Genomic DNA, 133,604 nt, shown 5'->3' with positions numbered 1-133,604 from the left:
TAATTACTTATTTAAAAAATTTATATCAATATGACGAGCTTTCTAGTGTTTTTATAGAATAAATAATAAGAAATTTATGGATATGTTTTCAAAGAAGTAAAAGTAATCATTAATAAGTATTAACTTGGGCTTATATATCTACTCTCAAAAAATATATGTAAGATTTAAGAATGTATATGCAAGATTTTGTTAAATATAGCTTGATAGGTGCACTCATTGTACTTTTTGGTCAATTTGAGTGGTTGAATGATTATATTTGGACATTGGATGAGAAAGTTATGTAATTTTTTAAATTGCTTCTAAGGTGGTTTCGTGAGCGAAACTACTTTGAAAGAGTTACTTCAAAGAGGTTTTGCTGGCGAAACTACCTTGAATGGCTTACTTCAATAAGGTTTTGTTGGAGAAACCCTTTTATGAAGATAGGTTGAGAGAGGGTTTTCAATGTCATCCCTATTAATTAAAAGTTGTAAGGAAATTTCATAGAGAAATCTAATCTATATGTGGATTGTTCAAAAGCCATTTTATTATGTTATTCACCATCTCCAAAGATTCATGTAAAGGTTTGTGTATAAAATAGGCATTCCTATAATACTTTTCATATTTTTAAGTGAAACTATGTTTTCTTTTGATCCATTTTTGTCATATTTTTACACAGTTGGAAACTTTTTTTTTCCTTCGCTCGGACACTCGAAAGATTTCGCTCGAAAAATGGTCGTTCCCTTATGTTAGGACTCATCGCATATATGACAGAAAGTGGAAATTTAACAATCTTTTGGTTGGTTTAATAACTTAAATTGAGATGTCTCATCTTTGACAGTAGATGATACATGCTTTAAAAAACAATGGTGAAATGCTCAGCAAAGTAGCACAAGTAGGCAACATGAGAAAGAATTGAATTAGAAATAGATACTACATTGTAGAGGTGCAAGAAGTGAACATGGAAACATATATTTCAACACTCGTTGCATTGTATGCAAATTTTCCATGATTACGAATCATGACCATTGGCTTTGCTTTATTGCTCGAGAACTATACATTTTTGTGTGTGGCTTATCTTAGTCAATCACTTGATTAGCAAGGATGGTCTCCTTTACTAAGAACAAAAGTTACAATCACAATAGTGTGGCAAAATATGGCTTAGTATTACAAAAACATGAAATGAATAATAAGAAGTATTTGCCAATGAAATAGCATCATAAATTAAAGTGCGACTCATGAGAGTTCACATTTCAAAGCTAGGCTAAGTTTGGTTTGGATTTTAATGAGAAAGCTTTTACATGAATCATTTCTATATGCATACACCTCAATAGTTTTTATTGTGATGAGGGTTTATTATAATTATGATATTGTGTATGTGCGTGTATTTGTGGTTCATGCACGGATGTATGTATGCACATACATACATACATATCTATGTACACTTTTTTTTTGGGGGGGTGAAATACAAACACACACACACACACACACACACACACACACACCACGTGTGTGTGTGTGTGGATGATGGATGGATGGATTGCCTTTTAGGTAGGTTGTGTTGAAGAGTGTGGCCTTTCTATCTATCTATCTATCAAGCCGAAAGCTCTCTCTCTCTCTCTCTCTCTCTATATATATATATATATATATATATATATATATATATATATGGTGGATGGATGGATTGCCTTTCAGGCAAGCTGTATTGAAGAGTGTGGCCTTTTACATCAATCTATCTATCTATCAAGCCAAAAGGTATCTCTCTAGTCAAACGCATTGAGTTCATAATTCCAAAGCACTTTGAGACATCTTTTATGCCTCCATCACACACTCTTGATAACTTTTCTTTGCTTTATCTAGGTTTGGGTGGGATCCTCATCAATGAAGATGCGTGTCCCCTTAAAGATAATCCTCTTGATCAAGATACTTTGTCTCACTTATGCATTCCACTCTTTTAAGACGAAAGTTTCTAGCTACATGGGTTGATTTCTCCTCCTTAATCCCAACCGGTTTGAGAGATCTATTTCCTATTCTTGTTTCGTCAAAAGTCTCTTAGAGGACCCTTTGTTTGTGCACACTTGCTAATTTGTGAGCTTGTCAATTTGACAAGCTTTGAGCTTTTGACATCGAAATGGGACCAGTTTACATCATCAAACCCATTTCACATGCTAGCAAAGTATCATAAAACCATACTTTCTAATTGTCATCTCCATTGGAACAGTTCTTGCTAGGCATATGCTTTCATATGATAATGTAGAAACACTCCGGACCACTTTGATGTCATATGCCATATGAAATTAAATGTTCTCTTCCTTGAAGTGTGAATTTGAAGACTTGTTGTTGGCATAATCTAGCAAAAGTCTATTGGAAATTACAAACATCCACCTGGGTGCTTGGGCTACTTTGATTAAGGTGTTGTAGGATGTGTCTGCGAAAAAAACTTAAGCTCTGATGTTGGAAAAGCAAGAAGCTGCATTGGCTTTGGATTCTATTACAAGCTTAAAAGGCTTTTGTAGGAAACCTTAAGGCTTAAGGATATCAGTATTAGGCAAGAAGCTGATATAGCTACTCAAGAATCCACAGTTCGCTCCTTAATAGTGGTCATGACTATAAACACCTATGAGTAAGATTTTCAGTTGGTATGATGATGTTTGTGCAAGGGTTGGTAACAAAATAATCATAATGAAGGAAAGGCAAAACACATCATATGGGCAATTGAAAATTAATGAGGATATGGATATGGCTGATGCCACTTGATGAACCACTTTATGCAAGGGTTGGTAACCATAATGAAGTGAAGGCAAAACACATTATATGGGCAATTGAAAATTAATGAGGATATGGATATGGTTGATGCCACTTGATCAACCACTTGCTTTCATGCAAATAGAGTAGGATTGCAATGATCCCTCTTCCTCATTCAGTTTTAAGAAAAATAAAATTTGCTATATTCCCTAATTTTTGCGCAATGACTTTTTACCCTAAAACATGGTTATCTCAATTATATTTAATGCTCACACAATATTATTGTGCCTTCATCTAAACAAAGTAATCTCAAACTCAAGCGAAGGTCTAATTGCCAAGTTCACTATAGAATAGTTGCCCTTATAGGCATACGAGAGATTCCATGTCCTTTGTATTGTTCTCTTGGGCAAAAAAAGGAGAACACCATCATACAAAATTCTTACCTTCACAAGTAGACTTAAATACAACATTGATGCAACGGGAACCACCTTCAACAACAAAAATGGGAAAATATTCCTTTCATGATTGTAGATTCAAAATACATTTCACAACATTTTGATCCATTTGAAACCTCAAGTTTTGTGAACAAAAATCAACAAATTAAAAAACACATGCATCCCATTTCATTGCCCACTTTGTAGATTCTTAAGTTGGTTGTGCTAATTTAGTCAGATATCCATGCAAACGCTTACATGCCTTGGATGGTTTTGCAAGCTACGTTTTTATTATGCTATCAAGATTTCTAACATTGATGTAATAAAATTTCATTTGGGATGCCTACAACTTGATCAACCCATTCCTTGCCTTTAAGGTGGATCATGAGCTACAAGCTAGGAAATATACAATATATATGTTTGTAAGGCATATGCATCTACAAGAAAGAAACGTGTACAAATTTATGTATTTGTAACATGGAAGAAAATTGCACATTCCAGACTACCTAAGAAGGAAAAATAATTGAATAGATAAAATACATAAGACATGATAGAAACATAGCTGACAAAAGTTTAAATTTGTATCCCTTACATGTCCACATTTTTGAAACATATGTAGCATTACCAATAAGTTTGAAATATATGGCATCCATGTATTGCACTGTAAACCGATAAGAAGCCTCAAATCCAATCGATCTAGAAAACCTCTCCATGTCACCAATGCAATGAAATGCACAAAGCACAATGTCCATCCATCATTATCCATATAACTATGTGCTATTCTAGTGAGTAATGAATCAAGCCATCATTAATAGGATTCCGTGATGAAATTATGGCACCAATTGGGGATGTACATCCCCTGTGGGAAAATCTATCACAATAGGATCTGCTAACCAAGTGCTAGGTGATCCTCCTGTTTTCTTAAGCTTTGGTGTAGTCTTTCTAAAGAATTTTTGTGCCTTAACGAATGTGAAATATCCTGGTGGTGAAATCAGTTGGAATGCAAAACTTTGGTTATTGAACACATTTGAAAAAGTTCATTGGTATACATTGCAACTATCTAGTATTGCTGTAAGTGAATATGCTAGTGGAAAGGGAGTAAAGGAGATTCTTATGGGACAAGGAGGGGAAAAGAAGGTTACATGATGTTCCATGGAAGGTTCTCGCGGTTTCTAACAAGATAGGTCCATTGGAAATCCTAGGTCCCTTCTAAGTATATGGTCATTGGATTGTTTGAATGACAACCACTTGGGTAGAATCGGTAACATGATTCATGGAGCACGGGGCAAGCAAGCATGTGGGCACCTCGTGGCATCTTAGTTAATTTGATAAGGTGGCATTCTTCTTCCCTTGAAGGTCAAGTGTTTTGTCTAATGGTAGCATGGAAGTCGATTGGCTCGATTCTTGGGGAGATGGGACCTCGTGGGTTATAGCTATAACCATGGCCCATATCTAGCTACTATTAAGATACCAAGGGCTAGGAGTCTCCATAGAAAAGGTATTTTCTTTTGGAAACAAATTTGGGATCCGAACATGGTGGATTGGTTAGAGAAGAGTATGTTGTAGAACATTTGGGATTTGAGAAAGTTATGAGGTTAGTGGGGAAGTTGGCCTATTAATATGACTACCAGCAACTAGCTCGAAGGTGAATGAATGGGCTACAAGGGTTGGGTGCTAATCTTGGGAAGGCAACTATCTTAGCTTGCTATAGACGTCTCATGAGCAAGAAGTCATCACTTTTGGAGAATCTCAACATATTCATTTCGTCCTGGTCTCACACTCATAAGATGGTTGAGTTAGTTTACTCTTAAGGGGAGAATTGCTAGACATAGCTGCGGGGTTCTTGCAACACTGGCAATTATTGTCTTTGCATTAGTTTACTCTTAAGGGAAGAATTGGTAGACGCAGTTGCGAGGTTTCTAGTAACATGTGTTGATGCTGTCTAGCCATATCTTAGGGCTTGTGGCTTGTTTGCTATTTGGTTGGTTTGCAATCGGGGATTGTTTTAAAGAGACCTTAGATGTTGGTTGATACATGATGATGCCATCTCCCTCCTTGAAATATTGTTAGGGGATGCATTACTAAATATTAAGGGGGAAATTTAGCATGTCATTTGCCTCAAGGGTTTTGGTTTTGAGAATTGTGTCATGGGCAATTGACCAATTTTGAAAGGATACTTTTTTGGCCCTGCAAGGCTCCATAGGCATGAATGTTGTTGGTTGCGCCCTTTCGGATTTTTCATTTGGGTGGAGTCAAGTTGATTGGGTTTAATTTGGTGGTTAGGGGTTATTTGGCCTTTATCTAGTGGGATTAGGGTAGATGTTTTGTCCTTTTTTGTAGGTTTTGTATGCTCTGCTAATGCATGGCGGCTATTTTTGCTACACCTCTATGGTGCACGGGCATGGCGATGGGGGAGGACAGCTCGCTGCTATGTGCGGGTGTGGCGATGGGGGAGGACAGCTCGTTGCTGTGCGCGGGCGTGGTGATGGAGGACAGCTCGCTCGAGAGATCGTTTCGTTTGTAGGGATGGAGGGCTGTATAGATTATTGAAGAGGGTAGCCATTCTTGGCTTGCATCTCTTCAAAGAATAAAACAAAGAAGTATGGGGGATGATCGTGTGAGGCAGATTGCCATCTACTCTATGACACGATCTAGGTAAGCATTGTGCATGATTATAAGTAGAGTGGTTCATCGATCGTTCAGCTGCAAGGTTGTCATGGTCGTGTATGCTTTGTGCACTTCTAATTATGAGGATTTTGATACAAAAATGGCCGATTATGAAGGTTGTAGTTACGAAAGCGTTCTATGTTTTTTGATTCGAATGCATGCATTGTTGTAAAGCGGTGTAATGTCAATTTTCTTCGCATGTGTGGGTTCATGGTTTAGCTCGGTGGCTTGTGCAAGATAATCTGCTGACTTGCAGTTCATGACGGCCGGTAGTTGGATTGTGGATGAAGAGGTCTGGTTTTTGGGTTCAATTTTTGGGGTTGCATTCTGCGTTTGAGGTTGGCGATAGCCGTGATGAAGGTACGAGAAGCTTAAAAATGGGGGTTCGGGGGTTGCACAGATTGGCAGGTGATGATTTTGGCTCTTCTGTGGGCATCCGAGTGGAAACCATGTGGGGGATCAGGGGTGTGTTGTGTGCTTCAACGTGCTTGATGGTTGGAAATTGTGGCTCTGTTTTTCGGGGTTGGGCTCTGCGTTTGAGGGTGGCGACAGCATAGGTTTTGCTAGTCTCGAGTTCGGGGGTGTGCTACGTGCTTCGTTGCTATCAATCGTGGGTTCGAGGGTCTGTGTGCATGTGAGGTTGCTTGATGGTAGTGCTTGATGCTGCCCGGTTCATCCTGGTTGATTGTCGATAGTATTGAAGGTTAGAGGGATGGAAGAAATTGGGACGAATTCAAACAACGATTTTTGAAGGTGAGCCGAGTGCATGGCGAAACCTTGTGCTTTTTGTGTGGAAAGAATGCGCGGGTCATGTCTGTAGCGATGTGCATGTTGTCTGTTACTTGCCAGTCCTTAGGGTCCTTAACGCTGAATGTGCTTTGTTGGATGTATACTATTTTTGCTTGATTGCATTGTGTGTGATCGTGTCTGTGAGTTTGTAATGGCTTGAATCGCATATAGGTAAATATCCCCTACATTCTAATTCCCCTAAACAAACTTAAAGATAAAGGAAACATGCTATAAATTCGTGAAATCTTTCAAAAAGAACTCAAAGAAAAAATAACTCCATGGTAGAAAACAATTATAGTGCACGTTGTTATGATTATAGTTAAAGAACACAATGATTTCGGAGTGTAGGGAATTGCACGCAGGTTTGCTCCCCCACATTTTTGGATTAGATGACAATAACAAATGTCACATTTCTCCCTTGGTTTTGAACTGAATAGAGATTCAAAGCAATATGGAAGAACTTTAACACAGAAATGCAAATGTGGATATGTGTGTTGTTGATCTTTTTTTAAAGAGCTGCAAGGATTCGAAGACGATAGGATGACAGCAATTGGCTAAGGATAACAAGAAGGAACCTTGTGCTCGTAGCACATTAACATATGCCATTTTCAATGGTCTCCTTATATTGGGATAAAACTCAAACAGAGTGAATTTTGTTGAAACAGATGTTGTTCATCCTCAACCAAAGAGAGAGAACATCCTTGCAATTGCCATCTCCCATTTGAGCGTGCATGTTGTTAGTCCTCCCCTTGTAGGTGGGGTTAGTTCCCTTCTAAGTTCTTCACCACCCCTTGTTGTGAATGCACCTATGGCCACAAAACCATGTCCCAAACGAAAGTTAGGTGAAACAGATCCTTCTGATGATAAAAAAGCCAAAGTAGTTGAGGTAAAAGAAGAGTATCCACCACGTTTCGGAGATTGATCTTACAATCAAGAATTGTGTCTTCGATGGAAAGGTCTTGAACAAATATGGAACCTACATGCTATCCAATGCAAACTATCAAAGATCCTTGAAAATTGATCTCATTGATAGGGTTGGCATAGGCTTTATAACCTTACACATTAATGAGCTCTTTTATGGAGAGTTTGTGAAGTTCTTGAACATAGGGACTGCATTATAGTAAGTAACTTCTCTATTTGCTCCAGAAACCGGATAAAAAATGGAGGAACAAATGACTATAGCATTGCCTTTGGTCCTTCCACTAGGGTTGAGAGGATAGAACCATTTGGTGTAGTGTTGGAAATTTATCCCCAAGGAACCATCTGCCAATTCAAAGAGAGGTGCAGGAATCTCATAAATAAGGGTGAGGGGAATCATCTTCCTTTAGCAACTTTGGCCATGATCGTCGTGATAAAGTTAAGGGCTTCATATAAGTAGAGTGATGAGTTGATCGTAGGAGATGGGGACCTCCCTGAGGATGTGATATCATTAAGACCTCCATGCTTGATGTGCATTCAATGTTTGCTCCTCCTTTTGTAACTTTCGCTGTCTCTACTTCTATGATGACGAACGCCTTCAACATTTTTTGGCCATTTTGAATGTATGCGGACAGCTCACCTTTTGGAGCAATCTCGACTACGTTAAGTTGCATAGAAATTTAAGGTTTTTGGAGAAGCCAAGTTTATATTGCAAATATTGCAAATATTGTGCTAAATATGGTCGACATCATCGTAATTGTGCCCATCAAAGACTCATCACTTGGAGCCTATCTCTTGCATGTATTTAGTGCCCACATCCAACACGTCGGCTATGGCAACCAGGTTTAATTACCAACATTTTTCGTGTGGGCTTGCAATTTCTACAAATGTTACCAGTAGCGATTTTAACACTATTGGAGTATTGTCTAGGTAATTGGGACTTCAACGATGACGGGTGTCAACTCAGCCTTGTATGAGAACGCATCTGGAATATGCAAGGGAACCACGATATCAAGAGATGTAGATAACGTCTTTTACTTGTCTTACAACAAAACATCCTCCCTCGTGAAGATCCCTAAAGTGAAGGCCCTCATAACACCAGCTGACGGGGTGATAATCAATGTCACTTTGAAGGGTGCAATCGTCGACAAGGTTTTGAGGCTCCCTCGACCATTTTTAGATTTGCTTCATGGAAATACATCCTTGTTGAAGTCTTATCTATTCAGCACCAAGCTGCCAGTGCATGAAAAAATCCCCAATCTATCATTGTGCCTGCTGCCGGCGTCGTAGTTGATGTGATCAAAAGTCAACTTTTCAGAATCTAGTGAGAGACGTGCTCGCAAAAGAAGCACTTTGTACAAACTATTTGCTTGCTAATAAAGACTTTTGTGGAGTGTGTGCTTTTTCAATTTGAATTTTGTAACCAGGACTCCTACTTCTCACAAAATTCTGATTTGCCATTGAGTTTTCTCAAGTACATTTCAATAATATTGGTGGGTTCTTGCTCCAAGAAGAGTAAGGAAAATATGGGAATAGAAAAAAGGAGCTTCGTTGATGCGGATTTCATAGAAAAATACCCAAACAACAGGTGTGTTTTGATGTGCTTATCATATCTCCTTTGCTTTCACATATCGACCCACTCTTTAAAAGCTTGCATATGCCAAAAAGTGAAGGATTTGATAGCATCAAAAAAAGTGAGCTTCATTGAATGGAAGAGTGATTTTGACAATCCATTGTTTGAGAGCATGTACCCAGGAGTCCAAGATATTGAAAGCTATCTTCACTACATAGAAGATGAAGGATTCACACTCAACCCTTTCGACTCATGTGCATTGTCGACATTAGTCACAACATTTAAGGTAGAGCTATTTCTTGAGACCAATAATAGGATGCATAAAGTTTGCGAGTATTGCAATTGTGGTAGTGGGAGCTTGACCATGCAAATCTCTATCTAGCATTCAACTATGACCATTTGTTTGTCCATGTAAGTTTGTTGACCATGTGCCTAAAAGAAGACAGTGGTTTGCAAACAAGGAAGGATGCTTGCAAAAGTTTGTGCTCCAAGGACAAACAAAATATACTACTATTAGAGAGTATATACAGTGAGCTTTTCCCTCTTATAACATATCGATTTCGACCATCAGAAGCAAGGTTTCAAAATTGAAACAAAGCAAGGAGGAGATGATTGGCAGAAGCAATGAAGAGTTGCGGACTTCCAACCCACAAGCTTCTTCGATATCGACTATCCAAATGAAGCAAAAGAAAAGGATTTCCATCGACAATGACATTTCCTCCAACAAGTTCTCGCAAAAGCTTGGACATTGCTCACATCAAGTAGAGAAATATATTAAAAACATCAAAGACACACCATCATATGATTGCTTTTCTTGCAAAAGAATTTTTTTAAAGAAACAAACCATGCACCTTAGCAAGGCAACATTCGAATGCATGCAATGAAAAAAAGAAGATAAAAACGTTGAATTCATAGAGAAACACTATAGAATATGTCATGAATGCAAGAAAGCAAGCAAAGGGAATGTTGTCCCTAAATTTTTCATGCTGGTGAATATATCACCGAATGCACCATTGCCTGCAGTATCCATGTTGAAGGATGTCGAGGAGCATCTGGACACACCCCGGCTTGCTTTTGCCCAAATCAGAGAGAGGACTTTCAACGGGCAAATGGGCATTACTGGAAGTATTGTTAATGTATGGGCAGACACGAACAAGATACAATGACTGTTGCCACGTTTCTTAGATGACGATCACGCTATAATTGTTGGAATGAATGCAATACAAATCAACATTCGCAATGGGCAAAGTTTAGCCATACACTCTTATGAAAGTGTTGAAATACTTGTTGATACACCATCGTATAAAGCTAACAACATCACTATAAATAACAATTGGTACAAAGATGTGCTTGTGACCACAAGCCGACCACGAGCCCATCGCAAATGAATTCCTTTGCAGAAGAATATGAAAACAATGACAACCTCATAGAGGAAGATGAGATAGAAACCGACACATTGATACATAACTTGGTTAGTGCAGAACAAGTTATAGATTTTGAAACACAAGCCATTTATGTGGCACCTTTTGAAAATAAAAAACCGTTAGGTGTTTTCAAAGATGAGCATAGTGAGGAGCTAAATTTCCCATCACTTTATTTTGGCTTCCCACAAGCGGTTCACAATAGTAGGCTAACATATTTGGATATAATAAAGTGGGAAACAACACACGTCATTAAAATTTTGCAAATCTTCTTTTTTAAAGCCATAAAGGTTTTGATCCTTCAAGTGATGCAATCTATATGGGTGCGCTTAAGAAAAGGCATGTTGAAGAATAGGCTACTATGTGCGAGAGATGTTAAGAATAACACCAACATTGAGCAGATACTGAAATCAGGAAAAGGGTATAGGGACTTTGAGAACCTCCGCACTTCACTCGACCACAAGGAGAGACTACATAAAGAGGCGTTCGTAATGATGTATCAATTAGGGCCACCATATTTCTTTGTTACTTTCTCATGTGCTAAGCAGATGTGGGAGCCTTTGATCAATGCTCTCAAAACAACGTACAGTACAAGGGTTGTGCTGCCCACTCAAGTGCAACAGGAAGCGAATGTCATGCAACTGGTTAGGCAAAACCCTATATTGTGTGACGGATACTACACACATAAATTACAAAATATGCCCCAGCTACTACGCAATGACAACTCGATACTCGGCGGTGTTGTTGATTACTTCTTCGTGATAGAATTCCAAAGCAGAGGTAGCTAACATGAGCACGGAATCTTGTGGGCTAAAGAAGCACCAAAATATAATTCAAGCAATGATGATGAAGTGATAGCATTTGTAGATGAGCACATAGTGTGCAACAAGGATTTGTTAAATAAAAATATGAATGAAATACAAACTCACAAGCATACAAGAACATGTACAAAGGGGCAGTGCAAGTTCCAGAGATTTCACTATCCCAAGCCGCCATTTCATGCAACAATGATACTCACTCCACTTGAACATTGCGACAGGGATAAATACAGGGAAGGTTATGTTCGAATTTGCCAAGAAATCCAAAATATCAACACAATGACAAGCAATTCATTCTTCCAGTGGTGGCTGGAGTCTTTGCACCTAGACCCGCAAACATACATCCTTTCATTAAGAGCTTCAATATCAAAACCAACATTATCCTTGAACGTGAACCAAAGTACATCTTCATGAATGCGTTCAATAAGAAAATTAGCTTCCTCTGGCAATCCAATATGGACATACAGTTCATCATGGACCGATATGCTGCTACATCATATTGCATTTCATATATCACAAAAATGGATAGCACAATTACACAATCAATGCGAGATACGTTGACAACATGTGTACAAGAGAACAACCCCACACAGGAGAGATCGAGGAAAATGAGAAATGCTTTTTTGCATGCCCAACAAATGAGCACGCAGCTTGCAGCATTTATCACTTTGTCCCTACCCTTGCACAGATCCAATAGAGATTCCAATTCATTAACACAATGAAAAAGGGAAAAGAGCATTCATTCTCAAACGTAAAGACAAGTTGCTAGTGCTTGACAATGACTCCACTAACATTTCTTGTTGAACCCTTATCGACAAATATATCGAAAGGCAGCAGTTGGACAACATGTGCCTTGCAACGTTCACAACCGAATACAACCACAGCAACAGCTCCTCGAAGAAAAGAAACATGGCAAAACTTTTGAGGTTTGTGAAGTTCAACAAATTTAAAGACCTTGACAATCACTATTGTGAACAAGTCCTCTTGTACTACCCCTTCAAAGGGGATGAGGAAAAATAATTAAGAAGTCAGGGACTTGGAGAGAGCCCTATTATGTAGGAGAAGCTCTTATACACACAAACATGAAAAAATACAACTATGAGGACAATCAAAATAATGACATAGAGAGCCTCTATGAGAGGACACTGAAGCTATCCATAACAACAACAACAATGACAGCCCACCTTTTGACAATGAATGCCAAAATGAAAATTTGTATGACCAATCGTTGTACGAGTACTTCTAGAAGATAAGATCACTAAACAAGGAGCAGTGCAAGCTATTTGACGATGTGATGCTGCAAAAACATTTGCATCCAAATGTGAAAATTCACTTATAGCATACCTTCTGCCTTTAATAGTGCAAGGGTTGCTAAGACATTACAACCGAACTTTGCCAAATGTTGACTACAACTTGCCCACAGTCCTCATGCTGGCCCACACCAAAAAGCGTCGCGTAATATTAACGGCAACACGATTCATTCGGCGTTGCACCTTCTAACACACACAAGTAACTTGACATCTTTGGCAAAGGAGAAGTTGGACACATTGAATACCCTATATTCACAAGTACAACTTATTGTTTTTGATGAAATCTCGTTGGTTGGAAGAAGAACGTTGAACTTTGCTGATTTAAGAATGCATACCTTGAAAAGAGACCGTGTGCAATTCTTTGGCAATGTAGACGTCATTACGTGTGGAGATTTCTACCAAGCCAAGCTAGTAAAAGAATCACGAGTCTTCAAAATAGTGAAAAATTAACTAGAATGCCTTGCCGAAACATATTGGCACACAAAACCTAAATGCTTCGAGCAATGAATGCATCGCAACAGCAACAACAACAACAACAAAACAAAGAAAACTTAGTGACATCACTAAACACAAGATCACTATCAAAATACATCTTGGACATTAAAGGAAGGAAAAAACTTATCGGCAATACATCTTGGACATTAAAGGAAGGAAAAAACTTATCGGCTGAGCATTATTTATCTTCAAGAAACAAAAACAAGACACCAACGCCGAATTGCCCCACCAGGATTTAATGTCATTGAAAATTACTCTCCCACGGCTCAATGCACACTTGTACGAGAGCACTTGCCCATACACAGTGTCGATACGTACACAGAGAAAGGAGTGGGAATAACATCTATCAATACACAATTCCCAACAAAAGCTTTCAAATCTTCAATATATATAGGCCTCCATCTAAAAAATGTAACATGTTCTTAACTTATTTTGCAAACATAATAATGACCAAGAGAAGGACAAATTTCTCTACAATAGTGTTAGGTGACTTCAACATAGACATGGCCAGATCATCACTAGGCTCAACAAATTTGGAAAAAATCATGCAATTCTTGGGCCTGCAACTACGATTAAATAAGCCCACGACAATATATGGTTCCCACTTAGACCACATTTGGACCGACTTAGCTTTGACACAAATCCAAACCGGAATATCACATGCTTATTGGATAGACCATTGTGTTGTTTACGTGTACATCGGTTAGGGCTTCATCCATTGAAAGAATTCTAAGAAAAAAACACAAGTTTCCTTTCTGCCTCAACACTTCATGAGAAAATAGTCCGCTTCTTGGGGGGGGAGGGGACATGCACTCTGTAGGGCCCATGTGGGATCTCCACCTTATTTTTTACTAATCACTTGTTGTCCACCTATGGAATAGAATTTTTGGAGAATGTTGACACTCTTTACTAAGGCTCGGTACACATTGCCCAATCCCCCCCAATGTGTGCCCAATGTCTTCAATGGGCGCATAGTTGACAGTTTTAAACGGAGGATTGAAACTCTACTTAAATTTGATTAGTGGGTGCCCAAGTTCGGATAGCCAATTGTGGCCGCCCAAGAAATTCCTTATCATGGGCACAAGTCAGGTTTGGCGATGCAACGAGGTTTTAAAGACTTTGATTGGGCCACATTCGTCGCCAATATTTTCTTTCTCCCCCCCTCTCCCACGGCAACCCACACACACACACACACACAAAAATAAATAAAATAAATAATAAATTTGATTAGTAAATGTATCTCACACATACAGACACTTATTTCTTTACACACGAACACGCACACACACACACACACACACACACATGCACATGAATACTTTCCTAACTATGAATTATTCTTTTATGTACCCCCTTGAAATCTTCCCTTTACACTTTCTTTTTAACCACCCCACATACCAAGCCCACTATCGTCCCGTACCTCCTCTAATCCCTTCTTAACCCATGGACTCATTCACTTCTTACTCCACTCGTCACACACACCTGGCCCATTGACATCTACCCGGGGTAAGCCAAGCAGGAGAACACATGCCGCAGAAGCAAGACACATTCTGCAAACGAGAGAAGCCAGCTCATGTGGGCGAACGCCGTGGATCATCATCATCATCAGCCTTATAAAAGCTAGCTATCCAGGTGTCCAAATCTTTACATGCTGTGAGTGAATCGATTGCATATCATTCACTATCAATATTATATTTCTGTCTGTCTCTCTCTCTTTCTCTTAACATCTAACTTGAGCGTGCAGCAACTCTTGCACCACCACAGGCAAGCAACACTTTTGTATACCCCATTGTGGTAGAGGTGAATCAATTCCTCCAGCTGCTCAATTTTCCTTTTTCCCTGCTTTTTTCCTCCTCGAATTCAACTCCTCGTCCTCCGATTTGTTGCTTACACTACCGCTTTGTTTTGGCCAGACGATCATGTCGGCGCCCAGGTACAATCTCAGCAATCCTGCCGTGAAGAGGATCTTGCAGGAGGTGAAGGAGATGCAGAACAACCCCAGCGATGACTACATAAGTCTTCCTCTTGAGGTTGGAATGCTCTGCCATTGATTCAAATTATGGACAATTGTAGAAATTTGGAGGACGTTGGTCTTAGGCGCACCTGCTTTCCAGCTCTGCGATTCCTTGATGGTATTTAGAGCAGTTTTAACATGGCATTAGAGTGAGTATACTTAGCTGAAAGGTTTCGTGTCATAATGTTGAATTCGAACGTATCTGGGTCCTACGATGCTTCTGCTAACTTGGTTTATCCTTGAGTGCAAAGATGATTGCTGACGCTCTGCAGGCGTGTTTCCACCATACGGAAGGCTCCAGCTGAGTACATTTATTGAATTGTCAAGCTAATAATGTTGATTAAATTGCTCTACACATATAGCAGAGAGCCTACTATTTTACAATCATTGCCCAAAATATATATTGTTGTATTAACAAAATGCGACTGAGGATCCTGTTGGCTGGTTTCAGGACTAATGCCAATCCTCATAAATAGTCCTTAGTGCTGCCAAAGTGGCTCATCCTTCGGAATACGTCACGAGTTAGACCATGCCTCGAAACCCATGGGAAAGTGTCCTTAGGTCTTTTCTTTTTCAGAAATCCTTTACAGAAATCTCCACTCTTTCGAAACCCAAATGGCAGATTCGTTTCCGTCTTCTAAAATCTCTCTCTCTCTCATATATTTGCTTGTCTATCTCTCATCCCACGGATCTGTAATGGACATTAATAATATCATATCAACTCTCTCTCTCTCTCTCTCTCTCTCTGTGCTTCGAATTGTGCCTAGCTCAGTCTTTCACCTCAATTACTTAGGCTTGGTAATTGATGAGAAATATTAGCGTTGCTTTGCTTATAAAGTACATTTTCTTTTCTAATATTAAGTTATATTGTCCAGTAACATGATTCGACGAATTACAAAAACAATGGGCAGTTTTAAGGTTTAGGAGAACAACAGAATTCTGTACTCCAAATGTAGGACTGCAAAGTGTGGCCCCACCACTCGTGCTTTATCTTGACAACCTCAATCTCAATCTCCATCAGAATCAGAATCACAAATCTCAATCTCAATCACAGTGGAAATAGATGTTGAATTGCAATTAAGACCCTCACAAGAACCTTCTCGCGAGATCTCTTGTAAACCCAATGCTGGCTTCTGTGAGAAGCTCGCCGCCTCAAGATGTGTTTTATGATAAAATTTTTATTGTCTTGAACTTTGTGCTCCTTTCCTCTTCTTTCTCTCTCTTGATGCGACTCAAAATGCGTGCAAATTGAGGGAGCCCAAGAGAATTTGCAAGGTTGCCTTTTTCTGTGAAGTTGTCTTTCCAAAACACCAAGCTGAAATCTATTCAGGGACCCATAGCTTCCAAATGGAGCCAAATTAGGGAGAAAAAAAAGCCTGAAGATATATCTTATTAAGCTTGTAGGAGGCTTTAATTATGAAGGAAAAGGGGAGGCGTGCTTGAGCTCCGACTCCTCTGCACAGGACCATATTCCATGCATTGGTGGAGTATGCCAAGCTTCGAAGGTGGAAGATCTAATTTTGCTTTTTAGATTTCAAGAAGTCTTTGACTCAGTGTGACGGATCTGGCATATGCATTTGGGCAGTCATTAATTTTTATGAGGAGATGGCAAGGCGTTCACGCTGGCAGGCTTCTCAGAAGTAGTCACTAGCATCATGGGTGAAACAACGATTCCCTTTTATCTTTCATGCTGTTGGGCTTTATATGATGCAGAATGGGAAGTGTTATCTTCACCAGCAGCTCCCCTGGTTTCGATATTTACCTACGGAAATGAAGTTTCATACCAGAGGGTATTCAGGATCTGTGCATAATAATGGTAAGCTCTCAGTCACTAGAATTTGGGTTCTGTAGGCTGCAGACAGGCAAATTTCATGTTTTAGTTGAGGTTGTCTTCTACAAGTGGCCAGTACTCTTCACCTCCTCCACAGCAGTTGTAGCAAGGAAGGCTTCACGTGGGGTGGAACAAGAATCTACACCTCCAGTGATGTTTTCTGGGACAAACAAGACATAGATTTGCCAGTGATTTGACAGTAGCCCTTTGCTTCAAGGACCTTCTTCAGAAGGTGAAGAGGGCATCGGTTCGGGATCGTTTTGCATTACACTTGTTGATTCACTGGAATTTGCTTTCTGCTCCAACAGTTTAGTCCCTTGTTTGCAGGAAGTAGTGACTTGTGAGCTTACCTTGTCACCAGCCCTCTTACAATTTTCAGGAAGCAAGTCAGTTTTAGAAGTTTGGCACTCTTTGAGGGCTCAGAGGATGGTGTTGCAGCCAATGCAGAAAGCAGGTATTGCTTGAATTCAAAGGAAAGTGGGTATTGCTTGAATTCAAAGGCAGACAAATATCCCAGATGTCTGTGTGAGCAGTGATTTCATTGAGGTCTGGTGGATTGTCATACCCTATGGCATCTTTCAAAACTTATTTCATCCACGCACGATGAGCAGGTTCAGTACAGCAGAGGATTTGGAGATTGCTACTCAATAGCGTTCCCTTGCTCTGGCATCACTTCAGTTAATGAAGCTGAACAAGTTTGGCCATGACATGATAACTGGCGTACCCTATATCTATCAACAGAAGGAATCTCTATTCCTCAATCTCGCCATGAAGTTGGCATATCGAGTCCAAGGACGACCCCCTCTTTGCTGAACTTCAAGCTCCTAAATGGCTGTAGAAGTGATACTGGGTAGATGGCTCACATAACGGTTGACTGATTCATCGGGCCCTTGCAAAGTCTAAGAACTGAACTTGTCCTAAATCCTAATGTCTTTGCAAGAGATGTCCCAATTCAAGGAGTGATCTACTTATGGTCAGTGTGATCCTCCCGATACTTGTGCACCCTATAATAGCCTCACCACTCAAGTGTATAACTTTAAAGAGGCATTTCTCATTGCATGTCCGTTGTCTTTTAAAATAACTGTTAGACTAGATCCAAAGGACATTCTCAGTAAACTTTGTCTTAAATCAACAGTTATGATGGAAGTGGGAGGAAGCACAATCTGAAGTCTTAGTTTGAACAAGGGAGAACAACAAGGCCACTCCTAAGCTCTCTCCTTTCTGAAGCAACCTCTCTCCAACTCGCATTTCCTATTCAAACAACCATACATTAATTTTTGGCCTTGGAGCTCAGGCTTCTTTTCTTCTCTGACCAATTGGAGCAACACTCCCTTTACTCTCAGAACTGTTTCTTGTGGCTTCCTGATCGTCACAAGTTTCTTGTTGATGAACATGTGCTCTGCATCATCACAATTTGCACCCTCTTGACAGCCATGCTATAATTTTAAGTGATCAAGAATGGGCTGTTGCAGGAGAGTCAGTGTAAGCCTGCAAAGTGTGGAAGCCTACAGGATGTGGAACTTAAAAGTAATGGTTTTTCAAATAGTTGTACCTTCTAGTAGCCTTCCCAAAACAACATGTGTGATTTTGGGCATGGAAGTATGTGAGACTTGGTATCGGTTTATGGCAAATTGGGACCACCAAGCATGGTGCCTAATTGTGCTTTCATAGACACCACATGGCTCAAGGGTGTCTTAACCGATCCACTCATTTGGTTATCTTGTTGAAGCAGAAACTCCAAAGGTAAGCACAATGCTACATTTTCTACCCAAGCAGCTAGATAGTTTCACCATTTCACTGAGAGGACAACAGGATCAAGCTCATTCCAGCGCTTCGTCCCCAAGCAAGAACCCATTTGGTAAGGCCATGGAGATTGAGCTACATAATCAATGGCTTGTTTGGATTGTAATAATCAAGTGCGAGGCCTCCCTGAGTTCTTCTTCACGCAGATCCCAGGGTAATCCTCATGCCACAAGAGCAGAGATAAATGTTAGAAGCTTTGGGAGGAAATTCGCTTTTTAATAAGTAGTCCTAGTCGGGTAGCCATACTAACGTGTGGCGAAGCAGCTTGTGGAGGTGATGGAGCGGCACACGCCAATAAGAGCTCAACTGCTGATTGGTGTCCTTAGAATGTTGGCGGCTGGGGTATTGCGTATGTTTGGGTGAGTTGCGGTATTGGTAGAAGGCTTGGTTTACGTCAGCTTTGTTGTACCTTTGCGACCTGAAAGTTGTCGCTCTCTCTTTCTATCTATAGCTCTCTAAAGGCACTTTTCACAGCTCTATTTATGGTGTTTGTAACAATGCCAGTTCAGGGTTTGAGTATGATCTTATTGAGTTGGATGATGGGATCCCTTCTAAATGAGCCTCCAAGTTGGACCAACTTGATCATGAATGGGTAGTGCAGGATTCTTTCATTTACAGAACTGCCCATCATCACAATGAGGATCAAAAAACAAAATTTTTTGGGTGTCATTGGGGAGTCGAGTACATCAATTTCATCTCGGAGAACCTAGTGAAGAAGTTGAAGATGAAAAACCTTAAGCGATCTTCTTTACAGGTGCAAATGGACGACCGGTGTCCCATTGTCCCTCAAGGGATTTTCTCAGACCTAGTCATCATAGAGGTATAATCCAAGAATAATACTGAAAGAAGTACGCACAATCTTAGATATGAAGTCTTTTATCTATGGTGTATTGGCCTTAGGCATGTTTAGAATGATTGAACATAAGCTGAAAACAAAAAGTAGGGAGATGAATAGCGCGTTTTTCTTTTAGTTTCAAAAGAGAGTTTGATTGAGTATGCATGTGCTTTCTAAGTTAGGAATGTAATTTTGTTTCTTTGTAGGAAGCGGTACATAAGTGTAAGGGGTTCATTTAGTTTTGAATGACTCAAATTTACCTCTGCTGGACAGAATATGAAGGGAATTATTTTCGACAATGGTTTTGACAAGAAACCCTTTGCATTGTCGATTGAGCCCTTGTAAGCATTCTTGAATCCGATTTCTCAAGAAGAATGAAATCTGAAGGTTTTGGATGAAGTGGTGGGATTGGTTTCATAAGCCAATCCTTGCTATTGTGTATATGCTTGATTCCTTGTAGAAGGAGTGTGTAAAATGGAATGATTTGGTGTAGTGGATGGACAATGTACCTGGATAAAGTTTTGCACATCATTGGTTCACAACATGTGAGGTGAAAGATTCTATGATTATATATTATTATTTTAGCTCCAATTGTATTGATGGACATGGTTAATTTCTCTAATGCAATTGCCAAGGAAAGAGACAGTAGGGTGTTTGCTCTTACTTGGTGGGAGAAACTTTAGATCCTCAACTCCTTGTTATAGAAGTTAGCTCTCACTCCCGCTCCCGCATTAAGACCTGCACCGAACATGGGTTTGTCAAACGAAATGGGGAAAGGTGGCAAGGATACGGATAAAGCCACCAAGAAAGATGACAACAAAGCCAAGAAACAAAGACAGTTGAAACTCGAAGATGTGAACACACGCTACAACCGTAGTGGACTCGGAGTGGACAGCAAAGCAAAGGCGGGACCCACTTCTGCCTCAGCTTCAGTCACAACCTCAGCTTCAGTTTCAGCTTCAGTCTCAGCTTCGGTCTCAACTACATCCTCATCCTCAGCCTCAGCGCCAGCGTCAGCTCTAGTTCCAGTTTCAACTTCAGCGTCAGCTCCACTTCCGCCCACAGCCTCTACAGTTACAACTACTGGCTCTTATATACCCATACCCATGACATCGATTGCTCCACCCTCCCCTAGGATAGAGGGGTTGTCACTGACACCATCTCTTCCTTCTTCTCCCGCTACAGTTCTCTCCCCAATTATGACACCTACTTTGGAGGGGTCATACAGTGTTCCGTACTACTCAACCTTTTTCCCCCCTCTGCCTCTCAGTCAGCCCACGCTCCCACACCCTGCTGGGATCGCCTCCTCCAAGCCACTATCATCTCCATACCGCACCCATCTCACCCAGTCATCACCCAGCCTCTAGTCTCATCCTCACACTTTCATGCCGCAGTCCTTTCAGTTTTCGTTAGAGCACGGACGAGCTGACCCATCAGAGGCTTGGGAGTACTTGCTGATGGAGGTTCAGAGTATCCGAGAACGCAAGAGGGAGCTGTCATACTTCGCACAGGAGCAGACACGCTTCACCTAGGAGCAGGCACGTCTCATACAGGAGTAGTCTTAGGAGACCAGGCTGATCTTATTCAGGGGCTCAGACAGGAGATCTCATAGCTCCGACAGGAGGTCACTGCTATACGTACAGTCCCCGGGAGCACCCCAGTTGTGGAGGCACAGATTGCGAGCATGCAATCTACCATCGAGGAGACTTCTAGATGGGTCGACGTAGCCAAATAGGAACCTACAAGGGTAACGGTTTCGGCTACCCTCCTGTAGAGAGCTAGCAAGGCTCCCAATATCAGAGTACGTGGGATTCCCTGCACTGAGGCTACACTGATGGCAGATGCGACGACCTTCGTGGCCACTACTCTAGGGGCGACTGAGCACAGGATTGAGAGAGCATGGCGGGTAGGGAGGGACCCCAACTGAGAGCAGTCCCTTATCATACGCTTCCATGACGCCCAGGCATGACTTTTGGCTTTACGTCGTAGGTCAGCCTCATGAGACCAACGAGCGATCTCCATGAGGACCTTACTCCACTAGAGGTTGAGGAGAGGCGTTTTTTGTTGCAGCAACAGGATCAGGCCCGCAAGGAGGGGAAGTGGGCAGTAGTATGAGATGGATGACTCCTTACAGGCCCTTGTCGGACACCCACCTCTCCTCCCGCATAGGGAGGCGGGGTCTATGAGATTCAAACATCCGAGACCCTCTCCTGTACCATATGGAACTGTAATGGTACCTTATGGTGAGAACCAGGGAACTTCTTGGAATCCTATACAGGTCACGACATAGTCTTTTATACAGAGACACATCAGAGTCCAGAGCTACCACTACCAGTAGTCATCGGGTATACATGGGAGTCTGCCTACAAAAATGAGACGAGGGATATAGGAGGGGTTTGAGGGTCAGGAGGAGTCGCAGTCCTTTACAGATCCACACTTTTGGGGGCGATCTCAGTGGAGCAGAGAGATCCACACTCCAGGCTTCTCTGGATCCGGATTCGGCACATGGATAGCCGGGATCTGTTTATTGCATTTTGCTACTTCCCCCCCGAGACCTCCCGCTTTGCCAGAGATATTCAAGGGGAGGATGAGACATCCCCATTTATCAGTCCATTGTTGACTTCTCTAGCCACGGAGAAGTCCTCCTAGTTGGAGACTTCAACGCGAGGACAGATGCTCGTCAGGCACCACTCCTCGACTTCAAGGATGATTCCACTCTACTGCCAGACATTGACCTTGAGAAGGCAGGTATGCTATGAGTTTCGGCTGATAGATGAGGACCGTTCACATCTTATGGGCAGGCCCATTAGACCTCGGCAGGATGCATGATTTCATTATTTATAATGGTCTTGACAGATGGACCGCATCAGGTGGCTTCACGTGCTTCCCACATGGGGGAGGCTTCAGTGTTGTGGACTACATCATGGGATCCCCTGCCTTCACATCTCGCATCACTGACTTTACCGTAGCACCTCTCCCTCCAGGGGCTGATCATACCTATTTTTTCTGCATCTCTACTCCTCGCTGCACAGTGTAAGGCTTTACGCCGTCAGCTCAGATTCGAAAAAAAAAAAGCCTTCCGAGCGAACTAGATACTCTACGTGAGTACCGTCGATTGGAACACAGGAAGAAACTTGACTTTATGTGCCGGAACGAGGAGGAGCTACTGAACACTCTGTTTAGTAACAACTGTAAGGATTTTTGGTGGAGATTTCTAGAGGGATGGTCCTGCTCACCACTCATTGACACTCAGGTGTGGTCTGATTATGCACGCACGCTCTATGATATCCCAAATCAGCCAGTCCCTAACCTATTACATATGCCACACCCCAATCCTGCACCCTCTTTACTAAGGGGGGTAAAGGATGCTGTAATGAAACTTCATAATGGCCGAGCAAAGGATCATGAGGGACTATGCACTGAGTTCATTGCATATGGGATTAACCTCCTAGCCCCGATCTTAGCCAAGCTATTTAATGAAGCTGTTTGCTTGGGGTTTCCATGTACCTGGATCATTAACACTATCTCACCCATTCACAAGGCAGGGGATCCTATGAGTCCGGAGAACTACAGGACCATTATGATTGGACATGTCATGTCCAAGATTTATGCATCAGTACTTGATTTTGAGGTCAACAGATTTGCGGAGTGTTGAGGACTTAGAGCATCGGGATAGACCGGTTTCAGGTGGGATCATGGGACCATGGACCACATCCTCGCGCTCAGATGTATCATCGAGGAGGCGAGGGCACGGAAGCAGAGGGTTTACTGTTGCTTTGTGGATTTCTGCAAGGCATTTGACACTATTCCGAGAGCCCGCCTCATACGACGCCTACAGGATTTGGGTTACGACTAGGAGATCATTTGGGCTGTCATGGCACTTTATGAGCGAGTTTCAGGCAGAGTTCATACAGGATCTTGATGGACAGACGAGATCATGAGCACTGTCGGGGTCAAACAAGGGTGTCCATTATCACCTACCTTGTTTGGCCTCTACATTGACGAGCTGGAGACAGTGATGTAGACACAGGGGGGGTAGGTTGCTCTCTCCCGGGCACGCTGATGTGGATATTGCTTTACGCAGATGACGTAGCTCTCTTGTCTTCCTCAGCAGAGGGGCTTCAGAGACACCTTGATGCACTACAGTTCTTTTGTGAGTCTCATGATTTGAAGGTCAACTTGGATAAAACCAAGGTTATGATCTTCAATACATCTCAAGCTGTCATGCGCGAGGAGTAGTTTGCATTTGATGGGTCCCCTGTTGGGGTCGTCTTTTTCGGATCCATCTTCACTATGAGACCCGCGATGCATGCACACCTGAGTAGAGGATATGCTTCATTGGCTAGACTAGAGAGGCAATGCTTCCGCTCTCACTTTCAGGATCCACGGACCAAAGGGTTGGGGTCCAGACTTGTCGGATACAGAGTGGGCGAGGGTGGAGCGGCTACAGGTTCTCATGTTATCACAGATGATCCATGGTAAGCCATCCGTCCCTCACCAGATTATTCAGGCGGAGTTTGGGTCACCCCCATTATAGCTAGATACTGCATTTCAGGTCATTATGTATCTGTACCCAGTCAGGGAGTATGGGGATTACACCTCCAGGCATAGCAGGATACCATGGCTAGCACTATCTTCTTCTATGGCACTTGGAGCAGGGGGAGACTAGAGGTGCTGGTATGCATGCACAGAGAGATGGTTTGCAGGACTAGGGCTCCACATGGACAGACTACCTCCATTCCAGTACATCATCGATGCTTCTTTCTCTCCCCTCCTATCACACGAGGTCAACCAGGTTATCCGTGAGGATCTACTACAGCTACACACATTCCGGACTTGGTTGGGTGCAAGTGATCTTCCAGTGAAGCTGGGATTCTATAGAGATCACTTCTTACATATCACAGCGGAGGGTTTCATTGATCCACCAGGATACATGGAGATTCACCTACCCCACTCGCTGAGGATCTCTCTTGGGCAGTTCCGGGTCTCTTCACACAGACTTTGTATCGAGAGTGGCAGAGCAGAGCGGTTACCCAGGGAGAGGTGCATATGCACACTGTGTGACATGCAGGAGGTTGAGACAGAGGAGCATTTCATCTTCAGGTGTCCTGTTTACTATGAGATTCAAGGGCGTTTCTATTGCCTCTTAAGAGATAGTTATGGGGTTTTGGCTCGTTTCCTCTCCTACCCAGACCAGCAGTGTTTGGCTGATTTCATTCATGAGGTGCTTAGACACCGCGAGAGGATACTCCGAGCACGGAGACAGGAGCAGATTTTTTCCTCGACTGATACTTCTCAGAGCTCTATCACAGAGTTCTTTCAGCCAGATCACATAGACTTTCATGAGACGAGACCTCGACATGACCGCGACCCGGAGCTTGTGACCCGACAGCTTAGACAGAGGGTTGACACACAGATCATACTTAGGGACATCCCCTCCTTGTTTAGGGTCGGAGCCCAACCAACGGGGGTCACAGTGGCCCTTGTTAGACGTAGAGCTACGACTAGGAGACGTACCAGGACTGCACCCTTGAGGGGCCGACAACGCTCTATTGTTGAAACAGCTGTCATATGCATCAACTCTATAAAGACCTCTAGTCAATGTGCCAGCCAAGACCATGGTAAAGGCATGTGTAGCATCATACACTGCACACCTAACACATAAAAAAGAACGTGAAAGCCACATGTAGCTATAGATGAAATAGAAATGAGGTTCTTGCAAATGCCTGGAACATAAAGCACATTCTCTAGAGTGACAACACCACCAGAGACAGAACTAAGAGCAACTTGCCGAATACTTTTCACGGTATATGATGCATTATTGGCACGTGTGACACTGCCCCCGTGAGATGTATGCTCTAATGAGCTGAATAACTTCCGACAGGAAGTGATGTGCTTGCTAGCACCACTATCAAAGAACAATGCATCATGAACATATGAAACTGCCATGCAAGCATCATGAACATCAGGATTATACTGACATGTAACCAAGAAAGCCCAATGCTGGTCTTGTGCAAAATTAGCGGACTCATGTCAATTTTCTGCACTAGAAGAACCAGATACTGCAAGACCAAACTCTTTCTTCTTCTTTTCAGATGCAATCCGTTTCCTGCATTCAGAAATATCATGGCCAGGTTTCCTGCAATAGTTACATCTCTTCTTTTTATTATCCACTGAAGAAGAGGCACCATGTGAATGATCAGCATGGGAATGAGGGGGTTTACCAGTTGAAACCTTGCCTTTGTCTTTGTTTTTGTGCTGGGCAGCAATGATCACTAGCCATAGAAGCATTGCGATTCGCACGACTGTGCTCCTCCTGAAGAAGAAGAGCAACCAGCTGGTCAAATGCGAAATGGTTTGCATTGCCTCCTGCAACCAACCTCGATGTAGTAGCAAAGCCTTGATAAGAATCAAGCAACCCATCAAGGGTATTAGAAACAAGCTGAGAATCAGGCATAATCTCATCAATGTTGGCCAATTGCTCTTTCAAATCCTTCATATTAGTGAGATAGGCATCCGTTACCACCCTCTTCAAGCTTCAAATCTTTGAACTGCTTGCGGAGATAGGCAACGCTCGCCTCATTCCGCACCTGATACAAAGATGCAAGCTGATCCCATGCTTACTTAGCTGTCTTGCAAGACCGGATATGAGGGCATGTGCTTTGGCATCATGACCATCCCATTGAATCTGCTCCTGTGTAGTGCAAAGTACCATTAGCTGTAGGTGCTCTAGAAGTAGCATTAGAACCATCACCTAAAGACCCATCACCTGAAGTAGAATCAGAAGTGGTAGGTGTAGCACCGGAAGCTGTAGTACATGTAGGCCTAGCCTCAGAACCTGAAACAATATGCCATAAATTCTTGGCAACAAAAACATGGCCCATCATGTACGACCACATGGGATAATTGGTGCCATCAAGCTTGTCATCAGCTCCAAGCATACCAAAAAGATCATCTTTGTTGCTAGCCATTGATGCAAATAGAGAAGCAATACCACAACGGAGAAAGGCAAAACGAGCATCACCAAACTTCTACAAACTAAAGAAAAATGCAGAAAAGCAGCTTCAAATGACTGACAGGTTTTGTACAGGTCCGTACAGCATTCAATGCACGTGTCCCCAGTCCGTACTGCAATCAATGAGCTTGACAACAGTCCGTACAGTCTGACAGCAGTCCGTACGGTTCACATGAGCCCTGAACTGCAGATGCAGGTCCCCAAACCCTAAGTCGGCTGCAGCAGGTGCTCCAAAGATCAGCGTACTTCACACGTGTGAATAATCAACTGCTGCAGGTCTGAAACAGCTCCGAAATCACCCCGAACAGCTCCGTACAAGCTTAGATATGCACTAAATGCATCATACAGCTGTCCGGCTCACACGTGTGGAAAAGACAGTATTAAATGTGCCGTACAGAGATATTGTAGGCTGGAACAGCTCGAAAATGCTGAGGAATCGCCAAAAACAGCAGCAAATGCTTTGAAGCACAATCTTCCTGCGACAAAAATGCTTGGAGAGACTCTGGATGGTCACACGTGTGGTCGCACCTTGGAATGTGTGCAGACCAGCAGAGAAAACAGCAAGAAAAGGCTGCCAAACAGCCGTCAATGAGCAAGGGAGAGATCGGGGTGGCTGGAAACGGCTGAGGGGAAGATCCCTGACCTGCTTTGATACCACTGTTGGACAATGGGAGCCCAGAAATGAGTGATGGAAGAGCGAAAACGAGATGCTGCAACAACAAGTGGAGGCTCAAGAGTGAGTTAATATGACAAAACCCTAGGGCTAAATGACTAACTGTATTGAAGATGCTGCAACAACAAGTGGAGGATCAAGAGTGAGTCAATATGACAAAACCCTAGGGCTAAATGACTAACTGGACTACGTGTCCTAATTGACCTAGGTGGTTCATGTACTAACTGTACAAATAGTCCTAACTGACTATAACTAGGCCTACAAGGCACATACCAAGGAATAAGTGGCACTTATGGATAGCCCATAGAATGGCCTACAACAGTCAGGAGACCTCAGTGGGCTGTAGATGCTGATAGCTACCAGGGCCCTATCATAGGATTTTTTCCCTTGCAGCACCCTCACACACCGTCGCCCCCCTCTTGAGTTGACACCCAGAGAGTCTTTTTCTTTATTTTACCGATGCCTTTTATGGGCAGGACTATGGAGTTTTCTGATATGCATCTTGGGTGTTGATGCCCGTTTAGCGGCTCCACCCATCAATTCATTGTATCAGCTTCTCTTAGTCTCATAGACACTTTTTGGTTTCTGAAGACTATAATAGACTTTCTTTCTTTCTTTCTTTCTCTTTTCTTTCTTGCTTACATTAGTTCCTCAATAATTTTCAATTTGTAAGATTGGAATGCGTTTGGTTGTCTTAGTTTCATGGCTTGTTTGTATTTTAGGATTGTAGGGGGCCGTAACGTTTGCAATTGTATAGTGATGTCTATGGCTTTGGTTCTATCATTTATAATGTATTTGACTTCAAGGAAAACCGAAAGTTGTATACCTTATTTCTCCTTTTGCCTTATTTAAATGTAAAGTATGTTGCTTATCACAAATTCATTCAACATGTTATCAATAACACTATCCTATTGAAGTATGTTGCTTATCACAAATTCATTCAGCATGTTATCGTATTGAAGAACATTCTCGGATTTTCTGCCCACATTCTATATGCATGTGCAAATTAAGTTGAATGTCTTTGCATTTTATTGAACAGTCTAGTGCTGGCAAGCTAGTTTTTGGAAATCATAATGTTATGAAAGTAAAACATGAGCTATATATTCATGAAAAAAAGAAAAAGTATATAGAGACTCAAGCCAATGTTATCTCTTGGGATGTGTCTTGCAGGACAATATTTTTGAGTGGCAGTTTGCAATCCGTGGGCCTCGAGATTCAGAGTTTGAAGGAGGCATTTATCATGGCCGCATTCAGCTGCCTTCTGAATATCCCTTTAAGCCTCCTGCTTTCATGCTCCTTACGGTATTGATTTCTTGACTTGTATCTTTTGAACATGTAACGAATTAGAAAATTCAAATTGTAAGTCATAGTACCTTGTGAAATTATTTGGTAGCCTTTGATGCTTATTGCACATACCTTTTTGTAAAGCAAAATGAAACCAGCTCTTCCAGCAAAAAGGAAAAAGGGAAAACCCAATTTCAGATGCTATGGTTGTATTTCAAAGTGCATCAACGAAGTTTTGGAATTGCAAATCTTGGTGCGATTATCATGAAGACTTAATGCTTCATTTACTCCTCTTTGCATGCATGTAGTCACAGCTCAAGAATGAAGTGTCATTGAAGGAAGCATGTGATGAAAACTGATGTGCTTAGTCGAATGAAGTGTCATTGAAGGAAGCATATGATGGAAACTGATGTGCTTAGTCGTGCAAGGTGTCAGAGAATCTTGACATGTACCTCTAGCTCCAAATATCGACCCTGATACCATATCAAAAAAGAGCGCTGCTTGTTGTAGCCAAGCGGACGTTAGAGAAAAAGATTGCTTGCTACAGCCAAACCTAACAGCCAAACCTAACACAACAGAAGAGGTCTTGAGATCTTACAACAAATACTTTAACACCAACTCACTCTTTGCGCTTATAAAGAGCCACTTTAGATATGGAGAGAACACACATAGATATTCAGCTGAACAAATCTCATGACTAGAGACAATGTCGAAGTACAAAATATAGCCCAAAGTGTGTCATCACCTTTAGAACATACACGGAGGTAAGCCACCATTTGGACAGGTTTTGTTTGCTGATCCTTCTGCTGTAGACCCCTCCAAGATCACCTCGTGTCCCTGATGGACTCTAGGTTGAGGATTCTTGCAAAAAGTATGCTCTAATATGCGCAAGCAGGCAAAAGTTCCCTTTCATGCAGTCCTCATGCTCTCCTACGGGTGTAGGCCTGCACCTAGGTCCATATGCTCTCCCACAGGCGTAGGTCTCCTATAGGTGTAGGTTTGCACCTAGGTCTGCTGCAGATGGGGAGAGCAGCAAAAGACTGCACTTATCACCCTCAAGGCAAAGTTAACCACCGAGCCAATCCTTATTGTTCCTGACTTGCACAAGCCCTTTGATGTGGACTGCGATGCATGCGGGGAGTGTGTTGGAGATGCTCTTCATCTAGATGGTCACGTAGTTGCCTATGAAAGCTGGAGATTACATGATTCTGTAAAGCATATGCAGGTTTATGAGAAAGAGTTGTTGGGTGCAATTGATGGCTTAACCATTTGGAAGCACTATCTTTTAGGAACTGATTTCACGGTCAAGTCACCAAAGTCTCAAGTATTTCTTGACCTAGACTAAGCTCTCAGAAAAGCATATGAAATGGGCACATTTTCTGTCCATGTTCCATTTTCAGATTGTGCATACTCCAGGAGCACTTAATGGAGTGGTGGATGCCCTATCCAGAAGGCTGCAAAGTGAACAATGTAACAATAACCTATCATAGGACCTTGATGACATGAAAGAGCACTATCTACAGGACCCAGATTTTGGGGAGATCATGAAGAATATTCAGCAAGGACAGTCAACCAGCCAGTACACCCTTAGAGATGGCTATCTCATGGAGGATGATCATCTATGTGTTACTTGAGATATGCGGATGAAAGTTTTAGAAGAGTGACATGCACCTCCTTATGCAGGCCATCGAGGCATTTCTTCATGGATGCAAGCCATAGAAAGGCACTTTATCTGGCGAGGTATGCAAGAGGATATCCACAAGTTTGTTACCGAATGTCTTACCTGCCAAAAAGCGAAGCTCGACCGACAAAAGACTCCAGGGCTTTTGATGCCGCTTTCTGTATCCAGGCCCCATGGGAGAGTAAAGATATGGACTTCGATCTTGCACAGTCAAAAGATGGAAATGTTGGGATTTGGACATAATTGACAGGTTTAGCAAGCTCACTGCATGTGCAAGTCTCTGATCCCAACAAATCTATTTAGGTGTGGAAGGCACTGCGGTAAGCACTGTGGCATAGTTGCCAGCGGAAATGGAAACGGAAACGGAAACGGAAGAAATGGAAGAAACGGAGTTTCCGGCCCTCGCGAAAACGGAAACGGAAGAAACGGCAATATGATACAATTAATTATTTTTTATACATAATATAATTATCAATAGTGTGCAAATCATACATAATACAATTATTTATACTTGAAGCTTCAAGCATCAATGCATCATTCATGCCTCTATGATTCTAAATTCTTGAATGATGCTTCAATAATATGAAATCAACATGTATCATGACTAACAAGTTTGACATTACAAGAATCTGAAATTTAGAAGTTTGAAGTACTTTAAGCTTAGCACACAAGTTGAAACTTGAAACTTGTAACTTGAAAGCATCCAATGTCTAGACTCCATATATGATCATGATTCATGATCCACAAATTCCATGATCATGACTCATGAGTCATGCAAGACTCAAAATAAAAGCACCCATGGATGATATAAAAAAAAGCAGCTGCCACCTGGCACCAAGGTCCAAAGTATACTCAATAGTAAGTACTGTATCTACTATCATAAAAAAAGAAATAACATAATCTAGGAATCAAGATGCATCATGCTGCAGCTTGCAGGCTGCATGCATGATGCATCTGAAGTGTCATGACTAGGAGTAGGCTAGCACTGTAGTCTGTACAGTCGTAGTCAAGTGACAAGGACCAAGGTACATCACTACTGATCATCTGCATCATCCATGGACTCCTCGTCATCGTCATCCTCTGCCTCCTCAGATGAGCCTGAGGCATGTGTGTCACTGTCTGAAGAAAAATCATCAACATCAGGATCAGGACCATCGGGTGCAACTTAAGTACTAGCACCATCTCCAGATGGTTGAGTGCATGATCGTGTGTGGTGTGCTGGTGCTGACAGCTCCTCATACAACATGGTGTATATGTCTAGCTTCTCCCGTGGGATATCTGGTATGGCCTTCATCTTCTCCAGGTCCACCTTGTCTACATTCACTTGGCGAGTGTTATGCTCTAGCCGGGATAGCATGAGCTCGGATAGATCGGTGGGCATTTTCTCTTAGATGACCAACTTTTTTAATAGTTAATGTGCGTAATTGAAATGGTCAAGAGAAGTAACTGCCAAGGTCCTAGGTGAGGGCGAAATGGCATTGACTAGATAGTTCTGAGTGCTAAGGCCTAGGTGCACCTAAATGTGCAATAATGCCAAGGGGCAAGTGGTAAAAGGTGGCACCAAGTGGAGAGGCTATAATGATGGCATTTGGCAAGGAGAACTATCTAGGGAATTGAGGGTCTCATGGATAAGTATGAAGGAAAATAACGAAGGAAAATACAAAATCTGACGATTTACTATCCTTGAGAATAGGCTGGGTGGAATAACAGAGAGCCATCGCCCGTGATTGTTTCAACGACGAGTAGAGGTTTAGGCTACAGATAAAAACGTGGAGAGATGAAGTCGGTTACATTTTGGTATCAGAGCAAGGCTAGAGGATGGAAGGGGGATTCGTGAAGAGATGAAGCGATGGAGCGCAAGGTTCCCGGAAGGTGAGGGGAGGATCGTTGGCTGTCCGTGACGCGGGTCTATACAAGCGAATCTATGGAAGCCCGTGAGGCTACGAGGGAGATCGACGGAAAGCTGACGTCCTGAATGAGAAAATGGCCACCGTGGCCTACAAAGGCTGTGCGTGAGGGGACTACGTGGACGGACAGCAGGCGGCGAAGAAATTGCGACTGGTCGATGGGGATAAGCAGTCCAAGGAGGTGATGTGACTAGCGTGCGACGGGCTATTAGCGTGAAAAGAAAACCAGTCGCAGGTGACGGGTAAACGAGGCTGTCGACGTCCACTCTAATTCGACGGGGTCGTTGGAGCAACTGCTGGCATCCCTGCGTGCGCAAATGAAGGGCGACTTTGGATTGGAGATGCAGGTCTATTGCTGAGCCATCATTTCGGGCTTGGACCTCCACCCGTTGGGCTGCACAGTTTCTCTCGTGAGGCAACGCCAGCCTTGGCTCCGCAACGTCGGATTGTTTCATCAGGGAGCCTTTCTTTCCATGCAGTTTTTTTGTGTTTTTCATATGTCCTGTTAGTTCTGCGCCGTCGAAAAGAAACGAGAAAAAAAACCAGGAAAGCAGAACAGAAGTGAAGGGTGTATATATTGGTTATTTGGGTTTTAGATAAGACTGAAAAAAAAAAAGAAAAAAAAAAATCCCATCTTCCATTGTGAAACTATGGAGGCAGAAGGGCAGAACTCAAGGGTGAATCCTAGTGAGTCTAGAGTGCAGTCTACACAACAGATGTCACATCATGCAGCGCCTACATTGATTGGTAGGATTTCGATATTAGAGGATGCTTTACAGCAGATTATGAACCAGCAGCTTCAAGTGAATGCTGGTCAAAATGAGATCAGGGAGATGGTGCAAGCCTTGTCGGCTAGACCGTCTAGAACTGACAAGGGCAAAGCTCCAGTAGAGCCAGAGCCCAGTATACATTCCTTAGAGCGCGCAAGGGTCAAAGTGCCTAATATCGCTAATTATAGACCGGAGAAGTACGCTGGTCGGATGACCGAGCGCAGCTCTGATGTGATCGAGGTTTGGTTACACAAGTGGGAAGAAGCCTTCGCCATTTGTGAAATTAGATCCGATCTAAAGAAGATCCGCGAGGCCACACACCTGTTTATTGAGGCAGCGGACAGATGGTGGATAAAGCAACAGAAGGATCAAGTTGCTCCAACCACCTGGGAAGGGTTTAAAGCTGAATTCAAGAAACACTTTCTCCCACCTGATGAAGAATCCCGAGCTTGGGATGCTTATAGAAATCTTCGTCAGAGGAGTCTGTCAGTGGCAGAGTACACTGACAAATTCAGGGAATGTGTCATGGAAATAACATACCCTCTCCCTATGTCGGTTCAGTTAAAGGATTATATCTATGGACTGAACGACAAGATCAAAATGGAAGTTCGGGCTAAATATGTGACTACATTAGATGAATCTATTGCAGTAGCCCTGAACTATGAGGATGCCAGAGGCAGATCTGGTGGATTTGTGCAGGCAGGGACTCAGTATGAGCACCCGAGAAAAGGGGGATTTCAGAGGAAATGGATTTCAAAGACAAGTGTCTCGCAGCCAAGTGGCCAAACCAAGCAGGTGAAGCCGGTTGAGGGACCAGTAAATACAAGTACCACTGTTGGGGTGAAAACGAAAATAACTCCAATGGCAGCCCGGGCTTGGTCAAAGTCCTCGTTGACCCCTGAACAAAAAGAGAAAGCTAGAAAAGAAGGATTGTGCTTCGGCTGCCTTCAGCGACATCAGTGGAAGGATTGTCTACTGAATAAAGACCGTCGCACGGCTAATATGATAATATCTGAATGCGACGTGGAAATGCAAGAGAGTCCCAATGCGGAACATATGCAGATGCAATTGGCGGGACCTTCTCAGAGGTTAGTACCTTGTTTGTTATGTGTATCTGTTGCTAAGTTAGTGACGAGTGCACCTGATAACATCCTATCTAAGCCCGCAGCAACGGGGTATACGGCCTTTAATGATACGGAGTTAATTAAAATGAAAGGGCAAGTGGCCAGGAGTCAAACAACACAATGACATCATGACTCGTCAACTCACAATGTGATTAACTCCAAGCTCGTGAAGAGGCTGAAATTAAAAACAAGTCCATCTGACTATGCGTATACAGTCAGGATGGCAGATGGAAGTTCAACTGAAGTATGGGACCAAAGGGTTACCCAGTTGGAGCTTCGGATTCAGGACTATGCTGAGAAGCTTGATTTTGAAATGACCAAGCTTGCTCATGCAGATATAGCCCTGGGAATGGCGTGGCATTCTAGGAAGAATCCAACCATTGATTGGAAAAAGCACGTATATCAATTCAAGATGAATGATGTGCTTTATGTCTTGCGAGGTGAAAAAGATATACCTCAGGGACCGTTGGTTTCCGTGATGGAAATCAGAAAAGCTCAAGTAGAGTTTTTATTCCTTTGCACAGAATCGGTAGAGCCGGTTGGTGATTCTTCGGCTAGCACTGATGTTGCGCAAAGTGGTGAGATGGCCAAGTTGGCTAATCTTATAACAGAGGAGTTCTCTGAATGTTTTAGGGATGAACTACCTTATGGGTTACCTCCAGAGCGGAAAGTTCAACATAAGATTGAACTGATCCCGGGGGCAGAACCTGTAAATAGACCTCCCTATAGAATGAGTTTTGCTGAGGAGGCGGAGGTGCGTAGACAACTGGAAGAATACCTCAAGTTGGGGCAGATTCAACCGAGTTTCTCACCTTTTGCTTCACCAGTGATATTAAAGAAGAAAAAGGATGATACGTTTCGCCTCTGTATAGATTACAGAGCATTGAATAATATCACTGTTAAGCACAGGTATCCGATGGCTCGGATTGATGATTTGCTAGATGCATTATATGGAGCCGTGATTTTCAGCAAGATAGATCTTAAGTGCGGCTACCATCAAATCCGGATTAGAGCCGAGGATGTGCATAAAACCGCTTTCAGAAGCAGGTTTGGTCATTATGAGTTTTTGGTAATGCCCTTCGGACTTACCAATGCTCCAGCGACATTCGTCATGCTTATGAACGATTTACTACGTCCGTATATCGGAAAGTTCGTAGTACATTTTATTGACGATATCTTGATATTCAGTAAAAGTGTTACTGAGCATCGTGAACACTTAAGAATAGTGTTCAGTACTTTGAGGAAAGCTAGTCTTTATGTGAATAAGAAGAAAACTATACTATGTATGGTTAAGCTTGAATATTTAGGGTTCATTATTACTCCACAGGGGGTAGAAATGGATCCAAAGAAAGTGGTTGCGATACTAACTTGGCCAATCCCTCAGAGTCTGACCGCGTTGCGATCATTCTTGGGATTTGTCCAGTTTTATAGAAGGCATATCAAAGGATATTCCGGAATAGTATCGCCATTGACTGATATGACCTCAGATAAAGTACCTTTTATTTGGGGACAGAATCAACAAGAAAGTTTTAACACCATAAAACAAGCTGTGGTCTCAGGACCGGTGTTAAAAATAGTTGATCCCCAGAAACCGTTGTTCCTAGAAACCGATGCAAGTGGCATTGCGGTAGGAGCAGTCCTCCTTCAAGAGGGAAGGCCAGTAGCCTTTGAAAGCAAGAAGCTTTCTCCCTCTCAAAGGAATTGGCCAACTCATGAATTGGAGTTGTATGCTGTTATCCATGCTTTGAAAACATGGAGGCATTATCTGTATGGTTCAGAGTTTTATGTGGATGTAGATCATGATACTCTGAAACATTTTTGTAAACAACCTGACTTGAGGGGCCGCCAAGCTAGGTGGGCAGAGCTCATGCAGGAGTTTAATCTAACGATTCGGTACCGAAGAGGAAAAGATAATAAGGTGGCTGATGCGTTGTCTGGCATTATGCACAACCTGAGTTTCACGGTATTAGAGAGTGCTCTAATGACCGAGATTAGAGAAACTCAAAAGGTGGACGAGTTTGTCCAGAGCTTGTGGCCTAAAGCTCATGTGTTAAAACCCGGGGAAAATGAAAAGGATGACGTGGCATCCAGAAAAGGCCAAACTTATGCAAGATATACCATAAGGGATGGTATGCTAGTTAGAAATGGCAAGGTGGTAGTACCTGGTCAGAATGATCTCAGGCAGAGAGTCATTCGACAGTGCCATGATAGCCCGTGTGCGGGACACCCAGGGGTCGAGAAGACATATGATCTCGTGAAGCGAGATTTCTTTTGGCCAAAGATGAAAAAGCATATTCATGAATATGTGACACAGTGTTTCTCGTGTCAGGTGAGTAAGGCCGAGCGGGTGAAGCCACCCGGACTTTTACAGCCCTTGGAAATACCACTAAGTAAGTGGGAGAGCATTTCCATGGACTTTATTGTAGGGCTACCTGCAACACAAGGAGGATATAATTCTATCCTTGTGGTGGTTGATCGTCTAACCAAGATGGCTCACTTCATTCCGACTAGACACCCCGCAAGCGGCGGATTTGTTCATTAGACATATATTTCGTCTGCATGGATTGCCTAGATCCATAGTGTCAGACAGAGATGTCAGATTTACCGGTCATTTTTGGACAGCAGTATTTGAGACACTAAGGACTGAGTTGGGAATGAGTAGTGGGGATCATCCTGAGACGGATGGTCAGACGGAGAGAGTCAACCAGACTTTAGAGGATATGCTAAGGGCATATGTGTCATTGAGGCAACATACATGGGACAAGTGGTTGCCATTGTTGGAGTTTCCCTACAATGATAGAAAACATTCCTCTACCGGGTTCAGTCCGTTTGAGCTGAACTATGGTTATAGACCAGCCAATCCGACTATAGTTGGAGTACCTCAAAAAGTGCCGAGTGCCGCGAACTTTGTAGTTCAGATGCGGGAGATGCTAGCACTTGCGAGAGCTAATATCCGCCAGGCTATGGATAGAGCCAAGGTGTATGCGGATGAAAATTAACATCTATAAGAGTATTTGAAGAAGGAGAAAAAGTTTTTCTCAGAGTTCCTTCGCACTCGAAGTCGTTGACTTCAGGAGAGTGTGCTAAGTTATCACCTCGATACTGTGGGCCGTGGTTAATTCTAAAGAGGATAGGCAGTGTAGCCTATAAATTGGAATTGCCACAGGGGTGTAAGGTGCACCCGGTTTTTCATGTTTCGCGCTTAAAGAAATTTTTTCATACAGGTGACTCACTAATCGAAGGTGTGGTTTTGTTTCAGGAGATAGAGGATATTGCAAGGCGCAAGCCAACGAGAATCCTGGACCGAGGAACAATGCAAATACGAAATCGGAAGATACCCACGGTGTTGGTTGCATGGCATGGTCAGCCTCTATCGGAAGCTACTTGGGAATCCGTATACCAGTTACGGAGAGCGTTCCCAGATTTCATCATCGAGGACGCTGATGCTTGAAGAGGGAAGGAATGTTATGCTCCAGCCGGGATAGCATGAGCTCGGATAGATCGGTGGGCATTTTCTCTTAGATGACCAACTTTTGTAATAGTTAATGTGCGTAATTGAAATGGTCAAGAGAAGTAACTGCCAAGGTCCTAGGTGAGGGCGAAATGGCATTGACTAGATAGTTCTGAGTGCTAAGGCCTAGGTGCACCTAAATGTGCAATAATGCCAAGGGGCAAGTGGTTTTTAATGTGCCCCAAGAGAGGGGTAAAAGGTGGCACCAAGTGGAGAGGCTATAATGATGACATTTGGCAAGGAGAACTATCTAGGGAATTGAGGGTCTCATGGATAAGTATGAAGGAAAATAACGAAGGAAAATACAAAATCTGACGATTTACTATCCTTGAGAATAGGCTGGGTGGAATAACAGAGAGCCATCGCCCGTGATTGTTTCAACGACGAGTAGAGGTTTAGGCTACAGATAAAAACGTGGAGAGATGAAGTCGGTTACAGCGAGGTTTGAGGCAGCCGGCGGCGAACTCAAGGAGACGGAGGTTGCAATGACAAAACACCAACCGCTCCAATTGAGCCGTGCTCAATCTGTTCCTCTTCTTTGTGTGAAAGAGGGCCCAAGTGCTCCAATTCCTCTCACAAGGACCGGAACTGCAGTCCTGTGAGAGAACATGTATAGTAAGGTGTTTCTGCCATAAGCCAATTAAGCAGAGATAAGTATTAGGAACTTGATAACTTTTAACATATTTGTAGTAGATAAAACTTCAAATTACTTAATGACTAAGCTCTAACTAGTGGCGTTGTAACTTGTCTCTTACCAAAGTAGGAGTACAGTTGCCATATTTCTCCCACCAGGAGACAGGCTACAACTGTGTCTCTCGGAGCCTAGCCATAGGTGGACCAAAGGAGAGGCTATGATTGCGGAACAATAGAAGTTCATTCTCCATTCTTCGTTGCATCTCCAAGTCACCACCTGTCCAATTTTGTAGATACTGTTGCATCCCCTCCTCCAACTCGTCATTCTCATGTTACTCTTGACTGCGCCAGAGGGGATGCAATACATGTGTCACCGCATGGATTGGGCGGTGGAACTAATTCCACCGCTTATTCCATATAGCATGGATGGACTCAACCCTAAATCATGCCACAAGAAATTAGAATGCATTATGCAAGCAAAATTCATAGACTATAGATAATAGTACATACGTAATATATATCTGAAAATTCTAGGCTTCATGATAACAAATTGCAATTTAGTAACTGCAATAATTATACATATTACAAAAGTAAAAAGTCTTACTTATCAGGCGATAAGGAAGTGTTTCTGTTGAGGGCCTCTCCAATCTTGTCCATAAACTCGTACAAGAGCCCTAATGTGCTTCCCTCCATGTCCGTGATGCGAAGCACCGTGTAGATAGGATTAATCGATTTGATTAATGCCTCCGCCTGATTCTACCAAGACTCATCCATGATCATGTGGACAAATTTGATAGACTTTGCTTGGCCTCTATCATCCCAATCTCCCCACTTGCGAGACTCAACCGTGCGCAACAAGCCCTGGCGCACTCGCACAAGCCTCTCCACCACTATGAACATGTAAGCAAACCTTGTGGCTGGAGGTTTCAATAGCTCAAGGTCACTGTAAGCCCGATAGATGCTGAGGACTTTGGGTCTCTTCGTGACAAACTTCACGATACTGCGGGCTGTGGAGAAGATGGCATCAATCCAAGGTATCTTCCCTAGGTCCTCGACAGTGTCACTAGAAACGTTTCTAGATTTTTACAGGCGTTTCGTCTAGAAACGCCTAAAAATACTTATTTTATAGATGTTATATATATAATATACTTCATAAATAATTGTCTTTAGATTCTCTCTCTCTCTCTCAAAAGAGCTCTTAGACTCCTCTCAAAAGAGCTCTCAGATATCCATATTGTGCACACAATGCACATTGCACACACATATTACACAGTTGAAAGAGTAAAAAGATGCGTCACGCAGCCTATAGATTGAGGTTTACAAAGACACAGATCTTCCAGTTTACAAATTACTATTAACTAATTAGTTGCAACTTGCAAGTGCAAATGGCTGCTAGCATATGCCATGGATGATGGCCCATAGTTCAAACAATAAACTTTTAACTTTATAATTCAAATTTCAGAATCAAATTTCAAGATTTAAGATTCAAGATTCAAAATATAACAAAATGTATTATGTATTACTGTTTACATCATACATGTAACATGCCATAATGATATACTGGTAACTGTATGGTGTAAATTGTATACATAATCAAAGCCCGTCGCCTACAAGCCAGCTGCTAACAACTGCAGTGTACACAGTACACTCTAGAGTCTAGTCTCGACTCTCTAGAGCTAGGGACCGCTGCCCTCTCCAAGATCTGCTGCCTCATCACTGTCATCATTAGCACTGGAATCAGCAGATGGATCTACATCCTCTGTGGAGGGAGAGGAAGTGCCACCCTCGAACCAAGTAGGGGCTCGCAACTGATATGAGTCCTCTGAGTCCGCACTGTCTATCAATGCCGCCTTCTCCTCTGGCTCATCTCTGCCAGGACATCCTCGGGATGACGATGCAAGAACAGATCCCTGTGATCTTTCTCGTGAGGCTCGTGCTCGACGCTGATAACCACGAATCTGGGGTGTCCCTGTATCCTCCGAACAGTAGCAGCACGTACTCGTGGTGCACGAGCTTGAGCCATCGAACGTGTCTGACGTCGGAATCGAAGCATATCTTGTCGTAGGAACTCGTAAGCATCGTCATTCTCTCGACTGTGCTGGATGATGGACATGTCGACAGGTTCTAGCTTGATCTTGTCAGGATTGACTTGCTTGGGCTTCCACTCGATGCTACCGGTACCATCTGCAGACCTGTACTTCTCAAGTAGACGTAGGTTGGCATTGACATATACCAACCTATTGAGCTGCTCCACGCTCAACCTGACATAGTTTACAAATTACAAAGCATAAAGAAGTCAATTCTCACGACTTAAGAACTATAAGAAGTTAGAAGTTAGAACGAACTTGTTTCTCTTCCTGGTGTGTATGTCTGCACATATGCTCCATATCCTCTCAGCTGGACCTGATGTGCAATCTTGCGAAAGGATGCGGAGAGCTAACTTCTGCAATGAGGGATTCAAAATCCCAAATTTCTCCCACCAAGTAAGAGCCAACAGCCTGTTGTCTCTTTCCTTGGCAATTGCACGGGAGAAATGACCCATGTCATTGCGGAACTCCACTATGTCCTCTTCAATGCTATTGCATTTTGCAATACAGAAGAAGACAATATAAATAATTAGATAAATCATAAATGATAATAGTAAATACAAAGTTGAAAGCACTTAGAAGTTAGTAGTGAGCAGGTTGCAAACTTGTACGCCATGCTACCTCACCTATTCTGGACCGATGAGTCGCATACTTTCTCCAAGTATTAGGTCCATCCGTTGACAAGCACCCGATCATTCCATTTAGTAGGCTCCTTCCACAAGGGATGGAGCATATGTGCAACAGTGTGGATTGGCCTATGAAACCAATCCCATCTCTTCCTCCAAATTCCTAATATGTCATCCTTTTTGAAAATTTACCAAAAGGAATCAAGTTAGAGGCTAGACTCTAGAGCTAGGAGAACTGAGTATTAAACTTACAAGTTTCAACTTATATGTACCTGCTCTGGTTGAGGATCTCAATAGGACAATCCTCCGTTGCTTTTCGAAGCTTCAGCATGAACTCGTATAGCAAGCCCATAGTACAACCCTCATGGTCAAAGAGTCGAAGCACGAAGTACAAGGGCTCTATGGACATTTGAATGCAAAGGGGTTCCTGCCAAAACTGATTGTCAAAGACAATCCCCTCGACATTCTGTCCAGCAGGCAATCTTGAGTCACTCCAATCCAGCCAATTTGAACTGGTCATCATGCGACGAAGGCTCTCTTTGGTCTTAACCAGCCTACAAATGATAAAGTTTAAACAAAATTTAAACAATGAATAATTTGAGGAATTGATCTTTGAATGATGAAAATTGAATCATGATTCATGAAACATACCTGCTAAGAACCAGGAAGATGTAGCCAAAGCGTGTCTTTGAGGGTCTCAATAGCTCCCACTTACACTCCCTTCTGAATAGGGTCAGTGCATGTGGCTTACGAGTGATATAAGTCACTAGCTGCATTGCTTTTTCGACCACACTAGACACCCAAGGCAGCTTTCCAATATCCTCTATCATCAAATCAAGAGAGTGTGAGGCACAAGGTGTCGATACTATCTTGGGATACTTCTCCTCAAGAAGACTTCCCATTCTCTTGCAGTTGGAGCCATTATCGGTGATGACTTGCACCACATTGTCCTCACCAACCTCCTTGATGGCTGCCTCAATATGACCCCATATCCACTCTCCGGTGATGTGAAGGCCGGCATGTGAGGCATCAACCACCCTCAAGAATATGCTTCCCACACAACTAGTGACCAAGATATTAATCATGTGTCTCCTCTTTGTGTCACTCCATCCATCGGAGACTATGGTGCATCCATATCGACTCCAAGCTTCCTTGAGTCCCTCCATGTCTTTCTTGATTAATTCCACCTGCTTCTTCAAACGTGTGGTGCGGAGAGTCTCAGAACTAGCAGGTGTAAGGGATGATGCTCCTGCTCTACCAGCAGCTACAAGTGCATGATAAAACTTCTTGTAGGCAGGAGTCCTTGCAACATTGAAGGGAATATTGCAAGCGTAGAAAAACTGCTCCTCTGCAATTGCAGCCTCTTGCTTTAGGCGTGGTGCCCAAGCAGCTTGTATAGGAGTAACTCTCGGAGTGATAGCTGCTGGACCACGCGGCCTCTTGGTAGGAGGCCGTGGAGGAGCTGATGGCATAGTGGACAGCCCAACTGATACGGATGCCCATGGAGTGGTGCCATGTAGAGGCTGAGTAGAGGCACTCCCATGAACTTGTGATGTCGATGTAGATGGAGTATACCCATGCCCCTCCTGCTGTGAGTGAGAACACTCCACATTCCCGGTATCTGACTGGGATGATGTGAGAGTGACAGTTGCCTCTATGCCCAACTTCTGCTGCTCAACCAACACATTAGCTTGAAGAACTTGATCTGTGATCACGGGATGGAGGAGGGATCGAATCTCCGCAAATTTGGACGAGGTACCTCCATATGCCAAGAAGATCCCCTCTGGAATGGCATGGCAAGCACTCTTACCCTGGCCTCCGATCCATAAAAAATGTGCTGGAACTCGAGGGGCAGATCTTGTCAAAGTGTCACCACAAAACTTACATAGTGACCTCCTCGTGCCATGTGCCATATCTCTTTATAAAAACGGTATCTTGCCATACATCCCGTTTTGTGCTTCCATTCGGTCCACCGGCACGTCTTGAGGCCATGGTATGGGAGTAGAGAGTAGAGTAGACTAGATTGTAGAGGCTAGAGGAGAGTAGAGGGTAGAGACTAGAGTAGAGGGTAGAGTAGAGTAGAGTAGAGTAAAGGGTAGGGTAGAGTAGAGGGTAGAGGGTAGACCGTAGAGGAAAGTAGAGGGTAGAGGGTAGAGTAGAGTAGAGTAGAGGCCCGAGGGTAGAGTAGAGAGTAGAGAGTAGAGAGTAGAGGAGAGTAGAAGGTGGAGTAGAGGGTAGAGTAGACTGTAGATGGTAGGCTGGAGCAAGGCAAGCAATGGAGTAGCGCAGGAGGAGCGAAAAAATGAAAATGGCGGCCAAAATCTGCAAGAAACTCGTCGCGGCGGTTTTTTGGACAGAAAACGTTTCGTCCTAATTGCGCGTTTCGGGAGTTTCGCAGAAACGTTTTGTCTAGAAACGTTTCTTCGCGTTTCGGTGCCCCGAAACGCGTTTTTTGGTGACATTGGTCCTCGATCAAAAGATCAAGGCAATGTGAGGCACAGGGTGTCCACATAATCTTAGGGAACTCATCTTCTAACATGGCACCCATTGACACACAATTGCTGCCATTATGTGTCACCACTTCCACCACATGCTCAACACACCTATCTCCATAATGGCTGCCCGTAAATGCTCCCAAATATACAACCCTGTAATCACTGTACTTGCAGTGGAAGCGTCTATGGCTCTCAAGAACATGCTTCCCTTGCAAGAAGACACTAAAATATTGTACACACTACTCTTGCGTGCATCTGACCATCCATCGCATAAGAGTGTGCATCCATATTTTTTCCAAGTCTCTTTCAAGGGCTTCATTTGGTCTTCCACACGTTCCCTCTCTCTTCTTAGCTCTCTTGTCCGCAAGGCCTCATATGTAGGCCCTTCCCATTCATACCCAATGCGGCTCACGGCTCTCATGGCCTTCCTCCATTGTGTAGTCTTCGCCACATGAAAGGGTATCGCACACTGTATGAAGAGCTTTGTGAGCTTACTAGTGGCCTCCTTCACTGCTTGCTTTTGCAAGCGTGTTTGAATGCTAGACCTTTGCAGTGATCCTCTTTTTTCCGCACTAGCATCCACACTAATTGATCCATGTGGCAAGGGTGTTCTTGCAGCACTAGGACCCGCGCTCGATGTAGTTGATGCCCCTCTACTTCTCTTTGCAGAACCCAATGTGCTGGCATCATCCAATGGCTCAATGTCAGCAGCCTCTTCTTCATCTTGCAGCGCTTGCCCTCCACTTTTTGTAGCCAAGGCTGCCATGCGCACACGCTTCCATTCTGTTAGGCCACCTTTCACTGGAGTAGGCACAAACTCACAAGGTCCTACATCCTTGCTGGGAACACCTGCTAGATGGTCTTTCACCCGTGTGACAGACCCCGTTTTGCTTATGCCGCAATAGTTGCATCTCCACTTCTTGGAGCCACCGCCTCCTTTATAACTATCCAGGAGGGAGACATGGACCCAATAAGCATCTCTCGGCATTGAGGAGGATGGAGAGGTGAGAAGGAGGATGGAGAGGTCACAAGTGAGAAAGGATGGAGAGGTAGAAGGAGGATGGAGAGCTCAGAGGTAAAAGAGGATGGAGAGGTGGAAGGAGGCTGGAGGATCAGAGGTAGAAGTGAAGGAGGATGGAGAGGTTATAGGTAAGAGAGGATGGAGAGAAGAAGGATGGAGGGATGGAGAGCAGGCTGCCAGCTTGCAGGATGGAGAAGATGGAGAGAAGGATGAAGAGGATGGAGGTCCGAGGAAAATGGGATGGAGAGTCCAAGAGCAAAGGATGGAGGGATGGAGAGAGCTTAGAGAAGGTGGAGAGAGCAGCAAGGATGCACAGAAGGAGTGCAATGGGCGGGAGGCAGCGAAGAAAGGAGCCAGGTGGCGAAATCGCGATTTTGGGGGTCTAGGTCAAAAACAGGTTTTACGGAAACGCCGTTTCCGTTTCCTGCCAAGAAACGGCCGTTTCTGGCAACTATGCACTGCGGGAGCAGTAGTAGATGAATCAGAAGTGCTAATAGTAGTGGTTGTGGGGGCAGGAGATGCCTGTGTTGGAGAGACAGGTCTAGTTTTGGATCTAGATACAATATCCAAGAAATTTCTGGATACCGACAGGTGGCGCACCAAGGATGACGGCATGTTGGTACCATCAAGTCTGTCCTTAGTGGCAAGCATTCCAAATGACTCATGGTTTGCCACTGCAAATGAAAATTCCCCAAAAAAGAAGAGTACCTTTCAAATGTCAAAGCCTCAAGGCTACAGTGCAATAAGCTGGCTGCTCCAAAGTTGACCACAAATCTGCAAATGTGAACCCAAAAAAGATGACAGCAAAAGACCAGCAAATGTGACTGCCCAAATGAGTGCTCAAACACTGAGCAAAAGACAAAGGGTTGCCCTGCAATATATGACTGCAATAAGTTGCAAATGTCAAAGCTCAGCTTCCCTGAAAATGCTCAAATGTGACCTGAAATTGGACCCCAAGGCAAAGGGGATAACTGCAAGTATCAATTCTGTAAAACCCCAAATTTCCTAAAATGAAAGTATGCCAAATAGAGGGCAAAGTGAAATTTCTGCTCAATGTCATCGTACCTGCATGCAGCGTCTGCAATAAACTGTCATTTGCCGCAAAAAGCCCCAAAATCTACCAAATCAGACTGCTAAAAAAGCAAATTTCTGAAATTCTCACTCACATTGAGTGGAATAGTGCCATAAAAGCTGCCAAATGCCTTTTTCACGGTAAAAGCCCGAATTTCTTGAGAGAAGTTGCATAAAAAAGAGGGTAAATTGAGGAAAAGCCCCAAATAATGCAAACATTCAAACTCTATCTGCAATGTCTGTCAATGTATAGGAAATGTCACAGTTTGTGACAGGTCAAGCAGTCGGAAAGTCAAATGAGATGACTAGATCTGCAAATGCAGCCTGTGAAATGAAAAGAGGGGCTGGACATGAAATGTACACTACTGTACGCAAATTGCAGAAACTATATGGCAAGCTTCTGTAAGTCGTATGAACAACTTTGCAATCCTATATGGACAACACATGCAGGATGTACAACAGATTCTTATACTCGATGACAGATGTATGGACAACGTACGGAAAGCATATGGCAACTGTACTACAGATTCTTATACCTGTACGAGAGATGTATGGACAACGTACACAAAGCATACAGCAACTTGTATGGACAAAGCTCCGAAAGCAAAGTTGCCTTGCAAGTGCTCGAAAGTGACCTGAAATTGAACTCCAAGGCAAAAGGGATACCTGCAAGTGTCAATCCTGCAAAAGCCCCAAATTTTCAAACAAAGGAGAGAGTGTCAAAAAGAGGGCAAGTTGAAATTTCTGCTCAATGTCACTGTACTAGCATGCAATGTCATTTGCTGCAAAAAGTCCTGAAATCTGCAAAATCAGACTGCTAAAAATAGCAAATGTTTGAAATTCTCACTCATAGAGTGAGAAAATGCGAGAAAAGCTGCCAAATGGAGAAAAATTGAACCAAGAAGAGGGCAAATTGAGGCAAAGCCCCAAATATATGCAAATTTTCAGCTCTATTTGCAATGTTCTCAATGTTCAGGAAATGCCCTAATTTGTGAGAGGTCAAGCAGTCAGGATGTCGAAGGAGATGACTAGACCTGTAAATGCAACTTGTGAAATGAAAAGAGGGGCTAGACAGGAAATGTACGCTGCTGTATGGTAGGATTGCAAAAAACCATACGATAAACTTCTGCAGGTCGTACGGACAATTCGGCGATGCTGTACGGATAGAGCATATAGGATGTACGGCAAATCATTATACCTGTATGATTGATGTATGGAGGGCGTATGGAATGCATTAGCAACTGTACGACAGATTCTTATACCTTGTACGGATAAATTTAATAGTTAAACAACAATTGAATGGCAACCACACGAACGTTTTTGCAGGTCGTATGAAGTTCAAGCCTCACCCTTCAAGTTGCACTGTTGTTGAACTATAAAATTTATCCGTACAAGGTATAAGAATCTCTCTCTCTCTCCACTTCAAGCCTCACCCTTGAAGTTGCACTGTTGTTTTTGGAGTTTCCAGCATTAAGTTGGTGATGATAATGAAGTGTGAATTGGTTCCCCCCTCCCTCTTTTCCCCCGACCCCTAGAAAAGAACTTCTATTTCTGCTTGAAATAAGCTACCATAAAAATCAGCAGAAACTAGAAACGGTGTTGAAACTTGACCATGGGAAAAAGAGACGAGAGTTGGTTGTCGCCAAAAAAGGGCCAACCTGTTTCCCAAGAACCCAACATACTGTGTATGGAGTCTCTGGAAAGGGGCTAACAAGCAAGGTGGCAAACTATACAACCAACGAATACCTCTCGTGGTGAGGATATAGAAAATGCAGCCAAGCCTTGCAAAAACGCTCCTGCCTGTCAGCAGTTGCTCTAGAACCCGGAGCTCTGCACTTCCAAATGGCACGCAGGGTGTAGAAGTTGTCGTGCCAATGATGGCAAGAGTGGCTGTCGGAGTACTCTGCTGGCCTCCCATCACCAAATTGCAACGGGCGACCTGAATATGCTAGGCAGTGATGATGGCAATTGTCTCCCACATACTATCCTTTGTCGAAGGTGCAGGGCGAACGCCGTTGGGAGGAATTGCCTCATGTGCCTTGATCTTAGCCATAATCTGGTGCTGAATCGGAAAGGCTAGAGTAGTGGGATCTATCAGAATGCACGGCCCCCCTCTGTGAGCCACACGACCATCCCCTAAGTGAAGTTTCTCTCCATCCACTGGGTGCTAGCCACTATCTTAAAGCTGACCATCAACTGTCCACTTGCATTTGCTCCAACCAAGGGCCGATGGGTTGCAGGCTAGTCAAAAGGCATGACCAGTAGAAGGAGAGATAACCTCTCTAGGGACCTCCTATTCTACCCAGTGTCGCTCCCTTGGGGGGGTCCATGCTGTTGCCTCCAACTGTAGGCGTCAGCCAATATGTGTCGTTGAATAGAAATGCGTAGTCAAGGTAGTGCTCAATCCCTCCCACCACGAGTCTAGTATCGCTAGAACTATCTCTACCCGCCTTGTGACCAAGCATGCGTCCCTCTAGGTCTCGTACCTGTAGGTGCCACATAAGTGGCTGCCTATTGAACTCCTCACGACAAGTGGGGTTGGCCCGTATAAGACCTAGAGACAAGCGCTTCCAGACTCTGAAAAGGTTTCTCATCAAGGGAGAGCCCTTCCCCGTGAGAGGAGCTGTTGAGAAAATCCAGGGACGCCCCCCAGGCTAGAACCTCATGGACCTCCTCAGTTGCGTTATTGGCCCAATTAATCCTTGCTCTAGATGCCTCACGTCAGGTGGGTAGAGCCTCCTTGACCGCCTCAAGGCTCGCTGCAGAACCCTCCACATAAAGTGTTGTGTCCTCTGTAAACTTTGAATCTAGCAACTCCTCCTACCGAATTGGAAGCCTCATCCCTATAAGATCCCTAGCTTGTGATCCCAAGAGGTAGCACAAAGCCTCCGTGGCACAAAAAAAGAAAGGGGACAAGAGGGAACTGAACGGGGGAGAGAGAAATCCTCGCCTGTATGACCACCTGTAAGCAGCTGACTGGAGCTACTTGAGTAAAGGGACGAGACCCCTCTGATCCACCTGTTTGTTGAGAAGCCTAACCGCTGCATAGTGCCCTCCAGGGAGGGCCACTCCACCTTGTCATATGCCTTCTCAAAATCCAAGAGAAGGATAGCGAGAGGTTGCCGCTCCTCTTGGGCCCAGTCTAGAGTCTTCAAAAGGTGAAGATTGTCCAAGATATTGTGTTTGTACACAAACCCTGTATGAGTGTCATGGATGATGTCTACAAGGTGAGGCCATTGCATAATCACGACCTTGGCCAAGATCTTGTAGGCTGTCTCCAGTAGGAGAATCGGCCTCCACTGTCGTAAGTCATCTTTGCCTCCTCTTTTGGGATCAAACAAATCCATGCAGACTCAAAGACTGAGGGAGTGAGCCTATATCACAAACCTCTTGAAAAGCCGATGGAAGAGGAGTGCAAATGTGCTCCTAGAAGCATATGAAGAAACCCGGAGTCAAACCGTCCTCTCCGAGGCACTTTTGCGAAGGGTGGCCCTTTGAGAGCGATTGTCTGTGAAAGGCATCTCAAGCTGTCTGCTCACGCTCTGTGACACTAGTATCGAGATGTTACCCCAAACCGTTTCTCTGACAGTGATCACGTGGTGGGACGACTCCTCTGCCTCCCTGTAGAACTTCGTGGTCATCTCGAGAATCTCCTCAGGGTCCATATGCATGTGACCATCTCAGTCATGCAACTATGTTCCCACTGACCTAGGTCCTGTGACTTGAAAGAACTGTCTGGTCATCCTATCACCTTGAGAATGATAAGAGAACCCCACAGTACGGGTCTCTGTGTCCTAGAGATCTAGCGGGGTTTAAAACTTGGATATGAAAACACTTTCTATGAGGTGTTTTGGGAATGCTTCCTACGGTCGAACTCATCCTTAAGGCTCCGTCTAATCCCATGCATTCCCAACTAACAGGCAGTTTCACTCCTTCAAACATATGGTTTTCAAAATGCATCCACTTCCTCCACATTTGGTACGATGCTGAGAAACAACCGTCCGAGTAAGAGAACGATCGTGCACTCATATCTATCTGCTAGCCACTACGATCTTGGGTCTTGCTCTTTGAGATGCTCAATGGAGGCCAAGTCGCGTCTTCGAGCTCCCTCTCGGGTATGGAGGAGATGACGGCACCACAAAGCCTGGGATTGTAGCTTCTCACTGCTCCTCTAGATTGCCTTTGCTGCTCAAGTGGCCCAACCTCCTCGGCTGAGTGACTCCAAATCTTTGCCATCGCCTCCTATACCTCCTGCTCTCGTTGTTAGGAGTCAGGAATGCGGATCCCCTTCCCTCACATAAAACCTATCCAGCCTCTCGAAGAGTCCATCGTGTCGATGCTGGCCAAAGGAGAAACGGAGGTTGCTTGGAAGCTTGGCGAACTTCGCCTCTTGCTAGGGGTCTTTGCTACAAATCGTGAAGATGAATTGCTCCCAAGTACTCCTCTCAGTTGTCGGCATCGTAGAGAAAGAGACTTCGCCTAGCTTGTCCTCCCCAAACTTTAGATTGTTGAAGTTGCGTCGAACAATCCAAGAGTCTACGTCTGGGAGGCTCTTCGTTAGCCGCCTCCAAAAAGCGGGCTGCTGCTGCCTATAAGCTGAAGCGTAGACATTCAGAATGCCTATCCTGGTGTCACCCGCATGAATGCCCATCCAAACTACCCTTCCTATGATCAGCTCTCCCTAATAAAAAACATTTGCTGCTGCCATCCGTGAGACTGAGATGCAACCCCCTCGCTCCTGCCTACTGTGGGGGACCACACCTTTAGCTCTCTCCTAGTAAGAGATGGTGCTAATGACTGATATCTGCTGCTGAAAACATGTGCTGTGAGATCAAAAGAAAGTCCACTGTCCATCCTACCAGTGCCCTCTACAGCGCTTGGTGAAGTATCAGATACTGCGGCTGCTGTTGAGATGTCGGTCGTGGAGCCCGTGCATGTTCCAACTCACTAAAGTCCAGCTCATGGAGAAGAGGCTTGGGAGAACAAGGCGCTCTTGTGAGTAGAGCCTGTACCACCACTTCGGACCTTTGTGACTTCGAAGGGGTAATAATTCACAACTGTGCCTCGGCGTACTAATGGCGTGACATGTTCCACGCCTATCGTTAAGTGTCTACTTATTAGAGTGTGTTGTTTGCCAGACTCGGTCGATATCTTTTCTTTCTAGTAGGCCTTTTGAATACATTCACCTTGTTCAGAAAGAGGGAATTTCTTAAGAAGATGATGACGATTGGGAGAGAAAATAACTTCTCTTCAAGGGCACACAGATGTTTGTCCTGAAGGCTTGCAATATAGTGAGGCAGCATATTCAATATCTCATTTTGTAAAGATGAATCGGTTAGAGATCATGACCATTTCCAATTTGAAAACATGACAAAAAATAGTGACGACAAGATATTGCCTCTCCAGTCTAGTTATGGTGGACTACGACCAAATGTCAAGACCAGTTCTGCAAGGAGAGAAGAGTGCATAAATTTTTGCAAGAGTCGAAATCAAGATGAAAAGTAACTGTATCACCATTGTTGAGCCAAATGTCGACCCCCTAGGGGCCCGTTGACTTCTCCATCATGCGGTACATCTACTCTTTCATAATAAGGTGGTACAAAGAGGGGGTCCACTTCTTCTTTCTTGTGGAGGCAAAGTTAAGCTTCTAGAAAAGGCGAGTGCGAGAGCCTACCAATCCAATTGAGCCCCCTTTACGGGGCTGCAAAATCATAATTGTCATCTGGAGGATGAGGGGATACTCGTTAGGTATCTCCAGGTAGTTCCATGGTCCGATTCTCTAGAACTCTCGGGGCAAGGGTTGCTCGTGGGTGAGGGTTCAGGCCTGGAAGCTGAGAAAAGGGACCGCCTAAGGATGACTTCTAAGAGGAAGTAGCATCTTGAAGATTGGAAGAGGACCGAGGCTAGGACGAGGAGGCCACAACCTATGACGGAGGGGGAGGGCTCAACTATGCCCTTAACGGGGGGCTTCGGGTCTGTGTCCGGGGTAGGGTGAGAGGTATCATCACAGTTCTAGAGAATTATTAGATAGTATGTGCTCAAGTTACTGTTAGAGCTATATATATAGCTTGCCCTAACTTGAACTAGGTCTCACCTATATATGTGTAACTAGTGATCAATATGAATCAGTCTTTGAGAGTCTATTTGGTGTGTCTATCGTCTCTTCTTCTTCTCTCTCAACATGTTAGAGCTATATATATAGCTTGCCCTAACTTGAACTAGGTCTCACCTATATATGTGTAACTAGTGATCAATATGAATCAGTCTTTGGAAGTCTATTTGGTGTGTCTATCGTCTCTTCTTCTTCTCTCTCAACATGGTATTAGAGCTACAAAGGTGTTGCTATTGTATGCTCACTATAATGAAGAAAGACATGAAGTATTAGTTGTTGATTTGATTACATAGCACTTTCAGTATCTCATCGCTTATTTTCTCTTGTCGATTTTGACATGTCTAACTTGATGTGGTTTTTTTCAAGTTGGAGAGCTTCTCTCTCTGCACAAAGTTGTAACACAGTAGAGGGAGGCAAAGGAGGAGGGAGGGTGCGGATGCGGGGGGGAAGAGGAGACCAGGGGGAACAGGGACGACCGGCGGGAGATCAGAGTAGCGGTCGCTGAGATGGAGGAAGTCCTTTGCTCCTACTGTTGGGTCGGCTTCTGGGTACTTTGACCCCTCGTCGCTGTTGGAGATATCATAGTCAAAGAGTGTGTTAGTGTGTAGTACTAGGTGATCTAGTACTAGTCTATGTGAGTGAGTCTTTTGTGTGAGTGCCACGTGTCATCATGGGACTTATCCCATATGCACTAGGTGCTAGAGTGTGAGTGAGTAGCCTACATAAGGCTTGTAATTTACTTGTCTTGTCATACTTGATGAATGAATGAAAGCCTTCATGGATTCTACGTCTGTCTACCATTTCTTTACACCCTAATCTCTCTCTCTCTCTATCTCTCTCTCTCTCTCTCTGACTTAGGATCCAGCACAGGTAAATATGCTCGTTTCAGTAGCTCCACCCTTACTGTGATTTGTATCAGGTTTTCTTTAAGTCTCATGGACCCATCGGTCTTCCGAAGACTAATAAAATTTCTTTCTTTCTCTCTCTCTCTCTCTCACACACACACACACACACACACACCATGTTTCTAACATGGTATCAAAGCAAGTCAGTCCTGCCCTAGCCCGCCCTACCACGTCATCATCTTCTCCAACAAACCCTAAACCCTAACTCTGCTCAGCTTCCTCCTCCTTGCAGCCGGCTCATTTCTGCCTCTATTCTGCCTCCTCTTGCAGCCATTAGCTACTGTTTTCGCCTCCTCCATAGCCACCTCACTTCCTTTTGTTTCTGCCGCCACCATTCGGATCTCTTGGATCTGTCCTTGAGTGCTCTACCTCCCTTGGTGGCCTCCTAGCTCGCTGGTCGGCACACTATTCAAGGCACGCCTGCATGTGTGGACCTTTGAAGACGTTTTGGAGCTTTTTCATTGCCAATTTTAGAGTTTGCACGACACTGCAATAGAAACGGACCACCTGTGCACATTGGTTCAGAATTTTGAGGCTTTTTGGAGGCTTTTCCGACCTACTTGCGGCTGGTGTTTGCATCTCTGAGCTGTTTTGGTGCCCGTGCTGCACAACCGCCTTCAACAGAGTCATTTCCGAGCTGTTTTGAAGCTTCCAGCACCTCTGTATTAGCTGTTTTTTGCTGTGGTGACCTGCTGTAGCATTTCGGTGTGCTTTGGACAGTCGCCTTATAGATTTCGAGGCCTGGCTTTGTATTTGGAGCACCTACAGCCACCTATATCTGCCCACTTGCACACATGGAGTCTACTATTACATTTTGGGAGTCCTAGACCAGCCGCCATACTTGCTGGTTCTTCATCTGGTGTTGCAAATTTCTTACCTCAGTTTGCCCACATGGAGCCTCATCCTCATGGTGAAGACCAATCAGCTTGGGATGACAAGAATGAGAAGGCACTGGCGCTTATTGGTTTGAGGCTGGCTAACAAACTACTTCATCATCATGACCTCACTACTTCAGCCAAGGAGACACTGGACAAGCTTGATAATATATACGCCACATCTACTGGACCTGAGGAGCAAGCTCTATCTGCTATATTACATGATCTATCCCTCTCTGAGGTGATAGATGATGATCAGTAATACTATATGTGTTTGTGTTGAGTCACATAAAGGTTCTCAGCCTTGAGTTGTCCCTCCAAATTGAATGTATTTGGAGTCAATAAGAGGTTCTCTTCCGTGGGTTGTCCCCCAAAGATGATTGTATTGTGTTTACTTTGGTTGATGGTATTGACCACCCAGTTCAGAGTAAGGGGGGATGACGAGTGATGTTTTGCCCTTGCCGGTCGCATTTGGACTGAGAAGTCACTATTACATAAGAGGTGTTGGATAGTTGGACTTGCTTTTTGAAGTATTGCGGTGGAGGGGGGATCGGCGGTCTACTCTTGCGTGTTGGGTCTCACACCTCTTTGCTCTGAAGGGGGGTGTTGGAGATATCACAGTCAAAGAGTGTGTTAGTGTGTAGTACTAGGTGATCTAGTACTAGTCTATGTGAGTGAGTCCTGTGTGAGTGCCACGTGTCATCATGGGACTTATCCTATATGTACTAGGTGCTAGAGTGTGAGTGAGTAGCCTACATAAGGCTTGTACTTCACTTGTCTTGTCATACTTAATGAATTAAAGAAAGCCTTAATGGATTCTACATTTGTCTACCATTTCTTTACACCCTAATCTTCTCTCTCTCTCTCTCTCTCTCTCTCTCTCTCTCTCTCTCTCTCTCTCTTTCACTCACACCATGTTTCTAACAGCCGCTGGAGGATGTGCCTAGATGTGGAAGAGTGTCTCATCCTCCGGGGTAGTAGGCCAGTCCAGTGGGGCATCCTATATCTGCTTCCCTTGAGACTAGGGAGGTGCCTTCTATTCTGCCCTCATGCGCTCCATAAGTCTGGCTCATCGTCTACTTCTTTAGGGCATTCTTGCTAGACTTTATGCACTTCACCCTTGTCCAATCCCCTCCAGAAGGTTCTACCCAGGATGTCTGGTGTTAGAGAGAGAGAGAGAGAGAGAGAGAGAGAGAGAGGGTGTGAGGAAAAGATGCTCAAATGAAGACATGAAGAAGGATTTCATTCATTCATCAATATGACAAGATAAGTGAAGTACAAGTCTTATACAGGCTACTCACTCACATACTAGTATCTAGTGCATATGGGATGAGTCCCATAATGACACGTGTCACTCACACATGACACACACACATGAACTAGTACTAGATGACCTAGTACTACACACCAACACATCACATCACATCATGACACTCTTTGGCTATGATATCTCCAACACCCCCTTTCAGAGCAAAGAGTGTGCTACCCAACACGCAAAGAGTAGAACGATCCCCCCTCCATCGCAATACGGTAAAGAGCAAGTCCAGCTATCCAACACTTGCCATGTGATAGCGACTTCTCAGTTAGCTTGCGACCGGCAGGGGCAAACCATCACTCGTCACCCCCCCTTGCTCTGAATTGGGTGGTCAATACCATCAAACCAAAGTAGAAACCATATAAGCATTTTTGGGGGACAACCCAGGGTAGAATACCTCTTATTGACTCCAAATACATTAATTTTAGAGGGACAACTCAAGGCTGAGAACCTTTATTTGACTCAACACAAACACACATAGCATAGGGGCCTAGAAAGCCCAACCCTGGTCGAAAGGATCCTCGTCCTTGAGAGAGACCGTGAACCTCTACTGTAGCTGAATGTATCTCCTTTGGGGGCTCTTGGGGTTCAGCTTCTTCTTCAGCAAGGAGACTGGCATGGTTCTTCTCTTGTTCTTGTTCCTTCTTCTTGAAGCAATGGGTGTCAATGTGTCCTTTCCTCTTGCAAAACCTGCAAATAATGTTCTTATTGGTCTTCCATTTGCTTGTGGAAGCAAATGCTTGATCACCAGCACTAGGAGAGGCAAGAGAGGCTTCCTTATTGTGACGGTCCTTCTCAATGAGGAGTGCCACCATATTATCAAACGTGGTAGTGGCTAGACGAAGAACTTTAAGAGTTTGCTCAAAGAAAGAAATTCCATGCATACTCTTCATGAGGTATGTTCCTGGATTCATCTAGGTATATACTCTTCATGAGGACAGCCATCTTATCTTCATCATGGGGTAGAGTTGTTGAACAAGAGATTGAAACCGGGCTAGATGATCACTCAACTTATCACTCTCTTTCATTTTCAAATCATAAAACTTGAGCTTCAGAAAAACTTTAGAGTTGGTGATTTATTATCAAACAAGGTCTCAAGGCGATTCCAAATCTGCTTAGTTGTCGACTTGAAATCCACATGATGGATGAGTGAGTCGACTAAGCAAAGACCAATGAGGGCAATGGCCTTAGCATTCAGCTGATTCCAAATCCTTTGGTGTTGTTGATCAAGTAATTCAACCTGGTCATCCTCAACAACATCCCAAACACCTTCACGCATAAGCAGCAATTGCATCTTGGTTTGCCACATGGGAAAGCCTTCCCCCTTCAACTTGTCCAGGAGTAGGGAACTTGAAGACAAGGAAGTCATGATTGAAGAGGGTTTCATTAAGGCGGGCAGCAGCCTGAAATAAAGCACCAGCAAGTGGAACAACAAACTCCACGTATGCAAGACGGCTGAAGAAATGCTTCGGTGGGTGTTTCCAGCAGCTGGTTGATGGGCTGAAAGGCTTCAAAATGCAGAGACAGATCCCGAAATATGGAAGGCGGCTCAGCAGGACAGCTCCGAATTGTTGCAGCAGGTCACCAAAGAAGAAGTCGGCTGTTGTAGATGTGTTGTAGATGTCTGCAGCAGATATTCAGAGGCCTGGTGTGCTTCAAAATGCGCAGCACTTGGAGGCATGGAAACTACTCGGAGGTGGCGACTATGGCATTGGAGCTGCTTGCAGGTGGTCTGGTATGCAGCAGCAGCAAGTTGAGGCTGCCTTAGGTGTTGAAAAGCTCTGAAACAGTCTCGAAATAGCCCTGTAAATCCTCACGTGCAGAAGAAAGTGCTGACCAGCCAGCCTTTAGGGTGCCAAAGCTGCCGACCAGCAAGCAAGGAAAGGAAATTGAACACCTAAAATACTCGCAAGGAGAGGACAAAGGAGTCAGCAGGAGAGGGGGCGGTGGCTGGCTGTGAAGGAGGCAGAAAACGGAGACTAAAGGCTGCAGGGAGAGGGAGGCAGGGCTGAGGCGAGATAGAGGTGGAGGCTAAAATTGGATTATGCTTTTGAATTAGGGTTAGGGCTAGGGTCCGTGGCAGCTATGGCAGGTCTAGAGTGATGTGGCAGATATGAAGGTGGCTCTGATACCATGTTAGAAACATGGTGGTGAGAGAGAGAGAGAGAGAAGGTTAGGGCGTGAGGAAATGATGCTCAAATGGAGACATGAAGAAGGCTTTCATTCATTCATCAAGTATGACAAGATAAGTGAAGTACAAGCCTTATATAGGCTACTCACTCACATACTAATATCTAGTGCATATGGGATAAGTCCCATAATGACACGTGTCACTCACACATGACTCACACACATGAACTAGTATTAGATCACCTAGTATTATACACCAACACATCACATCACCACTCTTTGGCTATGATATCTCCAACATTTGGGACTCCATCCGCTGTCTTGACCCATGCTACGTCCCTCATTGGGCGAGTAGTCCTCTTTGTAGGCCATCTTCTCCCAGTTCTAGTGATGCCCTATGGGCCCTGGTATGTGCCTTGTAGGCATAGTTATAGGCACTTAGTGTTTTAGTGCCTTTTATGCCACGTAGGACATTTAGTCCTATGTGACACCTAGGACTAAGTGTCCTAGGGTCTACCTTCAAGTACTATGTACTTTTCATTTTATCTAATCTAGTTGACGTAACAATCTATCTCCTTCGACTCTTGTACTTGCTCTTTTGCTCATCGTTCCTACAGTTGTAAGAAATCCTAGATTTACTATATTTAGAAATGTGCTAAGGAACAGAAAGGAGACTGAAATAGCAGAGAACAAGGAATGTTTGTATTGCTTGAGTGTTTGTAGTGTCATCCATACAGTTGGGCCTCTCTTATATAGAGAGTGAAGAGTCACACATGAAAAGGTGTGTACTCCAAAGTGTATGTGCATGAAGAGGTGTGTACCCCTTGTGAAGGGTGTGACCCTTGATGAGAGGGTACATTACAATGGTAGTGTCTCTTCAATAGAATGTCTCTTGTGAAGGTTTGTGCCTCATAGGAAGTGTCCTGTTGAAAGGGCATACCCTTCCACAAGTGTCCATTCATCAAACCATCCATAAGTCTAAGGTATAGAGAAAGGAATACGCCACAGATCGTGACATCCCCTCCCACTCAAAATAAGACCCTGGTGGAGATAATGAATTGATGTAGAGTTGTACCCAAAGATTCGAACAGTGAAATCCAAAAGTGACTGGTAAACTTAGGATCTTTGTCGAAGACGATATTCTTGGGCAATCCATGGTGTCGGAAGATGTGTTGTATGAAGAGTTTGGCGATGTCCGGAGCCTGTGCACTTCTTTTGCAAGCAACAAAGTGTGCCATTTTGGACAATCGATCAACAATTACCATAGTGTGAGTGTTACCTCTAGAGGATCGTGGTAGTGTTGTAATAAAATCCATGGAAATACTTTCCCACCTTTCAGTTGGAACTAGAAGAGGCTGAAGAAGTCTTGCCGGAAGTCGTCGGCTTGCTTTCATTTGTTGACGAGATAAGTAAGATGTAACCATTTTGATGACATCGCTTTTCATCTGAGGCCAGTAGTATGTTGCACTGAGTAATCTGTAAGTCTTGTTGATGCCTAGATGGGCAGCATAAGGAACTACATGATGCTCTTTTAACAAAAGACGTCGAACATCCCTGTCATGTGGTACACAGATGCGATCTTGATAATACAGAAGGTCGTCCGTATAAGAATAGGATGAGAAAATCTTCTGTTCGGAAGTCAAAGGTTGATCTTTCGAAAGAACTTGTATTGCTGTGCCGAAGTCTTTATGATTGAGATACTTCCCTTTGAATGAATTCGGAACATCCACATATAAAGTAGAGATTACCATAGCTGATGCTAGAGTTAACCTGCCGAGAGCATCGGCTACTACATTGTGTAGTCCTGGAATGTACTCAATGGTCATGTGAAAGTTGGCCAGAAACTCAACCCAGCGTGCTTGTCGAGCGTTCATGACTGGCTGAGTAAAGATATACTTTAGAGAATGATGGTCTGTCTTGACCACCGAGTCGGCTCCCATGAGATAATGTTTCCAAGAGCGATAAGCATGTACAATGGCAAGAAACTTCTTATCATAAACCAGGTATCGGGTTTGGATATCGGAATGTTTATGGCTGTCAAAAGCAATAACTCTGCCTTCTTGCATCAAGACTGCTCTTGTAGCGATGTCGGAAGCGTCGGTCATGACCTCAAATGGAAGGTTTGGGTCAGCAATAGCCATAACTGGTGTGGTAGTGAGTGCTTGCTTGAGTTGTTGGAAACTATACTCTGTTTTGGGAAGCCACTGAAAAACTGCTGTGCTTTTCAATAATTCGGACATAGGAGCTGCGATCTCAGAAAATTGCTCAATCCGAGAAAAGAGCGGACATCATGAACATTCTTAGGAGTAGGCCAGTTTCGGATTACCTCGTTCTTCTTGGGATCCACAGAGATGCCTTGAGCTGAAATAACATGTCTCAAATATTCGAGTTGGGTCTTGAAGAACTCACTCTTCTCAACGTTGATGTAGAGGGAATTCGCGTGGAGAACTTCAAAAGCTTGGTGAAGATGTTGTTTGTGCTCATGTAGGGATTTGCTGAAAACGAGGATGTCATCGAGGTAAATGATGATGAACTTATCGAGGAAAGGCTTGAAAATGTCGTTCATTAGTGTCATGAATGTGGTCGGGGCATTGTTTAACCCAAAAGGCATGACCAAACATTCATAGTGTCCATACTTTGTTTGAAAAGCTGTCTTGTACTCATTGCCTCCTCGTGTGTGAATTTGATGATAATGTGAATGAAGATCAATATTTGAGAATTGTGTTGTGTGTAGAAGTTGATCGAAGAGGTCATCGATGCGAGGCAATGGATACTTGTTTTTGATAGTGAGCTTATTGAGGGCTCGGTAGTCGATGCAGAGGTGCATTGACTTATTCTGATTTTCCAGAAGTAGTATAGGAGATCCGAAAGGACTGCGACTGGGCCGAATGTGACCTTTGTTGAGTAGTTCGGTCACCTGTCTTTGGATTTCTTCATTTTTAGTGTAAGAAACCCGATAAGGAGGTTTCGATGGTGGATTACTGTCGGGAATAAGCTCGATTGGGTGATCCACTGGTCGTCGAGGTGGTAACTGCTTTGGCAATTCCTGTGGAAAAATATCCAGGTACTGCTGGAAAAAAGGTTGGTTGAGGTACTCAGGAGGATCCTTTGTTGGTGTCTCCTCTATTGCCGTAACCAACAGAAGTGAAGTCTTTACTTGACGTTTACGAATCCACTTCTTGTTGAGATATTGAGCTCTACTCGTGATATGCGAGGGTGACCGTTGTGCATTTATGTCACCGACTTGTTAGTTGTAGATGCGGTTGGTTTACCCATGAATAATAGCTGGATGACGGCTATCTTTATGTACTCTAGTTAGTGGCTCAGTTAGTATACCACCTAGGTTAGCTGAGTTTGGTTTGAGACCCATATATAGGGTTCATCTATTACTTTTGTACTAAGAGAGAGTTCTTTTGACTTTCATAACTAAGAAGAGGAAAACTGTTTTCAGCCTCCACCTTTGTGTATATTCTCCCATTGTGTATGTGAGAAAGCTGCAAGTGAGACTCCTTACCTCTCTCCCACTCTCTTCACATGGTATCAGAGCTCGGTTCGTGGTAAGGAGCTCAAGGAAGCAAACCAAGTTCACGGTGTCTTGGTAAGAGGATCAGTGTTGCTTTTCTTTTTCGAGTTTGGGAGCAAATCTGTGTAGGTAGCACAACTGGAAAGTGCAAGAGTGCACTGTCTCAGATTGGGACGTCCTTCACGGTGCGGCGAGAGGGCAGTATCTTGATTCGAGGTCATTTCGGGGTCCGTTTTGGTGACGGAAGTTTTCCGTAGGTACTAAAAAAAGTGCCCTGTTTTGGCTGTGCGATCATTGTTCTGCAGGTTGGTGAAAAGTTGCCGTAGAAATTGCATCGTATGCCTATGCGTAGAGACATTGGGAGTGACAGAATCATTCTTATTGCCTGTTGATGCAAAATCGTCACTAGGAAGTGACTGTGTGGTCAAATACCACTTTCGTCAGTTTTGCAGATCTACCCTTGTGAGATAGAAGTTGTGTTTTTTGCAGTGACATAATATTTTTGCAGTGTTCTGTAATGGCGTCTAATGCTCTTTCACAGATAGTCATTGAAAAGCTTGACAAGAACAACTTCCAAGCATGGAAGTTTAGAATGACGAATTTCCTTAAGGGAAAAGACTATTGGAAGTTCATTACTGGAGCTAAACAAGAACCAGTTATTCCTAATGTTCCCAATCAACAGGAGTTGCAGGTATTTAAAGAATGGCATGAGAGAGCTAGAAAAGTTATGTACTGGCTGTCTATCGGTATTTCAGATTCTATGATTGTGCATATCCAGGATGCAAGCACGTCGAAGGAGGCGTGGGATACTTTGACAAAAATGTACAACACAAATACGCAAGTCAGGAAAATGCAGCTCAAGCAGGAGTTGCATAATGTGCAGAGAGAAAATATGAGCATCAATGACTACCACATGAAGGTGAAGAAGATTGCAGATGCACTTGCTTCCATTGGGTCGGCAGTGGAAGATGATGATTTAGTTTCTGTGACCTTGAATGGTCTTGGAAAGGATTATGCACAGTTCCGGACATCCATTGCCGTCCGTGAAAATTTTTTTGATTTTGAGGAGTTGATTGCTCTTCTAATGAAGAGCAGAGAAATGGTGGTGCATCTTCATCAGGAGGAACTTCAAAAGAGACTGTTTTCTACTCAAATACTGGAAGAGGTAGAGGCAGAGGTAGAGCAGGCCGATCTGGAGGCCGTGGCAGAAATCAGAATATGCAGCAAATTCAAGAAGTCCTATGGAGGAGGACGTGGTAACCTTAGAGGCAGGGGGAGCCAAAGAGATCGTGGTGGATGGCAGAGAGATCAAAATGCAAATAGCAATGTTGAATGCTACTACTATGGTAAAATGGGTCATATGGCTAAAGATTGCTATAAAAAGCAGAATGACATTATGAATGGAAAATTGCAGCAAGGCAATTATGCATCCTCTAGTAGACAGGGTGATGACAGAAATGAGCATTTATTTATGGTGTAGCACATGATCAATTCTGTGACAAGTATAGAAGAAAGGAATGATGTGTGGTATGTTGACTCAGGTGCGTCAAACCACAGGACAGGTCATGCAGAATGGATGCAGGATGCAAGGAAAATGAAAAAACCAGGATTTGTGGAGACTGGTGATGATACTGCACATTCTATTGTGCAGATTGGTAAAATTCCTTTGTCTATGCAGGATGGGAAAAAGAATACGTCTGATGTATTTCATGTCCCAAACAGCACCAAGAACTTGGTTTCTGTTGGTCAAATGGTTGAGTATGGCTTGCAGGTCAGATTTAATCCTCATGGATGCTTTGTTGAGGATATGAAAAATAAAGGTCGCTTGATAGCAAAAGGGAAGAAGAAGGGCATGATGTTTACGTTGGATGCGGACATGCCGAATTGAGTGCAGCAATGTTTGCACATGGGACCGGTGTAGTTACAGATATTGATATCTGGCATAAGCGCATTGGTCATGCTAATATACAACGACTTAAATTAATGCATGCCCAAAATATTATTGCAGGATTGCCTAAGTTCAAGGTTGCAGAAATACATAAGGTATGTGAAGCCTATCAATTTGGAAAACAGGCAAGGAAACCATTTCCTAGACATGTTCAAGAGTGTAAGAAGCCATTGGAATTAATCCACTCTGATGTGTGGACTACCAAAGCTGCATCTATTGGAGGCTGTCATTATTTTGTCACTTTTATTGATGACTACATGAAAAAGAAAAGTGAAGTGCTTGGGCATTTCAAAGCTTTTAAAGCTATGTTTGAAAAAGAAACAGGCTTGCAAATAAAATGCCTAAGGTCAGATGGAGGGGGAGAGTACCTCTTAAATGAGTTTGCAAGGTTCTAGTATGAGCATGGCATAAAGTAGCAATATTTATGCAGTCATACCTCACAGCAAAATGGACTTGCCGAAAGGAAACATAGGCATATTGGAGAGATATCTCGTGCCATGCTCAACGAAAAAGACCTGCTAGATTTTTATTGGGATGAAGCAGTTGCCACAGCAGTCTACATAATGAACATGATTCCCACTGCAGCAATACATGGCATGACGCAAGAGAAGAGGTATACTGGTAGGAAACTAGATATTTCTCATTTGAAAGTTTTTGGTTGCATTGCCCATGTTCATGTGTCAGATGAGTTGAGATCCAAGTTGGATCCAAAATCTGAGAAGTGCATCTTTATTCGATATTCTCTGCAACAGAAAGGGTATAGATGCTATAATCTTTCTACTCGTAAGTTTACAGTGAGCAGAGATGTTGTTTTTGATGAGATGAGCAGCTGGTATAAATCAGTAAATGTGATTGATGATGTAGATGCACAAAATGGTAATGCTGTAGAGAATTCATTGCATCAATCACAAAATATTAGTGGACATGTAGTGTCCTCTAGCAGTGGTTCACATACTTCGCCATGGACAGGCAGATTGAGATCAGGAGAATCTCCTCAAAGCAATGGAGATAGTGGTATGCAAATATCACGAAAAGGAAAAGAGAAAGTAGATCAGCCCATGGTTGATGTGAATGCAGGTCATTCTTATGTGGATGGTGAATTCAGTGGCTCAGAACAGAGCCTTGATGATGAGTTGGGTATCCCTTCTGTTGTTACACATGGAGTAAGGAAAACAAGGGATGTTTTGAGAGCACATGGTAGTGAGCCTATTTTGCGCTGGTCTACCAGAGTCAAGTATCCTGTGGATAGGCTGAAATATGATGGATTTACAGCCATTCACTATGCCTATATGGTCAAAGTGATACAAGAACCGGAATCCACTTTTTTTAAGCAAGCCATGGGAAAAGAAAAATGAGATAAAGCCATGGATGCCTTGGAAGCAAATGCTACATGGGAATTAGTGCCTTTGTCTAAAGACAAGAATGCAATTGGCTGCAAGTAGGTTTATAAGGTGAAGCACAATGCAGATGGTTTTGTGAGCAGATACAAGGCAAGATTAGTTGTCAAGGGGTATGCACAGACATATGGCATTGATTATGAAGAAACATTTAGTTCGGTTGCAAGGATGGCAACTATAAGAGCAGTCATTGCTATGGCTGCATTGAAGGGATGGTCTTTACATCATAAGGATGTAAAGAATACCTTCTTGCATGGTAATTTGCAAGAAGAGGTCTATATGGAGCAGTCACCAAGTTATGTGCATGTTGTTCATTCTGAGTTTGTTTGTAGGTTGAAGAAAGCCTTGTATGGCTTGAAGCAAGCACCCAGAGCATGGTCTAACAAGATAGGATAGTATCTTGTCACTATTGGTTTTCAGATTTTTATGGCAGATTTCTCACTTTATGTGAGGAAAACAGAGAAATGTATTATGCTGCTTGTCATTTATGTTGATGATTTGATCATCACAGGTAAGTGATGAAGATATCCTTTAGATCCACAAGTGGGATATGACTTTTGCAGAGGCAGTATGGATTGGACATGCTGTCCAAATATGGGATGACAAGCTGTAGGCCTATTTTAGTTCCTTTGGAGCAGAATGTGAAGTTGAGTTCAGATGCATGTGAGCTTCTGAAAGATCCTATTATGTACAAACACATAGTAGGAAGTTTGATTTATATGACTAGTACCAGGTCAGATTTGAGCTATGCTGTTGGGTTGGTAAGTCAGTTTATGCAGACTCCAAGGAAATCGCATTTGGATGCGGCTAGACGCATACTGAGGTATATGAAGTCCACATTGCAGTATGGACTATTTTATGAGACTGGGGTTCAGATACAGTTGCATGGATACACTGATGCTGATTGGGCTGGTAGTATTTCTGATAGACGATCTACCAATGGATATGTGTTTTCTTTTGGGAGTGCTGCAGTCACTTGGAGCAGCAAGAAACAGCCTACAGTTGCTTTATCGAGCACAGAGGCTGAATACAGGGGTGCAACAATGGCTGCATGTGAGGCAGCTTGGTTGCATAAGCTGCTTTATGATATGCATCAGTCTACAGATGAGCCAGTTATTTATTGTGACAACATGAGCAGAATACACTTGGCAAATAACCCAGTCTATCATGCTAGAACAAAGCACATTGAGGTGCATTACCACTATATGTGGGAGAAGGTTCTAGTAGGTTTTATTAATCTAGTTTATGTCAGCATAGAGGATCAGGTAGCTGACATATTCATGAAGGCATTGGGCGCAGAGAAGTTGCGCAAGTTCAGAGACTTGCTTAGTGTGTAAGAATTGGAATTGAGCTCGAGGGGGAGTGTTGAGATATCGAGCTCCACTCGTGATATGCCAAGGTGACCGTTATGCATTTATGTCACCGACTTGTTAGTTGCAGATGCGGTTGGTACACCGTCCATGAATAATAGCTGGATGATAGCTATCTTTATGTACTCTAGTTAGTGGCTCAGTTAGTATGTCACCTAGGTTAGCTGAGTTTGGTTTGAGACCCACATATAGGGTTCATCTATTTCTTTTGTACTAAGAGAGAGAGTTCTTTTGGCTTTCACAACTAAGAAGAGGAAAATTGTTTTCAGTCTCCACCTTTGTGTGTATTCCCCCATTGTGTATGTGAGAAAGCTGTAAGTGAGACTCCTTACCTCTCTCCCACTCTCTTCATAGTTCTTTACTTGTAGGGCAGAGGCAACTGGGGTTGAAGGAGAGTCCCTAGAACTAGTTAGCTCAATAAGTTTTCCCTGGTGGACAAACTGGATAGTATGGCTGTGAAAACTGATTGATGGATCATAGTTGTAGAGCCACTGTTGTCCGAGTATGACATCATACCGAGAAAGAGGCATGATGTCGAAGTTCAACTTGTCCGTATAATGTTGGATGCGAAAAGACAAGTTTTGATCCTCGTGTTGCACAAGAAGGTAGTTCCATTTGCGAGTTCAATCTGATAGTCCATGGGACTAGGACTGGTGGTCAACCGAAGTTTTTCGACCATAGAACTAGCTAGGAAGTTATGAGAGCAGCCACTGTCGATGAGGATAGTGACGATTGTTCCACGAATCGATCCTTGGACGCAAAGTACTTGAGTAGCCAAGGATTCAAGGTTGCTGGCAATGCTTGTAGGATTGATGAATAGAAAGAGAGAGAGAGCAAGGTGCAAAGAGTCGATAGAGTTTGCCGTCACGTCAAAACTAGGATAATGAAAATAGAGACTACAAGGTACTTGTACCTAGACCTAGGACTAAGTGTCCTAGGTGTCACATAGGACTAAGTGTCCTATGTGGTTTAAAAGGAACTAACACTACAAGTGGCTATATTTATGCCTACAAGGCACATACCAAGGCTTATAGGGCATCACTAGAACCACCAGGAGATGGCCTATGAACCCCCCTCCATGGGATGGGCTGAAGTACTCTGGAAACGTCTCAGAATACCTGGTATTTTCTAGTCATGGTGGCACATGTTCATCCAAAAGGATATAGCCACCTATGAATGTACAAGGGATGTTAGATCATGTAACAAAGGGAACCAAGTGTAAAGCCTGTCGGAAGACTTCAAACTTGGGATGAGGAAGTGCCTTTGTAAACATATCTGCTATGTTGTCGTCTGTGGGAAGATAGGACAACTCTATGTCTCCTGTTGACAACCGCTCCGGAACATAATGATAGTGAACTTCAATATGCTTGGTACGCGCATGAAACACTGGGTTACGCGCAATGGCCAAAGCACTCTAGCTGTCAGTGTAGACAATAGTGGAGGATGTCTGGCAAATACCAAAGTGCCTCTGAGATATCTGAAGACTCTCTTCACTGCCTGCTAATGCTGTGAACTAGACATGTGCATGAATCTGCTGAGCTGAGATACTGCATACTGTAAGTCAGGTCTGGTGTGACATAAATATATAAGGCATCCAACAGCCTGCTGATAAAGAGTGATATCACATGGTGGGCTCCCATCATGAGCTGAGAATTTGAAGCCAAGGTCCACTGGAGTAGAGATTGGCTTGCAATCCTTAAACTGAAAACGAATCAAGGAGCTGTCCAATATACTTGGATTGAGACATCATGATACCCCCCTCAACATGAGCAAACTGAATGCCCAAATAATAATGGAGCTGTCCCATGTCTGACATGTCAAAATTCTGCTGCAATTTGCTGAGTATCTGGGCCCGTGATGAGCATATCATCCACATTTAAAATCAGCACTAAAAAATCAGATCCAGTCCCATGGACATAAAGAGTGGAGTCTGTGGGACTATTCTGAAAACCAAGGGATAGTAAAAGTGCATGAATTTTGGCATACCATGCCCTGGGTGCCTGCTTCAAACCATAAAGGGATTTTCTAAGCCAGCATACCTTATTTTCAGAATTAAGGTCCTCAAAACCATGAGGTTGTGTGTCATATACTTCTCCCTGCAGATCCCCATGAAGAAAAGTAGTCTTGATGTCAAGTTGGTGCACTTGCCAATGATGATGGGCTGCAATGGCAATGACACATCTAATGGTAGTAATCTTGGATGTGGGAGCAAATGTCTCCTCAAAGTCAATGCCTTGTTGTTGGGCAGACCCTTTTGCAACAAGACGGGCTTTGTATCGATCTATGCTGCTATCAGATTCCCTTTTTAATTACCAATGCAATGCTTGCCGGGAGGGAGATCTTTTGGCAATGGATTGTAACTCAGCTCTCATTGCATCCATGCACTCTTTGCTGTCAAAAGCATCTTTATGGCACAAGGGCTCTTCATTGCAAGCTGTAGCAAGGAGTGCAAATTCAAGAAAGTGACCATGCATTTGTCTATTCCCTGATCTTGTCCGGGCAGCAAAAGGCTGATCTTGTTTGCTGTCCCTCAATGTATCAAGAAGCCATCTGGGAACTTGCCTTTGCTGTCTATTGACAGCTCTTTCTTCAATGACTGCATCATGAATAGTGGGAGCATTTTGTGCTGGAAGAGAAACCTGCAAATCAGCATGGGGTAGTGGCTGATTATTGCTTGGTGGAGGGCTTGTAGGAGGCTCATGTTGCTGGTCAAAGTCCTCTTTTGAGGATGGCAGAGGTAACCAAGATTCAAAGATATCAAACATGTCAACATCTGGCTTAGCTTTGCAGTCCACAAGAGGAGAAGCTGAATGTTCAGCAAAGATTACATCTCTACTAACAATAATCTTCCCAGTATTTGGTTGATATAACTGATACCCTCTGCTCTCCTGGCTGTAACCAATAAATATGCATGCCTTGTCATCAAGCTTATGTCTCAGCTGAGATGGTACATGAACATATGCAAGAGACCCAAAAACTTTCATGTGTGAAAGTGAAGGCTTCCTGCCTTTCCATGCTTCATAAGGTGTAACAGTCTTCAATGCCTGTGTAGGTGATCTATTCAGCACAGAGTTGGCACACATCACTGCATCAAGCCAAAATTTATTGGGCAAAGATGTGGCCTTAAGCATGCATCTGGCCATCTCCATTGTGGACCTATTTTTCCTTTCAGAAACAGGATTCTGCTGAGGAGTGTAAGTAGTAGTGCATGAGTGAATAATGTCTCGTGAAGACAGAAATGCATCAAAATCCTTATACATATACTCTCCCCCTCTATCTGTGTTGAGGGTGACAAGCTTGCATCCTGATTCATTCTCAACCATATTCAGCCACCTCTGAAAGCATAAGAAAACTTCAGATTTGGCTTTTAAAGAATATACCCAGCAATATCTTGTGAAATCATCAATGAGAGTCATGAAATATTTGTACCCTCCAATGGCATATGTCCTCATTGGGCCTTAGACATCACTGTGCACTAGCTGTAATTTCCTTTGTGAGAGTTTTGGACAATCCTTTTGAAAAGGAAACTGATGCATCTTACCCAAAAGACAACCCTCACACACATGTTTGGAAACTGTGTGAGTTTGAGGTACATCATTTGCCATCTGCTGTGAATGTAGCTTTGCAAGAGCTCTATAATTGAGATGGCCCATTCTCTCATGCCAAAGATGAGTTTCAGCAAGCTGTGAATCTGAAATAGCAAATGCTTCAATAGAAAGTGTAGCTGAGTGATGATCAAGGTGATAAAGCCCCTTTTGCAAAGTCCCAGTGAGAACTATGGCATTGTCATCACGAAGATCATAAACTAGGCATCTGTAGCCATAAAAAATCACTCTGAAACTTGAAGTAGCAATTGCTGAAATTGAGATCAAGTTGACTTCAATTCCAGGCACAAAGAGAACATTTGTCAAAGTGACAGGATGACTTGAAATAGATGTGAGCTGCACATCTCCAATTCCTTTTACAGCATATGAAGCATTATTAGCACATGTGACAGTCCCCCCTCGAGGTGCATCAGCTAAAGAGTGAAAGAACTGTCTACAAGATGTGACATGCTTGGAAGCACCACTATCAAAGTACCAGGACTGAGCATCATTAGCAGTAAAGAGTGCATCAGCTTTGGAGGGATCAAATGAGCAATGGACAGCCCATGCCCAATCATCCTGAAGAGCATGTGCATGTGAAGCATCTGTTGGCTCATGGGATTCAATAGCATGTGAGGCATTAACTGTCAATCTTGCTTTCTTTTTCTCCGAAGCAATGCGCTTCCTGCATTCTGAAATGTCATGTCCAGGTTTGCGATAATAGTTGCATCTTTTCTTCTTGGACTTATCTGCTGTATTTTTAGATGCATGGGAGGAATTGCAGCTGCTATGCGCAGATTTTGGCTTACCCATAGGCTTGGAAGCCTTGCCTCTTCTTGTCTGCTGTGAAGCAAATGCATGATCAGGAATAATGGCTTGTCTATTAGCTCTACTTTGCTCTTCCTGCAAAAGCAAAGTAACTAGCTGATCAAAAGAATAGTGGTCTGGATTATCCATGGCCACTAATTGAAGGGTTGGAGCAAACCCTTGATATGTATATGGCAGTCTGTTCAATGTCATCAATGTTGGCAAGTTGTTCCAGGAGGTCCTTGACCTTTGTCAGGTATGCATCCATAGAGTCACCTTCATTCACACTGACTTCCTGTAATTGCCTTCTCAAATATGCAACACGTGGCTCATTGCGAATCTGATAGAGAGAAGCCAATTTATCCCAAGCATCCTTTGCTGTCCTGCAAGACCGGATGTGTGGAATAATGATTCTCTTGCATGATAAAGCAATACATGAATGTGCATTTGCATCTCTTGCATCCCATCTTGATTGTTCCTAAGTTGGAAGAGCAGCAGCAAGAGTGCCAGAAGATGAGGCATCAGGAGGAGTACCCCCTGCAGAGGGACCAGCAGTAGAGGCAACCACTGTAGCATTGGCTGGCCCAACCCCAGAAACAATATTCCACAAATGCTGTGCAACAAGAATATGTTTCATGAGATAAGACTACATCGGATAGTTGGTGCCATCCAACTTATCATCTTCACGAAGAACGCCAAATAGATCTTGATTGTTCCTAGCCATAGCAAATGTGATACCTTGAAAAAGACCTAAAAACCCAAAAGCCTCAAGGCTATCACTGCAAAAAGCTAGCTGTCCAAAAATGACAGCAAATATCTGCAAATTTTTGACCCAAATCAAAGGGAAAATGCAGATCTAACCCAAATGTGACTGTGGCAGGCAATGTTCACTACAAAAACAGCAAGTCTGGCAAAAGCCCCAAATTTAATGAGGGCAAATAGGCCAAAAAGAGGGCAAATGCAGAAAAGCCCCAAATTTTTCTGAATTTTGTGCAAATGTGACCCAATGTATGATAATCTGATCCAATGTATAGCCTCAAGGCTTGAAACTGCAAAAGTATGAGTTACTGTCTCAAACACCAGTTGAAATTGAGCTTCCAACACAAAAGCCTCAAATTTTGTTGACTTGAGTGATGACGTGGCACAATGTGACAGTCCTGAACCTGAAATTAACTGAAAACTTCAATTTTTGGAAGGATTTCAGTTGTCAACCTTGTCCAAAGTATTGTGTTGATAGGTTGAAGGTCCAGATGTCAAAAGCCCTAAATTTTTTTGTTGGTAATTAGGGTTTGACACAAAAAAACTGTCAAAAAAACAGTAAAAGACTGCAAGAAATTTCACACGTGCCAAATGCTGTACCAAATCCCGGAGCAAATACAACTATATGGATGCCAGTACGGAAACAGGTACGATGCCTGTACAGAGGCTGTACGATGCCTGTACGGAAGTAGGTATTGGACAAGTACGATGTATTGAATGCAGTACGAAGCAGATAATTGAATCCAATGTACGGATGCATTTATGAGGTAAGTACGGTGTACTGAACAAGTACAGTGTATTGAACAGGTACAGTGCTAGTACACTGTACGAAAATTGCACAATGCAATACTATTGTACGGATACAGGTACGGGACATGTACAGAACACATCGTACGTATGTACGAAAAGTGCAGCACAATGGAGCGCAGTACTGTATGCAGGTACGGATGTATGATGCATGTACGTTGTACGACAACGCATGTACATCAATGTACGTTGAGTGTACGGATCGTAGGTACGACGTTGAGCAGGTACGGCAGATGTACGGGCAGCTGGTATGAAAATGTACGAGCAGTTGTACGGACTGTACGGGGACAGGAAGCAGATCCGAGCTCTGATACCACTGTAGGATCGATGAATAGAAAGAGAGAGAGAGCAAGGTACAAAGAGTCGATAGAGTTTGCAGTCACGTCAAAACTAGGATAATGAAAATAGAGAGTACAAGGTACTTGTACCTAGACCTAGGACTAAGTGTCCTAGGTGTCACATAGGACTAAGTGTCCTATGTGGCCTAAAAGGAACTAACCCTACAAGTGCCTATATTTATGCCTACAAGGCACATACCATGGCTTATAGGGCATCACTAGAACCACTAGGAGATGGCCTACAAGGCTCATATGGATGGTATTTGCCATTCGAACAGCTTTGCCTTTCTTATCTTGTGCTTGGGTAGCATCTTTTGTTTGGGAAGTGCTAGGTTCCATATTGGAATTTTGCTTTGGTCGCTTGGGACAATCGAACCATCTATGGTCGAGCAAATATCACCACCACAACTAGCGCTATTGCTTACGCAGAGCGCATTACCAATTTTCAAAACACACGGAAGCAGAGTTCTAATAGAACACAAAACTCTACTATGGCCAAGGGTGCTCGCCCTCAAGATAACCCCAAGTTCAGAAAAAACTTGGGTAATCAAGGTCAGCCACAGTCTCAAGATCCCCACAAGTCTGAGAAATCGTGTGCTGGATCCCAATAAAAGCACTCCTCCAAGGATCATGCCTGTTCCTCTTCATAAAGTCATGAACGACATCACCAACATAAAGGTGCACCCATTGACAAGAAGAACAACTCCAGCACGAAAGGACTTTGTACCATCTGTATGGATCAATGCGTAACGAGGGATTTAGGCCTGAGATGAAAGCATGAAGGCAATCATCATCAGTTAAACCATTAATATCCAGCACCAATGTGGTGAACTGAGAGATGTAGGAAGACAGGGAGCCCGTTTGCTCCAATTGTCGGAGTTTTGAACGTGCTTGGAGGTCCGCATTGGCAGGTATGAATTGCTTATGGAGCACGTGTTCAAAACGTTCCCATGTTAACACACTTTTGCCGTCCCTTAAGCGTCGTTGTCACCATAGGAAAGCTGTATCCTTGAGGAGGGAGGCTGCTAAGGCAATCTTTTTGCCTTCAGTGAGGTCATCAGTATTAAAGTATATGCGTAGTTTTGTGAGCCATTGGTCAACTGTTCAGCGATTTTGTTGACCAGTGTAGGCTTCCGGAAGTTTAATGTCAAGTCTTTTAGTTTTTGAAGCTTGGAGTAAGCAGTAGAGGGCACGGAGTTTAGTGTTTTCTACCTTTGGTGGGAACGAGTCCACGTAGTCGTCCGGTGGCGTCACGTCGTCCTCTGTGTGTGGTACTGCGAGAATCCTGGAGTTGTTGGACTTTTTGAACCAAGTCGGAGATGCTGTCCTAAAGCTGAGAAATTTGAAGTTGAAGTAGTGCTTTGCCTTGTAAGTTGACTTCAGGGGTCTTTTTTGGACTTGAGTCGCTTATCTCCGGAGAGGTTGCACGCAAGCGTTGCGACATATCTGAGGTCCCTGTGAGAAGAGCACGAACCTGCGCTCTAGTTTGTACCATTCCTAGAAGAAGATCCGGGCTTCTTCCTGAGGTTGCTCATGTTGGAGGGGGCAGGCGAGGCAGGATGGAACCACCCGTGGAAATCTGGTAAAGGAGGTCCTGTCTGAGGTAACATTGGTGATGCCGAAGTGGGTGTTACTACTTATGAGAGTACAGGGGTAGGTTGCAGAGTCCACGAATCTGAGAAGGGATAAGAAGCTGCTGTCGAGAGTGGAGGATATCTAGGAGAAGGAGTGCCTTCAGAGTGTAAATACTGTCTTGGGGAAGGTAAAACCTGTACATGAGGATATTTGGGAGCTGAAGAAGGTGGAGAGTACCCTGGAGATGCTGAAGCTGAGGGGTAAAAGTCTCTCCAAAGATGGACAGCAAACTCGTGAGGAATATCGGGTTCAGGGTATCTACGTGTCTCGTGAAACACAACCTGGACTGTGCTGAGGAAGTAATGTAATTGAGGTGCCTCATGCAGAAGATATAGGATGTGGTCCAAATCACTGGAAAGGCACGTGACACAAAAGACCCATGATGCAAAAGCTTTGAAATGGGCTGGTTGTGCAATTTGAACACGATATTGTGTGATAGATGATGCCTGAGGTGTCCTTGAAGGGACTGAGGCATTACCAGGGGTTTCCATGCTTTAAGGAGGGGACTTTCATTTGCTGTAATTTGATAATGAGCAGCAAATAACAATATGAAAGAGAATCCTTAGAAATAGGATGGAAAGAATCCACCTGGCATAGATTAGAGCTGCCAGACTGCTGAAAAGGAGGGCTTCAGGTCAGGTTGGAAAAAGTATAGCATCAATTGCGAGTTGAAGGAGGTCCTGATGTTAGGCTTGAAATTTTGAAATTAGGGTTTGCTGTAGAGGGAGGCGATTCAGCGATGAAACAGTCCGGTGGTGGCCAGAATATGTTGCTAGCAAAACCACGAACCACCCAGGGTCTCGATCTGTTGTGTAGAGGCGAGATTTTCTTGTACAAGAGGGGCTGGCTGAGGGGATATGCTGGACAGCAAGGCCTTTGTTCGCAGGCTGAGATGGCGAGGTGAAGAGATAGAGCAGGCTGTGCAGAGATTGGTGTCAGGCTGTCACTCTTCAGAGGCGATGGAACACATCCATGGCTGAGCAGAGGCTGGCGAACAGATTCAGAAGGCTGAGGGCATGATTGGCGTGACTATGGAAGGCCGCCAAAGGCTGAGCAAAGCCTGGAAACAGAAATCGGCAAGCTTGGTGTGGGCTTGGCGTGGGCTGGCAAGCAGGCTTGGTGTGGGCTGGGAAGCAGAAATCGGCAAGGGAGGGCCATAATCGGCATGATAGACTGTATGGAGCAGAGGCGCGACTTTCGAGAAGAGGGCGCGACTTATGAGACGCCAAAGGCCGATTTGCGAAGGCTGCAATAACTGCTAGGCCTTGCTTTTCCCAAAAATTAAAGGCTGGGTTACTTGAACGCAAGGGTAATCTTGGGTTAGGCCTTAGGTTTAGGGCTGGTTGCCCTTTTTAGGCCCTCTAGGTGCCCTTTTGTAAGGTGGTGCTTGGTGCCAAAGGGTGTGCCTATTCTAAGGGGTGTGAACCTCAGAATAGTTGTATCTTTTCATGAAGGGGTGTAACCCTATTTTAAAGAGGGGTGTCCCCACACGAAAATATGTCCCCTTTTTTCCACGATGGGGTGTGTCCCTTGGGTGAGGAGTCAAAAACTCTTCATCAAAAGGTGTTTCCGATGGTGGAAAAGGTGCGTCCCTTGGTTTTGGGACAACCCAAGCACATCAAAAGACACGATTTTGGTCGTGTCCATTCACATCAACTCATGATGTGAGGGAGATGGAGAGGCCACTGATGACTTTAGGTGGGGTTGGCGCTAAAAAATTTTACGCTCATTCTCTCCATCTCTTCCATGTACAACGTGCGTGGATATCCTTCTAGCGGAAAGAGATGTATCAGATAGATGCTAGAAGGTGGGAGGCATTTCCTACAGGCAGGAGCAAAATTTGCTCTGATACCACTGTAAAAAATCCTAGATTTACTATATTTAGAAATGTGCTAAGGAACAGAAAGGAGACTGAAATAGTAGAGAACAAGGAATATTTGTATTGCTTGAGTGTCTGTAGTGTCATCCATACAGTTGGACCTCTCTTATATAGAGAGTGAAGAGTCACACATGAAAAGGTGCGTACTCCAAAGTGTATGTGCATGAAGAGGTGTGTATCCCTTGGGAAGGGTGTGACCCTTGATGAGAGAGTACATTACAATGGTAGTGTCTCTTCAATAGAATGTCTCTTGTGAAGGGTTGTGCCTCATAGGAAGTGTCCCGTCGAAAGGGCATACCCTTCCACAAGTGTCCATTCATCAAACCATCCATAAGTCTAAGGTATAGAGAAAGGAATACGTCACAGATCGTGACAACAGTGGTATGAGAGCGCTACTGGACCTGTTCCCCTGCCGCCGGATTTGCGTCGCTCACAGCTTTCAACAGCCTCAGCTGTGCTCCATCCATACAGTCCGTATGACTGTACGTACGGAACTTCCGTACGGATCACGTACAAATTTTGAGTCTTGCCACCCAGCTACGTCCCTAGCTGTTTTGCCCGTTGCATCTTCTTTCGTACCTACGCCCGTACAAAGTTCCTGCGTTGTACAACAGGGCTTGCACAATAGCTGTTCCGTACAGGTGTACCTGCACACAGTACATGTTCCGTATAGATATACATGCACAAGTACATAGTTCCGTACAATAGTGCGTACAGATGTACAGGTCTCCCGTATAGATTTTGTACATGTGTACTTGCATCGTACCTGCTCCGTACTTCTGTACGTTCTTTCATACAGTTTCACATGCAGATCAGCCGTTAGCAACTTGTACTTGCATTCCGTACACATGTACTTGCAAAACAACTGACCGTACAGCTTGTACCTGCTCCGGTTATTCTGTACAATTTCGCACGTGCGAATCTACCACCAGTGGTATCTACAGACATTTGCAATTTGGGGCTTTTGCAGGAATTTGGGGCTTTCGGTTCTTTTCACCTCCTTTGGTTGCAATTTCTTGGAAGAATATTGGAGTTTTGGGATTTGGTTCGCAATTTCTTGTTTATATTGCAGTACATTGGGTCAGATTGTAGGACATTAAGTCACATTTGCAGGACAGTGGGTTAGATTGCAATACATTGGGTCACATTTGCAAAAATCTCAGCAAAATTTGGGGCTTTTCTCTATTTGCCCTCTTTTTGGCATATTTGCCCTCATTAAATTTGGGTCTTTTGCTAGATTTGCTGTTTTTGCAGTGAACATTGCCTGACACAGTCACATTTGGGTCAAATTTGCATTTCCCCTTAGATTTGGGCTGGAAATTTTGCAAAACATTTACTTGCACGAATTTGCTGTCATTTTTGGACAGCCAGCTCTTTGCAGTGATAGCCTTGAGGCTTTTGTGTTAACAGGTCTCTTCTTTTCAGGGTATCCCATTTGCAATGGTTGGCAACAATCATGATCTATTTGGCATTCTTCGTGAAGATGATAAGTTGGATGGCACCAACTATCCGATGTGGTCTTATCTCATGAAACATATTCTTGTTGCAAGGCATTTTTGGAATATTGTTTCTGGGATTGATCTAAGGCCAGCCAATGCTACAGTGGCTGCCCCTACTGCTGGTCCCTCTGCAGAGGGTACTCCTCCTGATGCCTTATCCTCTAGCACCCCTGCTGCTGCTCCTCCAACTCAGGAACAATCAAGATGGGATGCAAGAGATGCAAATGCACATTCCTGTATTGCTTTATCATGCAAGATTATTCGACACATCTGGTCTTGCAGGACAGCAAAGGATGCTTGGGACAAATTGGTTTCTCTTTATCAGATTCGCAATGAGGCACGTGCTGCATATTTAAGAAGGCAATTGCAGGAAGTCAGTATGAATGAAGGTGACTCTCTGGATGCATACTTGACAAAGGTCAAGGACCTCATGGAACAACTTGCCAATATTGATGAGGTGGTGCCAAATTCTCAGTGTGTCAGTACCACATTAAATGGACTGCCAGATACATATCAAGGGTTTGCTACAACCCTTCGATTAGTGGCCATGGGTAATCCAGACCATTATTCTTTTGATGAGCTAGTCACTTTGCTTTTGTAGGAAGAGCAAAGTCGTGCTAATAGACAAGCTATTATTCCTAATCATGCATTTGCTTCACAGCAGACAGGAAGAGGCAAGGCTTCCAAGCCTATGGGCAAGCCTAAAAACTATGTGCTGAATAGATCACCTACAACGGCATTGAAGACTGTTATACCTTGTGAAGCATGGAAAGGTAGGAAGCCTTCACTTTCACACATGAGAGTTTTTGGGTCTCTTGCATATGTTCATGTACCATCTCAGCTGAGACATAAGCTTGATGACAAGGCAATCAAATGCATATTTATCGGTTACAGCCAAGAGAGCAGAGGGTATAGGTTATACCAACCAAATACTGGGAAGATTATTGTCAGTAGAGATGCAATCTTTGCTGAATATTCGGCTTCTCCTCTTGTGGACTGCAAAGCTAAGCCAGAAGTTAACATGTTTGATGCCTTTGACTCTTGGTTACCTCTGCCTTCCTTAGAGGGGGACTTCGACCAGGAACATGAGCCTCCTGCAGGCCCTCCCACAAGCAATGATCAGCCAGTACCCCATGCTGATTTGCAGGTTTCTTTTCCAACACAAAATGATCCCACTATTCATGATGCAGTGATTGAAGAAACAGCTGTCAATAGACAGAAAAGGCAAGTTCCCAAATGGCTTCTTGATACATTGAGGGACAGCAAACAAGATCAACCTTTTGCTGCCCGGACAAGATCAGGGAATAGACAGATGCATGCTCACTTTCTTGAGTTTGCACTCCTTCCTACAGCTTGCAATGAAGAGCCTTTGTGCCATAAAGATGCTTTTGACAGCAAAGAGTGGATGGATGCAATGAGAGCTGAGTTACAATCCATTGCCAAAAATGACACATGGGGATTAGTAGATCTCCCTCCCGGCAAGCATGCCATTGGTACCTGGTGGGTCTACAAATTAAAAAGAAAATTTGATGGCAGCATAGATCGACACAAAGCCGGTCTTGTTGCAAAAGGGTATGCCTAACAACAAGGCATTGACTTTGAGGAGACCTTTGCTCCCACATCCAGGATTACTACCATTAGATGTGTCATTGCCATTGCAGCCCATCACCATTGGCAAGTGCACCAGCTTGACATCAAGACGGCTTTTCTTCATGGGGATCTGCAGGAAGAAGTTTATGTGACACAACCTCCTGGCTTTGAGGTTGTTAATTCTGAAAACAAAGCCCTTTATGGTTTGAAGCAGGCACCCAGGGCATGGTATGCCAAAATTCATGCATACTTACTATCCCTTGGTTTTCAGAATAGCCCCACAGAGCCCACTCTTTATGTCCGTGGGAGTGGATCTGATTTTTTAGTGCTGATTTTAAATGTGGATGATATGCTAATCACGGGCCCACATACTCGGCATATTGCAGCTTTCAAGGCTGATTTGTAGCAGGCTTTTGAAATGTCAGACATGGGACAGCTACACTATTATTTGGGCATTCAGTTTGCTCATGTTAAGGGGGGTATCATGATGTCACAGTCCAAGTATATTGGACAGCTCCTTGATCGTTGTCAGTTTGAGGATTGCAAGCCAATCTCTACACTAGTGGACCCTGGCTTCAAATTTTCAGCTCATGATGGGAGCCCACCATGTGATTTCACTCTTTACTAGCAGGCTGTTGGATGTCTTGTTTACTTATGTCACACCAGACCTGACTTACAGTATGCAGTATCTGAGCTCAGCAGGTTCATGCACATGCCTAGTTCACAGCATTGGCAGGCAGTGAAGAGAGTCTTCAGATATCTCAGAGGCACTCAAGATTTAGCCCTCTTCTATGGTGATCATGGTTCACTTACCATGCATGCTTACACGGATAGTGACCGGGTTGGTTGTTCCGACACCAGAGTGTCACATACCGGCAATGGTTTTTTGCTTGGCAGTTCATGTATCTCTTGGCTCAGCAAGAAGCAACCAATAGTTGCCACATCTAGCTGTGAGGCTGAGTACAGGGCAGCCTTCATTGCTACAGTAGAGAGTGTCTGGCTTCGACAGTTACTTACAGATCTTGGTATTCGTCAGACATCCTCCACTATGGTCTACACTGACAGCCAGAGTGCTTTGGCCATTGCACGCAATCCAGTGTTTCATGCACGTACCAAGCACATTGAAGTTCACTATCATTATGTTCGAGAGCGGTTGTCGGCAGGAGACAAAGAGTTGTCCTACCTTCCCACAGAGGACAACATAGCAGATATGTTTACAAAGGCACTTCCTCGTCCAAAGTTCGAAGTCTTCTAACAGGCTGTACACTTGGTTCCCTTTGTTACATGATGTGACATACCTTGTATATTCATAGGTGGCTATATCCTTTTGGATAAACATGTGCCACGATGACCAGAAAATACCAGGTATTTTGAGGCGTTTCCAGAATACTTCAGCCCATACCATGGAGGGGGGTTTGTAAGCCATCTTCTTCCGGTTCTAGTGATGCCCTATGGGCCCTAGTATGTGCCTTGTAGGCATAGTTATAGGCACTTAGTGTTTTAGTGCCTTTTATGCCATATAGGACATTTAGTCCTATGTGACACCTAGGACACTTAGTCCTAGGGTCTACCTTCAAGTACTATGTACTTTTCATTTTATCTAATCTAGTTGACGTAATAGTCTATCTCCTTCGACTCTTGTACTTGCTCTTTTGCTCATCGCCCCTACGCTCTTCTCTTGGCGCGGTTGTGGAGGATCCTTGCCTAGATTTCTCCTATAGTCCCGAGCCAAGTGTCCCATCTGCCTACATCATAAGCATTGGTCAGGAAGCCCTAAAATATTGAATCGCGCGGCTCCTTCGGCCACCTCGAGGGAGGCTCTCGACACATGCTCTCGGGGACACACAGGCGTCCCTACTATCAGTCGGGTAACAACCGAGGAGGTAGAGATCGTCGTGTCTATCATGGATTCTGACTTAGAGACGTTCAGTCATAATCCTACACATGGTAGCTTCGCGCCACTGGCTTTTCAACCAAGCGCAATGACCAATTATGTGAATCAACGGTTCCTCTCATACTAAGTTGGATTACTATTGCGGCATCGCTCATCAGTAGGGTAAAACTAACTTGTCTCACGACGGTCTAAACCCAGCTCACGTTCCCTATTGGTGGGTGAACAATCCAACACTTGGCGAATTCTGCTTCTCGAAAGAGCCGACATGGAAGGATCAAAAAGCAACGTCACTATATGAACGCGTGGCTGCCACAAGCCAGTTATCCCTGTGGTAACTTTTCTGACACCTCTAGCTTCAAATTCCGAAACACTAAAGGATCGACAGGCCATGCTTTCACAGTTTGTATTCGTACTGAAAATCAAAATCAAATGAGCTTTCACCCTTTTGTTCCACACGATTATTTTGCTCTCGTTGAGCTCATCTTAGGACACATCCAGGGTCTCTAGAAAGATCTCCTTTGGAGGATTCTTTGAGCACTCAACTATCAACCCAAGTCTAGGGACTCCGTCATCTGCAACCATTGTCTCTACCATTTGAGGAGGTGAATCGACCACCTTTCCAAAAGCTCCACCAATGGAGTGCAAGATGGGTTTATATTCCTTGGGGAACCCTGTAAATCGAAGAGTCACCAGGAAGTGAGGCATGTGGTGAGTCGACTCCATGTCATCAATTGTGAACCCATGATACCAAGGGATGAGGTAGACAAGATGCGGGCCCAATAAGAGAGGGCTCCACTCCACAAGTGACCGGGTGGTGTCGAGGGAGCTCAAATGGAGAAGGAAGACGCTCTCCCATCGATAGTAATCTCCTGGACGTGGTCTCCATCCAATGCTAAGCTCTCCTGAATCCAATCACGTATCTGGCTCCTTATTGTGTGAGGCCAACTATCCTAACCACCACTGCTCTTTCCTGAAGTGACTGAACTGATTTCTTCACCTGGTGTTTGTCTTGTGGAGAAAGAAGAACCTTAATGGCTTGTTGAGTGGAGATGCTGCCATGTAAGCTCCTCTGGCCAGACCAACGGTCACCACCAAGATTCGTTCTTCCGAAGAGTGAACACAATTCGATGCACTGTCCGAAGGGAGGGAGGGAAAGAAAAGAAAAGGCTCGCTGAAAGGAGCCAGTAAAAAAAGAGGCTCTTGACGAGGGTACAAAGGCACAGGTCTGTGGAAGAACATAGCCAATAAACTCTTTACACAACCAGCCTTGAGAAAAGCTAGCTGTGGGCTGCTCCCTAAGGCTAGAAAGACACCCGGAAAGGCAGCTCCCAAAAAAGAAAAGAAAAGAAAAACCTCCTGTAGCTCCGTGAGTGCCACCAAAAAACACCCGAGAACTGAAAAAAAGAGTTTTTTACAACAGCCCCTCCCAAGGAAGGAATGCACTTTGCGCTCCAAGCCTGGTTGCTAGCAGCCAGGTCGTGCTATAAGGCGCTTGGCTGGCACAATGTGCGCTGGAAGGCAAGGTGCAGGGCTGCCGCGGGGCTATAGGCAGCAGTGAATCAGACCCAGGAGGGGTCATGAAGCAGCAAACAGCCGCACGAGGTGTCACAGGCTGCTCACAGCAAGCATGAAGCCAAGGGGTGGGGAGCTGGAAACGGAGGAAGAAGGGAGGAAACCAAAGGAAGGGGGGAGGGAAGCTGAGGCGGGAGGAGGGGGGAGTGCACCAAGCAGGAGAGAAGCCTATTCTCAAGTACCATTTAGTGTGAATTGGTTAGAAGTGCTGTGATTTGAGTTTGAAGCTGTGTCTTGTTAGTGAGAAGGTTTCATTTCTAGGTTCCTGATGCACAATAGGAGATGTCTCATCAGCTTGACAACAGGCCAGTGGATGAATTGTAAATTAGAACACGATAATTTTAAGTATCTTTCCTTGTCTTTGATGAAGTGTAGTTTTGCATTTCTTTGTTTTTGTTTTGTGGTTTTCGGAATGTAAATTGCAGTTTAATCCACCAAGTACATCAGCTTCCAAGATCTGTCTTTATTAGTATTTAGACAAATTGCTCCATTCGTCCTTTTTTATGAAACAAAGTAAGCAAAATATATTTACTTTTTGGAGCATGTTAGACTCTTCTTCTTCAATGTTTTAATTTTTGGAGTTTCTTCTTTCGATACTGCAGCCTAATGGAAGGTTTGAAACACAAACAAAGATATGTTTGAGCATCTCTCAATACCATCCTGAACACTGGCAACCCTCTTGGAGTGGTAAGTCCAATGCAGACACCTGTCTTAGTATGAAGGGGAAAGGTAATGGTTGGTGTCAAAGATTGGTGATTCTTACTTGTTAATGCTGTGTATTGATGACAGTCAGAACTGCTTTGGTGGCTTTGATAGCCTTCCTTCCCACCAAGGCAAATGGTGCTATCGGTTCATTGGAGTTCAGCAAGGAGGAGAGAAAAGCTCTCGCTCTCAAGTCCATTGAAGCTGCCCCAAAGTATGGAAATGAGGAACGCCAAAAAGTGATTGATGAGGTGCCTTTCTTTGCTATTTGCTATCATCAGTTCTATGTGTCTTAAATGCACTGCAGATTGGAGTAGTTTTGGTGCTGACAGCATGCTGGTCTGTGTCTACACAGATTCATGAACAAATGATTAAAAAAGCTCACCCATTGCAAATTTCTCATGCTGCAACACTGAACTCAGCTTCAGATAGGGAACAAGAAGAAGATTCTTCTTCACAAACTGGCAAATTAGATCACAATGAGGCTGTATGTATCCACCAGGCAACTTCTGCCAATGTTCCAATTTCAGAGACTGTTAATGCGGAAGCTCCACATTCAGAAGCCAGGGCTGTTGTTGAACCTCCCATTACGAGACCCACCACGAGGCAGGCAGCTTCTGATGACCAAATTCTGACTCTCTTAGCTATTGGTTTAGTGGTAGCACTAGCAGCACTGCTGATGAGGAAGCTTTTCAATTCTTGTGGGGGGATTCGCTTTTGAATGCACGAGTGAAATTTGTATAGAGTACTCGTTATTGCAATCTTTAAGTTGACTATCGCTCGTGCATGAAGGTGAACCCACAGAAGTTTGTAACTGTCATATATAAAGTTCTTATATTGATGAAGGTTAAACTAATATTTGGTTGTAAAAGGCAGATTTGCAAATAATTCATAATGTTAATATAAGACACCAAGCTTTCTGGTAGGAAGCTACGAGGTGAAGCTTTTAATGCATGTGGAGCATGGATGTTGCTTACTCTACATTGCAAGGGTAGAGAGGAGTTCTTTTGATTCATGGAAGGATGCTGTACATCACACCGTAGAAGAAAAATCCTAGTATGCAGGGGATTTGGGATAGTCCTCCCATGAGAAAAGTTTGTGTAAGTAGCAAGCTACATGTGCAGTCTGTTATAAAGCACAAGTAAGTTTGCAAAAGGCCGTTTGAACATATATGTTGAATTCATATATTCCCTATGTAAATCTCAGGGGACCCATTAAGGAATCTGTAAGATATACTTCTAAACGGGATTTTAATATGGGTTTTTAGGAAAAAAAGGAGGTTTAGGATAAAATACCTTTGTAATATAAGGGTTTCTATAAGGGAGGTCACCTAGAAACATGTAGTATACCACATACAATTCAAAAATTTAAGGTCAATTCGGAGAAATGTATTTACATGTGGGTTTTCTTGTTGAATTTTGAAGAAAATTGTAAGACTATAGAAAAAGGGATCTTTTTATCCATGCAAAATTTACAGTTAATGGGTTTTTAAAATACCCCTTGAACACATGTCATATTTAAGGTTTCTTAGTAGTGCACCCCACATTTATATTGGTCCCTTAAATGAATGTGTTATATAGGACTTGCACATAATGAATACTCCGAGATCTAAATTCAGTTTAACTAAGCATATTTGAAGGTATTTATCTAATCCTCTCAAGCATGCATGTTAAAGATTGAACTTCTTGAGCATGTTTCAAAGGTGATCGCCTCAGCTGAAACATGTCACTCTAGCATGTGCATTGTTGCAAGCTATGACAAAATTGACAAAGACAATGCCTCACATGTGAGCCCCCATATGAGGACGACATAGAGGCATGTGATATAGCACACAAGATCTGAGCTTCTTAGTGAAGACGGATTCCAGAGGAAGTCAGGAGTTCTGGATTGGACCCAGATGACATAATTGTGCAGGCATTTGGATTTGGAATCTGGAATTTGGATAGGTAACCCATAGTTTGGAATGTGTGGTCAAGGTGTGACCTATTGTTTTGAATCTGGTAGAGAGTTCTGTGTGTGCATTGTCTTCAAGTGTCGTGTTGGGGCACCAATTGGAGAAGCTTTTGGAGATCTAGGGTCCTTTAGTAAAGAGTTTTCCATTGTCTATTTGAGGAATGGTGGATGGCTTTTAACATGATATTAAAGCCTTGTTGCTAAATGTTCTCATAGTCTACATCGACGTTGAACAAAGGAGTTCCTCTCGGATTCAAGAAGCTTAGCATTAAGTGTTGCATTTTTACCGACTCGGAGAGGTCTATGACAAGATGGCTAGCTAGATGCCAATCTCATAACTTTGGAGATACTGGCAAGCACAACAGGTCTAACTATCCACTTTGGAAGATGAAGGTTTGGAGTCATTTGGTTGTCATAGGAGTTTGGCAAATCGCTACTAGAACAGCGCTGAGACTCGATGACATCAAGAATGTCATTGGCGCGATGATTGCAATAGATTTGATTTTAGTGCAAGGTTGGGTAGTTTGGGATGTAGATGCCCTGGCAATCGTATTAGGACTATTGCAAACATCTCCTTTTCACACATATAGCTGGCCAAGATGTCACAACGGCGTGGAAGGTGCTCAAGGAGATCAAGATCAACCTCGAGTTTGATATTTACAATGTGAAGATGAATAAGGGAGATTCGGTGTGCATGACTATATCACTCAGGTGAAGGCGGTCCAAGAACAACTCACTATTGTTTGTTTCTTTGGTGACGAAAAGGTGTTCCACGCTCTTGCTAACTCCAGATGGTGATGATTGGTATGCATACAATGGTGTATCAAAGCACATGCCAAAGATTCGGGAGTGGTTCTCAACCATCACGGAGTGGGTTTTTGATCCAACATCATCGTGGGTGACAAGCAGAGCTATCCCATCAAGAGAAACTATGCCATTCAAGAATACCACCAAAGAGGAGAAAGTATGTAGGGAGGAACTTGCTTTCCGTTGTGAGCCAACTTGCCAAAATGGAATGAGTGTGGTCTTTGACGAAGATGCAGTCATCATAGGGTCGAAAGCCATAGGTGCACTGATTGTGTGAGGGTTAGCCTTTGTATAGGATTATCACATTGACTATTTGGCATGGCAAAGACTCTTCAAGGTTGTAGCATGAAAGATTTGGCCATGTTGGATATTTGAGATTGGATGCCATGCAAAAATTTGAAATAGTGGATGGGCTCCCACCATTCCCCATGAAGTTTGTCGAAAGGCAAGCAACATTGGTATTTGTTCCCAATGGTGGCCTGATGTTCATTTTCAACTAAGGTCATATGTGAATATACATGCTATCTAAGAACTTTCAAGTCTTTCACAAATTTTGGGAATGGAGGGTGAAGGTAGAACCAGAAGTTGAAGGCATTTTGACTGACAAAGATAGGAAGATTATGTTGACGGAGCTTGATAAGTATTGTAGACAAATTGAGATCAAGGGATAACTAAATTGATGCTCATGATTACTAGTATTAGTTCATTATAATACCAATACAACTATACACATATTGAACTAGGTTCCAACAAAGGTAGTTGAGGGAAAGATACCTTTGGAAGTGCATTTCAAAAATAAGTCCTTGATCAAACATCATCAGGTATTTGGGTTTAACATTTAGAGTCTCACACCATAGTACTCCGGTATACTCACCCCACCTTGAGAGAGCTTGAGCTCTGTCTCAAGTGGAGAGTTTTAGTCCAAAATCCTACCCCTAGACAAGATCTACTTGAATGAGTGGCCACAAACATAGATATGCGCATACAGAGCCTTCAGGAATGCCCTGAATGAGTGGCCACACTTCAAAATTTTGCCTTCTCACAAGTGGAAATTTCGGGGACCCATCCACATGCAGTCATGGCCCTATCCCTAATCTTGACATAGAACTTAACTTGACCCGCAACATTCGTACTTCAAAATAGCCTCTGGGTCATGTGTCAGGCTTACATTCCCAAATGACGGGAGTAGTTTTCTACCAAATTGATTATCCACATGAAAACACCTTAAAAGAGAACATGAAAGCTTTAAGGGAGAAATGGGGTCTCAAAAGGGCCTCGTAAGGAATGGATAAAGAAATGCATTAGACCTAATGAAATGGCCATGGAAGAGGTGGGTTAAGCCCACAATTGGTCCCACCTCTTACACCCCTCTTACACCTTGACAGGAGCTACCATATTCAAAATTCAAAATTTGAAAATTTAACTTTTGAATTAATCTCTTCCCTCTCTCCTCCCTCCTCCCTCCCCCCCCCCCCCCCCCCCCCTTCCTCCTTCCCCCTCCCTCCTCCTCCTCCTCCTTCTCCTCCCTCCCCCCTTTGACCTCTTCCATGCTTGCTCCTCCTCCCCCTCCCTCCTCCATTACTGCTCATGCATGTTAGTCCTCCCCCCTTCCTTCCTCCTCCACACCTGCTAGTCCTCCCTCCATCCCTGCTGCTCCACACTTGCTTCTTTTCCATGCCTGCTACTCCACTCCTTTACTCATGGAACCATTCGAGGATGTCTCCAACAAGTACCAAGTTCACTTAGAGTTGGAGGTTCAATATGTAAGCACACGCAGTTTGGATTGAGGGGAGCTTCAAAAAATGTGCTCCACAGTCTTTGTTTTCAAGGAAAGAGGCATCTTGACCTTTGGGTAGAAGGAACCTTGTATCCTATAGATCTTGCCACCCAAAAGACCCCTCCTTTTCATAAAATGCATGAGCTTGTTCGGTTTGTTGCCAATGGGCATGCTAGATTGCTTGGTTATTGCAATTAGTTGAACCATGCTTAGACAATGGCTATGGTGCACAAAGCCCAAGCATAATAATTAGCAAATTTAGGAAATAGCACCATTGTCGCAATGCACAACTCTGGACAAGAGCTTCAAGGAAGAACAACAATCTTCATGATAGAGCCAACATTGGACTTGGAGTGACATGCATTGGACTTGGAGCGATAGGAACTGCAAGAATCACTCTATAAGCTAGCTGAAACTAAAAAAGATTTGGAAAGATATATATACAGCCAAGTTCAACAGATCATGGAGAAGGAACTAGAGAAGGCAGAAGAACGGGTGCAAAAGATGAAGGAAACACCTTTGGGATTGAAGATAGGAGAAGAAAATTACTGTACATGGGCTGCATTGGCACCCACTTGTGGTTCTAGAAAGAGGAGAACTTGGGCTACAAAGTTGGTTCTCTAATGGTCTATTGATAAAATTTCACTCTTTTGTGCTACATTATTTGTGCTAAGTTTTGCTTATGTTCTTCTTTAGGAACTTCATGGAAGATGTGATGGGAAGATGGACGGGGATGATATTGACTGTTCATATACTCTAGCCACTTTATTGAAGTCAAGCGATGTCACCGGGATACTAAAGGACCCAAGGCACAAGTGCCTATGTGTGCAACTTGCTGAAGGACTTCAATGACATTGTAGATGTGTAAAGGAGATGTTGGGAGCTTGTACTACTGGTGTAAGTTGTGAAGCTTACACAACTATATTTTAAAATTTTCAAGTCTGCTCTTTTGGGAAAGTATAAGAAGTCTACGTTAACACTACCCACACCTTGGTTTGTGAAGTGTGCATGGCAAGAAATAACCCAATGCATAAGAGAACTGCTTGGACGGTACCATGTGTAAGGGGCACAATAACTTGGAAGAGCAAAAAGAAATCTGGTTTGTAATCATTTGAGATGAATGCTTTCAATAATGTTTACTTGGATTTTGAGAAACTGTAACAACAAGCAATGGTCAAATTCTATGGCATGAGAGAAGATGGTAAGAGGAAATCCATCACAGCATTGTACTTTGCTTAGTTTAATTTTCTATATCATGTATATCTTAACTATTTTTCTATATAGAGCGCAATGGCAAGCTCATTTTTATTATCAAATGGATGAAGCTTAGTTGGTCAAAGAACGCAAGCTAGAGAGAGTGAGCATCTGCATTATGAACAAAGAATTAGCCTTTGTTCAGAGGGACGAGGAAGTTGAGCAAGATTTCTCAATTCAATTTGAGAAGACATAGGTGGTTTGCAGCATTTGAGACTCCGAAAGAGTGCCATGAGACATTGAATTGGGTTCTAGAGAGAACAAGGATCTCATCAATTATTTGAAGACAAGAGGAAGGGAAAACATGGGCAGTGGATGGCCATGGAACATTGTCGAGTTGAATGGCATCTTGTTGGTGATTTGAAAACCCTCAAGTGCTTGCATGATTGTGATACAAGGTCAAATGCAATGTTCACATGCCTTTATTGCATGTGTTCTCAATGGAAGCAAAAGGCCAAATTGCAATGGAGAATGGCATTGTCTCTTGTAGCCAAACACTAGCCCCCAGTCGCAACAAGAAGGATCCAACGTGCAATCCCATCTTGACCATCCCACTAGAGATAATACACATATGTACTTTACATGTAGAGTGCATACTTGAAAAGTTATTATATTTACATCTTGTTAATTCTTGGAATCTGATTTTGCAATAAGTATTCGCACGTTGCATTGCAGAAGCTGAAAAGTTGCTTTCAAAGATGGGATTCCATGGAGGACATGCCAAGGAGGACAAGAAAATGTTTGGGGCAAAACAAAATCTTCCTACCAAAGTGTCCATGGATGGAATGAAGGCAAGGAGATTCTCATCCAATCACAATCTTGAGAAAGAAAAACATAAATTATCTCAAGGTACCTTGGGTTGGGAATATTAGAAACCATTGTGTGAATGCATGACCAATAAGGCTTTACATTCTCAAGTAGTGACTTTGAGAGAAAAATTATGGACAAAGATAGATGCATTGATGTAAAAGTATTATGAAAGGTTCAGATGGCTTTGAAAGAGTTTATGCAATCAATGGTAAAAGAATGGGGGGGTAAAATAGCGTTAAACAAGGGAGCAGATGGGTCCAAACAAAAGTTGAAGCTATGGTGTAATTATATACTACTCTAAAATGAATAAAGTGCATGTTTTGACTACAATTTGAGTACTCACACTTGGAGTTTGGTGTCAGGGGGCAGTCTTGGGAACGGAGTAGGGAGGTGGGGTGGGGGGTGGGCAGGGGGAAGGGGTGGCGTGGGGAGGTTGGGGTGGGGAGGTGGGGGGATGGGGTGGGGAGGGATCAAAACCCTAAACCTAAAAAAAGGGACTAAAAAAAGATGACAGGATAAAAATATCTTTTGAAAAGGCTATATAAAAAGTTTTTAAAGTCCTAACTCTCATTATTCGATGGCAAAGGTGAACACCGCCAAGCTAATAGCACGTCACCTTAGGCCTTCCACCTAGCCTTCATTCTCTAGTTTCACGACCTCCTCTTGCTCCATGGCCTCTGAACACATGAATCCCTCTGAGGACACAAACCCTCTAGCTGTACCTCTTGTGAGCTCTCCCATGAGCCCTCCACAAACAACTCATGTGAGTCCTCCCCAAAATCGCATGAGCACTTGCATGATCCCCCTAACCCTTGTGAGCCCTTTACTAGACTCGTATGAGCAACAATGCTCTTGTGAGCCATCCCTTGAACATCACGAGAAACCTCTTGGATTTCTCCTTCCTATGAGAAACATACATCCCCTCCCCATGAGAAGTCCCCTAGATGACAAGAGTCTCCCTCAACAAAACGTATTCGAGCATCTCGTCGACATTGAGAACCTTGTTGATAGGCCTCCTCCCAGAAAGGAAGTCCACCATGATTCCCCTTCCTATTCTATAGCCAATCAAGGATATAGTACCGGTGCCACCACAAGGCGTCCCTTTGCCACCACCCGTGCCACCTCCATCTCCAAGGGACAGAACAAAGAAGACACCATGAAAGCCCCATCACAAGGACGCTCATCAAGGAGCAAGTTCAAGACTAGCATGCCATGAGGATTTAGAGGAAGAACAAGTAAGAGAAGAGCAACAGAGAAAGTTCAAATCTAACAAGAGGCCATGGAGCCATGTCTGGGTACCTATATAGACTCCACCAAGAGTGAGGAGGCCATATAGAGCAACATTAGGAGCAAGAGCCCTTAGAGAAATCAGGTAGCTATAGAAGAGCATCGAGAATGTGATCCTATGTGCTCCTTTCCAACGTATGAGAGATCACACAGGGATACAATGATGATGTGTGTTTTAGTATAGGGGCACTCCAAGAGGCTACGGAGCAAGTTACAACATGGCTGTTAGAAGACACAACCTATGTGTGGTGTCATCCACGCAAAGGTGACCCTAATGGACAAGGATATGGCACTTGCAAAGAGACTATGGATTGGATGCCAGCCTCAGGCCTTAGAATATCCCATTTCCCAAAGAGTCTATGCATGGAGCCTAGCCTCTTGCCTTAGAATATCCCCTTGTCCTTTGAAGGCACATCTTTACATTTGATGCCCACAGGGCAAACTCTTATAATAAAAATTACTTTGATGTTCTTCAACATCGCATTGTTGAGTTTTTTTTCTATGTTTTCAATGTTGATATCATGCATTTAACTTTTCCTTTTTAATGTTGATATGTTTTGATAGGGTAAATGTAATTTCATGACGACACTTTCATTTTTGTCAAATCTAGGAGGAATTTCACCATGTCATAGAAAGAAAAGTTGTTTAAGAAGTCAAGAGGAGCCCAAAACCACTAAAATATATCACCGCACAAATTTGGGCATTTGGAGGCTGCCCAAATGCCCAAATTTTTACTGTAGCGAGTTTTGTGGTTTCTGCGCTCCTTGTGATGTCCCAGACAAATTTGCCTTCTACGATGTGGTGAAATTCCTTCTAGATTTGACAAAATGATCATCAGAGTGCCCAGAACTATCCAAGGGCATAATTTGGCTTTAATACTTTCATGTTTTGCAACATTGTTTTCTATGTTTTTTGCAACTTTCTTTTTCTATGTTTTCAGTGTCCTTCATTAAAAATACATTTTGAAAGGGTGAATGATGCCATTTCATGACACCAGTGTCACTTCAATCAAGTCTAGGAGGAATTTCACCATGTTGCAAAAAGTAAAATTGTCTGGGACGTCATAAGGAGCCAAGAAACCCAAAAAGCCACCCCCATGCAAATTTGGCCATTTGGGGGCTCTCCAACTGGCCAAAATTGTGTTGTGGCGGGTTTCAGGGTCTCCTTGTGATGTCCTTGATAAATTTCCCAAAATTCCTCTTCGATTTGACAAAAACGATCATCACAGTGCCCAAAATTGGCCAAGAGCATAATACTGACTTCAATTTTACATGCAGATGCTTTAAAATAGTATACAATGTTTACACAATTAATAGGATAGAATATGTTAAACCATGGATGAATGACTTATAACAAATATAACTATAAAAAGGACAACAGTAGGTAATATACAAAAGAAATGTATCCATTAAATAGATGGAGGAGAAGATAAAAAATAGATGGTCAAGAGTCTCTTCCACATATAGGTTAGAGTTGGTCTAGGGAGGAGGATATCAATAGCTTCGATAGAGGGGATGCTTGATGATGAGGGTTCTTCCTCTGAATTTCCTTCCTGGAGAAGAAATACGAATGTCATATCCCATAAAAGGAACCTATCGCCTATATTTCCCTTGATCCTTGCTTCCAGGAGGTCATTGGCTTTTAGCTCCCTAGACCCATCCTCTATAATATTATCACAAATATGGGCCAAGCGCTTCATAAACTTGGGTTTGTCCAAGAATAGATACTTGATGTAATCTATTGGAACCCATCTCTTCAAAGACTCATCAAGTTGATTTGCAAAATTAGTGAAATTCTCTTGCATATAGTTGATGAGGCCTTTGAAGTCATCCTTGGTTGGCATATATGTGCCTAGGACATCTAAGGTCCTGTCAAGCATAAAAAAAAGCTATTTCTCACAATCTAAAATGTAGTTTGGGAGATGAAATCACAGAATGCAACTCTTGCTGAATCCATAGAAGATGTTCTCAAACAAAATAAGGGAGTGAGATAATTTTGAGAGTGGGACTTTCTATGACTCTCTAAAAAGTGAAAGTGGGAATTCAATGTAAAAATGGCTCTTGCCTCTATGTATATCAAACCTCTAATCATAAAATCCCCAAAAATTTTGAATTTTTTTGACATGAAAGCACATGAAAAAAACATCAAAATAAATTACACCTCATTTTAAATGTGCTCCATTTCTTGAAACAAGAACTAGGAAATGACAAATAATTTAATGTTACTTTAGTCAAACACATTATTAACTATCTTCAAGGTTGCAAGAGAATAAAATTGGCAATATGCATGAACTTCACTATAGGTCGCCATTAACATACGATGGAGCATGGTGACAGATCTGGCCATATGGTTTTTGAGCTGTAAATGGCTCAAGGCTGATGGGGTTTGAGTCACAGATGGCTCAACATCGACCTAGTCCTGTGGGTTTTGAGCCTCAAATGGCTTAAGACAGAGGTAGGCATTGGGACCATCCAAATTGGCAAGGATAACACAAGAGCCGTTTGGATCCCGTATATGGATAACACAAGAGTCATTTGAAGATGAGAGGAGGTCAAGAGAATGCCTTGGTGCCATATGGGCCCAAGTGGTTGTAACAAAAGAAATATAAGCTAGAGTGGTATAAGGAAAAGGGGTGGCCCTCCCTTCCAAATGTGACTTGTATAAAAGGCAAAATGGACTTCGGTCTTCATTGTTGTATGCACAAGTTTGGAATACAAGCTACCTCTTCTCTTTGGATGGAAGCACATTAACCCGCTACACTTTTTGTGCTTTTTAGCATTGACAAGATAGCTGGAGTTGAAAGCACACACATTTGAGAATGGTTCATATTCATTTGATACTTTTATTTTATAAAATAATGTTTAAGAGTATGTGTAAAATCATAACAAGGCATGGCCTTGCTCTCAAGTTAATCTAAGTAAAGTTGAATGACAGTTGGGAGTGTTAGTGAGTACCTCAGAAAGTGCAAATTCTATAACGGGCGACGTGCTTGCACAACCTGTTCATGGGCTCCACAACTTCAAGGAGGAAAGGAAGTGCAAGAGAGAATAGGTTTGAGAGAAGCCAGAGCCGCCTCCAACTCCAGCTCTGAAGAAGACTACCAACAGAAAAGAGAAAGCTGCTATTGCAAGAGAAGCCAGAGCCACCTCCAGCCCCAACTCCGAAGAAGGCTGCCAAACAAAAAGAGAAAGGAGGTGTAGGAGAGAACAAGAAGCAGAAGACAAAACTCCTCCAAAGAGGAGGAGAGTCGACATGCAAGCCTCTTCTACTACTAGTTCATCCTTTCTTTGTACCTATAGGTTTGTTTTTTCTTTATGTCTCGTCTCCAGATCGTTTATTTTGTGTTTAGGGCGATGGAAAGCTCCCAAACTACAATATCCAAAGCAAAGGAGGTTGTGCCTTACGAAGGAGTCTTTTTATGCTAAATACGAACTTAGTTTGATGGTAATGGATCCAAAAACCTTAAAGGAGGTTGATCTCTTTGAGAGGGAGTGGTTGGGCATGCTTAAAAGTCCCAGAGATCCATTCGCGTTGTATAGAATTAAGTGCAGCAGTGTTCGTCCTGAAGCATATAGGGAATTTCTTCTTTTCCACAATAAGGTGTACCAAAAACAACGCCCTACTAATATGGAGGTCACAGTGGCCTTTGTGAGGGCACACAAAAAATAGTTTAGCTTGGTTGCAATTGAGCAGGGCAGTTCAATTGATTTTGCATGGGCAGTTTTTGTAGAGTAGCACGTTAAGGAATTAAATAAGAATGGCTATTTTGAGAGCCACATGGATAAGGAAAAGAAATAATGAAGTTCTGCAATCCATGATGATGAGGAATTTACTTTCAGAATGACATTCCTGGAACAGATGAGAAGGGGCGTCCTAAAGAAACCCCCATATGAAGGAGATAGTTTACAAGGCATGCCAAGAAAAATAGGGATCGTATGCTTGTTCGCCACCCACATGCAGAGGAGAAAATTATTTCTCTGATTGATCACTATGATGCTGAACTTAAAACTATTGCACAGGAATTAGAGAGGGTAAACACTTCATTAATAGATGCAATGGTTAGTAAGAGGAGTTGGGAAAGTGTGTTTGTAGTTGTGAAGCAACTTAGAGTAGAGAAGGAGGAAGCAGAGATTGAACGACGATCCTTACAACTAGACTCTGTCGATACAAAGAGGATGTTTGAGCTGCAATTGACAATTGAACATCTCTCTAAGACCCTGGTGCACTTGGACAGCTGAGAATGACTTGTTTGATGCCTAGGCATGTGCATTTAACTTTAATTATTACTAGTCCCATCTTGAGTTGCATTTGTATATATTCATTCAATAGTTCTAAGACTTGATCCATATTGTATCATGTTTGCAGGTTGTAGTTGACCTGCACTTAAGGCATTTGTCAAAGTTGGGAGGCTAGCATGCTCTGGCTTTGCAGAGGCTACATGACTTGAAGAGCAAGGAGGGGCATGCATAGTTTGTACCTGCCTATCCTCATCTTTAACGTGCAATAAAGGGCCAAATCAATGTTGCAAGGTGGTGCATAGGTTGTGGGATGGCCCTTGAGCATGACAATGCCATGATATTGGTAAGCTTGCCATGCAAACATAGCTACCATGTTTTGTGCTTTGCCACAACTTGCTCCATGGGCTCATCATGCAGGGCTTCTGGTTGCACCTATGTGATTAATGATGTTGTGAAGACCATGGTTGGGATATTTGTGGACAATGATACCAAATACATCCTTTTGGTATGCAATCTCAACAACAACTGTTGAGAAGGATCTATTTGGTAAGAAGCATGGTGTAAGGTTGAATGTCTCAAGTTTGCTAATAGAGGTCAAATTCAACATACCTATGTTTTGAACATAGATGTGATATTACCTCACTTGTGTGTTAGCATATTTGTCAAAATATTTGTTAGCATGTCAATTAGTGAAAGTGTGTTGTTAGTAGGTGTGCTATTAGCACACCTACCATTATAACATTTGGTGCTGTAATTAGCACATCTATCTATTAGCATATGTGGAACCATATCCATTAGCACATATTGTTAGCATTTGTGGTACTATATACATTAGCAAAACTTATGTTAGCACATCTATCTATTAGTATACGTGGAACCACATTGCTAATAACAAAACTTATGTTAGCACATCTATCTGTTAGCATACTTGGAACCATATCTATTAGCACATATTGCTAGCATACACGGAACCATATCCATTAGCACATCTATTAGCACATATATTATTAATAGGTTTTTTATTAGCATATCTATAATTAGCCTATGTGCTAATTAGCATATATATTATTATCATGTATGTTATTAGTAGATTTGTGCTATTGGCATATTGTTAATAGCACATCTATTATTGGCATATGTACTAGTTAGCATATTAGCTATTCTATTAGCATATCTGCTAATTAGCATATATGTTATTAGCATGTGCTAATTAGCATATCAATTACTAGCATATTTGTTATTATAATATGTGGTAATTACCATATATGTTATTAGCATATATGCTAATTAGAATATCATTAAGCACATGTGTTATTAGCACATGTAAAATTGGCACATCTATTATTAGCATATATGCTAATTACCATATATTTATGTTTGTGAGCTAATCCAGGCTCTACTGCACCAACTCAATAAGCCAGAAGAGCAGCCAGCTGCAGATACTTGACATAAAGGACTAGATGATAATGAAGGTGGGTTAGGTGGTAAGATCTCCAATAGAACCTCTCAACCAATCAGGCACAACCACTCATATGTAGCCAACTGGTGTAGAGACCCTAGCCGTAGGACAAGCATAGAGCACCACTTATGCAATGGGCATAGACTGAAAGGACCACAAAATACCACAACCACTTGTAATGCTTGACCCTGAGTTCTAGCCCCACAATGGTCATTAGTTTTCCTAGGGATGCTGGGTGAACATAGGCACACAAACTTCATTTCTGCAGTATTCAAACACTGCAGTCTAGACATCCTTGGAGCACCATTCTTTTTTGGTTGATCATCTATCTGATGATCAAGGTTGATTGCCAGATATGCCTCTCAATAGCTTAGGCAACATTTTGATAGTTTCTCCTCCTCGAGTTGGTTCTTCCTTTCCCTTCAGGTCCTTGTATTCACCGCCTCCAAGAGTTACTTGGTTCAAATAGCGAGTCATGAAAAATGACAACGAGCTATGAGTTGTCATTTGCAATAGGCTATTATGAATTTTCACTAGGCTTAAATATTGATCAATTTTACAATCTTTTGGAGACATTAATGAGAACTATTTCCATAACTTTTACAAAATAAGCATAGTTTCAAACTTCTTTTAAAAAATGTACATATTGCTAATTGAAAGATGAAAAAGTTTCTACTTTTCACATCAAATGACAAATTGAAAAAAACAACATCAATGATATGATCTAATATTCTTTGAAACTACTAATAATTCATGCATGTCTACATAAAGTATAATACATTACTTACTTAGAATTACAAAAATGTGCTTTTTCTTCTACAAAAACTTCATCCCAATCTTTGAAGTTCATCCTTATCATTGAATTAGAGAATATATGTGGTGTTAAGATAAGTAGTTATAATTTGCCCATAGACAAAGAAGAGGCTTGTTGAAAGAAAATATTTCGATAGATGTAGAAAGAAAATCAAATATCGGAATGGTCAAATTTTAGACAATTGTGAGTAGCACAATTTAGTGGTTTACTTTATTTTGATCTAAATATGAATCATGAAGATCAAAACTGTTGTCCTTTTTAAAAATGACATAAATCTAGATTCTGGAATCCACTTTGTTGTGATAAAGTTGAACGGATAAAAATTTCCATCAATAAACAAAATTTTCATCCAAAAAAAAGAAAATTTCTAACATGACTGAATGCAAATGTCATTCTAGTATAAGGAAAAACATTTCATCACGTAAAACTTTCATCGACGAAAAATTTTTGTCGGAGGAAATTTTTTTCAGTCGATGAATTTTGGGATTCCAGAATCCAGTGGGATTCTGGAATCCCAAAATCCCCCCCCCCCCAAATTTCATTGACATGCAAAAAAAAAAGTTTCTGTCGATGAAATTTGGGATTCTAGAATCCCACTGGATTTTGGAATCCCAAAATTCATCAACAAAAAAAATTCCATCGATAGAAAAAAATTTTCGCCGACAGAAATTTTCTGTCGATGAAGGTTTTATGTGAAGAAGTTTTTTGAATGATATTTTAGTTCATTCACATAAATCAAAATTCATATTTTTTTCATATGAAAATTTTATTCTATTGACAAAACTTTACTTTTTTTCAATAAAAAAAATAATTATGTTTACGCTTGTCAACAAAGTGGATTCGAGAATCCAAAACTTGATGAATTTTTCAAAAAGACAATTGCTAGCATACTCATGCCAAATCTAGCCTTTTTAAATGAAAAGCTATATTTTTGTAAAGGCTAGAGCCAATAGACCGAAGCACGTAAATGATAAATTGTACTAATCAAGACCGTTTACAATTTGACCATTTGAGTCGTTGGGCTTTTATCTAAATCTAGAGACATGCTCGCTTTGAATAACCCTCTTCTATGGCTGTGGACTCCATATATAGCTACCCATCATAATGTCAAAATATATTAAAATTCAACCATTTGATCAACTATGTATAAAAAAGAAAAGTTGTTTTGTTAGACGATGCACTAAAAGTGTTTCATCAAATTGTATTAGATCTTAAAGTCACATCATTTACGAATTATCAATTTGTGGATAGCATGCTATGTACAACAAGTATTCTAGAAATGTGTACTTATCCATGAGGGCAATGTTGTTACTTATGTGGAAGTCAATTCATAAAAAATTCTTCCAACCAATGGACTTCAGGTAATATATCATCTAGAGGTACTTCAACAATGCAATAAAAGGAAAAAAAATGAAATTTATCGATGTGTGGACATGCTTGATTTATAGGATGAAGAAATCCTTGTATATGGATTTGAGTTAAAAATATATGGGCACTTGCATGAAAAACAATTGGTATTTCAAAGCAAAAGCTCTAACACCTCTCTTAGTTAAATGAATGAGTTTCTTCTTCTTTGTAATTTGTCGTGCTTTTCAAATTAAAGAAAAGAACACTTTTTTCAATTGATAATACTAGACATTTTTAGGTTCTGGAGTAAAATAAAAGTAATATTTTATGCATTCTTTTTCATAAAAGTACTAGCTTTTAAAAATGTTTGACATGAAGGGTATATTTTGTCCCTCTAATTTTGACAAAATGCAAAATTTTTGGGATTTTTTCCAAAAATGGAGTTGACTTGTCGTTTGCATGATTTTGTTGTCGTTTTTTATGACTCGGTGTTTTCACCATTAAGGGCGAATACAAGAGACCTTAAAGCCACATTTTTTGAAATCCAGTTTCCTAGGTCTTTGAGTATGATTAGGCTACTAGTGCATTTGGTCTGGAAGTTAAAGATAAGGCTACTAGACAGTGGGAAGCTTTTGTGGCTAAGCATGGGGCAATACCGAATCAACTTGTTAGAATGCCTCGGCTAGCAATGGCAAACCTTCCTGCTTATTTTTCATAGCAACTATGACTTCTAGATTAGTTACTTGGCTCTACCTTACTAAAGCTACCACCATGTATAATCATATTTTGACAATGTGTAGACCTATAATAGATAAATGGATGTGATTCCCTTCCAATGTCATCCATTGTTATAGATTATAATTTGAGAATTTAGATTGGGGACCCACCTAGACATTGGCCAACAAGTCGTACAAGAGTGGATCGCAAAATGGTACAGGCATCCAGAGCGGTTAGTGTTGTGATCAATATTGACAATTGAAGTGATGTGACTCTAAGTAACAAAGAAGGACAACTTTTGCAACATTGGGAACCAATCAGTAGCAATGGTCCAACTAATTCCAATCAATAGCAATGGTCCAACAAACTTATGCAACATTGGGAAACCAATCAGTAGCAATGGTCCAACTAATTCCAAGGTCTAGATTATGAAGGCAACATATCTCAACTACTTGGGTCTGTAGGTACTTAGAGGGTGAGTCCAAGTAAGGATGGACTCACTTGCTATCTTGCTTGGATCCTCTTGTTTTGTCTTGTTATGAATGGCATAGGTGAGAAGGAGTCGAGTCTAGATATTCTTAGTGAGTGGTGAGCCTCAGCTAAGGTGGGTAATAGGGTGCCTAAGATGATAGCTACATTTGTTGTAACCAAGTGGTTTATATTTAATACAAGTACTATTTTTCTCACTATATTGCCTTTCCATTCTTGCAAACTTATATCCACAATATATGCTTTATCTCACCTATCTCCATATAGTTTTGCCCATGCAACAAAAACCCCTACGTTGTGTTTCCTCAAGAATATAGTCAAAACTTCCGAAAGAGGATATATCAACTCAAAATTCATTACAACATAGATATCCGATCAAGTCAAACATGGAGGCATAGGGAGGGTGGCTGAGGGAAGAGGGAGGTGGAGGGAGTGGGGAGGGAGGGTGGTGGAGGGAGTGGGGAGGGAGGTGGAGCAAGGGGGGGGGAGAGGTAGATGGAGGTAGGGATGTGGAGGTGGAGGTGTCCTCGTTTGGGAATCGGAAGCTTAATCTTTGTGCTACGAATTCAAATCCCAATGGCAATCTATGCTCTTATTTCTAGTAAGCGAGACTTTCATTCTTGAAAGGGCGTAAAGACACTAAATAATAGCCAAGTTTAGATAGTTTTTAATTTGGTTCTCTCATAATGTATTCTCTCATAATGTATGATTTGATAAGGTTTGTAAGTGTAGACTTCCACGGTATATGATAACAAATACATAGTCTTGTGAGAACTTTTCTTCATAGCTAGAAATTTTATAGAACCAAATCAAGTATAAGGGCAACGAGAGTGGGTTGTGTCTTTTCAAAGCATCCTCGTGTACCCCAATGAAGTGACAACATCCTTGTGTACCCCAATGAAGTGACGTATACTAATAATAATGGTGAGAAACATTATCCAAAAAAGATCTAAAAATGTGTGTAGAGGGTTTCTCTCATTTTCTCAAAAAGAAATGTAGAGGGTTGTTTTGCTGGGTGGTTTATCTCTTCTCATGTTTGTTTGTTATAAAAATTGGAACTAGTGAACATGAGATTTTGAGATGTACATTAGTCATTGGAATTTGTTAAGCATAGAGCTTAAGTTATGATGTTTAACAAGTCAACGAGTCTGTTGGATGGTATAGTGATGGAATGAGCTTTTATAATGGATTGTACGTGAGTCTATGGGTTTGGTTTAATCATACAAGTATTTGTCTTTGAATGCTTAAGTCTTTTGTTGACTCACATCTTTATCATCAATGCAATTATAGTCATGAGTAGAATGACTTGTCGGTAGACAGGCTAAGCATCCACCTTTGTCCAATTTAAAGGTTTACATCCTAGGTTGCCTTAATTTCTACAAATGGATTACCTGATGATTGCAACATGTATCAAGAATAGAGGTCCTCCATGTAGTTTTGTTAGAATGTGCAAAACAAATAAAGATGCAAAAATCGGCCTTGTTCTCTTGGAGCATATACCTTTGAAGTCTTTGTGTGACTTTGCTCGCTCCTTTGTGCAATTTTGCTTAGCTCAACACACATGGTAGTGCCATGTGGTAGCCCCTCCTCGTATTAAAAGGAGGCGCCTATATGTACATGTTAGCAAGTGGGAGTCTAGTCTCTCCTGCTTCCTCTCAAGAATTTCAATGCCATAGTTTATGCATCTCTAGCATAATGTAAGGAGTCAAGCGACACTTGAATACTCACATTGACCAATAGACTCACCTCATACAATGGTAGAACCCAATTCACCTCGTTGAACAGTGGCCAACACATTTTACATGTTTAGTAGATAATTTTCATAGAGGCAATAGCTATCGAGCTATTCATCCAAGAGCAATAAACTTTCAAAGTCAAGAACGAAATCATTATACCCTTCATCAAGATTTTGCTTTTTTTCACTTGTATTGTCACTTTCATTTGAAGTAGAAAAATGTAAAAATTAAAGAATTGTCAGCAAACATTATGGAGAGATAGAAGAATAGTTACACTTGATGATAGTCATGGATAGAAACATATAAAATACCCCAAAACATGTAGCAAACACTTGGTCCTCTAGGGATGCCAATGTTGTTGTTATGGAGCACTAATTTGTGTTAGTGCTTGAAATTATGGAGCTGAATCCAAATCCATGTAGATCACCTTTGGGTTTTACACCTAAGCATGCATGTGTATGTGGGTAGACACATGCAGAGGTACATATGCAACTTGAATTAGTGACCTTAGACATATGTGTTTATTTGTGTAGACCTGATGCAGCTCTCACCATTGTATAGCAACAAATTGAGATTTTGAGAGTCAAGATGAGGACTCTGTAGGACACTGGGCCCCCCCCTCACTTGGTCGCAAGGTGGATGTAGTCATTGATGGTCTATGTCGACTAGGTGGTTACGAGGACCTTTAGCAAACATTTCAGTCACAGGCCAAGGATGAGGTAGAGGTTAGGGCATGGATTGGAGAGCCATACATGCCCTATTTAAGTGTGATTCTCCTCATAGGGTAGCTCTAGATCTACTTTTTTGGATGGTCAGACAACATCCTAGTGACCTCGTTCAGGATAGCCTTTTCACATATTGCGGTGTACACACCCCATCATGGCAACGCATATCTATCCGAGGTATATCAGTGCCAATGGTGGTTAATTGCCTCACAACCGCTAGATCCCTCAATCATTTGCAATGTAGCTATATGCTGAGTTCATCCTTGGGCATAGGGTGGACTATCTCAGTGTGTGTCTTGGATCAGGAGTTGGACATGGCGGGATGGGATGCCAATAGCAAACAATAGGTTTGCGACATCAGCACGAGGCACCAGAGCTTCATATGGTCCTTGCACTAGCATTACAATCTATTCGAGGACAACTACATTCAGATGTTCATTTTGTAGCCACGTCCTTGCATGACATGGTCTCTGCCACGTTGTCGAGATCTATATAGGTAGAGATCATTGTTCTTGATCTAGAAAATTTGCCATGTTTTTTTTCGTTGCAAAGTCACGTTAGAATGATTTTTGCATGTGCACACTACAGATTCCACCTCCCACAGATGAGCGTACACACATATTGTTGATTTGGAGGCATGGTTGGCAGAGTCTACTAGCAAGGTTAGTCGTTCATCATCTTTTACTATATTCTAGTGCTGCATGAGTTACTCATGTGCCATGCTCCTTTCTCACCTCATGATGTGTGTTTGTTTGGCAGATGGAGACTCGACTATGATAGCTAGAGGCAGAGCTGCAGGACTAGAGGGTCTCAGCATGCATTGCATACCATCAAGCCGAGCACTATTTGTATTAGTTGTGGCACATCTCACGTGACAAGAGTCACCATAGGATACACCCTAGTGTGGCCTTGTATGCCGCCCCTCTTGCAGATGTTCCCACTAGATGTCCCATAGACCCAACTGTACTCTCTAGGATCCCCATGTCTACGTGTGTCCTTTACCAGGAGGATTTTGATAGCATAGGACTTTTTGGCCTAGGATGTGGCTATCTCACCCATCTCCACTACCTAACCCAGCATATGGTTTCACGGGCACGCTGCCCAGTTTGTTTGGCTGATATCAAAGTGCCTACCTATCATGGTCTAGGCATGAATGTCCTTTACCTTGGACGTGGCCAGGCTATTGACCCCATTGCCTGCATGATCTTTACAGAGCATTATAGGGCAGAGGCATAGAGGGACTTGCTTGAGCAGGAGGGATTTGATGTTGCAATGATTGCCACATGTATACCCCGATAGTTCTCATATGCAGACTTCATGCCCGATGATGAGGCACGAGCAAATGAGGCACGATGCATCGAGCGAGAGGCACACCTAGAGATATCCTTGTAGGATTGGGTGCAACTGAATATTGGGGAGGATATGGACTAGCGGCTCAGACGTGAGGAGGAGCTTACTCATGCTAGATTTGAGGCACGAATTCGTGCAGATCAAGAATTTTGGGATCTCAGGCATGCATATGTGGAGGACACGAGGATTATGGAGATACAGGTAGTGGCTCAGCGTGTTGCTGCATCCCATGGAGATGAGGCTGGACCTTCTACACAACAGACGATCGGGTAGCATGTCATGCAGGATCCTCATCAGAGGCACCTATGTTGAGTTGTCAGATTCCTTCGATGATAGCTGATGTAGGTGGCACATACTTTGGCAATCATGTATGTGTACTTTGATGTACATGGCATGCTTTGATGACCATGCATGTACTTTGGGTTATCTACTTTGATGATGTTGTACATACATTGATGATGATGATTGATGATTGTAGATGACATGCGTGTTGCACAATATGTGATGATTATGGTGGTTATGTTATTTTCAGCATGTGATTCTATTGTATCTTTGTTTATCACGATACTCTCTCTTTCTCTCTCTCTCTCTCTCTCTCTCTCTCCAATCTTATCTCGCATAAAATGTGAATAATGCAACGAATTTAACTCAAACACCTTAATGGAAAATTTGTTATGAATGATTGAGAAAAGAAGTGGGATTTGGGGCTAGGCCTTGAATGCATTATATGCCATGAATTTGCAAGAGCATGGAACCCATTGGGTTTAGGACATGTGCAAATTTTGAGCCTGATCAAACACATGGACATGCAAATCCTAATAATCCATTCCATATTTTGCTCCTTCATAGATGCAACGAGGTGCATAGGGTGAAAATAGGTCCTCTGACCTCGCCGTGCTAACATTCAGTGTCGGATGGGACTCAAACTTTACAAGAGCATGGAAACCATTGGGTTTAGGACCTGTGCAAATTTTAAGCTCGATCAAACACATGGACATGCAAATCCTAATGACCCATTCCTTATTTTGCTCCTTCACAAATGCAACGAGGTGCATAGGGTGAAAATGGGCCCTTTGACCTTGTCGTGCCCACATTTGGTGTCGGATGGGACTCAAACTCTTCAAGAGAATGGAAACCATTGGGTTTAGGACTTAGGAAAATTTTCAGCCCGATCGGACACATGGACATGCAAATCCTAATGACCCCTTCCTTATTTTGCTCCTTCATTAATGCAACGAGGTGCATAGGTTGAAAATGGGCCTTTTGACCTCGCCGTGCTCACATCTGGTGTTGGATGGGACTCAAACTCTACAAGAGAATGGAAACCATAGGGTTTAGGACCTATGCAAATTTTGAGCCTGATCGGACATGCAAATCCTAATGACCCATTCTGTATTTTGCTCCTTCACAGATGCAACGAGGTGCATAGGGTGAAAATGGGCCCTCTGACCTCACTGTGCCCACATCTGGTGTTGGATGGGACTCAAACTTTGCAAGAGCATGGAACCTATTGGGTTTAAAACTTGCGCAAATTTTGACCCCGATCAGACACATGGACATGCAAATCCTAATGACCTATTCCTTATTTTTCTCCTTCACTGATGCACCGAGGTGCATAGGGTGAAAATGGGCCCTCTGACCATGCCTGCCCACATCTGGTGTCGGATGGGACTCAGAATTTAGCCCCATCGGACACATGGGCATGAAAATCCTAATGACCCATTCCATATTTTCTCCTTCACAGATGCAACGGGGTGCATAGGGTAAAAATGGGCGCTCTGACCTCGCCGTGCCCACATTTGGTGTCAGATGGGACTCAAACTTTGCAAGAGCATGGAAACCATTGGGTTTAGGACCTTTGAAAATTTTGAGCCCCAATTGAACATATGGACATGCAAATCCTAATGACCCATTCCTTATTTCTCTCCTTTACTGATGCAACGAGGTGCATAGGGTGAAAATGGGCCCGTTGACCTCGCTGTGCCCACATCCAGTGTCAGATGGGCTCGAACTTTGCTAGAGCATGAAACCCTTTGGGTTTAGGACCTGTGAAAATTTTGAGCCCAATCGGACACATGGACATGCAAATCCTAATGACCCATTCCTTATTTTGCTCCATCACTAATGCAACGAGGTCCATAGGTGAAAATGGGTCCTCTGACCTCGCTGTGCCCACATCTAGTGTCGGATGGGCCTCAAACTTTGCAAGAGCATGGAAACTATTAGGTTTAGGACCTGTGCAAATTTTGAGCCCGATCGAACACATGAACATGGAAATCCTAATGACTCATTCCATATTTTGCTCCTTCACAAATGCAACGAGGTGCATAGGGTGAAAATAGGACCTCTGACCTCACCGTGCCCACATGTAGTGTCAAATGGGACTCAAACTTTGCAATAGCATGGAAACCATTGGGTTTAGGACCTATGCAAATTTTGAGCGCTATCGGACACATGGACATGCATATCCTAATGACCCATTCCATATTTTGCTCCTTCATTGATGCAACGAGGTGCATAGGGTGAAAATGGTCCCTCTAACCTTGCCGTGTCCACATCTAGTGTCGGATGGGACTCAAACTTTGCAAGATCATGGAACCCATTGGGTTTACAACTTGTGCAAATTTTGAGCCCAATTGGACACATGGACATGCAAATCCTAATGACCCATTCCATATTTTGCTCTTTCACTGATGCAACGAGGTGCATAGGGTGAAAATGGGATCTCTGACCTCACTATGCCCACATTTGGTGTCGAATGGGACTAAAAATTTGCAAGAGAATGGAACCCATTTGGTTTAGGACCTATGCAAATTTTGAGCCTGATCGAACACATGGACATGCAAATCCTAATGACCCATTCCTTATTTTGCTCCTTCAATTATGCAACAAGGTACATAGGGTGAAAATGGGCCCTCTCACCTCACCGTGTCCACATCTGGTGTTGGATGGGACTCAAATTTTGCAAGAGCATGGAACCCATTGGGTTTACAATATGTGCAAATTTTGAGCCCCATTGGACACATGGACATGCAAATCCTAATGACCCATTCCATATTTTGCTCTTTCACTGATGCAACGGTCCTAAACCAAATTTGCATAGGTCCTCTGACCTCACCGTGCCCATCCGACACTAAATGTGGGCACGGTGAGGTCAGAGGGCCCATTTTCTCAAAATTTGCATAGGTCCTAAACCAAATGGGTTCCATGCTCTTGCAAAGTTTGAGTCCCATCCGACACTAGATGTGGACATGGTGAGGTGAGAGGGCCCATTTTGCTTCTGACACATAGGGTGAAATTGGGCCCTCTGACCTCACCGTGCCCACATTTAGTGTCGAATGGGACTAAAACTTTGCAAGATCATGGAACCCATTTGGTTTAGGACCTATGCAAATTTTGAGCCTACTGATCAGACACATGGACATTCAAATCCTGATGACCCGTTCCTTATTTTGCTCCTTCACTAATGCAACGAGGTGCATATGGTGAAAATGGAGCCTCTGACCTCACCATGCCCACATCCGATGTCAGATGGGACTCAAAATTTGCAAGAGCATGGAAAACAGTGGGCTTAGGACCTGTGTAAATTTTGAGCCCGATCGAACACATGGACATGCAAATCCCATTTCATATTTTGCGTCTTCACAGATGCAATGAGGTGCATAGGGTGAAAATGGGCCCTCTGACCTCGCCATGCTCACATTCAATGTTGGATGGGACTCAAACTTTGCAAGAGCATGGAAACCATTGGGTTTAGGACCTATACAAATTTTGAGTCTGATCGGACACATGGACATGCAAATCCTAATCACCCATTCCATATTTTGCTCCTTCACAGATGCAACGAGGTGCATAAGGTGAAAATGGGCCCTCTGACCTCACCGTGCACACATACGGTGTTGGATGGGACTCAAACTTTGCAAGAGCATGGAACCCATTGGGTTTAGGACCTGTGCAAATTTTGAGCCCGATCGAACACATGGACATGCAAATCCTTGACACAATTTATTATTCCTTTATTCTAAGATACGTGCAACAACCATTTAAATCACCAAAACACGATATGCCATTGGAACATAACTAATAATAAACACTTGCAGATGATAAAACAAGGAATGGAATGAAGGAGCTAGTGCAGATCATGAATAAAATAGAGTCAAATACAAGATGTGCATGACACTATATAAAACCAATCATGTCGTATATAATGAAATGCATAAAAAAAGTCCATGCAAAATACAATGGTGTGCTCACAATGTGAGACTATAGATCTCCAATACAATGGCATGTAATAAACTAGAAACCTCCAATACAATGATATATCCTAAAGTACTCCTCGGGATCTGCTCTCATGCCAATAGTCACAAGTATGCTCTCGTGATCCTCAAGAGCAAGGCGCCATCGAGGAGTGGATGTCATATTGTGACTGCAAACACGAGTCAACTGAACCCTGATCACAACAACAAGATACGAATACATGTACGCCTCACGATCTGCCATGTACTCTTGATACTCGAAGAAGAGACCATGCCAATGTACCTGCTCAAAGTAGTACCCAGCTACTACGATCATGCTGTGAGCATTGAAATGGATCCCATGCCCATCCACTGCATCCTGGTTGAGCACGCTCTTCACCAAATAGCATCTTAAGAGATAGTAATCCAAACGCTCAGGATTGCCCTCTGGAGCAATGACTGCGAAGATGTCATCAATACATAAGAGGTATGTCAACAACTGGTCGTAATCTCTGCTAGAGCTGAATCATGCATCATGATCGTCATGTACCACCTCCTAGGGATGGATGGGGGAAAGTATGCATCGTGTCCATGGATCGGCCCATGGCACCATGGAACAACCTCCCCAATCATCATCGATGCATGCCGAGCAAAAACATGCAAAGCGTTGAGAAAAGATCGAGGGGTTTGAGTTGCCTGTGCTCTTGATAGAATGTAAATCAAGAGTTCCAAGCACAGTACAACAATCAAAAGGCCTAGAACGATCAATGCTCCCTACGTACACACACTAGAAAAACCGTATCATGACCCTATCATCACGTGACTGATATGAGGACAACGCACTAGTGCCTAAGTGCTAGGTACACCACTGTACCACATCGTGTGCATCCATAAAGCAAGTGACACTGTGACACAACTGGTGTCGCCGCAAAGAACGCTTCATGCAAGCACCTGCCCCATCATGCTCTCCTTTACCATGCTGTGTCTCAAAGTAGCTCCACATCATCGGAATGCCCGTCTCGTGGTGCCATCTGTAGAACCAATAAAAGTGCCTGGCAGACTTAAACTGACCACCAGAACTATCAGACCAAACCCAGCTATGGGAAATGTGCTCAAGCAAGCACGAAACTGCCGATCCTCCCACTTTGCAGTGTGGGAGTGTCATATGTGGTGGTATAATTTCCCTCGGAAAGCATCAATCAAAGCAACACGTGGAGTCTGCTGCCCTACAAGTTGCATCCTCCTAGACTGTGCACCACCATCTAATGTCAACGTGATGTACTCGTACTACTGCCAATGCACAATCTCCACATCATTGACATCTAGCGAAACTCGCGGCACTCTAGCAAAGTGACCACACACCGTACACCTCCCCTCTACACTTTCAAGGGAGTGGTACAAAGTATTGCCATCTCGTGCACACGATATGGAGTGAATGAAGTCACGAGGGCTAGTAGGAACCACTCCCCTGTGACCATCAAGGGAATGAAATACGTCATACATCAATCCAAAATCAACATGATAGCGACAACAACCGTGTCACACTCTCTAGAGCATCGCACAAACTACACCGTTCAAATGACCTTTGCTCAATCTTGACCTCTATGTGTGGCTCTACAAACTGAGTGTACAACTCAGTCTAGGTACACTCCAAAAAACATGCACCATGCTCAATGTACGCACCGCGTGACACCCTCTTTTGCACTGCCTTATTGAACACTGGAGATGCCCTATAATGCTCCTCCTAAAATTGATGTATGATAGACCTAGTGCGATCATCCAATAGTCGATCGCTACGGGGTGCACGGCCACTTGAAGCCCAGAGAGCATCAACATCATGGTCCTCTAGACTCTGCCTCCTAATCATACCTGCTCGCAATGTGCGCGGTGCAATGTCAAGGAGACACGATGTGGTGTGTAAATGGCCAGCCATCTGTGGTCTACTAATGGCAGCCACAATGGCACGATGTGCTGCCATGGCATCTATGGTGTTCCTACGCTTGATGGATGCGTAGGACTGACGAACACTAGAAAGGACCTCGCTACATACTGCCCTATCTCTAGATGCAACAAGACCAACAAGCCTCCTATACTCCACCAAGGTAGGGTGATCTATCAAGCAAGATAGTAGAGCTGACTGTGAAGCTGGTGTAATGTCACTAAAGAATGACTCCACTATCCTACTAGCACAATGATGAATGGTAGTCCTAGGCAAGTCATGTCATGATCCATCACAAGGGGGAGATGAGGGGGGAGGGGGGGGGGAGGGGTGGGAGGTAGAGTGGAGGGAGTAGATCTAGGGGGGGAGATAGAGTGGAGGGGGAAGAGCTAGAGGGAATAATGGAGGGGGGAACAAGAAGGGGGGGAGGGATGTAAGGCAAACAGAGACCCGGTGGAGTGAAGGAGCGAAGTGGATTGGGGAGGGGGGTGAGGAAGGGTGGAGGGAGAAGAGGTGAAGGGGTGTAAGGAGGTGGAGAGGGTATGGAGGCGAGGGGGAGGGGAGAGAGTATGCATGGGAGGGGGGGGGGAGGGGAGGGGGTGATGAGGTGGAGGTCGTGGGGGGGGGGGCACTGGAGGGGGAGGAGGGAGGCAGGGAGTTGGGGGTGGAGGTGGAGGTGGGAGATGGTGGTGGGGGTAAGGGTGCATCATCAATAACACGAGCTCTTGCTCTCGCTCTCAAGGCTCTCTTTCGGTCACACGCCTTCCTCTTCCTCTCCTCGTCCATGAGCTTTATGAGTAGGGGGCTTCCTGCTTCTATCACGTCTATCGGATCTACGGCTTTGAGAACCCATCTCAATGAAGGTAGGAGAAAGTGACAAGTGATGGGAACACAAGAATGGAGAAGCTCCAAACAAGGATGCATGAAATGAGTTCTAAAAAAATAGTCTCTTATAGAGAGGTTGGACAATGATCCCCTAGATCTTCATTGGATTTGATTGGCTTTCATTGGATGTAGTTTGGCTAAATCTAGTGGTTGTGGTGATTTGGTGGCTCTTCTAATCTGAATCTTGATTGGATTTAGTTTGGCTAAATCTAGTGGTTGTGGTGATTTGCCAAAATAAGTGGCTCTTCTAATTTGACATAATTCTATTTTTTAACACTAATTGTAAAGGAATCCAATCCTATCGGATTTCATATGGTATATTTTTATGTTTAATTTAATTTATTTCCAAATTTACCTGATGGTATGTCCTAACATTTTGATTATGTTATGCAAATATTATGCTTTCACTTAATTTTATTTCAATATTAACCTAATGCTATGTACTGACATCTTGATTATGTTGCAAATATTATACGTTAACCTATGATTTAAAAATGGTGTATTGGAATGTTATGTAGCAATACAATTCACCTATGCTAATTATTGAATCAAATTCCACGCATAATTTTTGGTGGGGGAAATTCCATGCATATTTTTTGACATGGGAAATTCCATGAATATTGGCATAACCATGCGATTTGAAGATTGTCATGGGCATGCATGAGCATGGTTGATGGGTGATGTGGCTCCATGCTTACTACTGAGGTGGCACATCATGTGTCATGCCTCTAAGGTCATCATGCATGAGGTGGCAAGCTGAGGTGGCCAAGCATGTGACATGGCTTTATGATATGGCAGCATGAGGTGGCAATTATGAGTTGGCAAAGATGAGGTGGAAGACTGAGATGGCGACTGACTGATGACTAGGCTCCAACCATGCCTATGATGTGGCTTGATGATGTGGCACACATGGTTGAGGTGGCAGAAATGTAGAATGGTGAGGTGGCAAGATGTGGCAGCTCATGTGATGATGTGGAAGAGGGTGAGCTGATGAGGTGGACATTGACGATGTGTGAGGTGGCAAGAGGTGGGGAGGTGGCATGGGTGACCATAGTCAAACTTGCTTACATGGTGGGATGATGACACAATTTAGATGAGCTATCTAATGAGTCAGCCTTCCACATGTGCACCATGCCACCCCCCAAATGGTGGCCATTAGGATTGGTGATCTACCAAGCCTACCTTTCCAAGCCTTATTAGGCTTGGTATTTGGCTTGGCTAGCCCCTTTTCCCTAAAAGGGGGGATTTTAACATGGGGAGGCCAAAATTGACCCTAACACTTTATCTACTTGAATGGTCCAAAGGGGGTAAATTACCCCTAGCAAGATGTGGTATTGGGTGGTAGCAAGCTAAGGGTGTCCACTTTTTGACCACTTTCCATGGCTTGGGAGGGGGGAGAACATCCTTTTTTGCACACAAATTGGGGAATCTGATCTAGTTCCCTAAGTATTTAGTTCTTGAAGTCTTAAGACAAAACACCACACATGCCTTAGTGCACATAATGGTGTGATCCGATTGAAAATTGGAGTTACTCACAAAAACTTTGTTTGCAGCTGACTTCAAGGTCATAGCGCCTGTCACACTTTTTCACAAACAGACACTATGACACTAAATTCACAATTTCTCCCTTGTTATACATCAAATGAAGGTGAAGCTTGATAGGAAGTGTGTTCACATATAGTGGAATTTTTTGGAATTTTTGTGAAGGGTTATATAAATAATATTAATTTTTGCAAATTTATGGACAAAAAATGGCACATTTTTTTGCACCACAACATTTTTTAAGTATTATGATTGATTGAACAAATCCAATTTAATAGAGGGTTAGTGGACACACAAGGTTATGTGCTGGAATTGAAAGATCACAAATTTAACAGTTGGATTTTGAGAGATCTGAGATTAATTTTTAGTTTCACTTATTAGAGGAGTGGTAAAGGAAAAATGAAATAAATATAATAATTTGTGCACGTACCCGGCTGCAACCTAGCTTACAAGAGCCATTTACTGCAAAGAACCTCATTCTTTTCTTTCATGGATACCAACCCAAGCCCCCTAGCCTCTTTGGATGTTGATATTAAAACTCCCAGCTCATTGCATGCCATCTTTCCTTCCACACAAAGGTCGAAATGTTCCTGTCCACACTTTTCAATTTTGTCTTGGTAAAAGGTAGAATAGAAGGTACAAAGACCATGATTGATTCAAGCATGTGCTTAGCATCATAATTTTACTTGCCAATGAAAGAGGCTTCCGAGCCCATCTATCAAACGTTTCTTTAATTCTTGGGACTGCCCATTCAAACTTATCTTTTAAAGCCACTCCAATCCCAAGAGGGCATCCAAGGTATCTTATCACTTGGCCCTTCGGAATCCATTTGAACTCAAAATTGCTTACCCATTCTGGATTTTCATTCCATCCAAGCTAGAGAGCTGTGGCCTTGTCCTTGTTAACTTTAGAGTTAAATAACATAGTAAATTCATTAACAATATCCAAAAATCTACTAACATTTGCCTCAATTCTAGCCAGAAAATTAGATTTGTCATCTACAAAGAATTGTGAGCAGGAAGACAACCCATCTGGCAATCTCAACCCTTTGATACTCCCACTATTTAGATGCCGATTAGTCTGCACCAGTAAGGGTTCTATAAGGATGGCAAACAATAGAGATGCTAGCAAGCACCCTTGGCGTATTGATCTTTGCAGAGAAAACTTTTGGTAGTGATAATAATTAACTGACACTGTTGCCCAAGCATTTGAAAAAAGCATGTTAACCAATTTGCAAAAACCCCTCCCATATCCAAGAGCATCCAGGTTGCCTAGAACAAACTCGCAGCTTACCCTATCGTAAGCATTCTCTAAATCCAAATTAAGCATGATGAATTTCTCATTCTGAGACAATGCATAACCAACTGCCAATAAGATGTTCATCACTGGAACATGAATATTCCTACCCATCACAAAACCAAACCGGTTAGGGTGTATCAACCTCCCAGAGACCTCCCAAGGAGAAAATTGATCCTGTGGGCTAATAATTTTGCAATGACCTTATAAATAGTGTTCAGCATGTGAAGCGGCATGCATTGGCTTCAGCATAACCTGTTATGACCCTTAGGTATCAACTTAATAACCCTGTGTTCAACCCACTGGGCAGATCACCCTTTAAACTGCACCAATGTCAATCTAACCATATGAGTTTTACAAGTATTCCAGTATACTTGGAAAAATTCTACAGGACCAGGAGCTTTATCCTTGGCCATTTGCATTACTGTATACTTAACCTCCGCCTCAGTGAATGGCCTTTATAGTATAACGCTTCATAAACATGCACTTTTCGAGGCATATTCGCCATGAAGACTTTCATTCTAGCTTCAAAGTTTGCCGGCTTAGAAGGCTTTGTGGCCGAAACCCTTGATAAATGTTTTGCAAAGACTTTAGCAATACCTTTATCTCTCGTGACTAACTGGCCATCATCCTTTATCATTGAGATACATTCTCTCTGTCTCTTATCTTTTATGGCTCTACAAAAATAGGGAGACGATCTATCCCCCTCCTCAAGCCATTTAAGCCTTGAGTGGATATGTGCAACTACTAAGCAACTATGCTCTTGTTCCCTTAAAAAGAGATAAGGATTTTAGTCTTCTTATGTGATGGCCAAAGAAGACTTGGCCATCATACATTTTTAGTGTTCTTCTCTGATGGCCAAGTAATCACAAAAGAAGACTAAAATGTATGATCCATCACAAAAGAAGACTAAAATGTCAGTAATCACAAAAGAAGACTAAAATGTATGATCCATCACAAAAGAAGACTAAAATGTCAGTAATCACAAAAGAAGACTAAAATGTATGATCCATAAAAAAAGAAGACTAAAAATCTAATCACAAAAGAAGACTAAAATGTATGATCCATCACAAAATGTATGATGGATACACTTTGTCATGGATCATATGTTTTTAGTCGTCTTTGTGATGGATTCATCTTTGTGATCCGTAGTCACAGAAGCCTCCCATTTCACAAAATGTATCCATTTTGTGTAATGGGAGGCTTTCCAAACTAAGGATCCATTTTTAGTCTTCGTTTTGATAGATACATTTTGTGATGGTGGATGCAAGGATCCATTTTGTGTAATGGGAGGCTTTCTGGACTAAGGATCCATTTTTAGTCTTCTTTTTGATAGATACATTTTGTGGTGGTGGATGCAAGGAGTCTATATTCTGTGTTGGATTCATTTTATGTAATGGGAGGCTTCCGCGATCCATCAGCACAGAAGTGGGTCGAGACTTTGCACAAGATAGTTATGTGAAGACAAAGTGATGGCTGAAAAATCCTTTTGATGGATCTCTATCTTGTGCAAAGTCTTGACCTGCTTTAAGTGATGGTTGAAAAATCCTTTTGATGGATCTCTAATTCCATGGGTCGAGACTTTGCACAAGATAGAGATCCATCAAAAGGACTTTGATGGCTGAAAAATCCTTTGCGTCTAACCGTACAAAGTGGATCAAGACTTTGCACAAGATAGAGATCCATCAAAAGTATTTTTCAGCCATCACTTTGTCTTCTCTTGGTGTTATAGGAATTAAACCACGTTGTACGTGAAGACAAAGTGATGGCTGAAAGAAACTTTGTCTTCTCTTGGTGTTACAGGAATTAAACCATGTTAAATGTGAAGACAAAGTGATGGCTGAAAGAAAGTGTTAAGAAAGTAACACCAAGACAAGACAAAGTGATGGCTAGAAGAAAGTGTTACAGTCTAGGATGTCAACCATTTTGTGGACGAACGTGCTTAGAGGTAGCACAACATTTTCAAAAGGAAGCGCAGGTTGATTCTCACATGTGTAAGACAGCTACCCAAACCTACTATGGCTGAGTTACCCATCTAGTATGGTAAACTTTTACGAAAACTCAAGAAACTAATCGGTAGTCATGTGATAGAGGCTTGATCTATGCATGATAATATAGGCGATTTGTGCACATATGCAGGAATTAAGTGGCAAGAGCAAGTCAGCTAGGTGAAGTGGTATCATACCAAATTTGAAACATTGGGTATCGATGTTCCATCCAAAGGCCCAATTGCCGAGGCTTGGACACTGGGTCTGGATTGCTGGACTTGAGTGCCCACCAGTGGTGGACATCAGTAACGTATATCCTTGGCCACCAAGGGGATGTCATTTTGATCCATCATCACTTGCGTGTGCCTCTTGTAAGGGAAGGAAGAGTAGAAGGGGCAGCTTATGTTGTGTTGACTCGGGAGATGTAGACGAGTCAGCTCGACCGCCCATTCGACAAAGGTGTCAATGACCACGCAGGTTTAATCCTCGACTATCCACATTTAAGCAACGTATGTTCGTGAGGAAATGGGCAAGGATAGTTGAGGCAAGATGTTAGCCCCAATTTAGGCTAACTACTGGTACGTGGTCACCGAGCATCGACCTTGGTTAGGAGCAAGGAGCGGTGGTTTGCAGTAAAAGGTGTAGTTGATCACAGCAAGTCGACCAATAAGTGCATAGCAGTTGGTGCACTAAGCACACACTCAAACAGAAGGTGGTTCTTTAGGTATAAATTGAGTTGTAATAGGCGAGGGAGAGAACAAGAGAGTAGTGTGCTGATTTCTCTTCCACTTACCTATGTTGATAGGTTAGGGAGTGTTCATTGCAAGTCGAGGCAACTTGATTGTATCAAGTTGATTTGATCCAATGATAATGAACACCCAATTGACTCTCTTATGTTCAACTCTATTATTATGCTCTATTGTCTAAGTGTGGAGTACGTAATAACTCAGTGTTCTCTCGTCATCATATGCTCTCTTTTGTTAGCTAACCTCGACCTCTCAGTGTTTATTTGTTGATGATTTGTTCTACAACGAGCACGCTCACAGTAGGACTGTAAAAGCAAGCATCTTCACTGAGCACAACACCGAATTAGGAAATAGAACGAGCACTTCTAATTTAGCTGGGAGAGTGCCAAATTCATCAACACTATAGTACTAGAAATTGTAGGAGACTAGGTCCATAGGACCATGTTGAACCTTTCAAGATTCATGAATCATCAAGAGATTAATATGGTAAAAACTCCATACCAATAGGCTCTATCAGTGGGGATATTTTCTCGATATTTAATTCTACACCAAAGCCAACAAGAGCCTACTCCATAGCAAAATCAAAATGGAACGTGATCCTTGTACTTATGCCATGTTTTTCTTGTTTTATCTTTTGATATTTATGTTATTAAGTTTTATGTATGTCTTCTTACTTAAAAACATGTATCAGCTTGTTAAATGATGTGACGTAGAAATTCATGGAAGCAATAAAAGCTACATTGAAGGCAAGAAGACTTGCATATGCTTTTGTGGAGTGAGTTTACTTTCAATAGGTGGTCAGATATTATGGAGAAGCACATAATTGGAGAAATTGCACAGAAGAAGGGTGACCATGTACCCTCCATTGTATATGATGAAAATGAAAGTGATGCAAAGACAAACTAGCATTTGAATCAATGGCCTCTTCAAAAACAAAATTTGGATTATTTAAGAGTCCTATAGCATATGACACTAAGTGGAGGTTGTACAATCAAATATCCTAAAGATTGTGAATTCTTTTCATGATTACATCCTCATTTTTGACATGGAAAAGTTGTTTAAAATGCAATTAATAGACAATTTTCCATGAGAGAGGTCATTTGTAGTGAGAGGAAGATAATTGTTTTTGTAAGTAATTCATCTAAGAGAGATTTTGTTGAGGGATTTTGCGAATCAAGAATTTGGGCCAACTCGAAAGTGCTAATAACACAGCTCTCAAGATTTTCCGCGGAAGAATTCCCTTTAGCAGCACACCTTTTGTCAAATTCTATTTTGAAATTCATACATGAAGACAATGGCTTATTGATCCTTTTTGCCAATTTTGGGGCTTTCCGGCTCCATGGAGCAAGGCGGAGATTAGGTGTGCTTGGTGCGGCCTTTTAGGTTTAGGTGGAGCAAAGAGCATTACTTGTTTTGGTCCTAGCAATGGGTTTACAAACTCACACCTAAATATAATGGCTTGGACGTGCACCATAAATCAAGAGGGTTTTAGGCCTCTACAGCAACCTTTTGAGTTGCACACGATGAAATTAGAAGCTTCAGCTTATGATGAGGTGGCCAGTGATGTGTCTATTGTAGAGATTAGTAGCAGTAGTAGTGGCGACAAGAGCTTCAATAACTAGAGTTGCAAGAATGTACTGCAGTTGCTTTAGAAATGACAATTTACCTCTGGGATGCAGAGTCCGATGCAATTAGCCAATTGATGCAGACAACTGAAGACGATGATTATGTTACAAGCATTGCTTGAGATGTATATGGAAAACAAATTGTAGTGGGCGTCAATGCGTCTGAAGTTCAAATATGGGATGCTTGTAAGGGAACCAGGTGCCATTCCATTGTTCTCAATATATAAGCTGGTCTTCTGTTTCAAAGTATGACTAACAATTGCAGCGTTTTCTCATTTTCTCTTTATGTATCGTGATTATCTTGCCTCAAATTAACAATAAAAATGCAATTGTCTAACAAATGTAGGTGTACCAGATGGTAGGTCACTCAACTCGAGTTGAAGCCTTTCATGGAATGGCCCTATCCTTCCATCTGGAGGACGAGATATTTGGATTATCAATCATGATGGTATGTCTCCAAATGTTAAGCGTGATGTCTATGTAGCACACCCACACATACATGTCTGCCTCTGTGAAGGCACATGTGCATAGGCCAAACACCCAAAAGTACGCATATGAGAAATGGTTGGCTTGTGTCCTTTCCAAGCCTCACAGGGTGATTGTTTTCCAGGCTGCTCCCAGGCTGTGTACCTGCCTACAAGCCCTCGCCATGCTGTGCCATTTGTCCGGGATACCCTGCCATGTGTCGCCTAACTGCCTAGACCCTCTCTGCCATGAGGCACCTCTGGCCAGGCCTAGACCCAGGGGCTGTTGCCCTTGCCATCCATCCTGCACAGTCTTGCCATCTGAGGTAGCCTCTGAAGCTCTTCCAGGTATGTCTTGAACAGTGCTGCCCACATGATAGCCTTGCTGCTGTCCATGTTGCAGCCACCTCTTCTTTCTTGGCTGTAAGGTGCTGCCCATGTGGCAGCCCCTTCCCTCTCTCTTTTCTTTTGCCCACATGGCAGCCATGCTGCTGCTCATGTGTCAGTCTCTCAAATCCTAGGTTCACCCCCCCCATGCTCTCCTCATATGGGGCTTACAGATGGGGAGGTGACCTTTCCAACCTTTCCAACATATTCATGTTGTGTTTAGACATATAATGTCGGGCTTACATTTGAGTTATGATCTAGTGGTTTGACATTGTGCTTTTTTTGGAATAGATATTGCAAAGCAAGACAAAGGCTTCAAGTGCCGATACTAAAATCTCAAAAGTCGACTATAGATGTTGCCAAAGGCAAGAGAGTGACTTCAAGTGGTGGTGGTCATAGCACATCCAACAAAAAAAGTAAAGCCACTAAAGAAGTGTTCAATAGATGCAAAGTCCCAAAATGGCAGTGGTACCTTGAGAAGTGGTAGATAATATAAGAAGATCCATCTATTTGTGAGATGGTACTACAACATTCAAAGATGTAGGTGCAATGACCAGAATGACAAAAGATGGAGTTAATATGGAAAGTGATAAAGCCGTGTTTGTTAAAATGTGATTTATAGTGTATCACATATCACCTGTTTCCTATGAAGATCTAAGACACACAAAGGGAAAAAAAAAATCAATGGTGGATAAATCGGAGTGGAATGTTGTTTTGAGCTCCATACTAGTAATTATCTATCTACCAAGTGGCTCCCAATCTTCACCTTACATAGCAAATAATTACTCCCATCTAACTTGCCTCCCTGGCGAAGTTGGCAATTCAAATCATGAAGCCATGGATCTGAAGAAACTGGGAGTAACAAATTAAAATGACACCACACAATGTAACCAAACTCAACAAGTCACACCTGACTGAATTGGAATCGGTTTTCTTTTTGCAAAGCACCTTCTTCCTTCAAGTGTAGTAAATAACTAACATAGATCCCTTGGGCTCCAAATATCATGTCAGAGATACTAGGTCAGCATATACCAACATTGTCCCGGAAATGGAATGAAAGGTTCCCATTGATCACAAGGCTCTCAAATCTCCCTCAAACACACATACGCAGTTGTAGATGAAGACACAAATCTGGAGCACTCAGCAATGTATGCAGCAGAACTTCATGATTGTAATCCTGAATATGTGAAACATCAATGTTGAGCTCGAAGTGGACAGCCTCAGAACTGGCCAAAAGTTCTGTTCTAATTGAGCACCAAAAGTGGAATATGGTCCAGCCCCTATGTAACATGTTTCCTCCCTTTTCCACGTGCCTCTAGAGGGCTTTAGTGGCTTGAGCCTCCATAATAGATGAAGTGAATGGGAGAAATCGGCCCCTTTGTAAGTGAGGAACCTTCCCATCCTGTATTTGGCCACTTGGTCCTCCAAACAGGGCCAACTAGGCCTCTAGCTGGGCCAACCTTTGTCCCCATATGCCAATCTACCTGCTCCCCCAGACCGACCTAAATATGGCCGACCCAAAGTGGCTCTTCCACAAGGGCTTCAATGCCCTACTTAAGCCCCATTTGGCCCTCGCATGCACACATCCCCTTCCAAATAGGGGTACAATTGCTTCGTCTTTCCCCTTCTAGAATGGAAATCGTACCTTGTCGTCCTCATCAAGCAACTTTGTTGAGACTTTCTAGGGGAAGGACTGGTAATATATACTGAGATACACCAGAGCCTAGAGAGAAGGTTATCCATTATACATGGGTACACTTGGATGTCAACATACTGGTTAGAGCCTGCATAGATGGAAGAGTGCAAAGGTCAGGTGGGGTGGCAGTTCTTCTCTGCTCACACAAGGCTGGCAGATATGCCTATGTGGCAGCTAGATCTGTAACAGGTCTCCCTCCCCATGGCCGCCTATGGAGCTGCACATATGGTAGGCACCCGTGCATGTAGATCTGCCCATGTCTACTACGTGGCAGTCCATGTGCTTCCCAATTGGCAGCCCCAAACTCTTAGCTAGGATTTGCCAGGGGTCGAGCCTCTTTGTCCTCCTAGTTTGGGGGCTTGCATGTGAGAGATTGACCCTTCTTTCCTCAGTTCAGACAACAACTATGCAGCAAGGTCTTCACATCAGTCAATTTGGAGGGAGCAGCTTGCCCTTCGATGGAACTTTGGACAAAACCTTTTAACTTCAGCATTTCACAACCAACCAAAGTCTCCAAATGTGGCCAGTGTTGGGGTGAAAGCTAATGTCACTTTGATACACTATTAAGCTTTGATTGTTCGATTAAGTTCATTCTGGATTCTGCAATCCCGCTATACAAACATGCACAAGTGTCTAGAATCAAGCGTAGTCTGCATGCTTTTGAGATAAGTTGCATACAAGAGAAGTCACTGTTCATGAGCATGGGAAACAAATCCTTGTTTAATAACGATGCTAATCAGATTCTCATATGCCAGCATCGTTCATCCATAGACATATGCACACACAAGATTATCAAGCTCTACCAAAGGCTCTTTAGCAGGCCAATGGGGCAAACTGAGCCTTCAAATCCTACGAACCCATCTCCTTAAGTAGTATAGCATCCCCCCCTTGCCACCCAGGAAGTATAATTTTAGCATAGTGTGCAGAACTATTCTTCTCTTTCCCCTTCTTGTTCATCCTTGAACAGCACTTGTAGGAAAAGAATCAATATTATTGTGCTTCCTATGTATAAATATATCCAAATGATGACTTAAAGCTCAGATTCTTAAGAGAGATCGCCCCCATGCGTGAACGCGTATAACCAGGTCAATCCTTAGCAAGTTGTTAATACACACTTTCGATTACTCATGTAAATGAATAATACGGCACAAATCCAATAAAAAAACAAGAACTCAAAATGCTGAGGGGTTATCCATAGCATTTTATCAGATACTTTAAAAGACCAGAGTGTCATTTAAGTTTAAAATTTCCTTTAAATAATAAATGAATTGGAATGCCCATACATTAAATCTTTTCCTTTTTTTCTAGGTTTCCCCACTCACCCACATGCTTCATGCCCGACAGGGGTATCAATATCCCTAGCAGGACAAAGAATTGAGATATTCAACCATGTAAAGGTTAAAAGTCATTGATCCAAATGATCCATTGATGTGCCACCATGGTCTCTTTCAACGTGATCAACCAAGGAGATAGGATCTTGAAAACCCCTCCCACACTTTGGACATAAATCAACAATTTGCTGATTGATACCACTCTTGGCTGAGCTATGAGCACTTTCAACGTGTTGAATCAAAAGTGATACCCTGGAAAATTGTGCCCCACACTGAGGACACACCTCTATGGATTTGGATATGGGTGGTCTAATTGCTTTGGATCCCTGTCTAGGTTTCTTTGATTGGCCTTTATTGGTCATGGTTGAGGCTACTGATTGCAACCTTGTTCGGACAGCATCTACCTGCATCTACTGACAAAGTCGAATCTTGTCCAGGTACAATGGAAGCTCTTTCTCTAAAAGATTGTACAAAACGATCTGTAAAAGAAGGTCCTCTTTTCCCTGTTTTTGCCTGCCCCTTGCAATCATGATCTGGACCAAATCGGTGCTTCAAACAAACCCAAGATGTTGATATGGCATGTTAGCCATTTTAACACTAATACCTAAATGAAAATTGCTATATACTAAATGCAAAGTTCTATATACCAAACTCAAATTGCTACATGCTATATGTAAAATACTATGTGCAAAATACAAAATCATACATTCCTAAATGCAAAGTACCATGCTCGTACCATGTGCAAAATGCAAAGTGCTATGTTCTATGTCCCAAACTCAGTAAGTGCAAAATGCAAAATACTAAATGCAAAATGCAAAATGATATGAACCCAAGGAAGGGCACATTCCTTGGTCTTACAATTTTTGGAGAGGAAATGTGCCAACTCTCCCCCCACATGAATGTGTGGTTAAGTTTATCAATTTATGTGTTCGATAAAAAGTGCTATGTGCTAAATGCAAAAATGTTGGTTGCTCAATGCTATGTACTAAATGAAAAATACTATGTACAAAATACAAAATCATACAGTTCAAAAAACAAAGTACCATGTGCAAAATGCAAAGTGCTATGTTCTATATCCCAAAATACATACTATATGCAAAATACTATGTGCAAAATACAAAATGATATGAACCCAAGGAAGGGCATGTTCCTTGGTCTTATAATTTTTAGAGAGGAAATCTGCCGACTCTCCCCCCACACGAATGTGTGGTTAAGTTTATTAATTTATGTGTTCGATCAACATTGTTCCCCGTGTTCACTCTTTACAAACCATACTTGTTATTGATGTACCAAATACGTTAATCTATTATAATAGATATGAGATACAAAATCAAGGATCTATGCATGCACACACAATGCTATGGGTAGATGAACAAGACATAGAGATCGTATCAAACTAGATAGATGTATATATCCCTTACATGAATGATTTTAATAAATGGCCAGAGAACTCAATTCAAAGAAATATTAACTATATGATAAAGAGAAAACAAATCCACACATGTAGGACAACATGCAATCTATTTGACTCAAGCACAAACCACAAATGCAAATACATATTTCCATATCCTATACATTTAGAAACTAAACCTACTTTAGATCCTCTCACACAAAGATGGATCTACTTCCGTCCATCCCTAGAACATCGTAATGTCATTCCATACCATGCAGGAATATTACTCTTGTGCGAAGCACATATGAAAATTCAAAAAATAACCAACACAGGCCTATCAGATTACCTTCTAAAATATGCTATGAAAACCAAACCCATGGCACTTCCTATTTAAAACTATAGTAAAGTCATAGTATTGAAGGACTCTTAATTCATAGCATATATTACTCAATTTTTTTCATTTTCAAAACATTACTAAATTTTTCCAAAACTCAAAAAATATTTCATGTATGAACTATTATTTAAAAATGCTTTTAAATACGTCATGTTTTTAGTGATATATAACTCCATTTAAAACAAATCCAATAATAACCACTTTTAAGTATACTACATAAAATTTCATGTATTGTTACTCTTATAAAATATTGTATTGTATTTCAAATATTTCTACTATTATAATGCTCTTCTTGATATCATAATTAATTCTTCTCAAATCGCAAGTTTACATAATGCATCCTATAGATACATATTGCAGTCATCCAAGTGTCATGGAGAACTTGACCTACTCAAATTGCAAGTTTACATAAATCTACGTTATAAATTCACTTTATAAATTAAGTCAAAATGGAAAATATTATTTAAAAATTTCTAGGAAATAGCACAAAATTCAATTATACATATTCTAGCTCAATACAGCTACCTGCCTGAATCTAGTTTTGATATTGGGCAGGCCTTATGAATGATTAAATATCATTCACCTTGTTACTACACTAGGAGTTGAGCTACCCTCTTGAAAGATGTTACCCCTACAATTTGCATGAGTCAATAGGACCCCCACTTAATAGAAAATTTGTATAAGTCAATTCAGGGGGATGAAAGCGCCAACGGCATCTGAGCATAAGCTCTCATTTTTGTAAGAAGCGAGGAATTTGCAACACGTCTACTATGCAAATAGGGCTGCGTTAGAGCCTCAACAATTAACATCCAATACCGTATTTGGAAGAACTTGCTTAAGCTCCGAAGCATTTCCCCAGCCTGCTCCCACACGATCCTGGCAATGTTCGAGGTGTTACAGGAAAAAACGTGATAAAGAAGCACTGACGTGCAACAATGGAGCCGTAGCTAGACAATCCCAGTTTCAATTGGAAGGATAGCTGCACGATGTTTAGGCTGCGAATACAAATCTTCACAAGAAAACAATATTGGCTCGACGTCGTCGTTTTGGGATCGAATCGTGAACAGTTTTAGCCGATACATTCATCAAGAATATACAAGGAGGAGGACCAGTGCCTGACAGATTATAGGGAGTTCATTGCCGAACCACTACGACCCCTTTGATCCGGAGGTAGTTTTTTTATTGAGCTTGTTTTTACTAGAAATGGCGCGGTGTATTCTCTACTACATAGAAGTATTCAAGTAGCACAAAGCTGTATTGAGAGAGTTAAACAAGGTCCATCGCTCGCAGCGTAAGGGCCATCGCCGTTCCCACGAGAGCACAAACGACGGAAACGAGAATGGCAACCGACCAAATCCAAGAGCCATTGATTTTGGGAACGAGCTTGGAAACGAGTTGTAACAGGATGGCGAAAATTGAAAAAAAGACGGAAGCAAGGACAGAGTAAGTCACCAGACGAGCGAGGTTCTTGTTCCGGAGCAAAGAAGTGAGGTCGGTCTGCAGCAGCACTTGCATGAGCACTACTAGAATGTTGAGGGCGATGGTCGTCCACAGGGGATCCACGTCCACAGCAAATATTGTCGCCGGAGGTGTATGAATGATCGGACGTCGTTGGGTGTTGTCCGAATATTGAGTCACTGCTGGACCGTCGCGCGAGCCGTCAAGGCTAGGTGATCTTGAATCGTTAACGACGGCGTCAGCTCCCACACGGGGAAGTTCGCCGGGGCTTGCGACAGGGCCGTAAGCTGGTTGGCGCTCCCCATGGCCGGCTGTTGCTAGTGGATCAAAGTGTGGACGCTGAGAAGTGAACTCCGGCGGTAGCTGATCAAAGAGAGGATCAACGCAAGGCAGTAACTAAATCAGAAAGAAAAGCGGGGAGCAAATAAGGGCAGGCATATATGATCAGGCTGTATTCCCTTATCCTTTTTCTTACCGAGGTAGTATTCCCAGCGACATCGAGAGCGAATGAAGACTGTGCGGGGGCGGTGTCTGGTCCCAGGGCAGTCATCGAAGCGAGAGGGGAGGAGTATGGGAAGGGGGTAGACCGTAGGAGCAGAGTAATGGGAGGGGCAAGGTGTGGGAGAGAGCCCGAGAGGGGAGGAGAGGGGAGGAGTATGGGAAGGGGCCGTAGGAGCAGAGGATGATTAGTAATGAGAGAGCTACATAGAAGTGATGGGTGAAAGAGAAGACAATGTAGCACGTTTTCAGACAATACTCCTAATGGAGTAGCGCGGCTCCGCGCTAGCGCGACTTAGCGCTCGCGCAGCGACGAGCGCCGCTACGAGCGCCACCTGGCGCTCCGCCCAATAAGACGTGAAACACCCGATCCCATTCCGACCTCGATATGTGAAAAGCGTTTTCCGCCATATGTACTGAGAATTTCCGGGATGCTTGGTCAATCGAAGCTACAAGGCATAGAGAACAGGAATAGGATTTTCTTCGTCCCCGACAGGCACGGCTTCATTATCTTGGGGCGATTCCTTCGCTGACAAATGCTTGTATCGTATGTTGCACCTATAATTCCTGAAGGATTGGAACTAATGGAATCTACGCTCGTCGCTTAGCAGAGAAGTGAGAAGCATAATTGAATGGATAATAATATTCCCACGCGTGTTACCCCTGCTTCGGAAAGTAAGCGACGAGCGTCGGAGCGCCAGGGCGGAGCGCCAGGTGGCGCTCGTCGCTTAGCGGCGCTCGTCGCTGCGCGAGCGCTAAGTCGCGCTAGCGCGGAGCCGCGCTACTCCATTAGAAGTATTGTCTGAAAACGTGCTACATTGTCTTCTCTTTCACCCATCACTTCTATGTAGCTCTCTCCCGTTGCCCCTCCCATTACTAGGAGTATTGTCTGAAAACGTGCTTGAAACATTGTCTTCTCTTTCAGCCATCACTTTGCCTATATAGCTCTCTCCCGTTGCCCCTCCCATTACTAATCATCCTCTGCTCCTACGGTCTACCCCCTTCCCATACTCCTCCCCTCTCGGGCCGCCGCCTTGCAACTAGTTTTGACAATTTTTGACACTCTCTTGTTAAGAAATTCACAATACTCTATTGAAAATTTTAACTGTCACATCACAATTTTTTCGTATTGAAAAAACATATCACAATAAAGTGCAACTCTTGATCACTCTCTTGTTAAGAAATTCACAATGCTGAAATTTAACTTTAAACTTTACACTTTGTGATGCAAAGTTTGTCACTTTGTGATGCAAAGTTTGTCAACTTTGCATCACTCACACTCTCTTGACAAAGCAAAGTTCATCTCTTGATCACTCTCTTGTTAAGAAATTTCATCAACACTCTCTTGGTGTTAAGAAACTTCATCACTTTGTCAAGACGATAAACCCTATAATGGATGGGCATCTCCTCCCTACTTGGAATACATTGCAAGACTTTCATGGTAGCCACAACAATTGGGAGACCCCCAGTTGGCAAATTGGTTCAGCATCTACTATCTGCCGTGTCTGCACCTCCTTATCTAACACCTCTGCCAAAACTTGGCTCTGCACTGATGCATCAAAACTGTAGTCCATTTGGGTTGCATGCCTGGTATTTGCTACCTGGACTGCTACCTGGACTCGAGTATAGCATCAAAAGAGTCTTGGCCATAACTCCTTCTAGCCCCTTAGTCTATGAAGTACCTCCCTCGATTGAGGAATGTTGGCCTGAGGCACCTGCTTGCTTGCTTTGAATAGACTATTTCAGTCCACCAGTTTTTCTGCATGCTCTGTCATTGTCAGGTGGTTGTCTACGAGGCAGATTGCTAGGATGCTCATCGAGCACCTGGAGGAGACGAATGAGTTGCTGGAGTTGCTGATACTTTTTCACCTAGGCTTGTAACTATGTGTTCTCCTCCCATAAGGCATGCCCTTCTATGGCTGCCTCCTTTAGGCACGTGTTCTCTTGCTCCAGTGCCTTGGAGCTGCCTACTTCTGTCTACTCTTCAAGAGCTGCTATTGCAGTTTGTGTAAGGCATGTTGCATCTTCACGTTCTTGGTGGAAATGGATACGACATTGACTTGGGCCTTGTTCATAAGGTCTTTCAGTCATTCCACCTCACACTGTAGATTGTTGTAGTATGTTTGGAGCTTGGTATGCGCCTATTCCGACTGATAGGGTGCTTGAACTAGCTCCTGATTAAGTGCCCTCTTGCCCTCAAGTTGCTCCTGTAGAGACTTACACTCAGTAGCTAGGTTGCCTTCAAGTCTTCGTCGGTTGGCTGTCTGTTCTTCAAAGAACCTGGTCATTTTCTCCCGATACTTAACTTGTAAAAACAAATTATGCTCCAATAACTGGGGGGGAATCCAATGGTTCACCAAGTAGTTCATTGACTACATTGCATAGACCATTTTCTCTCTCAACACCTACCACTGAGGTAGCCTCGTCCTGATGTTCATTCTTAGTGAGCAGCAGGTCGAGAGGGAATGGCTCCACAGGTCTAAGGCTTTGAAGGGGTCAGGAAGTGGTGGCAAAGTAAGAGGGCCAAGTGATGAGCTAGCCCCTGTTACTTGGCTCTGTGCGAGGGCTCGACTTCACCTGTCCAGATTTCCAGCTCTTTTGGTGGTTCCTGGTCCAGCATTTCCCCACATTCATCCATTCCCTTTACTTCGGAGGTGCCCAGTTGGTTGTTTCCTTCTATTTTCTCCTATTCTTTGGGGGTGCCCTCCTCATCGGTTCCCCCCCATTTGTCCTGCTCAAAGGTGACATAATTGCTATTTCCCTCTAGCTTCTCTCCATCATGTTCCTCATTGGCCTTCCCATCCTACTGCTCTTGCTCTTGGTCCTTGTCTTGGTTATCTAGCTCTTCCCATGCCTCTCCTTCCTGTCCAATCCTGGTGCTCCTTGTCCTTCTCCTCCTATTCACCTTGTTTCTCCTTGTTTGGCTCCTCCTGTTCACCTCGTTCCTCTTCCTGCTCGCCTGCCCCTAATGGCCTTGCTCAGCTAGGGAAGTCACCAAGACAGTAGGTGATGGTAAAGCATGCAAAGATGGGGACCGAGCTTGCAATGCGTCTCACACCTGCTGATAGCTTGAAGATGGTTTTCAAATGCCTTCTCAAAAATCATAAACTAGTTGACAAGAAGCCGATCCTCCATCACGGTGACCACTCGGGCCACATATTGTCAAGATATATACCCCTCACTCTTTTTAAGTCCAATGAACTCAGACAAGAACCAGAATGTCATCTTCAATCCTTCATCTCCCACCTTGTTGATGAGATATCCTTGAGATGATGAAAAACTTCTCACTTTGAAGAATGCATCATAGCATTTGGCGTCTGCCAACTTCTTTGGATTGGAATGCTACTTCAGTCAGAAAGCCTTCAAGCTCAGAGGTGATCTAGAGGTGCATTTCATTGATGATGAGGCGATGGCCTTCCTCGGCCTAGGAGTCCAGTATCTCTTCGGCCAACTCCTTATCGTAGACATCCTTCCACAGAAGCTGAGAGAACTTCAGGAGTTGGTTCGACGCTAGGATGCCAGTGAGAACCTCACTAGAAAAATCTTCTATTTGATGCAGAGGGGAAATGCAAGAGCTATGCTTTTTCCTCTCTATCACTACAAAAATGACGAGGCTAGATATGACAGAGAAGACTATGGGGGAAGTTGGAGGCAAAGAAAGGATTCGTTTGAAGGGGATAGGGAGATCAAAGTGCCTGTGATGGAAATGTGAAAACAATAGCAAGGGGAAGCTCATAGGTGGCTATTGAAGACGATGAAGATGATGATGACGAAGTATACTGAGTGTGCAAATGAATCTGAATAGTAGAGTTCCTGACCAAATGTAGCCGATCGGAATTTGCAACTGTAGTTCCTATCAAATTGATGGTTGCATGAGCCTCCCTTGCTTTAAGATGATGATTCTGCATTAATAATCCCTTAACGTTAATCATGCCACATGGAGGAACACAATACATTTGGTCCACTACAATTAAACAACTAGCTGACATGCTATCTTTTTAAAAATTCACCAAGGCATTGCCAACCGAGTGATTTATTTCTGAGTTCCAAATGTCTAAAGAACTCACACCCTCATAGCTTGGCCACACATTGGCATAGCAACCAATGTGTGATCTACATAGATTGCACATGGGGTCCCACTCTGATCACTGCCATGCCCATGCTTATGCCAAGTCTCTCTACAAAGAGCCCAAGATAAAAAATGTCTGAGTCAATTTGTGTGAGGAAAATGTCTAGTCCCTAGGGGCCCATCCACTTTGCCATCAATCCAAAAATATTCTCCTTCATCATGCATTCAAAGAGGGTGGGAGTCCACTTCTCTTCTCCCATGGAAGCAAATTTGAACCCCCAAAAGAATTGATTGTGGGACCCCACCATGCCAGTGGATCCCTCTTTGCGGGGCTGCAAAATCATAACCATCGCAAGCGCAAGGGGGTACTCATCAAGGATCTCTAGGTAATTCCAAGACTCTAGACCTCCCTAGGCAAGGGTTGCCCAAGGTGAGTATTTGGACCTAAGGATTGGGAAAACAAACCACCTAACAGTAGAGGTTGAATGAGTAGGAGAGGCCTCGGGCTCTCAAGAGTGAGGCCTCAACTATAGAGGGGGGGGCAAACTTGACCCCGCCCTCACTTGAGAGCTTTAGGGTGGGGGAGCATTTGGAGGGGACAAGAGTAAGCATGGGAGGAGTTGAGCTCTGTTGTAGTAGGAGGAGCAAAGATAGAAGAAAGGGAAGGGCGGTGGTGAGGGGTGAGTGGTGAGAGTCATTACAACAAAGGGGGGGGGGGAGGGGGGGCTGAGGAAGTGGGGGGGTACGGGTCTGGAGGAGGAATCGACAGAGGGGGTGCAAGGTGAAGAGGCGGGGGAGGGTAGAGGCCACGTCTAAAGTGGGTGGAGAGCACTAGGGAACTACTAGGGTGCTTTTGACACTGTGCTCATGGATCCTGCCATCGAGGGATAGCATTAAAAAAGGTCTCATTGTTAGAAGTTTCAGGGTGGAGACTCTCCCTTTGGCTGCTTCTGCTATGGTGGGGGTTCCGCCTCATCATCCGTAGTCTTGCACTTGGATTTTTGGCACAGTGCCTATGGCTCTAACTGACCGTATTTCTATATTTCCTATGTTTCACCTGTTGAGATATCGAGCTCCACTCGTGATATGCTAGGGTGACTGTTGTGTATTTATGTCACCGACTTGTTAGCTGCAGATGCGGTTGGTACACCGCCCACGAATAATAGCTGGATGACAACTATCCTTATCTACTCTAGTTCGTGGCTCAGTTAGTATGCCACCTTAGTTAGTTGAGTTTGGTTTGAGACCCACATATAGGGTTCTTCTATTTCTTTGTACTAGAGTTCTTTTGGCTTTCACAAGTAAGAAGAGGAAAACTGTTTTCAGCCTCCACCTGCGTGTGTATTCCCCCATTGTGTATGTGAGAAAGCCGCAAGTGAGACTCCTTCCCTCTCTCCCACTATCTTCACATCACCTTGGTCCAGGCCCTCTCTGTTGGCTCCACCCAAAAGGTCTAGGACTCCATTTGTTGACCAAAAAAATGTGGGGCTCTCTCTAGGCAAGTAAACCACTACTCTTGTTGGGCATGAGGTAGAGCCCTAGCCTCACCACATCGGCACTCACGGGCTAGATGACCCATTTGCCTACATTGTAGACACTAACTTGGTAGTCCAAAGATCTGGATTTGCTACTTGAATCTCTATCATCTAGTGTCTTAGGTAAGATCTCCTCTGGATCTTAGGGTGCACTACCATTGAGGCTATTGTGTCAAGGGTGGATTTTCTAGGGCCATGCCAAAAGATCACCCTATGGAGTGGAGAATGGTCTAGTACTCCTTTGGGAGCCCTAGGAAGTGTACCATCATTGGGAAGTGGGGCACATGATGTGGTGACTCTATGTCCTCCACAGTGAACCCATTGGATTGCTTGGTAAGGGAGGCTAAGGACAATGTGTGGCCTCCTGCTACATTGGTAGCTCAAGGGGAATCCCTTGAGGTGCTTTGAGGGGTTTTTTTTTGGGGGGGGGGTAGAAAAAGTAGTGTGTATTTATTGCCCGGGGGATTCACAAGAGGAAACTTATGATATCACGTGAGTGTACAATAGGGGGGTTTTTTTTAATGAGGCATAAGCTTATACATTAGGGGTGGGGGGCCTTTTATTTTTTCCCAATATTGAATTTAAGTTAGGGGGGCCATGCCATATTTAAGAGGGGGGGACATAGTATAGGTAACCTTGGATAACTAGTCCAAACAAGTTTGGTTTTGTGTATGGTTTTAAATAGTCATAGGGAAAGTAATCTAAATTTTCTTATTGTGTGATCTAAATGCTTGAGAAAGAACGTAGATTTAAGGAAAGGGGGGACATAATAGAAATTTGGTGGTATCTTATAAGCTTAAATAGGGGTGTTTTATCATCCTACATGAATCTTAAATAGGGGGTTTTCTTGAAGTTCATGCACGCAGGTGACGTCCCCCTTTCATGAAGAGTGAATCCCCCGGGATTTATTGCTTTATATCATGTCATACATCAAGAAAAGGATAGAACCAGAACCAACTGTTATGGCTAAAATAGCCCTTACATCTTGAGGATCAAAAAATGTATAAACTCCTAAAGAAAACATCTCAAGGATGAAATGAAAAGCTGAAGGTATCTTCGTTAACATTTAAGGAAGCAGTAGTAGAGGTGTCTAAAGAGTGTCCTTGGGCAACAATAGTGTCAGAAGAATGACCATGAGCAGCAGAGAGGCCCTAGAGAGGGTCAATAGGCATGGATGATAGCTAGGTAAGATTAGCAGGGATAGGAGTATTCTGTGTAGAAGAGCCAGAGCCATGGATCTGAGTTTTGGCTCCTAGAGAGGCAGCTTAAGGCTATTTAGATGAGTCAACAGCCATAGAAGGGGAGTTGATGGAGAGGCTCCCAAAAGTAGAAGTAATCTATATGGAACTGGCAGTAGCAAAAGTAGAGGGAACTTTTCTTATAGAGGCATGAGGTGTTGATCCTAGGGAAGAAGGAAGGGGTTCACCAGTTGTGGTAGATCTTCTTTGAAGGAAAGGAGGAATCTTTGCATGATCATCTGAAATAAAATAGGAGAGCTTGTGTCTGGCAATATCTACACTTAACCTTTGATGTTCAAGATTGTATGCACTAATGATGAAGTCAATTCTCCTTTTTTCCTATTCCACCATGCAGCAAACATAGCATCAATAGAAATATCTTTATGATTAAATTGGAAGTTATTCCTGGATATGCAAATGACCAGAGTCCATGGGCCCTGATGATAAACCAAGGCTCATGCCTTATCCTACAAGCATCTCCTAATAGAATAGCTTTCCAATTAATAGGTTCACCACATTCCATGTGAATAAATTTCCATACTTTCCTGGCATGAGGGCAAGTAACAAAAAGGTGGAAGACATTTTCAATAGGGTTTATACATCTCATACACTTGCCATCACCTTTGCCAGTGCTGAGTCTTCTTGAATTAGACCAAACAGATTTATGAAGTATTAGCCAAGTAAGACATGACATTTTCTCAGGCACATTCTTAGTCCAAATTCTGTGAAATCTGTAGTACCATTTGGTTCTATCATCATTCAACTTCCACCTTCTGTTAAGGGTTATGAATAAATCCTCCATATCAGCAGTAGGAGTTGGGATGGGTAATAAGGAGGAGCACCCCACCCAGCTAAACTCCTTGTGTATGCATAGTATTGAACCTCCATCCCAAGTCACCTCTCCTTGCCAAAGTTCCAATCTTTTCATAATCAGTCTTTGTTGTTGGTTGGATAAAGAGAACTCTCTTCAAGCCATGATTTCCATTTGATATGCTCTCTATTCCATAGCTGACCCCAAGTTTGAAGCCCTTTCTTGAACAACTTAGCTACAACTATGAATTGATCATCTGACTCAGTGGAAGATCTAAAAATGGAGGACACCAAGATAGAATCAATTAGCATGAAGCTACCTTTACTAGTGAAGAGGATGTAGGCTTTTATCTCTTCAAAAGCTCCCCAAATGGACTTCCATAGGGAAATCCCCTTGGATTTACAAGGTTCAGGGTTAAAAAGAGCAGAAAAAAGGGATATTTTTTTCAATTGGGTTCCTTGCATGGTCTGAGATATAGTTCATGTTTCTCAAGAGTAGCTGTGCCCAATCCTCCTCAAGATGAAGAGCAGCTTTGATGATCCAAGTGGCAGACATTTTTTTGGTAGTAGAGGAGATGTCAATCACCCCTAACCCCCCTTCCTCTTTGGGTTTGATACAATATTCCCATCTAACCTTAGAGATTTTGTTAGACCCCCCCCATTGGAAGGATCTACATAGCCTGATAAATATGTCCAAGGTAGTCTTGGATGGAGACCAACAAGATCGATAGAAGATAAAATAAGATAGAGACAATGATTAAGAACCATTTTCCTATCTGTCAAATTTTCTTGGAAGCTTCTCCATTTGTCTAGTTTCTTCTAGAATCTATCCAGTACCCAGTCCCACCTCTGCTTCATTGTGACATCAAATCCCATTGGTATCCCCAAGAGTCTGAAAAATGTACCTTTTTGTAACTTCATGCATCCTAGCTATTGGAGGACCCCCTGATCTTCCCCACTGAGAGTAGCATATCCTATTTTGGAGTGGTTAATACATGAACCTAAGGCTTGATAGAAAACCTCAAGGCAGTCCATTACACAAATGGCATCTTGATTAGTGTTTCTAGGAGTTAGAGTAGTATCATCAGCAAACTGCTAGCATAATAATTGTTTACCATTACTGAGTTCAATCCCTTTCAGAGAT

At 42.9% G+C, this 133,604-nt stretch overlaps 2 protein-coding genes across 2 annotated transcripts; one reads left to right on the top strand and one right to left on the bottom strand.

The window, feature by feature from the left end:
* Nucleotides 1–14,811: 14,811 nt before the first annotated feature.
* Nucleotides 14,812–83,020, top strand: LOC147890977 (ubiquitin-conjugating enzyme E2 32-like). Its single transcript, XM_087389540.1, has 6 exons — nt 14,812–14,946; nt 15,060–15,176; nt 28,488–28,619; nt 82,069–82,153; nt 82,256–82,419; nt 82,524–83,020. The coding sequence occupies exons 2-6, from the start codon at nt 15,066–15,068 to the stop codon at nt 82,887–82,889; spliced, it is 858 nt and encodes a 285-aa protein (XP_087245666.1). The 5' UTR covers nt 14,812–14,946; nt 15,060–15,065; the 3' UTR covers nt 82,890–83,020.
* LOC147890978 (uncharacterized) lies at nt 40,068–40,977 on the bottom strand. Its single transcript, XM_087389758.1, has 3 exons — nt 40,941–40,977; nt 40,573–40,803; nt 40,068–40,488 (listed from the first exon to the last, which is right to left on the bottom strand). The coding sequence occupies exons 2-3, from the start codon at nt 40,767–40,769 to the stop codon at nt 40,068–40,070; spliced, it is 618 nt and encodes a 205-aa protein (XP_087245884.1). The 5' UTR covers nt 40,770–40,803; nt 40,941–40,977.
* Nucleotides 83,021–133,604: the final 50,584 nt, after the last annotated feature.

This window comes from Dipteris shenzhenensis, chromosome 18 (genome assembly GCF_047967505.1).
Source record: "Dipteris shenzhenensis isolate YYH24624 ecotype China chromosome 18, Dip_SZ_1.0, whole genome shotgun sequence".
Classification (NCBI taxonomy): domain Eukaryota; kingdom Viridiplantae; phylum Streptophyta; class Polypodiopsida; order Gleicheniales; family Dipteridaceae; genus Dipteris; species Dipteris shenzhenensis.
Note: the sequence above shows the minus strand (reverse complement) of the source record. Positions and strands in the feature narration are given on the sequence as shown.

What these genes read in the sequence shown, in the direction of transcription:
- LOC147890977 (XM_087389540.1), top strand. Translation starts at nt 15,066, where the DNA reads ATGTCGGCGCCCAGGTACAATCTCAGCAATCCTGCCGTGAAGAGGATC. An exon ending in CTGGCAACCCTCTTGGAGTG is followed by an intron (nt 82,154 to 82,255) that starts GTAAGTCCAATG and finishes TATTGATGACAG; the next exon opens with TCAGAACTGCTTTGGTGGCT. An exon ending in GCCAAAAAGTGATTGATGAG is followed by an intron (nt 82,420 to 82,523) that starts GTGCCTTTCTTT and finishes GTGTCTACACAG; the next exon opens with ATTCATGAACAAATGATTAA.
- LOC147890978 (XM_087389758.1), bottom strand. Translation starts at nt 40,769, where the DNA reads ATGGGTCATTTCTCCCGTGCAATTGCCAAGGAAAGAGACAACAGGCTG. An exon ending in CACACCAGGAAGAGAAACAA is followed by an intron (nt 40,489 to 40,572) that starts GTTCGTTCTAAC and finishes AAACTATGTCAG; the next exon opens with GTTGAGCGTGGAGCAGCTCA.